The 125,275-nt window shown below is 36.4% G+C and overlaps 9 protein-coding genes across 11 annotated transcripts; 3 read left to right on the forward strand and 6 right to left on the reverse strand.

Annotated features, from left to right (window-relative positions):
- Nucleotides 1–2,168: 2,168 nt before the first annotated feature.
- Nucleotides 2,169–8,897, reverse strand: LOC115982367 (cleavage and polyadenylation specificity factor subunit 6). 2 transcript variants are annotated; one of them, XR_004089605.1, is made up of 2 exons: nt 5,401–7,719; nt 2,169–3,052 (listed from the first exon to the last, which is right to left on the reverse strand). XR_004089605.1 is itself a non-coding variant. In XM_031104943.1 (2 exons), coding segments are annotated over exons 1-2 (1,968 nt in total). In that variant the 5' UTR covers nt 8,685–8,897; the 3' UTR covers nt 2,170–5,742. The 2 variants fall into 2 exon arrangements, 1 of the variants encoding a protein (XP_030960803.1); XM_031104943.1 differs by adding an exon at nt 8,684–8,897 and having other exon boundaries at nt 2,170–7,709.
- Nucleotides 8,898–16,229: 7,332 nt separating this feature from the next.
- LOC115982369 (actin-related protein 3) lies at nt 16,230–23,077 on the reverse strand. Its single transcript, XM_031104946.1, has 9 exons — nt 22,536–23,077; nt 21,787–22,246; nt 20,369–20,515; nt 19,722–19,814; nt 19,404–19,523; nt 18,676–18,786; nt 17,644–17,769; nt 17,413–17,511; nt 16,230–16,773 (listed from the first exon to the last, which is right to left on the reverse strand). The coding sequence occupies exons 1-9, from the start codon at nt 22,583–22,585 to the stop codon at nt 16,693–16,695; spliced, it is 1,287 nt and encodes a 428-aa protein (XP_030960806.1). The 5' UTR covers nt 22,586–23,077; the 3' UTR covers nt 16,230–16,692.
- Nucleotides 23,078–23,892: 815 nt separating this feature from the next.
- LOC115981107 lies at nt 23,893–24,783 on the reverse strand. Its single transcript, XM_031103290.1, has 2 exons — nt 24,189–24,783; nt 23,893–24,125 (listed from the first exon to the last, which is right to left on the reverse strand). The coding sequence occupies exons 1-2, from the start codon at nt 24,781–24,783 to the stop codon at nt 23,893–23,895; spliced, it is 828 nt and encodes a 275-aa protein (XP_030959150.1).
- Nucleotides 24,784–41,217: 16,434 nt separating this feature from the next.
- Nucleotides 41,218–41,943, reverse strand: LOC115981108. Its single transcript, XM_031103292.1, has one exon. The coding sequence runs from the start codon at nt 41,941–41,943 to the stop codon at nt 41,218–41,220; it is 726 nt and encodes a 241-aa protein (XP_030959152.1).
- An 8,227-nt stretch (nt 41,944–50,170) lies between these two features.
- On the forward strand, nt 50,171–60,630 carry LOC115982370 (oxysterol-binding protein-related protein 1D). The gene is made up of 8 exons (XM_031104947.1): nt 50,171–51,099; nt 52,521–52,877; nt 54,964–55,051; nt 56,161–56,627; nt 58,175–58,330; nt 58,547–58,855; nt 59,446–59,790; nt 60,217–60,630. Exons 1-8 carry the CDS (start codon nt 50,545–50,547, stop codon nt 60,388–60,390), a joined length of 2,451 nt encoding a protein of 816 aa, XP_030960807.1. The 5' UTR covers nt 50,171–50,544; the 3' UTR covers nt 60,391–60,630.
- Nucleotides 60,631–79,708: 19,078 nt separating this feature from the next.
- LOC115979687 (eukaryotic peptide chain release factor subunit 1-3-like) lies at nt 79,709–82,739 on the reverse strand. Its single transcript, XM_031101752.1, has 2 exons — nt 82,720–82,739; nt 79,709–81,204 (listed from the first exon to the last, which is right to left on the reverse strand). The coding sequence occupies exon 2, from the start codon at nt 80,456–80,458 to the stop codon at nt 79,739–79,741; it is 720 nt and encodes a 239-aa protein (XP_030957612.1). The 5' UTR covers nt 80,459–81,204; nt 82,720–82,739; the 3' UTR covers nt 79,709–79,738.
- Nucleotides 80,621–81,181, reverse strand: LOC115981109 (eukaryotic peptide chain release factor subunit 1-1-like). Its single transcript, XM_031103293.1, has one exon. It carries the CDS (start codon nt 81,179–81,181, stop codon nt 80,621–80,623), a length of 561 nt encoding a protein of 186 aa, XP_030959153.1.
- Nucleotides 82,740–85,643: 2,904 nt separating the features above from the next.
- LOC115982373 (D-cysteine desulfhydrase 2, mitochondrial) lies at nt 85,644–95,334 on the forward strand. Of its 2 annotated transcripts, XM_031104950.1 has the most exons (7): nt 85,644–85,816; nt 86,719–87,045; nt 87,724–87,766; nt 87,889–88,233; nt 88,755–88,884; nt 93,338–93,514; nt 94,844–95,334. In XM_031104950.1, exons 1-7 carry the CDS (start codon nt 85,769–85,771, stop codon nt 95,085–95,087), a joined length of 1,314 nt encoding a protein of 437 aa, XP_030960810.1. In that variant the 5' UTR covers nt 85,644–85,768; the 3' UTR covers nt 95,088–95,334. The 2 variants fall into 2 exon arrangements, with proteins under 2 accessions (XP_030960810.1, XP_030960811.1); XM_031104951.1 differs by lacking the exon at nt 86,719–87,045 and having other exon boundaries at nt 85,647–85,816.
- Nucleotides 95,335–108,790: 13,456 nt separating this feature from the next.
- Nucleotides 108,791–111,986, forward strand: LOC115982026 (protein terminal ear1-like). The gene is made up of 5 exons (XM_031104496.1): nt 108,791–109,750; nt 109,855–110,587; nt 110,738–110,857; nt 110,988–111,129; nt 111,249–111,986. Exons 1-5 carry the CDS (start codon nt 108,997–108,999, stop codon nt 111,663–111,665), a joined length of 2,166 nt encoding a protein of 721 aa, XP_030960356.1. The 5' UTR covers nt 108,791–108,996; the 3' UTR covers nt 111,666–111,986.
- The last annotated feature ends 13,289 nt before the right edge of the window (nt 111,987–125,275 follow it).

A 125,275-nucleotide genomic window follows, 5' to 3' on the forward strand; every position in this document is an offset into this window, starting at 1 on the left:
GTGGGGTGGGGTTTTTATTGTAAAGTGAGGGCAAAAGTGTAAACAAATTTCCACCTATAGAGAGGTTATTTTACAGTCAGTCTGAAAATATTTTCTGACCAACATTTTTAGCCACATCAAAATCAAACACCCGGAATTGAGAGAAATAATTCCATCAAAACAAACGTAGTATAAGAGATACAATTTCGGAAATAATAGCAAATAAATCATGTAAGATGGTATATTTATTGGTTTCTTTCTTTAATATAATATTTTTATAAAAAAAAAAAAAAAATTAAGACTATTTAGACAAGTATTTTAGAGTACATGAAAAAATTCAAATGATATATCATATATCTAATTATCCACAAAACCCATCCCAATTGAACGTGTGGTAAAGAAAATTCCGAGTTTGATTAGGTTCAACCAATCATCGCTTAATCAGTCTAACTAAGAATCATGCAAATGTAGGCCTAAGTTCATTGGTTTGATCAACTAGGTCGGTCCAAGTTTAATAACAGTGATTCCAATGTTCTCACTTAACGGATGAACATAGGTATACAATTCATCTTCCTTGCATAATCATCATTCCATATGTACTTTAATATAATGCTTCGTTGTCTTTATTGAGACATGGTGTGAGTTTTTCAAATTCATATTTACCCACAAACTCAATTGTCTAATTATATTTAGACAATGTTGTTGCAACGAACCATTTTGAGTAGAAAGAAGCCCCCTGTGGACTCATGAACATACAAGCCTAGGCCACAATCTCCACAAGAAAATTGGCTTAATTTCACAAATATGGAAAGGCTAAGTTTCCATTTCCATAGGCTTAAGATTAGCCTTCACTAATATGGAAAGGCTAAAGTTCCATAGGCTTAAGATTAGCTTTCACAAATATGGAAAGGCTAAGTTTCCATAGGTGATCACTTGGAGAAGGTATCCTTATATGCATACAACATATGCATACTCTATTTCACAATATGTGGATCCCAAAATTTAGCCAAAAAGATATGTGTATCCCACAATTGTGTGAAAAAAAAAACCTCACTTATCATGAGAGCTTCAAAAGCAAAATGCTTACGAGTTTAGTCCTAAATTAAGAACTATTAATATTACCTACTATCAATCTACATTCTACCATTCTATCAAAAAAAAAAATACCTAGTAAACTACTTTCACGTGGAAAATGGACATACCAAGTAAACCAATAATCTTCAACCACAAAGTCACATTTCAAAAACCTTGTGGCCCTAAGACAATGCCCGATCACTTCGGCTAACCAAGGACAATGATTTCACTCCACCAAAGGTGTAAAGCAAGAATATCCTTCCAATTCATTAGACCATGCATCTCATAAAAAATTGCACTTCAAGACCAAAAGATCATCGATTATCTTAATTCTTATCTATGATAGACGTAAAATAGAATATCCTTAAATAGACCAAACTCTTAAATTTTATGGTTGCAAGCACAGACCAAATCAAAATCTACACAAGATAAACTATAGAGGCAGACAACGATGTGAACCAAAACAACTTAGTTAAGGATAATTAGTTATGACAGACGTAAAATAGAACGTAAAATAGAATACCTTAAATAGACCAAACTCTAAAATTTTATGGTTGCAAGCACAGACCAAATCAAAATCTACACAAGATAAACCATAGAGGCAGACAACGATGTGAACCAAAACAACATGGTTAAGGATAATTCGTTCAAGATAGCAAATACAATTTCCCCTTTCCCATAAAAAAATTTTGTTCAACAAAAACTAAATTAAAACAAATGGAAGTAATGATCAAATTCAAATCCCAACACCGACCTCGAAAAACCAAAACAAACTTCTTATCCTTCCTTAGTACACTACCTGTGTACTAAGATGCCTTGCTTCTTGTTCTTAAGTTTTCATCAATAAAGTTTCATTACTTATCAATAAAACATCAACCAAAATTATGACCAACCTCAAAAAACAGCATTACCAAATGGATTAATCCTGTAACAAATTCTGGCAAAAAAACAAATAAATGCAGTAACAAATAAATCACTAAATAACACCACCAAAAAATATGGGGAAAGTGGGATAAGCTATATCAAAGCCTCCAACTAAGGAGTTGTGAACAAATTCCTTGTAAATTTCTTCATTGAGCAAGTAGTACCCATCAGGAAAAACAGTGAGGCAGGTCACTCAACAAATAACTTTTAACACAATCTCATTTACATTGTTGGGAATCTATACATTCCAAATTCCAAAAAACAAACAGGACAATATGATTTACACATTCTAGACCCATTAGTACAAAAGAAACTGCTTCCCAGAAAAATAACATACTAATAAGTTTAAAATAAAAAGTACATAAGGAGTAGATCAGGCTTCCATCAAGAGAGAAACGACCCCAAGTGAGCAAAATTCTTCTGGGTTCCAAGTCTATCATACTGTAGCATCAATACATGACTCCTAAATCCTGAACCTAATTTACATTATGTGCTTAAATAATAATAACTCTGAAATCCTTTCTTCTTTCTGGGAACTTGCTCGAACAGAGAGAGAGTTGTACAATTTTTACAATAACCAATTACAATTGAACAGGGACCCTCTGGTTACAATGTACCAATAGTTGACTTGACTCTCCTAGAACAACATTATGAGTTACAACACATCAATGATGCACAGGTATGGGTCTCATAAAACTTTTACAAGCTCACAGCTAAAACCAATACAGTCAAACAACAAGAGGCCGTTACATGTTGCAGACCTAATACATAAAACAATTTACACATGACAGTGGTGCTTTACATGGAGACTGACAGATACGGCAATCATATTCACAAACTAAACACCAAGATTTATTTATTGAAATATTTGTGATCTTTTGACTCTTTCTAGACATTTTCTTGCAGGAACACAATTTACAGATTTTTAGGTGGTACAAGGTTACTTTTGCATACTTGGCAGACCAAGCCATCACCAAAGGAATCCAATGAAGGCATCCCATCTAACACATCTTCCTCCATGTAACCAACACAGGCTGATTCAATCATGAAAACAAAAAGTTGCCTACTCCACTCCCTGGATATGATGATAAAAAGAAAACCCCCAAGTCAATAGATGATAAATAAAATAATCTGCCAAAGACGCCACCCATAATCTATCTCTACCACTCAATATTAACGGGAAAATATAAGAAACAGAAATACATCAAAACATGAAAGCAAACAAACTCAAGTATCCCCTAGTCCATTCTTTGATTACAAAGCCCTGAGGCCTTTACCTCTATTTGACACAACACAAGAAAAATAACCCTTCACCTCCAGACTTCTGGTTATATTTATAGTTGCAGACCAAATCTATAAGACGTGCATACTAATAAGAACAAGTGATTACCTCTCATTCTACTGGAGATTTGTGACGAAATGGCAATCAATATATCTATCATATAATATGATTTTAACAAATGATTCCATTATATCAACTACCAAAATAACTAAACTTTCTCTAGAGAGAAATTAAGAAACAGTCATCATTGCCACACTTCTCTCTCGTGTCTTATTGCTTTTACTTTAGGTAACACTAACACTAACATCCTAACTTTTAAAGTCAAGGTAACATTATACAACAAAGAGGTAGAAGAGGATTACTGTCAGTCAAGAATCAAGATTCAAATTCATATGATATTTGAGAATGATACTTCGAGGCCTCATCCACCAAAAACAGAAATCAATGTGACAGTGTTATTTGATCAAGAACAATTCCACAACCGTTGTCCTGTGCAGGCATAACTACCAGTACACCATAGGTTGGCAACTACAACTAGAACCATCCTTCACCTGCTAGCCACATGGCCAACATCTTGCCATTACAATTTCCTTTTTTTAAAGGCAGAAACACTGCTGACAATCATGTCTCTAAGAAAGGCAATAGCACAAGATACTGACTATTGAGTAAAAATACTCCATAGGTAATTTGATGGAGGAAAGGGTACTTTATGAACATTACCATTCAAAATCTAATAAGAGGACAACGGTCAACAACACTTAGTTTTTAAGACTATAACATTTAAGTAAACTTGAATCTTTTAACACATATTGTCACTATTAGGGGAAAGGAAGATTTGAATCTTTAAACCCTAACATCAGCCTATGGGATGCAGTGGAAGCTGAGGCTTCAAGCAACACTAACACTATGTTTAGCAAAATGGAGGGGGAGACCGAAAGGGAAGGGAAGATTGTCTTCCCTTTAGGTGGTTGGTTGTCTAGAGGAAATAGGATGGTAAGGAAATTATATTAGAGGGTCCCACGACATTAAAAAATTAAATACTCTTTCTCTCTCCTCATCCCTCCATTTCCCCCAATTAGGAGGAAAAAAATGATGGCCCAAAGGAAAAGGGAATCCCTCCACTCCTTTTCCACCCAACTAAACAAAGGAAAGACACTCTCTCCCTGCCTTTGCCCTCCCCTTTTCCCCATCCAACCATAGTGTAAAGGTTTGATCTAAACCAAAGGAACAATATACTCCATTTTTATTATTCTTGGAATATTAACAACTACATTAACAAGAGTCACTACCATAAACAATTCTGGCAACTTCCTTTTCACCAACCACATCCTAAACCAAAAGGAAACCTGACACTTACTCAAACCAAAAGAATGTTAGCCACATCTTCAATCCTTGAATTGAACAAATTTTTCATACATGTGTCAGAAAAACAACCATTTACATACGAGACGTAGCTATCACACTCGTAATATGAATTTCTAAATGAATGAATTATTTCACACACACAAAACAATTAATTGGAAATCACAGCAAAATAATAAGAGGTAGATTGAGTTGGCATGACAACAAGAACTTAATTGTACCCAAGAGTCTTTTCACTCAATGGCTCTACCCGATCCCCCCAAGGGGAGAACCTGGGTATGAATCCCCCCTTCCCCACTTGTTGTAAGCCAATATATACTAATAACAAAACTTCAGATGCTACAATCAAGCCAGATATCTAGCTAAAACATTTAACCGAAACAATGGACATACAGAGGAAAACTACTCAGCTTCATGAAAACACACAGCATGAACTATAAAGAAATAAGCAAAAACAAAAACTCTCGCCACCAACTGTACATGGAGTAGGACTCAGTGACCAGCAAATAAGATAGATGTTAGACACTTCTAAATTAAAAATACAACCAGCAAAATAAGTTAGAAATGAAAAGATATCATATAAGAGGTATAAAACTCAACTAATACATGCATCTGGAAATGGTTAAAGGCTCCACTTGGGCCACAAAAATATTCTCTGAAAGCATTTGGATAATTAACTCCCACAATCATATAAACAAACAAGAAGGTTCCAATTGTACCAATAGCACAAGTCAGTCTTGAAGATAGATAGCAGTATAAATATGCTACCAATGGGATACCTGGTGAAGGATACCAGGAGTCCAAGCCACAGAAATATCCACATTGGTATGCTACTGAAAGTCATCAATCATTTTTCAGCACACAAATATTAAGCGTTGCAGCTAATGATGTTCAGTATTATGCAGTACGAAAGCAATGGAAATTAGTTCTTCCCCCATACCAACACAAGTGGAACTTACTTACTCCCTCAGATAAGCCACACTTTGAATGTGGGGCCACTGAGAACCAGAGAGAATGATGAAGGTGCACTTTAGATATCCAAAAGAGAAACTCTAAGAGTGAGAACATAGATTGTGAGGTCTCATAAAACCTGCCAAAGAAGGATGAACATCATGCTTGTGTCACTCTGATGGCAAGCGTCTTCTCTTTCCATAATCCACATCCCTGGATCGAGACCTATGATCTTCTTCAGGCATTGCTCGGGACCTGCTCCGAGGTCTTGAAGAAGACTGCCCTCTATCCCAATCATCCTCATAACCCAAGTCACGTTCTCTTGGACGATGGTCTCGGTAACTGTCCTTTTCTTCCCTGTAACGGGGCTCCCTGTGTTCTCTTTCAGACCTGTCCCAGTCTTGTTCCCTCTCATCACGATGCCTCCTCTCAGAGTTTCCTGACCAGTCACGCTCAGATCCCCGCTCTTTTTCCCTAGAGGCAGCACTTGACCTTGCTCCTTTTTCATGATTTCCCTCTCCATACCCATATTCTGAAGCACCATCATCACCGCCATAACTTGACTCCCTCGTCCTTCGACCATGTTCTTCTCCTCCCCATCCACCCATGCTTGTGTCATTCCACATTCCTGCATGATGACCATCCATTCCAGCAGAACCCATCATTCCCATTCCATTAGCTGGCATTCCCCGACCAAAGAAGGCTGGATTGACATGAGGTGCCACCCCAGCAAGTCCCATCGTATTAACAGCTGGAAATGAAGGAAGCATTCCAGGAAAAGCAGGACCTGGAAAACCTCCATAACCACCTCCTCGACCCATATATGTGGGATCAAACCCAGTACCCATCATGCCCTGTGGGTTCATCATACCACCAGCAGGACCCCCAAATGCAGGACCTGCAAGGCCTTGTCCATAACCTCCTCCTCCAGCACCACTTACAACTCCAGCATTGTTCCCAACCATGTTCTTTGCACCCATGGCCCCTCCTCTTCCTCTCATTGGTCCACCCCCAGGACCTCGATTGAGTACACCCTGCCCGCCCCGTCCCCATCCACCCCGTCCGTAATTTCTTCCTCCATCTCCACTTTGATAATTCATATTGTTCCCTCTCCCCCCACCTTCATTCATTGGCCTCCTTCCTTGAGGCTGAGACTGATTCTGAGCTTGGTTCTTGCTCATATAAGAAGCTCCCATCTGCTTCAATGTTTGTGCAGAAGCAAAGGCCACAACACAAGGTCGCCCATTGAAAACATGACCATTCATTCCCTCTTTGCAAGAGGCTGCAGCGACCGAATCATAGAATTCAACTTGACAATAGCCTTTGGATTTACCACTAGCTCTCTCATCAAAAAACTTAATTTCCTTGACCCTCCCATATTGAGATAAAATACCTTCAAGCTCTGCATCAGTTGTCCACCAATGTAGTTCTCCCACAAACAGCATGGTTTGACCATTCTCTACAGGTGGCCGGATCTGACTTTCATTAATTATTGGATGATTGACATTTGTATTCACATTGATTTGATTAGAAGGCATCTGTTGAGCGCCTCGAGGACCACCAGTGGCAGAATTCAGCACAGGCATGGGCTCATTAGGAATTTTTCCAGGCATATCAGAAGGATCAACCCCAGAATTGGGGGGCACAGATGTGGATCCTTGAAATCCCATGTTTCTGAATTGGGGATCATGAGTCATTTCAACAACCCTCCCTCTGTGTGAGACCGAAGACCCGTCTGGGTAACTAGAAGATCCCATTTCTGGTGCCTTTACTGCAGCTGACCCCTCCTTCTGCTCAGGATAATGCACACCAGCATTAGAATACTTTCCTTCAACTGAAACCCCAGGAATGCCCATCTCTTGTGCACCCGCAGCTTCCACTCTTTGTTCAGGAACATCAGTTTTCTGAGTTTGAAGTCCTCCATTGCCAACACCCCCAGGTGGGAGTGGAGCCTCAGACCGGTGCAACTGAAGGAAACCTTCTCCAACATTAACATCATTGTAGAGATCATCGAAGTCATCATCTTCTCCCATCAGTTCATCATCTGCAAGGGCCGGTATGGCTCCACTTCCTTGATATTGCAGCTTCTGAGCCCCTCCATATTCCTCATCTTCATAATCTATTTGCTCTTCAGCCACTGGATCCATAAAGGTTGACCAAGATAAATTAAAAATAAATTACATCTATCTCCACCTAATATTATACATAAGCAGGAAACCACTATTAAACTTATATCTCCTATTGCACATCAATAACAACATTAAGGAGAGAGACAGATCCATCTGGTATTGGATCTGGATACTCTTATACACCCCAGAGAGGATTTCCCAAAGCTTTAAATCATGTAGGGAATTTGAGATTACATATGATTGTACATTCATAACAATAATCATTAACTTGAAAACATCAATACACCGCGAATCTTTTACATCACTTTTCAGCCTCGAAATCTTAGACATCTTGGACAAAAGAACTAGAAACACCTTACACACCTACTGGAAGAGTACATCAATATAAAGTAAACCCTCTGCAACCCATCAAATACAAAATTGAGAAGAACAAAAATTTCCCACACCCAGATCAACAAAACTAAAAAAAACACCCCAAAACAAAAAGGGTCTCAGCTACTGATGATGATAACAGCATTAATCGCCCCTGCCATGATGTCACAACAAACAGAAGAAGATAAATCTTCAAAACCCACTTGTAAAATCATTGGAACCATAACAAATATCATGTATTACAGTTACTAATATACCATAATTAAATTTTTAAAAAAAAAATTAAAGATGAATCATATAAACATAAACAGTAATATCCCTATCATAACTCAACAGAAAAAAAACAACCAAAGATTCCAAATTTCCACCTAGTAAAACCGCAGGATTAATAATCTCAGACACCCATGTAAAAAAATCCCAAAAATCAAAGCCAAACTACAACTTTAAAATTTTGGGTTATTTCACAAAACAAACCCAGAATCAAAAAAACCAAACCCCACCCACCGACCCACCCACCAAAAGATTTGAGATTAGAACATTGCAGAAAAACATCAAATCCTTAAACAAAAGTAAGAATCAAAAACATCAAATACGATAGTTTTTTTCTTACTCTTCTCTTCTTCTTCTTCTTCTTGTTGTGCTTAATTTGTCTTCTGCTCTTTAGGTCAGACAAGCTCGCAGGTTTAGCCTGGCCTTTTTCTCATCTGATCTCCCAAGTGGGTTTATTTTATTTTATTTTATTTTATTTTCACTTTTGAGTTTTGAGTGTTTTTTCCTCTTGTGGTAATTTTCATTTTCTTTTGTTTAGATGTGATGTCCTATACAGTGATGCCCTTTGGCTTTGGGACCTTGTGGATCAAATCTCATCTGGGTCACTGCTTCTTTGGTAGGCCATACACTAGTTACGTATTTTACTCTGCATAAATTTCTTAACATAGGAAAAAAAAAAAAAAACCTCAATTTAATTATTTTTTAATAATTCCCCTAAAAAAAATTGTATTATTGTTAATTTGAGTTTTGAGTTTAGACTGTTGACTGTATCTTTGAATATTCTAATTTGTAAAAAGTGTAACAAAATCATACTTTTTATAGGATAATGTTATCGTTACAAATTATTTTATATATTTTTATAAATTGTTAATGTGTCAAATTTTTATAGATTTTTATTTAGATTTGTCATTAATATCACTCTCTCCTGGTCAATAATCGTTTATCACGTTGACAATTTATAAGAAAATTGGTGAAAAAAATTGTGGTTTTAGTATTTTCTTAATTGATAAGAGGAAAATATATTATGGGTCAGACTCTGATTTTCTCAGCCGCCCCAATAGTGCGCTAGTCACAGTAAATTGTAGCATAGCTGCTTTATAGCAAATGCTAGCTTTTTTATAGGGCGTTGAAAAACTTAAACCTAACACTTGCGCTTGTTTTGGTAAAGACATTATTCTTATTGGTCCGTTGTTATTTGAATTAATGTGCCTTTTTATTAATAACATTATTTTGCAAGATTTGCAAAATCATAGTATTATTTTAATAATAATTATTACTTATCAAAACAATAATTATTATTATTATTATTATTAATTGATATTGTTTTAAAACTATTCAAGAATTTAGTCTTTTTTTTATTTTTTTTTTTGAGAAACAAACACATACACAAGAGAGAGGAAAATAGATTCTAACACAAATTTAAATGTTGAAATTTGGCTCAAATCATGTTTTTTAAAATTCAAAAAAAAAGGACCAAATCCTCATATAATTTCAAAATAATGCCAATTTAAATAATTAATATTAAGATATTATTTTGTAAATTTTATTTACATTTCTTTAACATGACCCATGCTTTCATGCAATGTGCATGTGACATGCTATATTTGTTGCTATGTTGTGTTTATGAAATGAACAAATTGCCGGCCAAAAAAAAAAAAAAAAAAGTTTGATGGAGAAAGTATAATTTTAATTAACTTAAAGTTACCATAATATATATATTAGATGTATGCATGTATGTATGTGTAGTTATTTTTTCAATTTTAGTTGACTTTTTTTTATACAAAATAAAAATTATACTCTAATTTAATTTAATTCAAATGTATATGTGTGTGAAGCTCATTCTTGGAAAATTGAACTCCGACACTTGCCCCCTCCAACCCCATGAGAATTTGTACTTATGCAGTAACCATTATACCAAAGATGTGAATGGTTGGTTAACTCTTTCTTATATTGCCACTGTTGAAGTTTTTCAAACAATGATATGTGTCAAATTATGCTTGGAGCCCAACCCAAAGCTCGATATCAACCTTGGAAAAATTGGTCAGCGACTGCAACGCGTTTTCCTACTTGTTAAAGAAAGAACCAACCCAAAACTCAGATGATAGAGAAATTACACACGACAAGTTCTTTAGAGGTGACTTTTAATATAGGCCAAATAATCACCCTTTGTAAAGAGTAAGTCATCATCTACAAACCCAACAATAAGTTAACACACATGATTTATCCAACTGTTAGTCAATACAAGAGAAATCCAACAATAAACAATTCAAAAATAAAATTCTAAGAGCAAGTGCATTTAATCTTCTAACAAGAAATCAATAAATTAGACAATTTCAATAATAATGAACATGTCATATCAATCAATAGTAAAATTATAGTAGAACTGTAGAAATACAATATGTGTTCTTCCATCATAATTATAAGGCAAAAGAGGGCAAAACTCAATGTAGTTGAAGGGGAGAGAATGAGTCCAACGTGTGTAGCAAAGCTTCAAACAAGCTTCCTTACTCAAAAGCATGACTTGGTGATGATACTAATACTGGAGTTTATCAATGTGTTGTGGTGGGAAGATAGCGAGAAAATTATGTTTACAATGGGGTTTTTAGAGAGAATCGGGTGTGTGAAAACTAAGATTTTAACTAAGGCTCCGTTTGGGAGGAGGGAATGGAATGGAATGGAATGGAATAAAAAGAATATTTTTAGAATATTCTTCCCTCCTCTTGTTTGGGAGTTTTAACGGAGGGAATGGAATGTCCATTCCCTCGTTTGGGAGTTTAAGTAGGAGGGAATGCTCATTCCTCCCTTTTCCCTCAAAACCTCAAATTTTTGTTCCCCTTAAAATTGGGAGGAATGGGAGGGAATGAATTTAGGTTTAATGAAATTTTTGTTAAAATCCCTAAAATACCCCTTTAATATCAACCTTTTTTTTCTCATTCAGCCGTAAGAAAAATAAAGCTATAATTCTTGCACAATATTGTTCGTCCTCTACAAAGTGAAGCTGCTGCCGCTGGTCTTTTTTTTTTTTGTCTGCTGCAATTTTCAGATATTGCTCAAACCAAGTATGTCTATCTTTTTCTTTTTCTTTTCGGTTGTTTGCTAGTCTTTTCTTTTTTATTTTTTTTATTTTATTTTTTATGAACTATTTGCTAGTGATTCATGAGAGTGATATATAGTGTTTTTGTACACCTAAAAACCAAAACAAACTACATTCTGTACAACTAAAAACCTTGAAAGTGAAAAGAAACGAAAACTGCCGTTACCTGTACAGCTAAAAAAAAATTGTATTTAGAAATTTGAAAGTGGGAATTGCTGGAAAACTCAAATTTTCTTTTTACTCTGTTTCCTCTTTGATTCTTCTGTTATTTACAAAGCAAGTGGTGTGTTACGTACGCTTGCAGTTTTAAGTCAACCATCCAATTAGTTAATAGCTCCAAGGCTTCACCACGTGTATGGTTAAGAGGAAATGTCTACAAAAGCTAGTGTAAAAGTTTAGACAAAAGATAGGTGTGTGGTTAAGAAAAAAACCAAGAGTAAAAAAAAATTTAAATGAGAAGAAAATAGAAAGTAATGCACTATTGCAGGAAATCATACACTGAGTTAGCATAGAAATTTATTTTTACCTTAACAAAAAAATATTGTAATTCAATAATCTAACACAGACCTAATTGTGGCTAACTAGTTTCACATCATCCACTAAATACTAAGCATTTCAAAGCAATTATAAGTTCTCATTGATTATTTTTTATGTTCTTTAAAATGAGGGGTATAATAGTAATGTTATTATAAAATGATTCCATTTCATTCCTTCCAATGTCACTCCCAAACGGTATTACTTACTTTCCATTCCATTCCATTCCTTTATTTTATAACATCCAAACAAGATTTTTAAATCACATTCCATTCCATTCCTTTCCCTACTAAATTCATTCCATTCTATTCCATTCCATTCCATTCCTTTAATGATCATTCCATTCTATTCCATTCCATTCCTCTATAAATATTCTTTTATGATTATTGCATTCAACTGATGGTTACAATTTTAAGGGGTGAAAGGATGATAGATAGTAAGAGCATCCACAGCAATAGCTTTTTAGCTCTACTAAAAGTTATTTTATCTATTTTACCTATAGACATGCTACAGTAGTGGATCTATTTTAGCTTTCAACACAATAAAATAATATATCATCTATACTAAAATAATATATCCTCTACAATAAAATAATATATCCTACAACCAAAAAAAATTCACAGCACCATCCACAACCACCTATACCATCAGCCCACCACCATCACCGGCCACAACCACCACGGCAACCACAACACAACATAGAAAAAAAAAAAAAAACAAAACAAAACAAAAGAAAACCACAACCACGGCGGCTGGGACGGCGTGGGGTAGGCGATCGGTGGTTGGGATGGCGTAGGGTGAGGCGATCGACGGCTGGGAAGGCTTCGGGTGAGGCGATCGGCGACTGGGACAGTGTGGGCTAAGGCGATTGGCAGTTGGGACGGTGTGGGCTGAGGCAATCGGCGGCTGGGACAGCGGTAAACTAAGAGATGAGAGATGAGAGCTTGAGATAAACTGAGAGATGAGAGATGAGAGCTTGAAAGCTTTGGGAGCTTGAGAGTGACTGAGACAGAGGACGGTGAGATAAAAGAAAAGAAAAAAATAACCAAAGCAATATTATTTTAATCCAGGGGTGAATAAACAATTTTTTTTTTTTTTAGATTTATACCTATGCCTCCACTACTGCTTGGCCGTTTTTGGTATAATGGTGGAGCTAAAATAGCATTATAGCTATTTAGCTCCACTGCTACACATGCTCTAAAGATAGAAAAAGGAAGATCAAATAGACAAAAAGTTTTGACCATTCTTCTTGGTTCCTAGCCAAGAATGACAAGTTTGCTTTTCTCAAGCCACTTAGTCCTCTCTCTTCCCAATTGGTGTAAGACATTCAAACGATTAGATAATGAAAGTCATGTCATCATTTAGGCATTCAATTATTGGTCAATTGGTAGGTTATGAGTAAGGAAAATCTCATCAACCAAAGCAATTTCAATGGTGAAAAATGTATGCGGATGCTTGCTTAGTTGCACACAAATTCATTAGAGACCTAAGAGTTAAGAGAAAACATGCGCCAAGCTCTATGGTTCCCAGTCAACCAGGAGTTACTTGACCTTTTCTAGACATAGTCTTGTACCCTTTAAACCACAATTTCTTAAGTTCCTTCTATCAAGTAGTGTCTTTTTTCGTGATCAAATTTGGCCTAGGGATGAAGAAGTATAGAAGAGTTTTTTCTCTTAAGGAGGCTTAGTCATAGCTTCTCAAGAAGAGGGAATCTCTCTCTCTCTCTCTCTCTCTCTCTCTCATAATGGATCTTGTCTCCTTTCTAGTGTTAGCAACAACCTATAAATGGGAAATTTTGAATTGTTTACCATGTAAGCTCTTACTTCACCTTGGTGTTTTTGTTTTTTAGTGTAGCTAGTCCAGTTGTTAGCTCTAGTTGAAAATGAGTAACTAACCAAACAATTGTCAATTTCTTTCTTAAGCTTATTTTCCCATTTTCTTATAGGTTGAGCTTCACTGCTTTTGCATTCGATAGCTTTAGAGTGGGTGGAGTCTCTCTAGTGGCATTTTTTTTGTTTGGGCTTCTACTTTTTTGTCTGTGTCTCTGAGCTTGCATGGAGTGTCTTTTTCCGGATTTTATGCCTAGTTGGCAAGGTGAGAAAATTATGGGTTTTTTAATTAACTACGTCATACTACTGCATACCTTTGGTGCGATGGTCACTCCATAAGTATAAGTGCTTGTGGGGTGTGGGGGGGCAAGGACTGGGGTTCAAGTCTTTAGGAGGGAGTTTCACACACATATGCACTTAAATTATGTTAGAGTAGAATTTCTTTCTTGTCTAAAAAAAAAAAAAAAAAGATGAATAAAAATTACCTTTGTCATGTGGTTTAGTGAGGAAAGGAAATAACGGGCTTTTATCCTAATTAACTTTCTGAGAAATTTTGGGCTTTTGGTTTATTGAGCCCATTTCTAATTTTGGTCCTTTTATTGATTGGGCAAATATTACCCACTAAGATTCAACCACATTCCATGTGAAAAAAAAAAATCTCTAAACAAATACAATGTAAGGTTTTGAAATTGGTATTTTTTTTCAAGTAATCATTACAAGATATGTATTTATAATTAACTGGTAACTCTTGTAATGCACACCAAAAAAAAAAAAAAAAAATCAACAAAATATGATCTTCTCTTTGATTTTTTTTTTTTTTTTTTTTTGGTGTCATTAATAAAAAATATGATGTGACAGGTTTTAATGGACAGAGTAAATATATGAATTTTTTTATATGGACTTTATATAAAATTTAAACTCAATTAAAAAATATTTTTCAGAATAATGACCCAGAAAAATATGTCTGATTTTTGTTGTATATTAGTTCATACCAATAATTTTTTTTAGAATTTGAATAAAGCAATCCAATTCTAAACAGAGTCATTAAGTTATCTATGTTCTTTTTTTTCTCAAAAAAAAAAGTTATGTATGTTCTTTTGTCAGAAAATTATATTATTTTAATTACATTGAAAATTTTCTACAAATTTTATAATTTGGCCTTTTATTTCTTATAAATATTAAAATATTTATCATTCCAAAACATTTTTCAATAAAATTTCTCATGCATAATACGAATTAACAATAATTCTTTTAAGGGTTTTTTTAGGAACATTCAATATATTTTGTTATTTAGAAGTTAAGCAGGAACAAGTGGAATAACTATGATAGAATGTTCATTATGTTCGTCCTTCATAAGTATTTCTCTTGAAAGTGGGAGGAACAATTATCACTTTAATAATTACGAATTACTGTTTACTTTTACTTCTTATACATCAATATTAATAGAGTAATACCTATTAATTTGCATCCCAACTGGTCTACTAATTGATTGATTTTATCACCAATTTCAGATTGTAGGGTGGACATTATAATTATTTACGAATTATTGTGTTAATTGTAATGTGAACATCTAGATAATCGTCCGTTAATCCCAAAAAAGAATATAATGCTGGCCACCTAAAAGTCATTTCAATCACCACTAGATTGCGACATAAAAGCAGCCATTTTTTTTCGATAGTGGTATGGAATAGATGAGACTGGAAGAATGAGCAATGGGACATAAGATGAATGAGAGTGATGTACCAATTTTCTCTCTCTTTTAGGATGCTGAAATTGATATGCATATACTCTAAAAAAAAGCTTGTTATTAATTTTATATATATATATATATATATATATAATTTTGGTTTTGTTTTCCCTTTCATCTTATTTGCAAGTCCGAACAAATTCTCGAGGGATGTAATTGTAGGACACTCCACTATTTCCCTACTTTCTACAACAATGTTCACTTTTTTTTCGTTTTCTCATTTTTTCTGACTCATTAATATGCCAGATCCCTATAGAGAATTGTCATATTGAAGCTGCATAAAGCCAATTGAGTCAATTAAATGATTAACAAGTAAGAAGTAGATAGGACAAGGAGAGCTAAAAGCTGGTGACTGCTTGGCAGAACATACAATTGCTTCTTGTAGATAGCAACCTTTTCATGCGTTTTTGGTTGTAATCTGCAAGAGCTCAATTCTCTAGTGAGTTTGTAAATGCAATAATTTTGCCCACACTTTTTACACGCTTGGGACTGTTAAAAGGGTGTCATAATAACTCATTGAATGCCTCTTGCACTCATTGGTATTGCACTACACAAATTTGAAGGTTAAGTGAGGTGTTTCAATTGGGGTCCATGGGATGGCAATACCTGTTTGAGAGCAATTGTATATTGGACGAATTGAAGTGACAAAATTAATTGTACAAATTATCCAAACAGGTAGAGAGAATTCAAGCAAAAACATTTATAACTCAAATTAGTTCTCATATTACAATAACTCAATCGAAATGAATTTTACTTCCTACCTAAGAATGTACTTGGTGGACTACTCGTTCTTAATTTTTTTCTTGTTTGAAAAAAAAAATATTTTACCAACTCTATCTAAGCTGAACATTAGAATTGCATTTCAGCTGGGTTAACGTTTGCCCCAATGACAATGGCCATTCCCTTTTGGCTGCTGAGAGCAGAACTGCTACCCCCTAATGAAAGAATGGATACAGGAAACCCACATATTCTTACAAAAATGAATCTAAACATATTTTACATCCCCTCCCACCAACTCAAGAAAATTAAATGCCGAGGAAGATAGGGTGAAGTGAATTGAGGTGCATAAGGAAGGTGGAAATGGCGAGGCATTCCATTGAGCATCTTAATCACAAAACAATGATCAGCCAAAATGGTTTTTTGCATCAATACATGCCCTTGAAAACAGGATTAGTTCGGCATATGCTCGCACCATACTCCTCATACTCTGCTTTTGTATGGCAAGCCTGCAGGTGGAGTCACAACTTCAAGTTAAAAATCAAAAATTCATTCACTGAAGAATATTTAAACTTGGGTAATGTTAATGATGAGCACAAGAGAAAGCAATGAATCAAGCATCATAAGCATTGATGAGAGGAATTAACTTTTCACTTTTCATTTGGGGGCTGAAAGAGTGAAAGGAGGGGGTGGGGCCTAGAATTGGGCATCATAAATGTGTTACCATTTTTGTCACCAAGCTGAAATGATGGGAATGCAATTTTACAACATTGCATATTGCTAGTGCCACACAATGCAATCAAGAATGCCAAACTCCACCTACTTCCTATACTTACAAGCTTCTACAATTCCCTTTACGGTGGTTAGATTTTTAATTCATATTAGCTGTCCCAGCTATTGTCTTCTCTGGAACCAATGAAGTGGTCCCTTCATTCTTGAGAAGGGACAAGCATGACAATATACTTAATAAATGGGATGAAAAGGCAATAGGCAACTAAAAGGTGACAATCAACTGCAACCACTGAGAAACCACAATGTCTTCCACAGTGAAGCAGAATATGAAATTGAGGATTAATGTGAAAAAAAGTAAACATACACGATAATCATTATAGTTTTGGTCCATTAAGATGAGAGGGCAAAATTCATACCGCAAAAAATTCAGGTGTTGATGCAAGTACAGAGCCTCCAAACCAAACTGCAAATCTCTGGATGGGATGGCTGACTACATTAACTTCTACTGGTTGTGACTGGAGGTCCAGAAGAGAGAGAGAGCACCAAAGAGGGAAAAAATTGCTCAGCCTTTTCATATCATGAATAGCTGCACACATTTTATATATTACAAAAATAGAAGAAATAAAAAATATGTTAAATACACTTACTCTTATTTCCCCACCAAGTCGAGCTTCTGATGCAAGAACCCTGGCATCCACAATCTTCTTTAAGTCTCGTTGCAACCTCCTATGGAAGTCCTTAAACATGGTTGAGCCTCCAGACAGTACTATATTCTGAGATTTACCACACAAAAAAAGGAGACAAAAAAAAGTCAGTGAGTTGTAAAATAAAATATTGTATATAAACCATCATCTCTCCCCACCCCCCAAAAACAGTAACAATAGCCCCTCATTAATGCACAAAAATAAAATTTGGTATAGAACAGTGCTTGAACCTCAGAACTAAAGCAATTCAAATAACCATATGATGGATAAAAAGAGAAAAATCCCATGCTAAAGTTTGGAAGTTGAAACAATCATGTTTTTAAGTTAAAAACTGTCAACCATGGCTAATCCGCAGAATTTTTTTTTTTTTGATAGGTAAGAAAATACTCCATCAGCAGAAAAAGTTCTATGAAACTGATGGATGGAGTTGAAGATCCACCTAAATCTCAAGACCCATTTAACAATTCATGAATACAGGTGCGACTGTACAAGCCCACATCACTACACGTCAGTCCTCCAACATAGTTGCTCTCACTGTGGTGTGGACACCAGGTACTGACACAGGAGGGCATTGACCTTGTGATTGAATGATGGAGGAGTAATTGACACTGATTAAGACAAAATTAAAGTTGATTGATTTTATTTTATTTTGTTGTTATTTTCATATCAATTGATTACAGTCGATTTCCATATCAGTTATGGCTGATTTCATATGTATTTCTTTATTTGTGGTAGCAATGGAAGCTCTACTTAAAGGCTCCAGAGAACATTGCAGGACACAATGACTTAAGTCAAAATTTCTCTAAGCTTGGCGGTTATTCCAAGCAACCCAAGGTGGTGAAGCCTAAGATTTATTTTGTTACCTTTTTTCCTATTTTCGGTACAAACCCTCTATGATGCATTACACTGTTCCATTGGAATATACCACATCTAATAAAAAAGTTTGCATAATTTCCTAGAGCCTATGTACTTCACCTTATACAATGCTCTTCTTGTGTCAATTGGTGCAGACTGAATACACTTGTCGATTACAGCTGGTAGGGGGGTTGAAAACTCGCTGCTATATATTTCAGGATTAAAGAAAACCTATAAACAAGTCAAACAAATCATCAGAACAAACAGCAGTATGCAGTTGGTTAAAAGCTATTCAAAAGCTGCGTATTATTTCCAACCTTTTTCATAAATGCTTTTCAAAGTTTTAAAGCATTATTCTTGAACAATATAATCTTTGCAAACGAGTGACTGAAAATTATAAGTTAAGAGAGTCTCCAAATATAGTTATCAAAGCCAAAACTTGAAATCATGAAGAATTTACATCCAGGGGAAACTTCCTTATTCTTTGGTTCCATAAATAGAGTTCACTTTAATTGTTTGAGAAGAATAAACTAATGTCTGCCACTGACAATAAATAGTCCTTGATCAAAGAGACTATGGTCTGGGTAAATCTTCATATAGAAGTATATAAAATCTTTGTAGAATCAAAAGATTGATAGATACAACACCAATACGGGCCACGTGGAATATCAATTTAATACAAACAAGAATTGACAAAATTAGTAATGGTGAGGCTAAATTTAGGAGTGAACATTTCATTACTGAAAAACGAAATAACAATTCAATGGAACATCTACCAGAAAAAACAGAACAGGGATGAACTAAGGCATTGGGAAGGAGAAGATTGTCAAAGATAAGATAGATCAAACCTCAGGGCCAAGAAAACGTTCATAGCCGATATCACAGGAGTATGGTGCGCCAGTCTTTGGTTTAATACCTCTCCACTGCTTAACATATTTTGCTGGTTCTTTGTCATGCTTATTGAATTCCTGAAATCATTGGGAAATGAAGTTATCATCAAGTAATCTAAAGGTTAAAAATTCAGATCCACACAAATATCCAATGGAGAAAGTAATATGAAGAGCTGATAACTTGCAATATAATGCCCAGGGCAGAGTAATAAAGAAAAATTACATCCATTTGTCCCATTATCTGTTCAATCCAAACTGTAATGAAGGTAAGTTCACCTTGACAATGTCAGAACAAGTGTAGCAATAAGTTTCCTTCACTTTCCGAGCCACTTCAAATGAGTCTTCAGGGGGCACATGCTCTCCTCTTTCCTACATGAAAAAAATGAAAAACGCAAGAATCCGCAAATCAGTCGTTGAAAGAGCTAAATTTAACATATTGATGCAGTTAAAACTGTATGAATACAACAATGAAGTGACTGGGAAATACGGTATAGAATGGACCACATTTTTGTCTTACATATCAGTGCACTGACATGTTAAATTGATGACATTCTAAAAACCAGGCCTCTGTCAGTCTACTATTGAGTGTTTTCTTTAATGAGGTCCTTAAAATTGGGTAGACAAAAATATTCCAGGAAATACAAATAAAGAATGCCCATTTCTGTAGGAGCCACACACCAAACCTTTATGGTTATGTCCATGGCACTATTCATTTGCTTATTGCTAAATAAAATTGTAACTACAAAAGATATTACACCAAAGACATTATTCTTCATTTATAAGTCTAACAGATCTACAAACTAAACAACTAAAATCTACCTCATTATGACTTGGATGCAATAATAGGTATACATTTGAAAACAATGACCTTCCAAACAATCCCAGCACAACCAATTAATTTACAGTTTGTATGATGAACATACCCGCATAAGCTGCTGGACGAAAAGAGTTACATCTTTCCCAGCAATAGGAACTGACTTAATGCTACTCCCAATGACATAACCATCTGCAACAGGTACAACATGAGTAGCCCCATCTCCAACATCCACTACAACCCCTGTCATCTCACACTAAGAAGAACTGTAGGTCAATCTAAATGGAAACTATCAAAAAAATATCAAAGATAACAGTAGAAAAATGTACATAAACGCAGATCTATATATATGTAAAAGTCATAGAATTAAAATTTATTTGACAACAGAAGTACAGAATTTCAACACAACCAATTTACCAGAAATAATGATAAAAATCATTAAACCAGCAACAATAGCAAAACAAAACAAAAACAACCTCTGATGAATTTCCTGAAAACACACCTTCATTCTGGTTTCATATTTGGGTGGAAAAGCAAATAAGAAATAAAAAAGAGTAGCCAAGCTAATGGTTATAATCTTGCATAATTGAGCTCATAAGATTAATCCGCTTATGTTTAAGGAAATCATTAGATAACAGCTTTATCAAGCTGGTACCTGCTGGGGTTTAAGGGATACCCCAATGGTTCCAGCACCTCTTATGGTGCCAGAGGACTGGAGTTTGAACCCCACCAACCCCCTCCCCCTACTTACCTAGCAAAAAAAGAGCTGATACCTGCCAACTTTTTCTTGAAAAGTACTAATCACACTACTCACTAGACACCACTGCCTGCTGCCTTCTCTCTTTCCCCCACTTCTCAGATATTCCGCCATAAAATACTTGCCATGAAGTGACAGAACTAGCTGGACCTTCAAGTTGGTTTAAACCCAAATTCATATTGGAACCTTTATTCCCATCACATGTAATGTGAAGCAAGGTGCTTCAGTGTGAAATATGTAATTAAGCTGGGAAAGCATGCCTTTGAGCAAGCTCAAAGTGTGAGTCTATGAGTAAGTATATAATTTTTGTGTGGTGCACCTGCAGTGCCGTTGTGAGGAAGTGACCTGTACGCATAGCTCTATCATGCAAGTGTATTATTTATTGTGTCACTTACAACTCCTCTTTATTTTTTGGCTCTAAGGATAGTAAAGTTGGTATGTTACTGCCATTTCTCAACACTTCAGTTTTTCTTTACTGCCCTCCACCTTGCTCTTACAAGGGGAGACATGCCATTTGGGCTAGATCATTGGCACAAATTCTCAACACTAGGCCTCTATCGAATACTCAATCAAGTTTAATGAACTTTCTTGTTAGTACTAGTAACCTAAATAAATAAACCAAAATTTCCAGAGTGAATTCAGTAATTCCATTATTCTAACTCAGTTTGAGCTCAATTGAACATTATTCTGAATTTGATAAGAGCTGTAAAATTCATACTCCTAAATCCAAAAGAAAACAACTCCTACAATTGTTGAGCATTGAAACCAACCTTAGATGTAGTATACCCGGCCGCAAGAGCGAGCACGGAATTCACCCCTATATAAAGCCCAGGAACATTGAATGTCTCAAACATAATTTCACCAGTATACTCGCGACTCTCCGGTGCAGTAAGTGGACTCTCGGTCAATAAAAAGTAATGGTCCTCCGGATCACACCGCAAATAGTTGAATATACACTGCTGCCAGAACCGCTCCATTGCGTCCCAATTTTCCACCTGGCCGTGCTGAATTGGGTAGCTGAGATTGTAAGTAGTACTAGATCGAGATCTCGCAACTGCCTCATCACCGATGAAGAAGTCAAGATCGGCCATCACACCAGCACTGTGTTGCGCTAGCCAACTGGCTTTTGAGGAGCTTCGAGATTGGTTCAAAAACGACTCGTTTACTGCAACTACTGTAGGAACAATAAAACATGGTTCAACATTACCGGCGAACCCCATCTTAGTATACCTGCAATAACAAAAGGCAAAACTTAGAGAATACCCAATTGACAGAACATTTCGTCAAACAGTGGGTGTCCCTGTGAGTTTGCATATCAAAATCAAATAAATACGACTGCCCAAATGAATATAGCGAAAAATTAGCAAACCCAATTGGCCCATTCTATTCAAAGACCGGTGTATGATTAAAAAAAAAAAAAAATTTGAAAGGGAAACCCCATTGGGGCATTTCGTGTTTGTGCGCCTATATACACACAAATACGAAGCGTATTTAATCAAATATATCTATAGAGGTGTACCCGGTGCCGTTGTCGATAACTACAGCGGGGCGAGACGTAGCGGGGTCCATGAGAAGGAGAGAAAAGGAAGCGTTGGTGTTGAAAATGGATCTGCGACTGAGATCCAAGAGAGAGTTTAGGGCAGAGGATCATGGTCAAGAAGAGCACTTTGAGGAGGAAGAAGAAGAAGAAGGTGATGGTGATTGAGACTTAGGCTTGGATCGCAAGCGAAAGCAGCGACTCAACACACAAGAGTTGGTGATTGTCGCTCCACCCATTTCATTTCTCAACAATAATAACAACAGCAACAACAACGACGAGCGTGAAAGCTGAATAATATTAGTCGCATAAACTTGCTCATCACTGTTTTTGAGCCCCCTGAATTTTCAAAATATTTTTGTGTGTTTGTGTGTATGCGTGTATTTTTTTGGCGTTTCTTCGATGATGCTTTTCTTCGCAATCAAACAACACACCCACTGACGACTGACATCTTTCTTTCTCTTCTCAAGACTCTTTCTTTCTCTCTCTGTGTCTGTGGGCTTTTTTTTCTTCTTTTTTACACTTTAGCGTGCAATTTGTGATTCGTCGAATTTGGCATTTGGCGTGTTATATATGACGTTGGCTCTGGGCCGTGTGATTTGTGAGGGAAACAAGGCTAATCGACGGTCAGATTTTAGCTTTTGACGGGTCCCACCACAAAATTGTGAATTATGACAGAGACACAACTTTATGCTATGCACGGCGAGTTATGATCGGTAAGAGTATATCAGTGGATCATCCATTACCAGTCACAATTCATTATATGACGAGTTGTGACACAAAATTGTGTTAAAGATGGTGTCCTTAACATAATTCCAAAATTGTCTGAAAATCTAGCATGGGTCCATGGTGGGTTTAATTGCACTGGAACAAATCCCGAATGTCGACCGTGGCCTATGGGTCGGTCAGGTTTTATACTTTTATTATAAAAAAATACATTGCGGAAAATGATGTCTGTCATTTTAAACTTGTGTTTAAAAGTGTGTATATAGCAAATTTTCTTTGTATTGGAAAAATATCCTTGGTAAAGTCAAGTCAAGTTTAGAACTTTAGAGAAGTAGAGTCGTAACCAATTATATGATTTTTTTTTTCTTTTTTTATGTGTGTTTAGTCACTTAACATCAAATTGATATTGGAAGGACTAGAATTGAGATTGATAGCTGAGAAAGTCGGATCGGATTTAGTTCGAGATTATATGTTTGAATGTTTTTATCTCTTTGAAAGGGAAGGTTGCCAAGTTTTTTTTTTTTTTTTTTTAAAGCAAACAACTATAATCTCATTGCCAAATAGAAAAGAGAGTACAACAAAGCCAAAAAGGAAAAGCTCAACACAGTACAAACTAAATACCATCTTCCTGAATAACATGAATCACCATAGGAGGACAAACTCCCTTCCAGACATGAGACTCTTCCTTCTGCCTCGCATACTGTGCAAGCTCATGAGCTGCCCTGTTGTATTCTTTTTTCATATGCTTGATTTTCCAGCTACTAAACGAAGAAAGCAAACTACGAATCCCCTGAAAAACATGGCCAAGACAGCCACTAGTTTCAGCTGCGATGACACTAGTAACAGCTGTTAATGCATCAGATTCCAAGATAATTTGGAATAGTTTTTGCTATTTGGCAAGAAGAAGACCACACTCCATAGCCAGCACTTCAACTTCCTCCACCAAGTATTGACCCTGAAGATATTTACAGCAAGCAGCATGAACATTACCAGCTGCATCCCTTATAACAACTCCCACACTTGAGTTTCTATCATTTTCAAATGCAGCACCATCAACATTGATCTTGAACACACCTGGAAGAGGCACTATCCACTTTCCTTCTGACCGAGACAAGCTTTGAGAGCAAGCTATTGAGGCACTTTTGAACTTAAGAATATATTTTTTAGCAAAACCCCAAATATAATCAGGAACCTGACTTGAGGACTCATACACAATTTTATTTCTATTATACCAGATTGCCCATGCAACCCCAAAGAAAACCTCCAAGTCACTAGATGTACCAGATTCAAAAATTTCCATAGCAATATCTATAATATCCATATTTACATTCAGCAAATCAGCAAGACTATCCACCCAACATCTCCATACTCTCTTAGCCACTTCACACTTAACAAAAACATGGAGATTCGATTCAGGCTCCATTCCACAAGCCGGACAAATATCACAAATATTAACACCTTTTCTTTGCAAATTCACAAAAGTAGGAAGAGCATTCATACACATTTTATAAGCAAAAATACGTACCTTGGGAGGAATGTTTAAGTGCCATAGTTTTCTCCACAGAGGACTCCTAGAATCACCCGAAGAGCTTTCACCTTCCTCCATTGTATCTATCACCCCAACAGCAATATATAAGCACTTTTTACACTGAATTCTCCCTTTCTATTACCCCCCCCCCCCATATAATTTGGTCTTCTGGAAGGCTGTGGCTGAAGGGAATATTCAGAATAGTCCTTGCTTCAAAAGGCAAGAATAAAGATCTCACTACATCACCTTTCCACCTCCTCGTATCTCTATCAATTAGCGCTGAGACCCTAGGATAATCATTAAAAGACTTTGGGGGGGAGAATACTTTGTATGTTGTTGGAGTAGGAAGCCATTTATCCTCCCAAATATGAATCCTCTCACCATTGCCAACTCGCCACCAGGTACCTCTTTTCACAACTTCCAACCCATTGAAGATGCTCCTCCAAGTATAAGAAGGGCTAGATCCAAGTTTTGCTTTAAAAACATCACCATGCGGATAATATCTTGCTTTATAGATTTGCTTTATAAGAAGGTTGCCAAGTTGGCCACATGAAAGAGTATGTGCAAACTCAAGAAGAGCCGGTTGGAGTGTCTAACGTGCCAAAGTTTAATCCTCATTAAATGAGCCCTCAACCATGCATTTGGTTGATTGAGGAGCTCAAGGGAGTTTGACTAGTCAATTGTCAAATCATCGGAATATAAATTCCTGAGGATCTTGGAATAAAAGAACTGGCAGATGATGAAACCTGTGCAAATAGAGACCCAATCGGCCAATACCTTAAGAATGGTATTGCATCGGCCTAAAAACATGAATTTCACACACGCAAAAAACCTTTTAGACTTAACCATTAGAGCCTTCTCTACAATCCCCTAAGGGATCACCTTATGATAACAAGATGATTCATTTGTACTCTTAGTCTAGGGATCGTGGCAGAAGCAATGGAAAAATCCAAAGGCAAAAACCTCCATGGTGTTTAATTGGCAATGGCTTCGTTAAACAATCGAAATACCACCACCCACATATATTTTAATTAGCCTAGGGTTAAGAGTATGGGGTCTCATATCCTAAATCATGCCATAAAGAATCTACAAAACCATTTACATAGATTCAAGGATTCATTTATATATGGGGAAGTTGCTAGACACCCTCACAATATCCATTCAAGTATATTTTAGTTATCTATTGTTTCCAACAATTTATTCGATAATTTATTGATCAAAGAATTATAAATAAACATGCTAAATTATGATATGGTCAATTGCTTAGCAACATCATTCATATTATGGGTCCGTTTGGATAGAACTTATTTTACTGAAACTAAAAACTGAAAACACTGTAGCAAAATAAATTTTAAATGTGTGAATAGTGCCGTGGGACCCATTTTTTTATGAAAAAGTGGCTAAAAAGTGAAGTTTGTAGGTCCGTGAACAGTGCACTGTTCAAGGAAGACTTGGTCAACAACTGCGGCTGGGAAAAAAAAAAAAAAAAAGCTAAAAACTTGCTACAATGCCAAACGTGGACGTGGACTTGTATCCAAACCCACACTATGTTGATGTTTGGACTATATAGGAGCCTAAAAGGAGTGTAAGGTTTCAATGGGCCGAAAGTTCATATTTCAATAAAAGCAAAGTAAGTTCTTCATATGTGAGGTGAATGATCGAGTATTGGGCTTAGTACGTCTTGAGTTAGCCAAAGAACACCTTATAGGCAATTTTGCAAAGGTTACTTTGCCTACTTGTGAACATTGTCTACTAGGAAAGTCAAGGAGAAAAAATGTTTGTTAAGATGAAAAGTGAATCACAAGGCAATTAATGATGTCCAATACACCATAACAAAATAGCATGGTAGAAAAGAAAAACTAAAACTTGCTGGAAATGGTTAGGTCAATGGTGGTGCAAGCAAACCTACCAATTTTGTATTGAGTGGGTGTACTTTTGACTGCAACCTATATGCTTAACCATGTACCCTCTAAATCAGTACATTCCACACCTTATGAACTATGGATTAGCAAGGAACCTAAGTTAAGTAAATTGCGGCCATGGGATTCAACAGATGTCATTCATAATACCTTTTGTAAATATGGAAAGTTAGGCCATAAAGGAAAGAAATACATCATTATGAGATATTATGAGCATTCCAAATGCTATGTATTGATAAATAAACAACATGTTAGAACTGTAACTAAGTTGGAATCATGTAGTGCAAATTTCATTGAAAGCAAATTCCCAAAAAAAGGTGATGTTGATAAAAACTTGACATTTTTTGAGATGGGGTCTCAAGAGGAAGGCATCCTAGGTAGACTAGTATGGAACAAAGAAGAAATTCCTAAAACTCCTAGGGACAGTGGGAGCAATTCACAACCCAATGGGAGCACATTATTAGAGGATGATTCACAACAACCTTGGCCACATAGAAGAGCCATGAAACATTTCTTGTAATTTTTAAGATCTAGGGGGAAACTTCCATAATCGTTTCAAAAGATGATGATGAGCCCAAAATTGCACAATAAGCAAGTTCTTTCATATTCTACTATTAATAAGTGGGCGAAAACAATAGATGATGAAATGAAGTCTACAATAACTAATTAAGTTTAGGATCTAGTAGACCCTCAGCCAGAGCGAAGCAAATCAAAATTTGGAATAAATTGGATCTTAAGAACACAATGAGGATGGTTCAATAGAAAGGAGCAAAACTTGATTAGTGGCTAAAAGATTACACCCAAAAAAATGGTGTAAACTATGAGGAAACTTTCTCACAGTGGTGAGGTTTGCCTCATTTTGGCCATTGTTGCAAACTTGTATTTAGAATTATACCAAATAGACATTAGGAAAACTTTTCTCGATGGAGAACAAGATGAAAAGATCTATATGGATTAGTGTGTTGGCTTTGTGGCAAAGTTTGGATTTTTGGTCTATGTGGAGACATAAAACAACTATGAAACTCCTTGGTCACCATTGATTCAAGCCAAGAAAGGCATGTCAAAAACTAATGTGTGTATGTATATGTAAAATTGACATTACGGAAATTTAGATCCAATTTTTATTACATAATATTCTTTTCCCTTCAATTCTTCTTGTTTTTGAGTATATAAAAAACTGGTTATTGAGGGAAAATTACACACACATATATAGGGTCGGATTTAAATTATGCTTGGTATAACTGTAAACAATGTTACACTACTCAATATTTTTTAACTGAATGTGAATTTCAACAAATCAACCATTGGATTAAATTATATTCGTACATTTTACATGCTTGCAAAATTTGAAGATGATTAAATATCAATAGTCATGTCATCAATCAATTATTTAAATTCAAGTTTTTGTAGTTTAAAATGTCAATTAATTGTTATTTATCATTCAATCCATAAACTCAGGGACAAACCTACACTAGGGTAGAAAGGGGCCATCCCCCCCCCCCAAAAAAAAATTAAAAAAGAAAAAATTGTTATACAAAAAATTAAGATTTGCCCTTATATATATATATATATATATATATATATATATATATATTTGTCTCTTCTCCTCTAAAATATTTAGATATTGACCTACAAGAAAAGAAATAAATAAATAAAATTCATGCCCCTTTAACTACAAAAAAAAAATAATAAAAAAAATATGGACTAAACAAAAATAGTGCACAAAATAAGAAACACTTATTTTGTATGTTATACTTTGTTGATATGTTTTATAATATGAAATGTTTAAGACTTATTTTGTATGTAGTATTTTGTTGAATATGAAATAGATGTTAGTTTTTATTTTCATAATTTTTTTTTTATTTTTTGGTTAAGCTTTGCCACCCCCCCCCCCGGTACAAATCCTAGTTTCGTCCCTGCATAAACTCATCTTTTATGCATTATTGTAAACTACAAAAAACTTGAATTTAAACAATTGATTGATAACATGACTATTGATATTTAATCATCTTGAAATTTTGCAAATATGGAGAATGTACGAAGATAATATAATCCAATGGTTGATTTGTTGAAATTTGCATTCGATTAAAAAATATTGAGTAGTGTAACATCACTTATAGTTATACATTTTTTAAGTTGTAGATTACCAGAAGATCAAACCGTTAAAAAGAAAATATCATTATCTATTACATCATTAAATACTTACTTAATTAATAACATCCTTTTTTCTATGATATTCCTTGTAAGTTTCTACTCTCTCCCTAATTCTACGCTTTCTCTCCCTAAATAAAAACTCTATTACTTTCCTCATCCCTTTTTTTACAAAATGTTCAAGCAAAAATATTCATCAGGACTCAGGAGCTGCAAACAATTAATTCTTTACCCTTGTATATACTGGCCTTTTTCTTTACACTAGATGTAATTTCAACCCAACTCATATATATATAAAGCTAAAACTAAAAGAAAATCCAATTAGATTCTTAGAGTGTGTTTGGAATCAGCTTTTTTTTTTTTTTTTTTTTTTTTTTTTTTTTATGTACAGCTTTTTAAAACATTTTTTTCCCCACTTTTCTCACTTTTTTAAAGTACAGGTATAATTTAGTACACTTTTAGCAAAAAATATAGATAAGTTGTTCCTAAACGGAATTGGATTATCAATTTTGCGCCATGTATCCATCTAAATTTTTTTTGTTAGTCAAGTGAGTTATTGGGTTCAAAATCCGAAAAGTTTATCCATAACTTTACTCTACAATCCCTAATAAAGCTCCAAATTATCTCTCTCTCTCTCTCTCTCTCTCTCATTCCTGTTGATCTCTAAATGGATTTATATATATATATATATATATAATTTTTTTTTTTATCTTCCTCATGCTTATCTACAAAGTTTGTCCATCTTCCCATCAAACACAAACACCTAATATTTCTCCCTCTCTTACCTCTTTCAAGTGCCAAAGGTCTCCAAAACACTAGAATTTCTACTCAATTTTAAATCATAACATGTTATCATTACTAATAGAAATAAAATAGTCATCAAAAGCAAAAAAGCACCACTCAAATCTTTTTATAGAAAAAAAATACGCAAACTAAACTATTTCAATTAGACACACTTCATCTCTTTTTATTTTCTTTGAAAAATAATATTAATAACATTTAACAAATCCCATGCAATGCACAGTTACATATTAGTGTGTGTATATATATTAAAAATTAAAACTCATAGAAAATTCAATTCGATTTCAATTGAATTCTCAATTTTACGCCATATGTCCCAACTATTGTTTTTAAAATTTTTTTTGCCAAGTGAATTATCTATATATATAATTAAAGTCAAAACTTAGAGAAAATTCAATTAGATTCTAAATTAGAATTCAATTGTCGGCTAATTTTGTGCTATGTGTTCACTTAAGTTTTTTAATCTTTGTATCAAGTGAGTTAATAAGTGTAAAATACTGAGAGTCTAATATTAATGAACTATAAAATTAAAAAAAAAAAAAAAAAAAAAAAAAAACCAATCACATATACTCAATAAAAATCACCATACGACAAATATCACCACACGTTCTATCTTATTAAAAATTAGAAAAAAAAATGATCATAAGTAGTATTAGATTTAGGAAAGAATTTTAATATATAACTTGTAAGGACACGGTTTGCAGCCCAAGCCCAAGATGTATGGGATCTTAGCCCAATGAGCCCAGTACAATAAATTTGTAGAAAGTGAGTTAAAGAACTAGGCTTTAATGAGTTGGACAACGGCTAGTACTGAATTAAAAGACAATCAAATACAAATAAGAGATTCTGATGTTAATGGACTTTTAGTCCGAGGAGATCACACTTTTATAAATTGATCACAATTGGGTACAAGGACAATTTAGATTGCTACAGTGTTTTCTCTCTATTTTTTTGATCCTCTTCTCATGGAGGGTCTCTCACATTATATAACTCCCTTTGGACTATCTTGATCCTACACTTGTTGATCATCCGAGCCCTTACTTAAGTACCTGTCACATCAGACACCCTATTTGGCTTTTTGTGAGTTGTGGTAACCAAGACATCACTGTTCAGATGTCTTCTCCACAGAAATGCGGCCAGAAAAGTAGCTGCAGTGCATTTAATGTGATGGTAGCAACTTTCTCTTAGATATTTTTGAGGTTCCTTCCTTCTCGTATGTTCATGTAGCACGTCCCTATCTTTGGAGTTTCTAGGAGGGTCACTCTAATTGATAGAACACATACTTGAACTATATTCATCATATTCGAGGAGGAGTTCCTCCTCGAACCACATTCCATTCGTTCCTTGCCCATGAGATTTTAAATTGGAACTTCTAATAACTATTTGTTCCTCCTCGGACCATTCAACGTCCTCAGATAAAGGCCAAGACCCAATATATGATTTTGGACCCTTATCCCTACATAACTAATTACATTTAATTTTTTTTAATTAATTGACTAATTATTTATATTTTTATGATAAAAATTGTGTTTAATTTTAAATGAATCCATGCATATGCATGTGTTACATGCTATTTTTTTAATAATTAGATTTTAAATTAGAATTCAATTTTGGGCTAATTTTGTGTCATGTGTTTACTTAAATTTTTTAATTTTTGTACCAAGTGTGTTAATGAGTGCAAAATACTAAAAGTCTAATATTAATGAACTATGATTTAAAAAAAAAAAAAAAAAAAAAAAAAAAAAAAAAAAAAAAACCCAATCACATATACTCCATAAAAATCACCACATAACAAAGATCATCACACATTCTATCTTATTAAATTAGAAAAAAATGATCATAAGTAGTATTAGATTTAGGAAAGAACTTTAATATGTGACTAATTACGTTTAACTTTTTTTAATTATTTGACTAATTATTTATATTTGTATGATAAAAATTGTGCTTAATTTTAAATATATCCATGCGTATGCATGTGTTACATGCTATTTTTTTTTTATAATTAGATTTCAAATTAGAATTCAATTTTGGGCTAATTTTGTGTCATGTGTTTACTTAAAATTTTTAATTTTTGTGCCAAGTGAGTCAATGAGTGCAAAATACTAAGAGTCTAATATTAATGAACTATGATTTTTTTAAAATTAAAAAAAAAAAAAAAAAAAAAACCAATCACATATACTCTATAAAAATCACCGCATAACAAAGATCACCATACGTTCTATCTTATTAAAAATTAGAAAAAAAATTATCATAAGTAGTATTAGATTTGGGAAAGAATTTTAATATGTGACTAATTACGTTTAATTTTTTTAATTATTTATATTTTAAGATAAAAATTGTGTTTAATTTTAAATGTATGATTTATCCATACACATGCATGTGTTATGTAGGGACACATTTTGCAGCCCAAACCCAAGATGTATGAGATATTGACCCAGTGAGCCCAGTTAAATAAATTTGCAGAGAGTGGGTCAAAGAATTAGGCTCTAATAAATTTGACAACGGCTAGTATGGGTTTAGAGGATGATCAAGCAAGAACAAGGAACATAAAGTTGAATCAATTCACTGTTTGAGGAGGTAAGTTTTCATATAAATCAATTGCAAGTATAATTTTGATGGCTATAGTGTTCTTTTTCTCTTTTTCTGATCCCCTCCTCATAGAGAGTCTCTTACATTATATATCTCCCTCTGGACCATCTTGATCCTACACTTATTGGTCATTTGAGCCCTTACTTGAGTACATGTCCCATCAAACACCCTTTTTAGCTTTCTGTGAGTTGTGGTAGCCAAGACAGTACTATTCAAAGGTCTTCTCCACATAAATGCGGTCAGAAAAGTAGCTGAAGTGCATTCAATGCGGTGGTAGCAGTTTTCCCTTAAATATTTTTGGGTTCCCCTTCTTCTTGTATGTTCATGATGCACGTCCCTATCACTAGAGCTTCTTGGAGGGTCACCCTGATTGTTGGAATACATATCTGAGCTATATTTGTCATACCCGAGGAGATATTCCTCCTCAGACTACCTTCCCATTTGTATCTTGCTCATTAAGTCTTGAGTCTAAACTATTCATTACCATTCATTCCTCCTCGGATTACTCATGCTCTCGGCCAAGGCCCAAGGCCTAATATATGATTTGGGCCCTTAACCCTACAATAGCTCCTCAAAACTCCGATTTTTTCCTCTCGTTCGAGAAGAAAACTGGGGTTTTGAATTTTTAAGAGTCAGTTCTACTTGATCCTTTGATTTACAAGTGTGAGAGTGTCGTTTTACACGCCCCATAATTGCCACTGACGCTTCGAAGCCTGTAAGGCACTATTAATTGCTCCAAGTGGCACTTTGTTCCCCAGATCTAACGGTAAGGCGTAGATCCAACGGCTGATCTTTCTCTTGAAATTTTGAGCAGGATAACTCCCACTCATTTTCACCCTCTATATAAAGCCTTGAAAGAAATCATTTTCCCTTTACTTTACAAATTTTCAAGTTCTCCAGAGATTTCAAGCACTCCAACTCACTAAACTCTCTACACTCCCAAGTTTCCCTAAATCTTTTCCTTATTAAATTTCCAAAAGATTTTTCTAAAGGTTTAGGATTTAATACACTCATTTTCGTAAGTATCTATCTCTTTAAACTTTCTTTTTCTCCTCAGCCAACCTCCTTGGCCTTCTTTCTTTTTTAGAAAACTTCCTTCACGTCATCTACGTTTGCTTAGATGGGTAGATTCAAGCACTTAGTAGACTCTCTGGCCGGTTTAGAGGGTTTTAGGGCCAAATACCACATCCCACAGGGAATAAGCCTACAATATTGTGCCCTAGACCAAGTACTTACAAATAAAGAGGAGGGTGAAGATGTCATTCTAATGATCGCCTTTATAGAAGGAGGAATGATACTTCCCATGGGTAGGATAACCTAAGATTACCTGCTCAATCACAGATTGTGTCCCTATCAGTGTGCTCCCAACCTGTTTAGAGTTCTAGGGAGCGTAGATGCTTTGAACAATCAGATGAACTTAGGGCTCACATGGCATGACGTCATTCACATGTATGAGTGTCCTTCCTTTGCCAACGTGGGATATTACCTCAAGTCCCGGTTTGATGTTGTTAGATTGATATCCTGCCTTCCTAAGTCCAACAAGGGCTTGAAGGATGACTATCTGGTCGCCTTCAGGGAATGGTACAATAGTCTTTACTGCCCAATTCAGGCAAGAAAACTAGGTGGGGTACCTTAGGATTAGATCCCTTAGCAAGGACTTTAGCCTTCTTAGGTTTTTGTTTTTGTTTTTGTTTTTGTTTTTTGTTTTTTTGTTTTTTTAATTTATTATTATTTTTTATTATTATTAACTCTGCCTTAACATTTCGCCTTCTCGGATAATAGTTTTTATTGATTTAACCACAATTTTCTCCTTGGATATTTTTACAAATAAAAACCACGTCGCTCCAAGACTTAGTTTGGTCAACGTATCGAGTCTTAACAAATTGCTAAGATCTGAGATATTCATAAGAGAAGATGGACAACTACGGGCTGCTCACTTAATTTTAGATTACGAGCCTCTGTCTCGCATATTTCAAGATGTAGGCCAGGCAATAAGGGCTGGTGACCCTAGATTGGCATGCATAAACGTATCTAAGCCGAGGTTTTTGGCTCAGAAAGACCTTCCGCCTGTTGAGCTGCCCATTCAACACGTCCCTCAGGAAGTAACCGCACTGAGAGAGGAGACAACTTCTACACACTTATCCTTCGAGGCCGAGATCGACCAATTCCACCTTGGGGAGGAAGGTGAAGTGCTAGAAAAGCCAGTAGAGCTCTCGAACTCTGAGGCTGATTTTGATAGATTTTTTGCTGCCCATTCTCTAAGGTTAATAATTGCTCGGGTTGACACCAGCTTAGAAGACAAAGAAGAAGGTATAGACTTGAAGCAAAGGACTAGCTTAAAAGGTCTACTAGCCAACAGGAATAAGGGGCCATCCTCAAAAGAAGTCCCCAAAACCCAAGTTCCTCCAAGTCTTTCCCCTCATCCTTTCCCTGTGACCACGATGGGACTGCTCCCCAATCCCAATTTAAAAAGGAAAAGAAAATTACAGGAAGTGGAGGAAAGGGAGGTGATTCCTTTGAAGGGGGTGAAACAGCCCAAAAATGTTAAAGATAAAAGGGCTCCCTCCGTGGAGAGCCGCGAGAAGTTCAGTGGTGCTGAAGTGCGCAATGACTGTGCACTTGGGCCTTTCGGCTAGAGTTGGAGGGTGCTCCCATTCCTTGGAATGCCATAATCTGGGAGTCTTAAAGGACACACGCCATCCACCTCATCAAGGCCTTAGAGCAGCCTCTTCTCCTCCCCCGAGATATGGAGGGTCTCAGGCATACCAGGCAACTGAACCTTTTCATGTCATTGAAATGGTAAGTCAATCAATATCCTTTTTTTTGCTAAATACTAAGATGCACATTTATTCATATATGTACATATTTTTTTATGACCCCTTTGTTACTTTTATGCAGGTTACCCAGCAAATTTATGTAGCTAAGGAATGGGTCAGGAATACCCATGACGAGGTTAAGGCTGAGGCCCACTCCCGTTTTGAGGTTGAGAAGGCTCTTGGAGCCCTAAAAGAAGAGCACAAATAGCTCGACAATAACCTGACCGTTGCCGAAAGGGAATGTTCAAGTGCCCTGGTTGGTCTAAAAAACGCTGAGACTGAAGCCGAGGACTAGCGTAAGATTTTCTACACGACGGAACTTGAGTTGGCCACCCAGAAACAACAAGTTATGGATCTCAAGGCCGAGTTGCAGAAGGTTAAGGATGCAACTAAAGAGGCAACTTGGGTGGCCAAAGAAGCTATTGAAGCTGTGGAGAGAGCATCCTACGAACGTGGGGTGGAGGATACAGAGAACAGATTGGCTGAAGAGGTGGCTAGAGTGTGCAGGGATTGCTGCACTGAGACCTGGATAGAGGCGCTTAACAGTGTAGGGGTCCCTGCTGACTTCGAGCTGAGGAAGGCAAAGAGCGTATTCTTTCCTAAACACATCCGATAAGCTCCAACGGACCTCTCTTACACTGCTCTACCCCTCCCTCCTCCTAAGCAATCTCTAGTATCCAAGATCCTACTTTTGGTGCTAAAGCCTCCACAGGGGCAGGTAAGGGTAAGGAGTCCCTGCCCTCAGCCAAAGATACTCGATCTGAGGATGCCCTTACAATTAAGGATGTAGTCTCCCAGGTTAAAGAAGCTGAGTCTAAGCCCAAGGCTGGGGATGCTAAGCTTAAGGTAACTGATTTCAAAAAGGACCCTCAACCAACAAAGAAATAGTTGTAGGATTTTTCTTTATTATTATTATTAATTTTTTTTTGTCATTTTCTTTTCTTGTGACTTCTGCCACCACTCGTAATGTATCCTCCTTTTTATTAATGAATAGACTTTTCTTTCTACCTCTTGTGTCTTTACTTTATATGCTTTCAAGCTTATTGTTATTGCAAATAAACTTGAACTGTTGCCACTCTAACTTTAATAAAAACTAACAACAATACCCTACTACCAGTGTAAGTACCAACAATATAGAGATTTACCCCATATTTGTACTGTGAATTGCCCCTTCTACAATAAAGGCTGAATCTAATAAAGACAAGTAATAAACATTGTAAAGAATAAAAGGAGGAGATATTCTTCATGCTCAACACTTAGATAAATAATTAAGGACTTTAACTTGTTCAAAGCCAGTTATTTGAGAAGTTACATATAATCTTGAATCTGTTTTAACACTTAGTGAAAAAAAATAGATGTTACAGTGTTAATTTTCCCCAAGTTCAAGATCCAAGGGACCAAGCATGACTCGTGTTCTATTTAAATACTTATAAAGATGTCAAAGAGTGTTAATTTCCCCAAAGCATCTAGTCCGAGGAGCCAGACATGACTAAAGTTCTGTTTAATCACTTATAAAGATGTTAAAGAGTGTTAATTTCCCCAAAGTATTTGGTCCGAGGAGTCAGGCATGACTAAGGTTCTGTTTAATCACTTATAAAATATGCCAAAGAGTGTTAATTTCCCCAAAGTATCTGGTCTAAGGAGTCAGGCAAGACTAAGGTTTTGTTTAATCACTTATAAAAGATGCCAACAAGTATTAATTTGGCCAAAGCATGTGGTCTGAGGAGTCAGGCATGACTAAAGTTCTATTTAATACTTGGAAAGAATGAATAGATGTCATTGAGTATTAATTTTACCAAAGTATGTGGTTCGAGGAGCCTGACATAATTTAGGTTCTGTTTAACACATATAAAGAACAAATAATGGGAAGTACAATGCCTTTATACAACAAATGAACATATTGACAAAGGAAACTTTCATTAATAATAATACATTTTCAAGTTGTTTACATTCTAAGGGTGCGGTATTATCTGCTTATCTAAGTCTTTCAGAAAATATGCTCCTATACCAGCCACCGATGTAATGCAATATGGTCCTTCCCAATTAGACTCTAACTTTCCCCATGCTGGGTTCTTTGTAGTACCTAGAACTTTTCTCAATACCAAGTCAGCAGGCACTAATGGTCTCAGCTTTACATTGACATCATAACCTTGCTTGAGTTTGTGTTGGTAGTATGCCAATTGAACTATTGCACTTTCTCTTCTTTCTTTAATAAAGTCTAAGCTCTTTTCTAGCAACTCATTGTTGCTGCTTGGATTGAATGAGCTGGTCCTTAGCGTTGGGAAGCCAATTTCCAAATGAATAACAACCTCGGCTCCATAAGTCATTGAAAATGAGGTCTCCCCGGTTGACTTACGAGGCATGATTCGATATATCCAAAGGACGTGTGACAGCTCTTCTACCCACTTTTCCTTCGCATCATCCAACCTCTTCTTGAGCCCATTAACTATGACCTAATTTACAGTCTTGGCTTGTCCATTCCCTTGGGGATAAACTGATGTAGAATATCTATTCGTAATTCCCAAATCACAGCAATATCTCCTGAAAGATTTGCTATCAAACTGAAAACCATTGTCTGAGATGAAGGTATAAGGGACCTTGAACCGGGTGACAATATTTTTCCAAACAAACTTCTTGACGTCCATATCTCTGATATTCGCCAAGGGCTCAGCTTCAACCCACTTAATAAAGTAGTCAGTGCCGACCAGCAAATACCTTTTGTTCTCTGCTGCCTTGGGGAAAGGGCCAACGATATCTAAGCCCCATTGAGCAAATAGCCAAGGACTGGATAGGGGGTTAAGGACTCCTTTTGATTGATGTATATTTGTTGCAAATCTTTGGCATTGATCACACTTCTTCACATATTCTTGCGATTCTTTCTACATATTTGGCCACCAATAGCCTTGAGTGATAGTTCTGTGAGACAAAGATTTGCCTCCTGTATGGCTTCCACAAATCCCTTCATGTAACTCCTCAAGGAGTAGCTCTAATGCCTCGGGGTGAATGCAGAGTAGATATGGCCCAGAAAAATAGCGCTTGTACAATTTTTAGTCCTCGGATAGCTAGAAACGAGGCGCCTTTCTCCGTACTTTGTTAGCTTCTGATTTATCCTTCGGCAAAATGTCCTTTCTCAAGAATAGTACTATAGGATCCATCCAGCTAGGCCCTACTCTGACTTGGTGAACATTGAGCACTTTTCCCTTTACCTCCGTGGGTTTGCACAAGTCTTCTATAAGGATAACCCGAGATAAGCTCTGTGCCGAGGAGGTTGCAAGCGTGGCTAGAGAATCAGCATGTGTGTTTCCACTTTTGGGGATGTGCAGTAGACTAAATGATTCAAATCTTGATTGCAAATGCCTAACTTGACTTAAGTACCTTTACATTCTCTTATCTATTGCTTCTAGCTTGCCCTTCACTTGGCCAACAACAAGTCTTGGATCCGATAACATTTTTCTTGCTTTTCCCCCTATTCTTTGAATCATGGACATTCCTTCCAGCAAAACTTCATATTCAGCCTCATTATTTATAGCCAAGAAGCCCAGTCTTAGTGACTTTTCAATGGTGATTTGTTCAGGAGAAACTAGAATTTGCCCCACTCTAGAGCCCTTTTGATTTGCTGCACCATTAACATATACCTTCTAGAATAAAGGGTCTTGTAAGGAGATTATGCCAACTGATTTTCCATCCATGCTCTGTGTCGCTGCCACTTCCTCTAATGGAGATTCAACAAACTCGGCCACTAGATTTGTGAGGACCTGACCCTTGACAGAGGTACGAGGCATGTACTTGATGTCAAAAACCCCTAGAACTGTGCTTCATTTAGCAATCCTCCCCGTGTAATCAGCACTTTGAAGTATAGACCTGAGCGAAAACTGAGTTAAGATAACAACTGTGTATGCTTGGAAATAATGGGGAATCTTTCGTGTAGCATGCACCATTGCTAAGATGGCTTTTTCTAGTGGTAGATAACAAACCTCGGCCTTATGTAGTGACTTGCTTACATAGTAAACTGGCCGTTGTATGCCACTGTCAACTTATGTCAACACCAAACTTACAGCATGAGGAGCCACAGCGATATAAGCAAACAGAACCTCATCTACCTCAGGACTGGACATGATAGGTGGCGGATAGATATTCTTTAAGTTGTTGGAAGGTTGAGGCGCACTTCTCGGTCCACTCAAATCCCTTCCACCTATTCATCAAGAGGAAGAAGGTCTGCACCTATCCGCTGATCGAGAAATAAACAGGTTCAAGGCAACAGTCATTCCGGTAAGCTTCTGGAACTCTTTGGGATTTCGAGATGGATGTAAACTGTTAATGGCTTTGATCTGATCGGGATTGATCCCGATTCCCCTGTGAGTTACCATGTAGCCCAAGAACTTGCATGATCCCACACCAAATGAGCACTTGGAAGTGTTTAGGCGCAACTTATATTTCCTCAAAATTTCAAAGATGTTTCTGAGGTCTCCTACATGCTCAGACACCACCTTACTCTTCACCACCATATCGTCTATGTGGACTTCAATACTCTTGCCCAACTGTGGTTCGAACATTCTTGTCATCATCCTTTGATAGGTAGATCCTACATTTTTCAAACCAAATGGCATCACTTTGTAGTGGTAGTTTCCAATGGGAGTGACAAAAGTTGTCTTTTCCTGATCGTTCAGGGCTAGTGGTATCTGATGGTATCCTTAAAAGGCATCTAAAAAGCTCATCCTATGATGTTCCACCGTTGCATCTACTAACTGGTCTATTTGAGGCATAGGGAAAGGTTCTTTTGGGCAAGCCTTATTTAGATTTGTGAAGTCCACACACACTCGCCACTTCTCGTTCTTCTTTTTCACCACCACAATATTGGCCAGCCATTCAGGGTAGAAAACTTCCTTGATAGCCCCTACTTACTTTAGTTTCATCACCTCATCTTTGACAACATCTGCATGTTCCTTTGATGGGCATCGAGATGATTGTTTTTTGGGAATGATGGATGGGTTAACATTTAAATGATGGCAGATGGCTAGTGGTATCTGATGGTATCCCTGAAAGGCGTCTAAAAAACTCATCCGAGGATGTCCCACCGTTGCATCTACTAACTGGTCTATTTGAGGCATAGGGAAGGGTTCTTTTGGGCAAGCCTTATTCAGATTTGTGAAGTCCACACACACTCGCCACTTCTTGTTCTTCTTTTTCACCACCACAATATTGGCCAGCCATTCAGGGTAGAAAACTTCCTTGATAGCCCCTACTTACTTCAATTTCATCACCTCATCTTTGACAGCATCTGCATGTTCCTTTGATGGGCATCGAGGTGATTGCTTTTTGGGAATGATGGATGGGTTAACATTTAAATGATGGCAGATGAAGCTCAGGTCCACCCCCGGTGCTTCGTAAGCATTCCATGCAAATACGTCAATATTTTTCCTAAGAAATTCTACTAGCTCTTCCTTCTCCTGAGAAGGTAGTTGAGCTCCGATCAGAAAGAACTTCTCCAAGTCATTACCGACTATACCTATCTCTAAATATTCAAATTTTGCCTCTTCAGTTGGTCCATTTATAAGCAATGCCGGAGCCTTTGATTGCTACAAGCCTCTTCTAGCAGAGGCCGAGGTCTCGGCTTCAAGTTGATGTAAAATGGTAGCCATTAGGCATTGCCTAGTTATGGATTGACTCCCCACGATTTCTTCAATGCGACCCCCCAATGGATATTTCACCTTCTGATGCAGAGTGGAAGAGACGGCCTCCAGGGCATGAAGCCAGGGTCTGGCTACAATGGTCGGGTAGGGGGAATAGGCATCTACTACGATGAAGTTTACCTCCACCACTTCTGAACCAGTTTGCACGGGTAGTCTTATCTGACCCCTCGGAATGACTACCTTCCCATCAAAACTCACCAAAGGAGAATTGTAGGCCGTTAAGTCCTCGGGTCTCAAATTCAGCCCCTTGTATAAGTTGGGGTACATAATTTCGGCACCACTGCCTTAGTCCACCATCACCCTCTTCATGTCATACCCACCAATCTTGAGTGTGACCACTAAAGCATCATCATGAGGCTATATGGTTCCAATCTTATCCTCGTTTGAAAAATTTATGCCGGCTGAATATCCATTCAAGTCCTCTTCAGCTCCAAATTATCATTCTCAGCGGACAGCCGAGCCACAAACATCACTCTGGAGGGACAAGAACCACTCCTCCCTAGAGCAGCAAAGATGACATTGATCGTTCCGAGAGGAGTCTTGAAGAAGCATCTCTCTTTGGGGTTCCGAACCTGTCTGACTCCCCTGGCCACTGAAATGATGCAAAAGCTGCTTCAACTTTCCTTTTCGGACCAGCTGGTCCAAATGGTTCCGCAAATTTCTACAATCCTCCGTAGTGTGTCGCTGGTCCTGATGGTATTGGCAATAAAGGCTCTGATTGCGCCTCATAGGGTTTCCAGTCATCTTGTTTGGCCATTTAAAGAACCGCTCATTTTTAATCTTCTCCAAAACCTGATGTACCAGTTCTTGGAACACCGTATTAACCGCCTGAGTATTAGTAAATCTTGACTGCCCAGCAAAGTATCTCCCAGGCCAGTTGTTATTATTATACCGGTCTGACCTGAAACTCCTCATCTCCTGAGGGATAACCTTAGCTTTTCCTTTCCCCAGCTGCTGGTCTTCCTCAACCCTCTTGTACTTATCAATCCAGTCCATGAGTTGGCGCACACTGGTGACAGGTTTGCCAGTTAAAGACTTCCTGAAACCGTGCTCGGTTAAGAGGCCAGCCTTGAAGGTGTTGATGGCCATGTCATCAAAGTTACCAATAATCTCGTTGAACATTTCCCAGTATCTGTCCGAGTACGTCTTCAGAGTCTCCCCTTCTAGCATGGATAATGATAGTAGGAAATTTATGGGCCGAGGGACTGCCCAAGTGAGCTCCTTAAAGGAATATATGGAATCTACCCTTAGGCCATCGAACCATCTCATCGCCACGGGTCCCAGACTAGATGGGAACACTTTGCACATCAAGGCTTCGTCCTTATAATGGACAGTCATTCTCTAACTGAAATGGCTTACATGCTCCACTGGGTCTGTTCTTCCATTATAGATGGTGAACACTGGCTGATGGAAACGCTAAGGAAGAGTTACTCCTTCAATCCTGCGCGTGAAGGGTAACTTGGAAATTTGGTTCAAAGCTTTGCTCATAGCGTCGTTTCCCAGTCCTCTGTGAGTTAGGCTCTTGTATCTGCGTTCACGATTGTGTTCCTCTTCATATGAGAAAGACTCACTAGGAGGAGTCCTTGATCTACGTCGATAATTACCATCCGACTTATCATCAGAAGAGGAGTTAGACCGGGAGGGAGTTTGTCTTCATCGTGCATAGCATAATTCTTTCTTTAGATGGTCAATTTCCCTTTGTATGGGTCTGTTGTTCTACTCCTGAGAGATTTGACTTCCAACTTGAGGGTAACTTTTACTAGTATGTGTGGTGTGTACGCTACCTTCTCGATCCCGCTTGCGTTCAAGTTTAAAGAAATCATCTTGTCGTTGAGAACCCATGGATTCTTGTTGATGGGGATTTGATCTTACCATAGTTAAACGTCGCACTCATTATTACACAAGTTCTTCCCATAAACGGCGACCAATTGTAGGGACATGTTTTGCAGCCCAAGCCCAAGATGTATAGAATATTGGTCCAGTGAGCTCAGTACAATAAATTTGTAGAGAATGGGTAAAAAAACTAGGTTCTAATGAATTTAACAACAGCTAGTATAGGTTAGAGGATAATCAAGAAAGAACAAGGAACATAAAGCCAAATCAATTCACTGTCCAATGAGGTAAGTCTTCATATAAATCAATTGCAAGTATAATTTTGATGGCTACAATGTTCTATTTCTCTTTTTCCAATCCCCTTCTCATGGAGGGTCTCTTACATTATATATCTCCCTCTGAACCATCTCAATCCTACACTTGTTAGTCATTTGAGTCCTTACTTGAGTACATGTCCCATCAGACACCATCTTTGCCTTTTTGTGAGTTGTGGTAGCCAAGACAGCATCGTTTAAGGGTCTTCTTCACATAAATGCAGCCAGAAAAGTAGCTGCAATACATTCAATGCGGTGGTAGCAGCTTTTCCTTAGATATTTTTGGGTTCCCTTCCTTCTCGTATGTTCATGATGCACGTCTCTATCACTAGAGCTTCTTGGAAGGTCACCCTGATTGTTGGAATACATATCTGAGCTGTATTTATCATACTTGAGGAGATATTCCTCCTCGGATTATCTTCCCATTCGTATCTTGCTCATTAAGTCCTAAGTCTGAACCATTCATTACCATTCATTCATTCTCGGACTACTCATGCTCTCGACTAAGGCCCAATATATGATTTGGGCCCTTAACCCTACATGTTACATGCTATTTTTTTTTTAATAATTAGATTTTAAATTAGAATTCAATTTTGGGCTAATTTTGTGTCATATGTTTACTTAAAAATTTTAATTTTTGTGCCAAGTGAGTCAATGAGTGCAAAATACTAAAAGTCTAATATTAATGAACTATCATTTAAAAAAAAAAAAATCACATATACTCCATAAAAATCACCACATAACAAAAATCACCATATGGTCCATCTTATTAAAAATTAGTAAAAAAATTATCATATGTGGTATTAGATTTAGGTAAGAATTTTAATATGTGACTAATTACGTTTACTTAAAAAAATAATTTGACTAATTATTTATATTTTTATGATAAAAATTGTATTTCATTTTAAATGTATCCAAGCGTATATATGTGTTACATGCTATTTTTAAAAAATAATTTGACTAATTATTTTTTATTTTTATGATAAAAATTGTGTTTAATTTTAAATCTATGCGTATGCTTGAGTTTCATGCTAGTTAAGTGTTAAAATCGAAGAGTCCAAATCCAATTAAATTTTAAATTAGATTTCAATTGAAGTCCAATTTTATGCCATGTGTCCATCTAATTTTTTAATTTTTGTGGCAAGTGAATTACTAGTGCAAAAACCGAAGAGTCTAAATCCAATTAAATTATATATATATATATAATGAGAAGCTATTACATATTTTTTAGAAATGTATGGTTTAAAAAATGTGTAAACTAATTCATTGTATAATTTGAATCTATTCTAAAAAAAGATATAATTTGAACCGTGTAATTGTGATTGTTTTTAATTGTATCCATGTATATGTATGGAGTTATACACTGTTGATGGCCAAAATTTCACAAGAAAGTTCATTCCATGAAAAATAAGGAAAGATCATGAGCCTTAACAAAAGAAGACCCAATTCATGAAGTTAAGAAGGACCATGAATCCAAATGCCCCTTTTAAGTTATAATTGCTTGATTAAGCTAAATCTCTGCCCAACGCATCTTTTTAGGTTCCAGAGGACATGGTTTTACCCATCAGATTAGGGACGTCCTCGCCCGGGGTACCAAACCATGTCCACTATAAAAGGAACACTAAGGCAGAGCAGAAAGAGGGGGAAGAAAGGAGATTCAGAGGTTCAAAAGATATATTCTTAGAGCCCAAGAAGGGAGAGAAGAGAGCCAAGGGGGAGGAATTTGTCCCATACCTTTGAGATCATTCAAAATACCACTTAGCCTTCAAAGAAACATATGCCAAAACATGCACACATTAGATATCACTTTCTCCCACAAAAATCCTCCTCACCTAACTATCTTGGAAGAAAATACCTAAGCAAAGCTACTTGGACTTGAGTTCCAAATTCCACAAGTCTTGTACAAAAGCACTAAATCTGTGAGAATTGAGGCCAGGATCCTCGTGGCTGACTTATTCTCATGAAATTCATTTATATATATAAATGTGTATTAAAATGTATATCATAATCTAAGAAACTAACAATTATTTGAAGATATGTGTATTGTATAGTGTGTTCTTATACAAGACCTATAGAGGTAAAGGAAATGACAAAACTCCATTGCATAATAAGCATGAGAAAGATTGTATAGTTTAGAGGATCAGCATTCTGGGATTACAGGCCTAGTACGTTCGGGGTACCACAACAGTACGCTCGGCGTACTAAGTGAAGGGACTCTTTTAAATGTTTACACAATAAAAGATAAACCTTAAATATTATATTTCAATCTTTTTCTCATTGTGAATATTATGAATAATTATTTTACTTGTTTCGTAAGAGTAAATGGTCATTTTATGACATTAAAATACTTATAATGATATTTTATTACTTAAGAGGAATCACATTTTTGCCTAGAGGAGCTTTATGTGACTTGCACACAACTTGATTTGTAATCAACCCCATTTAGTTGCAGTGAACCAAGCCCAATCTACCAAACAACAAGTAAAGGGCTCAAGATCCTTGTTTCTACTTGGGTCTGGGTACTGTCCAAAAAAAGGACCTACACACACACACTAGTATATATAAATATTCAAAATTTAGAGAAAATCAAATTAGATTTCTAAATTGGATTTCAATTGATCTCTAATTTTGTGATATGTTTCAATTCAATTTCTTAATTTTGGCAAAGATATTTACTGCTCATTTAAAAAATTGAGAAGTTTTTTAATTTATGTATTAAAGGTAACTCCACATTTAAGGAGAATTATTATTTTTAAATATAAGAATTTTCTTAATTTTGGTGAAAGTATTTACTGCTCATTACAATAATCGAGGAGTTTGTTAATTGTATCTTAAAAGTTTAAGGACTGAGTTTTAATCTTTGATCCAAAGGATGAACAGGCTTAGGCTCAAAAAGTCCAAAACAATAAATTTGTAGAGAGTGTGTTGGAAAACTGGGCTAGAATGAGTTGGATGGCAAGCAAAGTGGATTCAAGTGACAAGAACAGAAAAATAAATGGATTTCAACTAAAGAAAGTCGTCCTCGGAGAGGTCCGAGGAGATCAGTTCTTGTATCTTTATCTTAAGTATGATTACAAATTTATTTCCTGATTGCTACAATGTTTCTCTTTGGATTTTTTCTCCCCCACTTCCATAGAAGGTCTCTTACATTATATAGTTCCCTTTGAAACAATCTTGGTCCTCCACTTTGTTGATCATTTAAACCACTACTTGAGTGCTTATCTCATCGGACACCCCTTTAGGCCCACTGTGAGTTAGGGTAGTCAAGACAGCAATGATCAGGGGTCTTCTCCATATTAATGCAGCTAGGAAGTTAGCTGCAAAACATTTAATGTTGTGGCAGCAGCCATTCTCTAGACATTTCTAGGCTTCCATCCCTCTTGAATGTTTATAATGCATGTCCCTATTAGTGAAATTTCCTGGAAGGTCACCTTGAACGATAGGATATACATTTGACTTGTGCTTAGCTTATTCGAGGAGACAATCCACCACCTTTCCCAACATTTCTACTTGCACGTTACTTATGGAACTCTGAACTTAACGCTCTCACTACTGCTTATTCGTCCTCGGACCCATCAACGTCCTTGGCCAAAACCCAAGGCCCAATATACAATCCTGGACCCTTACCCTTACAAAAAGTATTCTTACAATTTTTTTTTTTTAGAGTTAATAAAATATAAAAATAACTATTAATATTATTTAACTTATGTAGGAATTAAACTATGATTTTTTTTTTGGAAAAAAAAAAAACTATGTATCTAATTATATATTTTTAAATATAATCATACTTAAGCATGAGATTGCAAGCTAGTTTTAGTTATATATATATATATATATATATATGAATGTGTACTCTTACCTATTCAACTCTATACTATATATACTTCCAAAGAAGGGAGTGAAAAAGTCCATTCCCTTCTATTTAAAATTTTAAATTGCGAATAAAGGGCATGAAAGAAATATTATTTAAAAATTAATTTCATTCTATTAGTTTTGTTGATTTCCTTTCCCCCAAACTAGGCATTGTTGTTAGTGTATTTAATTTTAATTTCAATCTAATTTGGAATAATAAATACCAACAAACCAAATCTCATTAAGTTGATAAAAATCCTAAAGTGTGTGGCTTGGCCTCATCTATGGGGAATACAATTTTTTCTTCTTCTTCTTCATCCTTCGATTATATAAGGGTAATTTTGCTTGCCATATAGTCAAACGATATATATATATATATATATATTTATACTCACTCTCACTAAACCCCTCTTTTTCTACATAGCTTTCTTCTCTTTTTCTCTTTATGTATTTCTGTTTGTTTGAACAAATACAATGTAGACTTGCTTGAAAATTTTTTAACATTAGAGCCTCAAATTTTTCCCCCTTAAGTCATTCATAAGGAGTTTGTTTACTTAAGGTGTTCTTATCCTTGATTTAATAGTATATACTTATGCTTTGCCTTTTGTAGTAGCTACTTTGGTGCTACTGTGTTTCTCTAGATTTTGAGATAGGTGTTGGAAGTTACTAAGTTAAAACTGTTTTCGTTGCTCTCTCTCTCTCTCTCTCTCTCCAGCGTCCACATTGGTGGAGTTAAAAATTTTAACATTTAACATCTCAAAAACATATCTTATCTATTTTAACACACTTTCATAGCACACCTAACATCAACTCTCTTATTTTTTTCCATGAGCCAAACTCTAATACACTATTCATTTAAAAAAAAAAAAAAAAATTCTTTCTCAATTCCTCTCTCTTCTACCTCTTTGCCACAAAACCCAACAAAAGACATAAAATAGTATTTTTATTATCCTTCTTACTATAGTAAATTGCTAATCTTGACAATTTACTATTGCAAGTTGTTTAAACACTAAAACATGTATTTCCACACATTTTTTCATCCACACGTATTTTCACAAAATTTAAACAACATTATTAAAAATCTCTTACCAAACAGGTCCTTAATGTTAAGCTCTTTTTGGTGTTTGAGGTGGTAAAATTACGTATTAGTAATTTTACCACCAATGCTAATGTTGTATATTTTGGATTAAAATATTTGGTGAATTTATATATTTTAATTTCTATCATGGTTTTAAAAATCAGACTGGAGGCAAAATCGAATTTGCCTCTAGAGCTCAGTTTTTACTGGTTTTCATCAATTTTATCCCGATTTTAGGCATTTTTTTGATTGGATTGGCCTCGTTTCTTGGTTTAATTGGTCGAACCGCCTAGTTGGTCGAACCGCCTAGTCCGGTTTGTAAAACCATGATTTCTATGCATAAATAACCTAAATTTAAATGCTTACTTTTTGTACTAAATGCTTCATACTTACTCTCCCCAAACCGAGTTAATTGGATTACACCACAGCAGGGAGGGTGACAGGACAGCAAGCGGAGTCATGAAGTCAACCAATCCAACGGTGAGATGGAACCGATCAATACCAAATCCAATCAATCAGAGTCCCAAATGGCCGAACCTCCAACTGTCAAAGATGACGCTACAGCACACACTAGACATCCCCCCACTACTGGTACCCTTCCAGGACCTTCACCACCAATTGCTCTCCATTTCCCATGTAAAACAAAAATTATCAGGCAAATCTGATTGTTCACTAAAAAATCCAAATCCACTTTCACTTTCAAGTTTCATCACCATCCACGTGCAAATCCCCAAAATACCCCTCAAGTCAAACACCCACAAACAATCATATCAAATTATTAACGTGAAATGGCAAAAGTGTCATTTCAAAATATCCCAAACACTAAACCCCCTGGGAATGGCCCAAATAAAAAGAGATTTCCCCTCACCCAACGGACACATTTGCACCCCCACCCAATCACTCCCCAATTGCCCACGTTAGCTGTCTCCTTCTCTCCCCGCACTAAATATCCTATACCTATCTATTACCTATATTACTAATTTACTATATAGTACTTAATACCTACTTTTTTTTTTTTTTGGTAACAAGTACTTAATACCTTTTTCTATTCCTATTTTCCAATCCATCCCTTCCCAATCCCCAAAAAAAAACACTAATAAACTCTCTAAAAAAAAAAATTACTAACAATATAAATGCTATTTTCCAAACCCCTCCCCCCTTCCCAAACCCCAATATTTTAGTACTAAAAAATCACAAGTAAATTCTCTTTAAAAAATAAAAAAAATAAAAAATGCTAAAGCTAAAAACTATTTTATAATATTTGTTTACAAATAATTGATGTGATTAGTATGTGAAAAAAAAAATGATGTCCGTAGTGAGCTCAGATGAAAATCAATAAAAGTTGTTTATATTTCCTTAATTGGATAATAAAGTTAACTGCTTTAATGATAATTTTGGATAATCTCAACTTGACAGATAAGAGGATGTGAGGTTTGTAAAAATATATACTATTGAAACAAACTTCTTCTCAACAAATTTCTCATTGGTAATTTGGTTGATTGAGAGTAAATGAAGAAAACTACTCACATTCGACCATATTTTTTTTGAGAAAGTTTTTAATTTATGATGTTTGTTTTTGACGATAGCTCTTTATCATCAAATTAAAACACCGATTAGTTTTTGGTGTAGACTAAGATTGAATTTCAAATATCTTATTTAACCATAAATTTTTTTACTAATTTAACTAACAGTAAATCAATAACCCACTAGCTTGACTTAACAAGAGAGCTTCATAACTTAACTCACCAATTTTTCAACTAAAAAAAAAACTAAGCACCAAACCCATGCTTTGTTTTGTTAGAGCATTTTCAGCAGATTAGTCAAATTTTTATGCTATTTGAATAATGAACAGTGATATTTAACTTTTACTTACTTACTTTTTTAAATACATTTTCCAACAGATTTTTTATCATTTTCTCAATCTCATTTAAATATTATTTCTTCATTCATTTTTTTTTTTTAACAACTACATATTTTCTAACCTTTTTTTTTTCTTAATACCTAATTATTATAATAAAAAAACATTTGAAATATAAATAGTAAAAATTACAGTGTTCTCTATATAAATAGTAAAATTATAGTGTTTACTATTGATAGAGAAATCTATGGAAATGAAAAATCGGTCGGAAAGTAAACAGTAATATTCTTGCCCAAAAGGTAGATATAAAGCATCTATTTGAAGATGCTCTTAACATTTAAAACTTGAAACACAACTACTGGTCTCTTTTTTTTTTTTTTTTTAATCTATAAATTAATGCAACAAAATAATTAAATGCACCAAGGCAGTGGCCACGCTACACACTGTGTGCCCAGTACTGAATTTACTGAGCCACTGCCTTAAATGGGATCTATGTGCTGTGCTCACCTCTCTCACTCTCACTTCAAATCTCCTTTATAACTACCCATAATCTCTCTCCCCCACTTTTCCTCTCTCATCTCTCAACTCCCGTTTCGTCCTTTTCACACACACTCTCTCTCTCTCTCTTTATGTCATTTCCAATACGTTTCGTTTTCTCTCTCTTTTTTTTCGTTTCTAGCTCCGATCGGGTCCCACATTACCTGACCCGCCTCAAATCGGAGCGTTCCGTTTCGCTTTGCACTCATCATCACTGTCTATGATCACTGATCGATGATATATATGCAGTGGAATTTTCAGTAGCGTTTTCTTTGTTTCTTTCCAGCGATTGAGTTGAGATGAATCCACTGTGCTGCATTGCTCCGGTTTCGATCGAGAAGGACCGAGCCGCGCCGTTGGCGGCGAAATCGGGCGGTCAGTATCAGTTAGGGCTCGATTCGTCGGCGAAGACCGTGAAACCGTGCCCCTCGGCGCAGGTCTCGTCGGCCGGTACCGAATCGGACAGAGTATCGGCTTCGGCTGCTTCCGCCGCTGCGGCATCGGCGAACCACGACGGCGAAGACGCGATCGCGGATTCGGTGTTGTATAGCGCTGGCGGCAGCAGCAATGGCGGCTGCTGCGGTGGCAGTGTGGCTGGGATTCTGTACAAGTGGGTGAACTACGGGAAAGGATGGAGAGGGAGGTGGTTCGTGCTCGAAGACGGCGTGCTTTCGTACTACAAGATTCACGGTCCGGACAAGATCTTGATGAGTCCGGCGAGAGAGAAAGGAGTCAGAGTGATCGGCGAGGACTCGATCAGGTACATGAGGAAAGCCAATTGGAGTAGCAGTAGCAGCAACCGCTTCGGTAGCTCCGCAAAGGAATGCAAGCCTTTCGGCGTAGTGCATTTGAAGGTTTGCTTTTTTTTTTTTTTTTTTTAATGAAATTATTTAAATATGATGATACGGTTTGTTTTTGATATGTAGTAGTCGTATTAGGATTTTCTATAACTGGTGCTGATGCTTTTTTTTTTTTTTTGGAGTAAACGTAAAGTATGTGTCTAATTTGTTTTGATGGGGATGCTTTATATATTTTAATGGCCAGTACTTTCTTTTTTTTGTTTTTTTGTATTTTTGGTTTTGTGTATATTTGGCCGTTTGTTTTGATGGGTGTGGAGCTTAGTATCTTGTTACTGTTTTAGTTTGACCAGCTTGTTCGTATGCATAATTTAGAGGGTTTGGAAATGAATAAACTTGAAAGTTCGTTCATTTGTTAAACTTAATGCAACTTTATTCAGCATAGGTATGCAGCAGAAGCCCAAAATTTGCAGTGATCAGATTGTTTGTAAAGAAATTGGCAGAGAAAGTTAACCCGCTACATGCACACACAAAGCAGCTTATTTCTAGAAACTGTTAAAGCAAGTGGAAAGCTGGAAAAAAAAAACTAATATAAATTTGGGAAAAACTTTTTGGGAAAAACCCTCTTGTGGAGAAAGAGCATTCTTTTGATTATAATGAAACCTATTAACTGCAGTGAAGATAGCCTACTATAGCGAGTAGTGACTACAATGCATGCACATTGATGCACAAGTGACTAGTTTTCCTTTTTCTGTATTCAAATTTTTACTCTTTAAGGGTGCAGTCTAGTGGTGGGAGACTTCAGACGAGTTATAGACTCAGACATCCTAGGTTCAAATCCTCACTATGAGTTCCTGTGGAGTACGTAATACACGGTTCTGGTGGGTGGGGTCGTGTATCTGTGGTTTACTCCCTAGGATTGGGTACAAAGGGCCCTGCCTTGGTGAGATTCTGTGTCATCCAAAAAAATTGTTTGTTTTTGAAATTGAAATGCATTTCCAAGCATGTGCAATTCTGATTAAGAAACCCTAATTAGGGAAAATGTTTTGGTGGTATATTCAACCCCTTTAAGAGCTTATACATGCATCCTAGCTATTGGAAACACTAAATCTAGTTTATATGGATGTCTGAAATGTGGTATATGGGGAAAGAAGCTATGCCTAAAGAAAAGATATCTCAGTAGTGCACTTTCTACTTCCTTGATCAAATAAATGTGATCTATGAAAGTTTGGTTTGATTATGGTGTCTTGCCTAAGGCCCTCCTATAGACAAACTCTGTGTATTGACCCAATCTGTGTTTCAGAATTAAAGTTGGACGTTTTCACCCATATCCTCATGATACAGATACGTTTTCATACTTCCTCACCTTTTTGTTTTGGGTGTGAATATGTACATTTAAGTGTATGCTTGTGATCTCTATCTCCTGTAGTTTCCTTTGTTTTAGTGGTTGCTGAAATTTCCCGATGTATGCTTTACAGGTTTCTTCGATTCGTGCAAGCAAATCAGACGATAAAAGGCTCTCCATATTTACAGGAACAAAAACTCTCCACTTACGCTGTGTATCTAGGGAGGACAGATCTGCCTGGATTGAGTCACTGCTGGCTGCTAAAGAGCTATTCCCTAGAGTGATGAGTAGCAATGATTTTGCACCTGCTGAAGATGTAGTTGTTTCAACAGAGAAGCTTCGAGTACGGTTATTACAGGAAGGCATTAGTGAGGCAGCCATCAAAGACTGCGAATCAGTCATGCTCTTAGAAGTCTCTGAGTTGCAAAACAAGTTGAAGACTCTTCATTACAAACATGTTATGTTGTTGGAAACATTGAGACGATTGGAGGTATTTGTCTTGCTTCCATTCTCCTTCCTGGTGCATTATACCCTGCTAAAACAATCTTTAAAATCATACTGTGGTTGCTTGAGAATTGAGCTGGGTGGCTCCAGTTTATTTTTTGAACTTTGTCATGGTAATCTATCTTATTTTTGGCTTAAGATGATGTATGTCTTAATTTTTGTTGGTGACTTGTGTGGCAATCACACTAAAGCAGGTTTTGGTGTTTGATGTAAATATAAGGTAATTGATGCAGCAACTTCAAAACCCCAAGAATCTTATCCACAAGCTTTTTAGCTCTCTTTGTTTTTATTCCATTGGGGCTTTTAATGATTTAAAATTCAACTACTAATAATTTAATCACTGCTAGTATCGGCATTTGCAAGTTTCTTATATTGTGACTACCAAATATTTGCGGTTGTCTATGAGTAAATCATGTCACATGGTATATAAGAAAAGTTGTCCTATAGCCGTGTTGCTCCAAGTGGACGGCCTCTCCTTATGCCATGGTGCATAATAAATACATTAAAATTATTAATATTGTTTGCTGTAAGTGAAACTCTAATCCCAAATTTTTGGAAATTTCAAAATAGTACTTTGATTAAAATTATATTACCAAAAGTTTTTAGAAATTTAAAAGGGTATTTATTATTTATTTTGTATCATTTTAATAATCTACCATGATTTTTTGTTTCAATAATAAAAGTCGGGTCTTATGGTTCAATAATATAATGTGCTTTTGCCATTATGAAGTACTCTTAAGTACATAAAAAATTATTAACATAGTTTTCTCTTCACAAAACTCTATCACCAAGGTGTTAAGAAATTTTAAATACTGTTCTGATTAAAACTCAATTACCAAAAGTTTTAAAAAATTTAAAAGGGGTTTCATTATCTATTTAAATTATTTTAATAATCTATTGTAATTTTAACTACAAAATTAGTTGTAGCATAAGGCTACAATTTTTACTCAATAAATAAACATTACTACGTATTTTGAAAATCTAACCGTTGAATTGTATGTTCTTTATACTTTTAATACACATGATAAATTTTGCATCAATTGGATGTTATTTACAATATAATTTATAAGCTTATATTTTATGCATAATTTTAAATTACAAAAACTTGCAATTTAAACAATTTATCGATGGAATAGTTATTGATTTTTAATATTTTAAAAATTTTGCAAGCATGGGGGATATAAGACGATGTAATCTAATAATAGATTTGTCAAAATTCAAATCTAATAAAAAGATAATAAGTAAGGTTGTAACTTAAGGTTACAACCAATTTTGTAGCTAAACTTTGTCCATTTTTATTTTAATAAAAACTTGATCTTGTACTCTGTTTTCCCCACATAAAATAATTTTTTGTTCCTTTATTATTATTATTATTTTTCTTTTATTTTATTGTTTCGATTTAAATTATATCATTGAAATATTTTCTTTGATGTTAATTATGAAAATTTTACAATCTATGCATCCTACATGCATAATTTTAGTATTATATACTTATCCCAAAAAAAAAAAAAAAACCAGTACCATATGATAAAAGTTGTATCCTACACATTGTAGTTGCACCATGTGGCTCAAAGTAAGTCCTGAGTATCATATCATGTGCTTCAGCCAAGTGATTCACCAATTATTAAGATAATTTACTCTATCTGAAATTCTTATCAAAGTTGAAATAAATTTAAAATACTACTCCAATGAAAAATCTATAACTAAAAGTTTCAAGGATTTAAAATTATTTTTTTAAAATAAAAAAAATCATAATTATTATTTATTTTAAATCATTTAAATCATACTATAATGTTTTTGTTCTATAAAATCTTAGTTTGTCACTTGGCTTATAATAGTTTTTATTTTATTTTCATTTTACTATCTGTTTTATTGTCAATTTCAGTGGTCCTAGTAAAATTTTTTCTCTAATCATGAAATCCCTGCTCTGCCCCTGACTGCACAGTTACTTTCCTCAGTGGATATTTTCTGTTTCAACTTTTCTTGTTATGATAATTATACTATTCTGTGAATAGATTCTGACAAAAATTCCTAGTTTGAGGAATAATTTCTCTTCAAAATTTGTTTTGCAGACTGAGAAAATAGAGCTGGAAACCACTGTAGTGGATGAAACAAAAGAACGTGAATCATATTGTGGACAAGGGAACAGAAGATTTAGTGGTTAGTTATGCTATCTATGGTCATAGCATTTTGATAAATTCATATTTCTTAAACCTGGTCTGACCTAATATGAAAAAAAGTTTGTTAAGCAGTCTATCTCATAGAATATGAATGCATTGACATTCCGGGTATTACATGCAGAACAAGTCAAGTTACCGATCATTTGCATTAATCTGCATCTGAAGTGCTTCTAGTAAACTACATGATGCTGTTATTTTTATTATTGCTAACTGGCACATGCATCCACTGGGTCTTGAACCCAAGGCCTTAGCCTCTATTCCATTACTGTGGAAAGAGGAAATGCCATTTGAGATAGAGCTTATTGGTTTATCTACATGATGCTCTTAGATCTTAGAAATCTTTCTTAATAGTCACTTATGGCCTGTTTGGATGGAGGGGGGAAGGAGAGGGAGTGGAGGGAAGTAGAGTAGAATTGACTAAAAATAAGCTAATTTTGTGCTAAATCTACTCTACTCCCCCTCCCTCCCCCTCAACCCAACCGGACCATTAACATAAATCATTGAACTGGAGCACGATATGTTCAAATTGTCCAATGAAACATCAGACAGCTCGGTTGTGGAGGGGAGTAGAGTAGAATTGGCTAAAAATAAGTTAATTTTGTGCTAAATTTACTCTACTCCTCCTCTCTCCCCCTCAACCCAACCAGACCATTAACATAAATCATTGAACTGGAGCACGATATGTTCAAATTGTCCAATGTGACATCTGACAGCTCGGTTTACATAAACTGCTGTTCTAGCTTTTAAACATGCCTGGTACATATTTTCTATACTCTAGGCACTTTTTTCTTTGACAAGTATATACTCTGGCAACCCTTCTCTTCTATACCCCCATATCTCTCCATCCAAATATAGGGTTAAAGTGTTTCATTTTCTTAAGGTTGGGATTCATTGGTATGTTCTTAGGCCATCAAACCAGTCTTTTATGTTTCCATTTCTACAAGAAGGGGACTCAGTGAGATTATTCAAAAAGTTTCATTCCCATAGTTTCACATATGCACATATGTATATACAGTTTTACAATCTACTCCCTCTCTTCTTTTGGCAAGTAATATTCAATCTACTCATTTTCTGATCTTCATGTTACAGATTTCTATTCTGTCATGTCAGAGGGCAGTGCATCAGACTCTTGTGCAGATAATGAGAGTCAAGATGGAGCAGACGTTGAGACAGATGAAGATGATGGAACATATTTTGATACAAATGATTTTTTGTCTTCAGATTTCTTACGAAGTGCTTCGTATCGTAGTAGGGATTCTCTGGGAAATGGAATATATGATAGAGATTCTTTCTTGTCTGATCGTTTGCATGGATTTGAGAAGGAGATAAGGGCTGTTGAATATCCATATGTCAAAAGAAGGGATAATTTGCCAGAACCAAAAGAGAAAGAGAAGCCCGTTGGCTTGTGGTCGATTATCAAGGATAATATTGGAAAGGACCTTTCTGGAGTTTGTCTTCCTGTTTATTTTAATGAACCACTGTCTTCTTTGCAAAAGTGCTTTGAAGATCTGGAGTATTCATACTTGGTTGATCGAGCGCTGGAATGGGGAAAGCAGGTCAGGTCTTCAGCTGTGCTTTCTTTTGTCGCAAATCAGATTTAAAGCATGATGTCCTAGTTACATTTATATTCCAGGTAGTTGAGATGCTGGCCTTAGTTTATTTATTTAATACTTAGGAATCTTGAGTAGAGTTTGCCCACTGTAAAAATTTCCAGATGCACTTTTTTGTTTCGAGGAGGGAGGGGTGGTGTTGGGAAGGTTGAGATTAGTGTTTTAAGCTAAGCCTTGGCTCATAGGTCACAATCTCTTCTTACTGGTAGTTGCTGCTGTGGGGATCCAAGGACTTGAACCCCTTCACTTCCTACTGGGGAGAGGTACAGCCTTTCCTACTAGTCAGAAGGTCTGTTCTCCATGTTTAAATTATTGAAAAGGAAAAGGAATTAATACGAAGTTTTTAATTTAGCCTAAGCTGCACTTCCTGATTGGGCTGATTAGGCTCAAACATTATTTCTATTCTATCTGGGCTTTGGTGCTACTTATGGTTCATCTAGTTGGAGAGTTCTGGTTTGAAATGATATGGTAGGTATAGATGCCTGCATCTTTTGTTGTAAAATTGATGTGACTAGCTTAATGTAATTTATAAGAGATGATATAGACAAACATTACTATAAATTTCAACATTATAAGAGAAGATATAGTAAAGGAGGGCAGCACATAGTGCAAAGGCTGCTGACAGCTCATAGTAAGACACAGCAGAGAGTTTTCTCTGAAGGCAATACATTCTCCCCTCACCAACCTAATGTTTTCCACCTTGGCCCACAACTTCTTACCTGTCTAACATGAAGAGAAAAATAGGAAGGAGAATGGGGTGACAAAAAATTGCTATTTTCCCAAAATTCATGGGTTTACCTTATACCGATTTATCCAGAAGAGTAACCTTACATCGAGCTTATCACATCACATGACAACTTTTTTATATCATGGTTTTATTAAATATGAAAATAAAACCATATTTTAACTCTATTAGTATTATTTATGAATATATCATTGTAGTGCTCTCTATAAGTGAAATTCAAGTGTTAATTTCAAGCAATGGAAAGAACATTACATCTGTTATGATAAGGTCATAACACTACATTGGTACAAATTACAACTTCTTTCCCTTCTTCTCAACCTTATGTTCCATGTTCCAGTTTTTCCACCCCTTCTAGCCAATGAGCTCTAGCTCAACTAGCACTTCCTCCCCTTATAAGTTCTTGGTGGAGGGTAAGGTTATGGGTTCAAGACCCATTAGGCATGCATGTAACTTACCAATAAAAAATAATTCCTTCCCTTCTACCAAACACACATGATGGGAAATTGATATCTTTTCTCATTTTTTATCATTCATACTTTTTAGTCCTTGTAGAGCATTAGTTGCAAGCTGGAGCTGCTGGGAAACTTTCTTTTTCATGTTTCCATTCTTATCGTAAATTGTCTTCTTCTAGATTTGTTCATGAGTGGTTTCTCAATAATTTATAATGGTTCTTGTTTTCGTTATTTCATAACTGGTTTGATATAATTGTGAGACTCATGACTTAAGTCATGAATTTTTTGTGTTGCAGGGAAATGACCTGATGAGAATCTTAAACATCGCAGCTTTTGCTGTATCTGGTTATTCATCTACACAAGGTCGGCAGTGCAAGCCCTTCAATCCTCTCCTAGGGGAGACGTATGAGGCAGATTATCCAGATAAAGGAGTCCGTTTTTTCTCTGAAAAAGTAATGTTTCTCTCTTCTTTCTAACTTGTTTTTCTTTAAAGTTTTTGACCATTAACAGTCTTAATTACCTATGAACCATTGAGAACATTGGAAAGATTAGTTTGAAATCATGTCTGCCTTGCCTCATTGTTCAGAGTAAATGATTTTTCAGTGTTAAAGTGGATGCACATGTTTTGTAAAACACTAATTGTTGTCTAACAAGCAGCTTCCACTCAGGTGAGTCACCACCCAATGATTGTTGCTTGTCACTGTGAAGGAAGGGGCTGGAAATTCTGGGCTGATTCCAATCTTAAAGGGAAGTTTTGGGGACGTTCTATTCAGCTTGATCCTGTAGGTGTCCTTACTCTGCAGTTTGAGGATGGAGAGACATTTCAGTGGAGCAAGGTTACCACTTCTATATACAATATCATCCTAGGTAAAATCTATTGTGACCATTATGGCACCATGCGCATCAAGGGCAGTGGCAATTACTCATGCAAGCTCAAGTTCAAGGAGCAGTCTATCATAGACCGAAATCCACATCAGGTAAAAGACATAATATCAGGCACCCTTTACTCTTTCCATTTTATAGACACGTTATAAGAGATCTGTTTTTCAAGCATGTTGGAACAATTACGCAATTCAAAGCTTAAAACTACCTTACAAGCAGTACTGGTAAACAACATTTGTTCCCATTGTTTCTTCACAGTACTTTGTTTTTGATCCTTTCAGAGTTTTTAGCTTTGTAATGGATGTTCTACTTCTGTGTATCACATAAAAGGGAAATGGAGGAGATTGGTGATTTTACCCTAATTGCTTTTATCCATAAAGTATCATTATAGGCAAGTCATATGAAAACTTTTATATTACTCAAGGCCAAGGGAGAAAAATTGTACATGCTTTCACCTTCATAACATGACAGGAAATTTAGTGCTACCCATCCACACAACACCCCCTGCACTCTTCTTGCTGGAAGGAAAAAGTCTAAGTTGTCATTCAGAAAACTGTCCTGTATGCATGAACTGTGCTTACCAAATTTCATAGTCATAAAAAGGGAAAAGTATAATTGACTTTTCATTTACTTTTCTCTGCTGATTACTGGTGAGCATCAATCAATTTCTTTTATAAAATTTCAGGTCCATGGATTTGTGCAAGACAACAGTACTGGAGAGAAGGTAGCTATGTTGGTCGGGAAGTGGGATGAGGCAATGTACTATGTGCTGGGAGACCCAACTACAAAGCCTAAGGGGTATGATCCAATGACAGAAGCTGTGCTGCTGTGGGAAAGGGATAAATATGTTACCAAGACAAGATACAATCTCTCTCCTTTTGCAATAACCTTAAATGAACTGACACCTGGCTTATCAGAGAAATTGCCTCCAACTGACTCAAGGCTGAGGCCAGATCAAAGACATCTAGAGAATGGAGAATATGAATTGGGAAATGCAGAGAAATTAAGACTCGAGCAGTTGCAGAGACAGGTATTCACCTTTACATCCTCTGCTGTATGTGTCGGGGGGGTATGTGTATTGTGGATTTCTTCTCGTCCCTCAATACTTACAGATATTTTCAAAATTCTTTAGCCAATCATAATTTTTATAATAATTGGCTACTAGAGTGAACTTGTAATATTTTTATTTTCTTTGATCATTAGTTATGATAATGTGTTCTGCAGTAGCCTAAATAACGTAAGAAAAATAAGCATTTGAACCTAAAGTGTGGACTTTGGGTGTCCACTGTTTGACTGCATTTTGGTAGAAAATGACCATATTCTGCAGTTCTAATTATCAGGGAATGAACTTCTGAAGTTCATGCTGATGAGTGGAATTCATTAAACATTAAGTCCTTCCATTTCTTTCATCATGAAACAAGCACCTTGAGCAGGTCCTTTTTATTTTGTGATACAGGCAAGGAAGTTGCAGGAGAGAGGGTGGCAGCCAAGATGGTTTCAGAAGGATGAGGATGGTTGTTATCGGTATATGGGTGGATACTGGGAAGCAAGAGAAAAAAAGAGCTGGAATGGAATTTCTGACATATTTGGCCAAAGTAGTGATTTGCCATCTTGCTCGGCAGAAGCATGAGGTGTCCTGTGGCCCAGGTCGCTCTAAATTATTTTGTTCTCATGATTTCCTTCCATTTCCATAGCTTTCCCCCATTTCCCTGTACTGAACCTGAGTTTAGATTTAGGTCTGTTAAGTTATAAGCTCCTATAAGTTGTTGTCATGTTGATTTCCAAGGTTTTTGTAATCTACTATACTCATCTGGTGCATAGTTTTAACAATTGCGTGCTGGGCAGTATTTATCATGGTGCATTCTTCCCTTGTAGTGACTACCTTTTACATTCTTTCTGCCTGTGTTTGAGACTAATGCGCACACAACCTCGCTTCTAATCCACCCAAAAAGGTGAAAGAGACACCTCTAAGATGCTCTTTAGTCGAGAGATTAACTTACAAAAGCCAATGGAATATTTTAACCTCTATGTTCTTTAGTCGAAAGTTTAACTTCCAAAAGCCAGTGGAGTATTTTTGTGGTTCCTCACAATTTTGATGTACTTGACTGTGAGTGATGGACAAGCTTTAACATGGAACAATCACTTTTCTTCTTATTATTTTTTTCCCCGTCGCTCAGTTGACCACATCTGAGTTGTGACACAAAAGTTGTGGGTATAGACTTGGCATATTTTAATGGTTGTGGCAGTCATTTTGATGTTGAAACCTTCTTTGCTTGCTGCATTGTACAAGGATACTCCTGGATCCATTATATGGCATTAGAACTAGAATATGACTTTTTTTTTTGGTTGTTGTTGCTGTTGTTGTTGAAAATTGCATTAGAATGAGACTTATTTGTAACTTAAAGCAGTCGCATCAATCTCAATATTCTTATTAAATATGCTTATTAGCTTGAATTGATTTAAAAAAAAAAAAAAAAAAAAAAAACTCATCTTCTATTTTGAGCTATTTAGACCTCGTTTGGTAGAGTTATTAAACAACTCATTTTCAATTTTTAAACAACATTATATACTTTTTCTCCCATACGTATTTCAAAAAACTACAAACAACATTACTCTAATTTTTCTACCAAACAGGCCCTTAATATTCGCAAGTACATACGTACATGATACACTAGGCTCTTTAGTCTTTTTCCAATTTATTTAAATACTAGTCGTTGTACAAAAAAACTATTGACTTTGAAAAAAAATGAAGAAATATTTAATTTTTGTACTTATCCATAATTTCTAAGTGTTGCTTATCATTAAACGTTATTGAGTTGCTAGTGAATAGTTACCGAAACTTACAAAATAATTTATAATTCTTAAATTAATAAAGTAAAACTCTCAATAGTTATATATATATAACTAATATAAATTTCACATATAAATTTCAAATATACAAACAAAGACCATAATTTGAGGAAGATGCACCAAGTTTTAAATTTGAGTAGCCATATGATTTTCTCATAGTAATAACAATATGGACAATTCAAAACATGGAATAATATCAAAATTATAATATCTAATTCTATTATCTTTTATGTGGAATCCAAACAAATAATTAATTGAAATTAATCCAAACAAATAATTAATCAACCAAAAATCATAATTTTTAATAAGAAAAGAAAAATCACATGAACCTAAATAAAAAGCATTTAAGGTGAAAAATTAAGATTAATCTACTAAGATGCAAATACCTAAAACTTAAAACTTCAAAATTCATAAAATCCCCAAATTCTAAATCAAAACCAAACCAAATTCAACAAATTTATATATAACACTACTAAATAAAAATTTATCGTTCCCTAGGCTGAAAGACATAGGTTGCAGTTTTGATCTTTCTCCAAAAAAAATAAAGATGCTTTATTTGCCATGTATAATATAAAAAAATAATTAGTAGAAATTTCAACCCAAAAACCAAACCCACAAAAACAATGTCAATATGAATATGGAGATTAACCCAAATATTCAAAAGAAAATCAATTTTAAACATAACAAAAGAATAAGATAGAAAGAAAATTCCAGGCACATATGAAAGCAAATAAAAAATTTGACATAAAAGATAAAATTCATTAATAACTATATAAACAAATATCTAACGTGAGTCTTTTTTTTTTAGTCCTATTAGAATTTTTGTTTTTATATAGATTATCAATGTTTGAGTTTGAGTTTAAGTTGGACTTATTAGAGAGATAAAGTTTTACTCCTTATTAAGTTTCGACTAAGCAAAAATAATTTGATTTAAATATTGTGTTGACATGGGAAATTGTGAGAGTTTAAGAAGTTTCGGTTTTATATAGATATATAGATTATTAAAATTTTTAATTATTTTTTTCCTGGGCATGTTTGGATGGTGAGAGTAAAAGAAAATCATAGAATGCTTTTCTCAACAAGGTCTCAGATCATCAAACAGGGACAAAAATGAGCCAAGCCAACCCAGAGCAGAGAACCAGGACTAAAGCTGGTTAAGAAGATAACCCAATTGAGTCTTCCCTTGAGAAATCCAAACCATGGCTTGAAAGAGAAGATGAGAGGAGAGCACTAACCCTCTTGTATAGAGCAGCAAAAGCGAGCTTCTGTAGCTCTCCTGAACTGGTTTGAGAGCTCTGGTGGAGAGATTGAAAGAGACGTTGGGCACTAGCATCAGCATTAACAAAACCTCATTTTAGCAAAAAAATTGCTAAACTCAACCAAAACCACCCTGTGTTAGCCTCAACAATTTTTCCAGTTTTCTTTTTTAATCCATGAACAACACCTTAATAAATTTATTTACTCTTCATCAACAAAGCTTTTTTTTTGGTAAAATAAAGGAAATATGAGAGTAAGATTATACTTGAATTACTTATTTTCTAGTGATCATCAACTACATCATATTATTTCCAATACTGAATACATATATTTCTCTTTGTTCTCTCTCTCAGTGCTTCTCCATTTCTATCCATCTCTTATAATGGGAATATAGGAACAATGAGAATATGGTGGAAAGGGGAGCAGGAGACAAGGCATTAACTTGGGTGGCTAAATTTATACTCTTAATACTTAGGGTGGATTGCTAACAAGGTGAACAATGAACAAGGGCAAGAGATATTGCCTACCGTAGGGAATTAGGGTGGGAGGCCGACAAGTTGCCCATGTGAAAATAAACAAAGGTAATATGTATTTAACATTATTATTTTTATTTGTTCTTCAAGGCTCTCTTACAAAGTGTGGAATAAGGGGCCGACAATTGATTGACATGATGAACAATATTGGAGATATTAAGTCTCCAATGGCTAGGGTTGAGAGTTTTAAAAAGCAATTTTTAATCTCAACCATTGAATAAAAAAAAATGAGTAAGTAAAAAAGTGAAAGTGGTAAAAAGTTTTTGTGAAGGAATAATTGCACCAGGTGCAATACCACACCCGATTTTGATACCAACTAATAGTAGACATCTAACTACTCTTGAGTCTTGATACAATGTGGCATTATGGAGTAGTTCACTGTCATGGAGGAGTGAGTCGTGCATTAGTCTTAATGGGAGTTTCTACAATCTTACTATGCACGAGAGATTTTCACGAGAAATGAAATTTTTAAAGGCATACTTAACCTATGTTAGAACATCTCTAACAAACTCTCTAAACCCAAAATCCTCTTTAATTTGGAGAGTAAACCCACAAAATGTTGCTCCAATAGACTCTAAGTTACTGTTCATTAGCAAAAAATTGTTTGCTAATGAACAATAACTCTCTTGGTTAGATGACCTATTGTTCGTTACTAAAAGAATTAACTGGAATAAAAAAATTCAACCAACTAATTAAAATATTCAATTTTTACTCAACATTCACAACGGCTAACAACTCAACCAAAATCCTCTCTCTCTCAAATGTCTCTAAACTCAAGATGAGACACAATCTAAACACAAACAAAAGCACAAAACATAAACTTAAAACTAATTTAAAAAAAAAAAAATAAGAAGAAAACAAAAGTTGATCCAACCCATCTAGGCAATAACTATTCAGCTATGGGGATGGAACGAAAGTGGGATGGAGCGAATGACGTGGCTTTGCACGGTGCATGAACCCCGATCTCCATTGGCCTGGGTCCCTGAGCGACTCTTTTTGCAGATTTTGAAACGCCGATCTTTGTCTCTCGGTGATGCTCTTTATGATGCGATAAAAATAAATGTGTGGTCTTTTTTTTTAGTGATCTTTTACTTATTATTTTTTCATTATTTTGTTATTCTTTCTTTCTAAAAAAAAGGGATAGAAAAATGATAGAATCCGTTAGAAAGTGTATTTAAAAAAATAGGTAATTAAAAGGTAAAAACTACTGTTTATTCTCCAAACAGTACAAAAAGATAAAGAGTTTGCTAGAGATGCTCTTAGATAACCATTACTTCCCATAGTGAAATCGAATTTAATATTAAACCCCATCCGAATCTGTGAGACATACCCAAAACAAGTCCGATCCACTGGCAGCTAGGCTCAGCCATGCCCAATGATGATGCCAAAAATCATCAATGAACTGTATAGTCCTTACGTGCTCTAGACAGAACCTGCGAAACAAAGACAAAGAAGACCTTGCAGAGAGTATTGGTGTGGTATCGACCAAATACCCCCTGAAAGTTAAGTTAGAGAGAATTTCTATAACTCTAGAGTGCTAGAGTTAGGAGAATTACGCGTACCATGATTTGTGAAGGCTTTGGGGTTTTTATAGTAGTGTGGAGTTAACATTCGTTTCTTGGCGGAGAAGGTATTTCCTTGTAGAGAAGATTCTCATTAATGATTGTATTTTACAGGATTCTTTTCTTGTAGAGATTCCTCTGATTAGGGTACAAGGCATTTCCATGTATAGGCATTCGTGGAGGACAAGCTAAGCTAGGCTAGACCCGTTGGCTTCTTTGCACCCGTCGGCCTTTTCTCCCTCGCCGGCCATTTGCCTCGTCCGAAAGTTCCCCGTTGGCTTATAGAGGCGCCCATCGGGTATTGGGGTGGGGTCATCGGCTTTACGGTATTGCTTTTTGGTCCTCCTGTTTACTCACAAGAAGTCTGATAGGTACGGAGGAACCGCCAAGTTCCTTATGTCACTTTAAATCTCTTGCAAGAACATCCTTATTAGTTGCCTCCTACTTTGGGGTTCCGTCGGCCTTTGCTGACGGGCCGTGGAGTATATGAGCATTTATGACCATTAATAGATTTTATTGGAGCCCGTGCCATTAAACAGCATAGGTATCTCTTGGTGAACACGCGAGGTGACATGTGATGCTTGCTAGTTGATCTCATTTCCAATCATGAGTGTCGCTTTGTATACCGTGCCTCTTCTCTCTATAAATAGTTCTCCCCCCTTTCACTATTTCTTTTACTTTACTTTATTCTTCATCCTCCGTCAGCTTTGCAGATTTTGTCACCTTTGCAGTGTCGTCTGCTTATCTTGTAAGTCATCTTCATCCTTTTTGTTTTCCTTTTATTTTTTGGCTAGTCATAGCCTCTATAGTCGTCGCCTCTATAGAAACCATCAAATAGGTTCTTAGAATACCTTTGTCGCTTGTAGGTGAATAGATGTCAAGTGGTAGCGAAGCGACGAGTGAACAATCGTCATCAGTTCGTGAGGGTGCGGGCTACGACGAGGTCTACCTATCAGGTCGTGGGCTCGAGGAGGGCTTAACCTGGTCCCCAGAAAGGGAATTGTTTGCTTATTCTCCTGATGAATAAGAGGAGGAAGATTATGAACCAGATGGGGGAGAGGATGGAGAGGAAGTAGAGGAAAGAGAGTGAGGAGAGGAGAGGGAAGATGAGGAGGAAGAGAGTGATGAAAGGGGTCATGAAGAAAGTGATGAGTCAATTGACTAGATGGACGGAATGGGTAGTAGGCCCTTTATTCTTCCAAAAATACGGACGGTGAATGACTTTTATCCAACCATGTCCCAAAGGGTCTTCAACACCCTTTGTGACCGTCATCAAATCCCCGACAACATCCCCATCTGTTTGCTAGGTAAATTTGAGAGATGTTATTCAGGTAAAACGATGGATGTAGGGATGTATGACGCGATGTTTATTGCAAGGTTGAGGTTGCCTTTGACGGAACTACCCCGTCAACTTGCCAACCTAGGTCTATCCGTTAACCAGATTGCCCCAAATGCATGGAGGATTTTTATCAACGCTAAAGTGATATAAGGACAACTGAGTGGAGGGAACCGTCGGCTTACGCTTGACGAGTTCTTTTACTGCTACAAGCCTCAACAAATATCCTCATCAAAGGGTATCTATCACTTTCTGGCTCAGAAATCGTCGCTTAGGCTTGTGTCTGACATGCTAGATTTTAATAGGAACTAAAAAAATAGGTACTTTTTCGTCCAAGGGACAGAGTGGGTATGCAGACCTGACGAATGGGCAAGTATTCTCGACGGGTTTGATAATACTTGGGGAATCATTAAGGAGTCTGGTGAGTTGTCAACTTTTGTACCCTAAATAGCCTTGGCTCCGTGTCTAACACTTGTTTTTCTTGCTTTTTAGCCTTTGTCCTTCCTGATATAATTGACGAGCAAGAAAATTTCCTTAGAAGGGTCTGGGCCATTCCCTTTGAAGAAAGGAAGTGGAAGGACTTGGTGACACTTGACACCTTCTACACCTTCTGTGGTGGTCCGAAGCTAATGCTTGTAGCTCGACGATTGCACAATTCTTCCCATCATCGTAAGTTTCTTAGCCTATCACTTTATTAAATCTCTTTTTACATCTTGCCTGTATATTTTTAATTTGCCTTGTCTTTTTTAGAAATGGAGGCAGGTAAGCAGAGGGCTTTGGTGAGGTAATCAACTACGGCCTGCAAGTAGCAACATGAAAAGGAAGGGTTTTCAGCGTCGGCCTTTGAGGCCGTCGCCAAAGGGACGTTGAAATGTAAGAATGACGGCAAAGAGGACTGTCCTCCGAAGAAAGGGATGGGCACACCCGTAGGTGAGAAGCAACCGAAGCAGCCGTTGTCTCCTAAACCTAGCCATGGGGTTGGCAAAGGGCTGATAACAGGGAAGGGTCTTGTCGCTCAAGAAGTCGTCCATAGTCTACTTATGCACAAGGATCATGCTGTTGAGATGGTTGACTCAATCATCAAGGAGACGGATTTGGACCCTTGTGCTAATCAGACGACTGAGGACTTAAGGGTGTTGGGTCTCTTTGATCTATCTAGGGTATGTTCTTTTTCTTAGAATATCTTACGTTTTATTTGTCCATTCTTTTATTGGCGGTTGTCTTGATCCCAGGCGTTAGTGTGCATGAAGGCCCTTCAGGATAGGTACGTGGCTAGTGAGGGGGTGATCTGACAGTTTCGCAAGCACTAAGAGATTGAAAAAAAGGAGTTAGCTCAATACTCAGAGGCCGTCCACACCCTTAACCAGGAGCTGATGGCTAAGACTAAAGTGCTTGCGGAAGAGACCCGTCGGCTTGAGGAAGCAGAGAAGGCGAAGACCAATTTGGCGACGGAATTGGCCTCTCTCTGTGAACAGATGGAGAAAGCGAAGGCTAACACCATGGCGGAGTTCAAGGATTCCTAACCCTTTTTCGATGCATCCGGCGTCTATTATGGTGTCGGTTTCGAGGACTACTTAAAGTAAGTCAGATCCGTCTACCCAGACCTTGACCTGTCCAAGGTCACTCTTGACGATCCTATGCTAACGACTCCGGAGGGTGGCAACACTATTGACGAAGAGTTTGATGATTCCACTCATATAGAGGAGTGAGATCCAAAAGATAACAGTGTGGTTCTTGCTCAACCCGTTCCTGATGGCCCCATCACTCCTTTGGTCCTGTCTGCTGAAGACCTTTCTACCCAGAACGCTGAGAACCCGTTTGCCTTAGATGCTCCTCCTACTTAGCCTTTTTTTTTTTAATTTTTTTTTAATTTTTTTTTTATTTTTTATGTACCCCGTCTTATTTTTAGACAACATCAAGTGCCCTTTTGTTTTTTTGGGCTTCACTGTAAACACTTTGCCTTTTATGGGTTTTTATTTATTCTCTTTATTGTATTCGTTGCTTTGTGTTTAGTTTCGCTGTTTGAATATACTTTTGTCGTGCGTTGGTTTCTAATTTATCCGTTTTCCCTGGCACCCCTTGGTACATGTGGCTACCCGTCCACTTGGAGGTTGGACCTGGTAGAAATCTTGAGACCAAGCACCTGTCAATGTCCTTGGTCGTCTGCCTTTTAGTTAAGCCAGGACTTGGTGTAGATTTTATAGACTAGGGACCTCATCGGTCTCCACGGTCGTCTGTTTTACCTCATAAGTAATACTTAGGCTATTTCTTAAAACCGGATACCCGTCAATATTTCTAGCTGTCTATCTACCTTGTTGGTAAGGATATTTTGGTGATAGTATGGGCTGTCCTCCTGAGGAATTTTCGCAACCCAATTATATGTAATTCAAGCTATCTCTTGGGGGTTTCTAGCATCCGTCCATTTCAAGGACTCGTGCCCGTCATCCTAGGGACTTGTATACATGTCGAGGTATGCATCCGTCCACTTAGGGTAGTGTGCTTTCACTCTAAGGACTTGTATATTTCTAGGCGTCTCTTGGGATGTGTCCATCCACTTTTTGGACTTAATAAATTTCAAGGCATCCCCTTGGGATGCACCCTTCCTTTTAAGGACATGGCAAATTTCATGGCATCCCTTGGGATGCGTCTGTCCACTTAAGGACTTAGTAATTTGTGAGGCATCCCTTGGATGCTCTCGTCAACTAATGGACTTGTATAAATTTTTAAGCCATCCTTTAGGATGTATCCGTCCACTAATGGACTTTAATAAATGTTAATGCATCTGTCCACCTAAGGAATTTAATAAATTGTAGAGATGTATATATGCGCATAATATATCTCAATAACTACTTTTATTATGATAAATATGTGCATAAGCCAAAAATTGTTTTGAAAAAATAAAAAGCTGCCCCTTGGGCTAAAAAGTACTAACTAGAATGAAATAAACTGGATATGAGGAGTGGTTTGCATGTCGTCGTCTACTGGTAGTATTTCTTTAGGTGCTTGGTGTTCCATGGATGGTGTAACTTTTGACCGTCGAGTGTCTCTAAGTGATAGGTGACTTTCCTCTGCCATGAAGTGATTTTGTAAGGTTCTTACCAATTGGGTCCTAGCTTCCCTTGAGAGGGATCTCTTGTAGCGCCCATCACCTTCCTCAAGATGAGATCTCTAACTTGAAAGTCCCTGTGTCTGACTCTAGAATTGTAGTGCTTGGCTATAAGGTCCTAGTATCGTGCTAACCTTTGTTCGACTGTTTCTCTGGCCTCGTCCACTAGATCCAGCTTTAGGCGCATGGCTTCTTCGTTCCTGTTCTCATCATGGTTCTCCACCCTGTACCTTGTGAGTTCGACCTCAGCGGGGATAACAGCCTCGCTCCCGTATGCTAGTTGAAAGGGTGTTTCTCTTGTAGGTGTTCTGGCCGTCGTCTTGTATGCCCATAGTACACTTGGCAGCTCGTTCGGCCATATTCCCTTTGCCCCCTCGAGCCAAGTCTTGATGATTTTGAGTAAGGATCGATTTGTGACCTCAACTTGTCCGTTGGCTTGAGTGTGGGCGGGTGAGGAGTAGTGATTCTTGATCCCCAATTGTGAGCAAAAATCCCTGAACGACTCGTTGTCGAACTGCTTTCCATTTTTCGAGACCAAGGCTCTAGGGATCCCGTACTTGCAGATGATGTTTCTCCAGACGAAACTTCGTATGTTTTTCTCCATGATGGTGGCCAGGGTTTCAGCTTCCACCGATTTGGTAAAGTAATTTATGCTGACCACTAGGAACTTTAGTTGCTTTATTGCTGTTGGTAATGGGCCCATGATGTCCAACCCCCATTGAGCAAAAGGCCATAGGGCCGTCATCAGAGTGACCTCTTCTGTTGGCAACTGATGATATTGCTGAACCTTTGACACTTGTCGCAAGCTTTGACATAGGCTTGGGCATCCTTCTTCATGGTAGGCTAATAGTATCTTGCCCGAATTAGCTTGTGCACTAGCGATCGTAACCTTGAGTGGTTCTCACAGATTCCTTCATGAACTTCCCTCATGACATAATCTGCTTCCTTGGGGCCTAGGCATTTTAGGTACGGTTGGGAGAAGCCTTTCTTGTACAAGACATCTTTTATTTGGACGAATCGTGTCGCCTAGACTTTCAGTTTTCTTGTGGCCTCCTTACCGTTGGGTAGCATGCCGTCTTGTAGGTACAACACTATCAGTGTAGTCCGATTGCTTTTCGAGCCTATGTCATGCATACCGACGCCATTTATCAAGGGCGAAAGCTAAATAAAAGAAAGTACCTTATTGGAGATTGGCATGTGTCTACTGATTCGGTCTTGGCAAGTCGGTCTGCTTGCTTGTTCTCCTCCCTTGAGGTTTGAACAAACTTGGCCTGAAGGTCGTCGCCTACCCACTTCCTTACTTGCTCCAAGTACTTCTTCATCCTTTCTCCCTTGCATTCATAGTCACCGTTCACCTGACTTGTGACCACTTGAGAGTTGCAATACACAACCATACTTGTGGCCCCTGCTGCTTTGGCAAGATCTAGTCTTGCCACTAAAGTCTCATACTCTGCTTCATTGTTTGTTGTAGGGAAGTTGAGACGAACCATGCACTCGATCTCATCCCCTTCTGGGGAATGGAGTACTATACTTGCTTCGCCAGTTTGCGTGTTGGACGACCCGTCCGTGTGGATACTCCACCAAGGATGCTTTTCTGACCCCTGACCTTCCATATTAGTGAACTCCGCAATGAAGTCAGTGACCATCTGTCCCTTTATGGCATTACGTGGGCAATATTGTACGTCGAATTCACTCAACTCAATTTCCCATAATGCCATTCGTCCAGCGGCTTCAGGATTACTCATTGCTCTTCGTAGAGGTTTGTTTGTCAGAATGACCACAGTGTAGGCCTGGAAATATGGTTTGAGTTTGCGAGCTGCGGTCACTAAGGCAAAGGCTAACTTCTCCATCGGGGGGTACTCCTTTATGCCTTGAAGTGCCCAACTAGTGTAGTACACGGGTTTTTGCACCTTGTCTTCTTCTCTGATTAAGGCTACACTGAAAGCAGCTAGGGAGACGGCTAGGTAGAGAAATAGCTCATCCCCAGGTTTGGAAGGACTTAGCAACGGTGGGGAAGAAAGGTATGCTTTTAGTTCCTCGAATGCTTGTTGACACTCGGCCGTCCACTCGAAGGACTTCTTTAACGTGTGAAAGAAAAGCAGGCATTTATCCGTTGCCCTTGATACCAACCTATTTAGTGCTGCTACCTTATCGTTGAGGCTTTGTACTTCTTTTATGTTCCTAGGTGGTGGCATCTCCATTATGGTCTGGATCTTGTTTGGGTTGACTTCAATGCCTCTCTGAGACACCATGAACCCTAGGAATTTTCCAGCCGTTACCCTAAATGCGAATTTGCTTGGATTGAGTTTCATTTTATAAGAGTGGAAGGTATTAAAGGTCTCCTTGAGGTAGTCCAAATGGTTGTCTTCCCGTTGACTTTTCACTAGCATGTCGTCCACGTAGACTTTGACATTTCTCCCAATCTGATGTGCAAACATTTTGTTCATGAGCCTCTGATACGTTGCATCCGTGTTCTTGAGACCGAAGAACATCACTTTATAACAGAAAAAGCCTTGGTTGGTGACGAATGAAGTTTTCTCATAATCAGCCTCATCCAGCTTGATTTGGTTGTAACCAGAAAAAACATTCATGAAGCTCAACAACTAGTGTCTTGCTGTTGAATCTATCAAGACGTCGATTCGTGGGAGTGGGTAGCTATCTTTGGGGCACGCCTTGTTTAAGTCTGTGAAGTCTACATACATCCTCCACTTTCTGTTGGCTTTCTTGACCATTACTACATTGGCCATCAAGTCGGGATAGTATACCTCCCTGATGAATTCTACATCCTGCAATTTGCGGACTTCTTCCGCTATAGCCCTGTCTCGTTCTTGGGCAAACATTCGCTTCTTCTGATGGATAGGGGGAAAGGGTGATACATTCAACCTGTGAACCATGATTGAAGGGTCGATCCCAGGCATGTCTTCGTGGCTCCAAGCAGAGAGGTCCTAGTTCTCCCTCAGGAATGTTATGAGTGCTTGACGGATTGGCGGACTGGCAAGGGTACTGATCCTAGTCATTTGCTTAGGTCTGGAGTTATTGAGAAGTATCTCCTCCAACCCCTCAATAGGCTCTGCAACCATCCACTGCTCTTCTATGCTCATAGTTTGCAAGTGGTCGTCCATTTCCAACATCGCTATGTAGAACTCGCATGCTGCCACTTGGTCTCCACGTACCTCTCCCACTCTATATTCGGTGCGGAACTTGATCATCAAGTGGTAGGTTGAAGTCACGGCCTTCCACAAATTAAAGGTGGGTGGCCCAATATGGCATTGTAAGCAGACGAACAATCAACGACAAGGAATGTAACATCCTTAGTAATCTGTTGAGGGTAATCATCAACCGTAATGGCAATGTGACCGCACCAAGGGGGTATACTCTTGTTCCCCCGAACCCAACGAGCAGCGCATTGGTCTATATGAGCTGTTCTCTTTCGATTCTTATCTGCTGGAACGACGGGTAATAGAGGATATCAGCAGAGCTTCCATTATCAACTAGAAATTGGTGAGTGTTGTAGTCCCCTACCCATATGCTAACAACGAGTGCATCGTTGTGGGGGTGGTGGAGACATCGAGCATCTTCCTCCTAGAACATAATTATGGGATTGTCGACCCGTGCCATCTTTGGAACGAAACTTGTCCGTTGGACGTTCTGAACCATCCTAAGGTAAGTCTTACGTGCTTTTCTGGACAAACCAGAAGCTGTGGTGCCCCCTATAATCACCCTTATGTCCCCTAAAGGTGGCTTGGGACGCTCGTTATCCCTTCTAGCAGCCTGCTCCTATGGTGGGTCTACCCTTTCTTTACTAATGAATCATTGTAGTTTCCCTTGTTTGATAAGGGCTTCAATATGTTGCTTTAAGTCATAGAATTCAAATGTGTCGTGACCGTGATTCCGATGAAAACGACAATACTTGTCTTTGGACCTCTTGCTAGGATCTCCCTTCAACTTGCCAGGCCACGTCAAGGTCATATCGTCTTTGATCTGCATCAATACCTGATCAATCGAGGCAGTTAACGGGTGAAGTTGGTGAACCTTCCAGTGGGGGTTTGGAGGGCTTACCCTCCCGTCGGTCTCCGGTTTTAGTCATCTTTACTCCCCTATCCTACCGTGCATTTTCTTGCCTTTCCCTCTTCTTGGGTTTCTCCTCTCGGGCTAGCAGCGCGTCTTCTGCATACATGTACTTAGTAGCCCGATAAAGCACATTTGACATAGTCTTTGGATTGTTCTTGTATAAGGAGAACAAAAACTTCCCCTTCCGCAGACCATTAGTGAATGCAACAACAAGTATCTTGTCATTAGCTTCGTTTATCAAAAGAGTTTCTTTGTTGAAATGTGCTATGTAGGACCTTAGTGTCTCGTCTTCTTGTTACTTGATGCTCATCAGGCACGCAGTGGATTTCTTATACCTGTGCCTCTCTTTGAAGTGCAATGTAAACTGCACACTTAACTTTTTGAAGGTACCAATAGAGTTAGGTGTCAATTTACTGAACCATATCCTAGCGGGACCTTTTAATGTGGTTGGGACGGCTTGGCATATAATTTCGTCCGGAACACCTTGTAAGTGCATGAGGGTTTTAAACGACTTTAAGTGGTGCAAGGGATCCATTGACCCGTCATAGGCTTCTATCTGAGGCATACGAAACTTTACAGGAAGGGGGAAGGAAGTGACGGATGCTGTAAATGGTGAGTCCGTTCGGTGGACCAGCTCGTCAAGGTCGTTTGACACCTGCCCCTTTAGGGCGTTCATCATGAAGTCCATCCTCTCCTTCATCATCTACATCTTTGCAACCATATGCGATGGGGCCGTATCTGCGACAGATGGACGGTTGGTACTTGTCGCTCTTGTCTGCTTGGGGCATTGCTGCCTTCTGGTCCTTCTTGGTCCCTCCTTTCGGCGCTAGTGCCCTCTTACTCCTTTCCGTGACTGTTGGGCCCAACATCCCTTTGGTGCAGCTGTTCCTTCAGGTCGTGGTTTTGCTTAGTAAGGCATTCCACAGCCGCGGCTAGGGTCTATACCTGTCTTTCAAGGGTAGTAGTGTGTGGTTCATCTCCGTTATTATTGTTGGTTGCCATCGAGTGAGTGAGTACCATATAATTCTTTGTCTGGGAAGTGGTAATATGGCTGCCATTGTTTCTTCTCCACAGACGGCGCCGACTAATGATGCCAAAAATCGTCAGTGAGTTCCACTGTCCTCACGTGCTCTAGACAGAACCTGCAAAACAAAGACAAAGAAGACCTTGCAGAGAGTACCAGTGTGGTACCGGCCAAATACCCTTCGAAGGTTAAGTTAGAGAGAATTTCTACAACTCTAGAGTGCCAGAGTTAGGAGAATTACGCGTACCTTGATTTGTGAGAGCTTTAGGGTTTTTATAATAGTGTGGAGCTGACATTCGTTTCTTGGCGGAGAAGGTATTTCCTTGTAGAGAAGATTCTCATTAATGATCGTATTTTACGGGATGCTTTTCTTGTAGAGATTCCTCTAATTAGGGTACAAGACATTTCCATGTATAGGCATTCGTGGAGGACAAGCTAAGCCAGGCTGGACCTGTCGACTTCTTTGCACCTGTTGGCCTCTTCTCCCTCGTTAACCACTTGCCTCGTCTGAAAGTTCCCTGTCGGCTTATGGAGGCGCCCATTGGGTACCGGGGTCGGGTCATCGGCTTTATGGTATTGCTTTTTGGTCCTCTCGTCTACTCACAGGAAGTCTGATGGGTACGGAGGAATCGTCGGGTTCCTTGTGTCACTTTAAATCTCTTGCAAGAACATCCTTATCACCCAACTAAGAAAGGAAAAGTGAGATTGGTACAAAAGTGATTCTAACATGATGTTGGGTTGGAATTTTTATTGACATGATAAATTTGGATTAGGCCAATTCCTACACATGGCAGGTATCGTAGGTTGAGGGATTACTAGTAATATTGTCCCGATTGTATTTCTTCAACTCTAGTTTTAAATGCATGTTGTATGATTTGGCAAGTCCAGAAACACCAGCAGCGAGTAATTGGTAATGCTATAGTTCATAAGAGTGTTACTTAAAGTAACTGGTAATAATTATTGCAGCAGTGCAGTTCAAAACTTCAAATCAATTGCTTGGTAATGCGAATGCCTCATTGCAGTTGAAATCAAATACTGGGTTGTGAATGGATATACTGTAGTTGCTAAAATGCTAAATCCAAGCCCTACCCAAAACTCAATTACATTTCGAATTTCAAATATGCTTGAGTAAACAGATAATTTGAGACACAAATGAGAAGCCACCTATTGATCTAAATTAAAAAACTAGGATCATTTTCAATAAATTTCTGACAAAATTGGTTATTTGAGCTGTTGGCTGTCCCAGGAAGATTTTTTAAAGTATTGTACTAAGTTGCCGTAATATTTTCTTTGAAATATAATATAATCGCCATTCAAAAAATATAATGGATAACATTGTAAAGGAAAGCGATAAATGTTTCCAGTCATTTCCATGCTTTCCTCCCACGAAACTGTTTGCCTGCACGCTGTTGTTTTTTCTTCTTCTCTAGTTGAGTCCTTGCTACCTTGGCTTTCTTTGCTGCCATAGGCATATTTTTCTTGTGCTCCTTCTGCCTATTGCTCAGACCAACAGTCTGTCCAATGACAAAATGGTGTAAGCAAAATTCAAATAAGGTAACTATATGATGGCATCATAGCCTAATATAATACTTATCATAGATTGAACACGATAAATCATAAAAAGAAAAAGGACAAGATGTTCAACGCTGTGCTCGATTCTTAATTATCTTGTAGGTTAAAGTTGTAACATTATTGGACAGAAAGAAAGAAACAAAGATAGCATTGGGGAAAAAGAGGGAGAGAGAGAGAGGAGAATCTGAAGCTAAGGCGCTGGTCAAATAACACCTTGAGGAAGAAGAGAGTAAAGCATAGGTTTTCAAGAGATCAAGGAAAGGAAAATTAAACCAAGTATTTTGCCATTATACCCTCCTTTTATGCTATTAGTTTGTGGATAGATTGTAACAAATTAAACTTCAGTACATTTAAGTGAAATGAAGTTGTGTTTGAAGTTTAATTTGATATTTTTGAAACTATAAAATTTACACAGTAGGTTCCAACGCTTATTCGTCTCTATGTGACTCACTGACCCTTGATGTGCGGATTGCAAAGATGGGGGTTTCTTAAAGGATTTGTACTCTTTAAGAAACGACCAACTTTGCAAATCGCATGTCCACACACACATAGGAAATAAAGGAGTTGATAAGAATTCAAGGATTAGTGAGTCAGTTAGCATAAAGGATAGGGCAATGTTCATTTGTAGTTTCTGCCATTAGGATTTTTGTCACAGTCATTGCATTTTCTACCTTTACAGTTATGGTATTTTCTTTCCCCTTATGTTTTTGTTTTCCATAAAAAGGTACAAGTTTATATATTGATTCATATTAGGTCATAGGTTTAAAATTTTGTCAATTAAAGCCACAAATTTATGAAATTATTTCAATTTGAAGCTTTTATCCATCCCCGTTATTTATTTATGTTATTGTGGGCAATGCAGGTATAAAAAAGGGAAACCGTTGATAAAATTTTGTATTTCACCTAAATAACTAACTTTGATTTTTTGGCATAGAAAATTCATTTTCACTTATTCTAAGCAAAACTCCCCTTTCTTTACCATCTATGTTCAATAGCTGCCAACTTGATTTATGATATGTTCCATATGAAATACAAAATTTCATCAATGGTTTCTTGCTTCTTCTTTTTTGCTTTGTTATTGTCAAGAATAACGGAAATAAATAAAATAGATGGATCGAGGCTTCAAATTGAAATGAATTCATAAATTTGAAACGTAATATGAAATGCTGTATAAACTATAGGCCTTTTTATGTAGTCTCTCTCTCTCTTCTTGATATTTGCCGGATGACCAAAAAGTGGTAGCGAATTTCTTTTTCTGTTTTGGGGATGTAAAATTATTTATCATACTCAATTCGTGAAATATCAATATCCATTGATTATTTTAAGTAATAGCATCTAATCTGTTCATTATTTATCATACTCAATGTGTTAGTTGATTTCATACGATGTGTCAAATTAATGTAAATGGTTCCGTTTGGGAAGAAAACATGAATCGGTTGCTTGTGCCCCTATTTTGATAAGAAACCTGATGAATGAAAGAGGATTTCCACAAGTAAATGCAACAATGAAAGAAAAAGAAGCATGGAAGTCTAATAGCTATTTGACCTACTTTGTGGTTACATGGTTAAGGTTCATATGCTGACTGATTTTAGTTGATCTATTAATTTGGTCAGGTACATCTGATGTGGGCAATTGATAAATAGAAGATTATCGATGTTTGACAGCGAATAGGCTATCTGTTATTCCTCAAAGATTTTAGGCAAAACTGTTTGCTACATACAAGAATATACACAAATAACCTGTGGAAGATATGGTATTGGATTATTAATATGTGAAGAGAGTATCTTCATTCCTTACAAGTGTAGCTATTTTCAAATTGTGATGCCATTGGGGGACGCCTAATATTGCATCTACATTTATGGACATTCAACCATATGACATTTCCAATCCCATCAATTGTTGCTTGATAAAACATGTATGTTCTCTAATCTTCCATTATTCTTTCGGCCCTGTGCTTTGAACTTGAATTTTATGCTTTAGTTTCTTCCACTAACCTTGTGTTTATCATACAAACATGGGTGTCGAGAGGAGTATCCATTTGGAAGGCTTGACTGAGGAACAGATCTTGAAGGCACTTGAAGAACTAGTAAAAGTGGTGGGCATCTCTTAAAGCCTGATAGGTCTGCTATTGGATTGTTTGAAATGGAATAAATAAATACAATGGGAAAATCTTCCCACAGACCTTTTTCGTTCAATCAAATAATCAATCCAATGTGTCTTTCCCTAAAGATTTGTATTTGAGTACTATGTGTCTTTGTGTTGTAGCTTGATCAGTTCATGTAATAGCACCTTCCATTTACTCTAACCAATATACCTCTTGGTCAATGTTTGGCTGCAAACAGTGATTTAGTTTCAGAATTTGACCTCTGCTTCGGGTATTGCTTTTACCTTTTTGGTGGTAAAAGGTGGTTAACTAGAAAACTGGTAAATTATAAGTCAATAAATCCTTGATTTAGCTCCACCAATGTGTTTTTTTTTTGGGGGTCTCCTCAAAATGTTGTCTTATATCTATTGTCAATAAAAAACAATGGTTATAAAATTTCCCAGGGAAAAAAAATTGAAGGGTACAATCTAGGGTGTACCTGTTGTTGTATAAATGATATATATATGTGTGTGTGTGTGTGTGTGTGTGTGAGACAACCAGATTAGCACTTAGGAAATCAAATGGTACAAGGGAGCCCAGATCATATTATTTGTAAGACCAAATACTACTTTTGATGTTAAACCCTTTACTTACAGTTGAATACTTGTAGTAATATGATTGGGTAGACTGGTTAGTATTGTTGGAAACTCTACAAACTAATCTAGGAGAGTCTGGGTTTAAACCAATAACAACTGTTGCAGAAACTTCCTGGGAGTGAAAACATAGTGTTAGGGTTGGCTTAAAGGATGTGATGATTAATCAATAAATTTGATCATTTTGTTGGCACAATTACCAGTCTAGAAATCCCATAGTGTTAGGGTTTAAACTAATCTACTCTAGCTGGCACAATTGCCCATTTAAAAATCTCATACATTCCAATTTAATATATCTACTGAATTGGATAGCATTCCCATCTAAAAAAAAAAGTTAGCGTCTTTTGGTATAGCTTATTTTTGTTGATTTATTTTGCTAAACTGTAACTAAAAATAGAGGAAAAAAGGCTAAACCAAACTGACACAAAACTCACTTGAAAAGCAACCTACTTCATTGCACACTTGCAATTAATTTTTTATTAGCATACTGATGCAATTATTTGATAGTGGTTACAAGGATGAAGGAACTGGCTTCAGTCCCTGCTTTTTTTTTTTCCATGACACACATGCTTAGAAGCACCAAAGCAGCAGCAGTCCATCCACAACTCAGAAAGAAACAACACCCAAAACTTAATATCAGTAACATTTTATTATAGTATCGAAACTAGGATGAAACCTCCAAGGATATCCATCAAACATTAACACAAATGACCAGGATTATAATGAATGTATTAAACAGAATTAAAAACATAAACTAAAGTCATAATAATGGAATAAACTTTGCACGTTATCAAATTCCCAAAGCAATGGAAGCACCTGATATAGCACATTATTCTTCATGTGACTCTTACCCAGCTGCTCCAATCCGGGAAACATATCTCCTGTAAATTTTTTTTTTTTTTGGAACAATCTAACATCTAAATGAAATCACTTAATTAATCTCCTTCGGTGTTTCCTCGATCTCCTGCACTGGTGCAGTCCTTTTTGCCCCATTCTCCTGGGTCAGCATTGGGAAACTGTTGATTGATTCCAATTCAGAATCATCACAAAGTTCACCATCATCCTCAGAATCATCATAAACTTCACCATCATCAGAAAACTCATCAAATGATCTTATATCAAGCTGATAGCGGAGTATTCCCCCAATCCCACCAAAACCTCTGCAGAACTGGGATCCTTCTTGAGATTTGTTGGTGACAATTTCAAGTGTGCAACCAAACTTCTTGTATTCAGTAGCAAACCACTCCAGAAGAGGCATATTTTCCTGCACCTCTAATTCAGCAGAGCCAACAGGAGCACGGAAATTACTTTGATCAGCCTCTTGCTCCTTATTCAAGTGCTTTATGATAATCTCACTAGTAGTGCTATTCTTCAACACATACCTATTAATATCCAGATTTTCCCATACAATAAGTATCTTAACAGCACCCATCTCTAAAGCTTTCAGTGTATCATCTACACCAACAACATATTTCCCAGTGTCCAGGCTAATCTCCTCGAAGTATTTGCCTATCAAGCGCTTCTCTTGAATAAATTTCACATTGGACAGGATATCCGAGGACAGCTCGATGGCCTGATTGAAACCAGTCTCCCCTCCATAAGAGACATCTACCACTTTTAATATTTTGGCTTGAAGACGGGGATCAAACATGGCTGACTGACTGAGCTCAGTTTTTAAGTCAGCCGACCCAGCTAGTATTAATCCTGAAACATTGGGCTGGCTGGTGGAAGCATTGATGAAAAATTGAGTGGCAAGCTCTGCTGCCTTCCTCACATAGTTGTGGCGTTTCTCCGTCCGAAGACGGGCAAACCTTCAGGCTGATTGCCCTCCTCTTCCATGTTTCTTCGGAAGGTCAACACTAACTTTATGAAGAATCTCTCTGGTATTACCACTCAAAGTCCCAATAAGGGTCCCTTTACCTTCCATGACAATAAAACCAAACTTTTCATCAGATTCTAAAAGCTCATTCAGCACTTCAGTATGAAACTTGTTGTCACAAAGGTAAAGAGATGTATTGATTGGCCTGAACGGCTCAAAATCGATTGTGACCTTCTTTTCCTTCCCATCCTCAGTTACAATTGTACCCGTGTAGAGCACAAGCCCATTGGGAGGAACTTTGTTGTAAAGTTTAAGCCTTTGCTGTGCAGATTTAATTGCCCCAAGCACAGATTGTTTATTTACCCTACTTTTAATGTTTGAGGCAGTACTAAACTCATCCCCCAACAACTTGGTAACCCGGGATATTTGATCACGCGGAGGCATGATTAGAGAAATCATACTTGTACCATTGCCTCTAGCAGCTTCGAGATCGTTGATCAATTTCTTGAACTTCCACATCTCAATGTTCTTATCAGCTTCTTGTCCATCTGCCATTATGATAGTAGACATAGAAAAAGCTGCAAAAACAGGACCAAAAAAATCAATTCACATTTCTGAACAAAAAGACAGGAGCATATAGGCTAAGATTCCAAACTCGATGATGAACAAGAAAAGTAAAAGATAAATAACAAAATAAAGGTCAAATATGCATGGACAGAAGATATTGTAACTCATGGCAGCAGTGTATTAATTGGAGAATCAAAAAAGCATCATCAGAACGAATGATAAGTTATGTCTGGAAACTCCAAAACACTAGTTCAACATGAACCAACTATCAACGAGGAAACACTATCCAGAATTCCTATTCCAAGTGAAGCTCAAATCTTCCCAACAAGAACCAGTCAACATGCACTAAAAGAACCATGTCTATCTTCACTCTTCAGCCATGTTACAGGCCAAAATGAGACCATATCACCTAATACGTATTATTATGATACATGGAGAGTCAACAATATAGCAGTAGCACTCTTATCATGAGACTAATACAACAGGTATTACTAAATACTAGAACTACTTCAAGCTTCGCAAAAAATTCTAGTGAAATTGATACTGTGTCTACTTGACAATACTATATATGCTTACATATAAACAAATTACCACCACATGAATTCTGAAACAAATCTTGCTAAACTGCACTTGAGAATGAAAACATTCCTTCAATGCCAAACTAGTATAAATTAAACTAATTTGTCAATTATCCTTTAGAAACACTAAAATATCATCTCAAAAATTCGTACTGGCCAAAATGCTTTAATAAAATACTTGGGCATTTCCTAAATATAATTTAGATATGTTATTGCTCCAATAGATTACACAAATTGAGAATATGGAGTAACCTTAAAACTTAAAACAATGACTTGTGTCTATTATACATCTATGGCAAAGTGACAAAGCAATTAAAACATGTTGCTAGCCCGCCCAAACCCAATTGCTAAATAAATAAAGGTAACCAGTTTAGTAAAAGTCCACAGTAGCCACAGAACAATAAAAGCAAATTCTTTAAGTAAATTAAAAAAAAGAAGCACCAAAAAACTAATTAGAACAAATTAAAGCAGAACAAACAATCTTAAAAACTGATGTTCAAAATCCCAATGTATGTATTTCTTTAAGTATAACACGCTCAAGAATATAACAACAATTTTAAATTAACAATTTTGCAAACCATAATAATAATAATAATATTATAAAAAAACGACTAATTTGTCCCCTAAAGCTAATTTGGTCCTAAACACTAGGGAAATAAAATCAACAATAATATAAAACCCTAAGAGAAAAATCAGCAACTTAGTCTTACACAATTTATAATCAGAAATATCCAACAAAAAATCAGCGAAGAATATTCAAATCATTAGAAATCAGGAAAAATCAAAGAGAAAAACAATCAATTCTACAAAGTAGAAAACATAAAAAAACAAACGCAGAAAAACCAAAGACAATAATATAAAACCCTAATCAAAGCCTAATATTAATATCATCAACCATAGATTGAAAGAAAGATAGAAAGAGAGAGATTGAAAAAGAGCTGAACTGACCTGAAGGAGGTTTTGCTTAGATGAGCAGTAAATAAATTTTGTTGTATGACAAACTGAATTTATAGTGCCAAACTAACCTAGTAACTTGTGTTTCACGTCTGTTGTATTCTTGTGTCTCACGTATATTATAACTAGGTTTCCTCTTACGGCCCGTGTGTCCCCATCGAGCTTTGTGGACTTTGCTTTTCGGTGGGCTCAAAGTTACACAATTTGCATAGATAAAAGTAGAGTTGGGCTTTGTGGAAAGAGGGCCTCAAGGCCATCGAAATTTGTGGGTCCACAGTTATACTATAGAGTTTAGAGCATCTCTAGCAGCTTCTCCAAATTTTTGTATTGTTTGGAGAATGAACAGTGACATTTAACTTTTACCTACCCACTTTTTCAAATACACTTTCCAATAGATTCTCTATTCCATTCTCTATTTCATTTAAATATTATTTCTTCATTCTTTCTTTATTTTTTTTTTATCATCATTTATTCTTTCTATATTTATTCCCAACAATTATATTTTTCAGTAGAAAGTGTTATATTCACAACATTTTTCGCAATACTTTCATAAGAATCACATCAAAATCTTATGTGAAAAATTGTTACTAGTTCTAATTTAAACCCACTGTTGAAATTATATTTTTACTTACCAATATTAACTAATAACAATATATTATTTAAAATTTATTGTGAAATTATTATGAAAATATTGTGGTAGAATTTCTAAATTATTATTTCTTTTTTTTATATTATTTTTCATTTCTTTCTTTCTATTCTATCATCCATACGTTTCTCTTTTCTTTTCTTTTTTCTCTTTTTTTTTCTCCACCACACATGTGTACCCATATATCCCATCCCCTCCCTTTTTGTTTTCTCTACTTTCCACTTTCCAGAACCTCCCTCTGGCTTTCTTTCTTTCTCTAGTTCTCTTTCTCAACTTTTTTTTTTTTTTTTTTTTTCATCTTCTTTCTCCAGTTCTCTTTCTCAACTTTTTTTTTTTCATTGTAATAAGAATCAGAGAAATAGGTAAAGAGAGAAAGAACAGATGGGTTAGATGGCTCCGCTCTGCCGCCGCCGCTCGTCGTCCTCTGCCGCTGCCGCTCGTCTTCCTCCCAACGCAGCCCAGATGGTAGATAGCTTGTGTCTTTTTTTTCTTTTTTTTTTTCTTTTTTTAGCTTTTATTGTTATGGTTTGATTAATTTTAAGATTATGTTTTTGAGTTGTATTTTGATTATGCTTGAGTTTTTAGAGATGTTTGAGAGGAAGAATTGTTATGAATTTTTTTTTTTTCCATATTTGCTTGTTCTGATTCAATTTTATTTTAAGAATTGGATTTTGTTTTGTGTTTTGTGTTTGGATTCTGTGAGAAACAGAGAGAATGAGAGAAAAAAAAAAAAAAGAAATCCGGAGGAGAGAGAAAGAATTGATATAATAGTAATTGAGATAATATTTTAAGCAGCAAAATAGGTTTGGAGTTGCTACAGTGTTCTCTAAATTAGAGCATCTCCAACAGCTAATGTAAAGCCAAATTTGGACCACCAAATAGCACTGTTCATGCTCCAGCAGATTCTCCAAACATCCAAATTCTCCAAATTTATTTTTGAAATTGCTACAGTGATTCTCTTAATTTAGAGAACACTGTAGCAACTCCAAACCTATTTTGCTGCTTAAAATATTATCTCAATTACTATCATATCAATTCTTTCTCTCTCCTCCGGATTTTTTTTTTTATTTTTTATTTCTCTCATTCTCTCTGTTTCTCACAGAATCCAAACACAAAACAAAATCCAATTCTTAAAATAAAATTGAATCAGAACATGCAAATATGGAAAAAAAAAAAAAATTCATAACAATTCTTCCTCTCAAACATCTCTAAAAACTCAAGCATAATCAAAATACAACTCAAAAACATAATCTTAAAATTAATCAAACCATAACAATAAAAGCTAAAAAAAAAAAAAAAAAAAAAAAAAAAGAAGACACAAGCTATCTACCATCTGGGCTGCGTTGGGAGGAAGACGAGCGGCAGCGGCAGAGGACGACGAGCGGCGGCGACAGAGCGGAGCCATCTAACCCATCTGTTCTTTCTCTCTTTACCTATTTCTCTGATTCTTATTACAATGAAAAAAAAAAGTTGAGAAAGAGAACTGGAGAAAGAAGATGAAAAAAAAAAAAGTTGAGAAAGAGAACTAGAGAAAGAAAGAAAGCCAGAGGGAGGTTCTGGAAAGTGGAAAGTAGAGAAAACAAAAAGGGAGGGGATGGGATATATGGGTACACATGTGTGGGGGAGAAAAAAAAAGAGAAAAAAGAAAAGAAAAGAGAAACGTATGGATGATAGAATAGAAAGAAAGAAATGAAAAATAATATAAAAAAAAGAAATAATAATTTAGAAATTCTACCATAATATTTTCATAATAATTTAACAATAAATTTTAAATAATATATTGTTATTAGTTAATATTGGTAAGTAAAAATATAATTTCAGCAGTGGGTTTAAATTAGAACTAGTAACAATTTTTCACATAAGATTTTGATGTGATTCTTATGAAAGTATTGCGAAAAATGTTGTGAATATAACACTTTCCATTGAAAAATATAATTGTTGGGAATGAATATAGAAAGAATAAATGATGATAAAAAAAAATAAAGAAAGAATGAAGAAATAATATTTAAATGAAATAGAGAATGGAATAGAGAATCTGTTGGAAAGTGTATTTGAAAAAGTGGGTAGGTAAAAGTTAAATGTCACTGTTCATTCTCCAAACAGTACAAAAATTTGGAGAAGCTGCTGAAGATGCTCTTAAGAGAATCACTGTAGCAACTTCAAAAATAAATTTGGAGAATTTGGATGTTTGGAGAATCTGCTGGAGCATAAACAGTGCTATTTGGTGGTCCAAATTTGGCTTTACATGAGCTGTTGGAGATGCTCTTATAGACTGACTAACTAGAGTTGTGAGTTAAACCCATTTATATATCTACTAGAACTAGACCACTATAACCCCTGTTCCCTGACAAGATACGAAGCTCCAGGGTTTTATCTAGCAGAGACGCCATTACGGCCATGAAAAATGGGTTTCACTCAGCCCAGTTTTTAAAAACAACTCCTCAGGTTCTCTCTCTCTCTCTCTCTCTCTCTCTGTGCTTTTATAAATGTCTTTCTTCAAATAATATTTCTTATATTGCAAGTCCAAGTCCATGCTCTGCTTGACTGCTAGGATGATTACGATAAAAAATATTTTTTAAAATTACGAATTCATGAGCATTTCGAGGTTTATTATACATCAGATACTGCAAAATTTTGCTGAAAATATCTGTATGTATATGTTGTGGAATATGTTGAGGTTGACCGTTGATGGCCAGACTAAAATTTAGTCACTATATGATTAATGTATCCACTACAAATACTTGTTGGGGTGTATTTAATATATGTGGCGACCTGACTAATTTTTTTTTTTTTTTTTTTTTTACAAGATAAAAACTTTAGCCTAATCTAAATGTATATACATGTGAGTCTCCCTCCTAGATATTTGAACTTCGCCTTTGCCTCTCACACCCCCACATAGTTGTGGATATAGTTGTGGACTGAACACCGCACCAAGGGTGCACTGTGGTAACTTGACTAATTTGTTGAAGATTCATAGCTGAAGCCAAAAAAATTTGAGACTAAGGCTTTGTTGTTGGAATATGTTCTAAACTGGCTGATTGCAAAATTGGAAAATTATGAAATCAATAAAGGATGCTTTGGTCCGGAGTCCAGACACCATTGACCATGGTTCAGAGCAAGAGCCCTTTAAGTTTGCTTAGCTTTCTTTTGTTTTGTTTTTGGTACTAGTAGTTCTTACATTTCTGGTCTGACATTGTTTTTTTTTTTTTTTTGGCTCACAATGTTTTCTTAGAGGCATTGCTTTAGTCAAGCTGTAAATACTGCAATTTTTTATAATTGATTCAGATGTATGTGGGTTTCACAGAATTTATTCTTTTCGTTGATCAATTTTGTCCCCTTATTGCTAGGGTGTTCCCAAAGTGAAACTAAGCAGTGAAGAATTTGCGTCTAAATTACTTGATAGAAGATGGGCATTGCCCAGCCCTGATACAAAAATTCACCAAATAATGCTTTCTCAAGCACGAGTAAGAGATAGAGGTGGACCATTTGGTAATAGATCCATGTTAAACAATACTCAACCGTCCTTTGTTGATGACATGGTCTCAAAGAATGATCAAAACCCATCCTTCTATATTGTGAGGGATGATTTGTTGCATCCATTTGTAAATGGAAATAAAGCTAGAAAATTGGATGGACTGCTTCCTATAATTGAAGATCATTCAGTGACTGATGTGGTATGATCATATACTTTATATTCTTTTGAATATAAGATTGCAATTGTGTGTCAAAAATATCTTTTAAAAAAAAAACCTGGAATACAGGCCCTTCCTTGGTTTCCATATTTTAGTGATTTTCCTTTTTGGCTTCTAAAAGTGTAATACTCTTTTATTGATTATTATTTTTTGATAAGTAAATACTCTTTTATTGATACCTAAACATAATGAGAAAACTTAACTTGTGGAGTTATGATATGACCCATTGTTATTTCTTGGACTTACACGCATAGTTAGGATAACCAGATGATAATCTGTTGGATATTAGCATCTGTGCTCTATGCTGATAGAGAGCCAGCCAGAAAAATGTGTGATATGTTTCAGTAAGTTATGTGGAGCAGATGGTTTTAGGCATTTGATCATTTTGAGCTTTTGCAATTCCTTCTTGAGAAGTAAACTTTTGCATTTCCTTGGATGGATATGCCATTGCATCTAGAGCAAATAATTGTCTGAGTCTATTGGTTCTTGCCACAGAAATCTTCCTGAGTGGTGAACCATAGGAGGAACCTTTCCCTTTTTCTTTTTTTTCTTGCCATAAATATGAACAATGTCATATTTAATACCAAATAATATCCTCCTTACCTCTAGGAACTGTCAACTCTCTAGACCAAATAACATTTGAAATGGGACATTTTCTAGGTTACTTGTGGAGGTTGTCAAAGTGCACATGCAGCAGCTGTTGGTAGGAAATTTCTTGCTGCAGTTACATTTGTGTATACACACACACACAAAGTTTTTCACTTCAGTTGGTAGAACAAGCTATAAAAGGGGTTGTTTCTCATGAGCAATTTGCATATCTTGCAGCTGTCTCGTGTGCAGAGAGAGGACTTAAGTCACATTTGCTTCTACGAGGGGAGCAGCCTGAAATTCTGACAGGCTATAACCTGATTTCAACAATGTATGGGAATGTCACATATGTTCCTAGATCTCTATATGCCAATAGGGAAAAAATGCTGCAAACCCATGCTAATCATTTGGTGTCAAGCAATAGTGGTCATGTTGCATGGTTCAATGATATTTTTGAATCTTCCTTTACAACTCAGACTTCTAGTTCTTTTGTGCAAATGGATGCTAATAGAAGTGCTGAAAACTCTCCAAGAAAGGTTGCAATTCTCAATGAAGGTGCAGGGGATGCTGCAGCATTATTAGGTAAATGTTGTGGATTTTCATGTAAAGGAAGCATTGTATTTGTGTTTGCATGTGTGCATATTTCCATGTCCTTTTGAGGATAACTTTTTCTTTCTCATTGTCTTGGCAGTGTAATGGCTTGATGTGGTGGGTTTAGTAAGAGCACTATTGTGCAGGCCCCTATGATTACACTAATGATTTATTTATTTATTTTTATATGCCACATTGCATATTCATATATGCATTTTCTTCTTACTGCGTTCCTTTTTGAAGATTTGGTATTACTTTCAGTTTATTATTTGCCTTTACACCTTTTGCTCAATATTATTGTACTTGATGGTATTGACTTTGATTGAAGGCCAAGGCTGTCAGTTGATGATTTAATGGATGAATATCCTTTTTAAAAAGCTAACTTGGATTACATTAAACTATGCTTTTATGTATCCCTAACTTTTTTGTTTATATGAATTGGCTCTTGTATTACTCATTTGGTGCTGATTGATTGCTACAATTGCTTTACTAAAAATGATTTCTTCTGATAGGTGTCATTCGCCTTGTGTGGTACTTATCCCAAAATCATCTACTTGGAAAAGAGAGGGCCATGAGATTTGTTGTAGATGCTGGTACTGGGACAACTGCTGTTGGTTTAGGACTTGGAGCCCTATGTTTCGGGTGTGTTCCATATGTATTTTATTTTCTTTTGGTTTAAATTACTAAATATTTGAATGATTGCTTTACTTTCTGATGTGGAACACAATATGAAATAGGAAAAAAAGAAAAAGAAAAAAAAACAATAGAAGAAATCCTAGGCTTCACCACCTAGAATCTGCCTGCAAACCCTAGGCATCACCACCAAACAGAGAGAACAAGGAAGGAGACATATTCTCTGCTCATCATAATTATTTTTATTCAAATTCAACTATCCCTTCACGATTACAAGAGCACTATTTTAATAGGGTTTAGGGAGTACACCGATATGGAAATGCCTAATCAAATCCCTTGAAACCCTAAACATTAAAAACTAAATTCAAAATTCAAATTAAAAAATAATTTCAAATTTAGAAACAAAATCTTAAAGGGATTTGATTTAATGCTCCCTGCATCATACTCCTCTGGTTGGAGAAAACTTGACCTCGAGTTTTAAAGTGGAGAATGATCAAAACTCTAGCACGTAGTTTTTGCGTCAATATAGGAACCACTGTCGGGAGCACGGAGGATAGTGAAATTTTACATTCCATTGCACCATTAAATTCTTCTAGGATGACAAAATGAATGTGTGGAATCACCGCAATCTTGTCTTGAACCATAGGAAGCACCATGGTATCCACTTTCTCTACTTTGTCAAGTTTTTTGTCATCATGCACCATTGAAGGCTAATCAAAAGCAGATTCATCAACTTCCACTATCAAATCATGTGCACCCTCTAATGTTCCACTTCCTTGTGGAACCTTCTCTTCATCAAGGATATCCTTTTCAACAATGGGCAATAAATCTGACACTTCAATGTTTGATGAGCCTCCTCGAATAGCCTCCCAAAATTCAAGCCTCATAAATGCATAATAGAGTCTACTAATACCAAAAGGAAATAATACAAATGCAAATTCGAAATAATGGCTAACACAAAATGAAGGAAATAGAATCAGAAATAACTAAAAATCCATGCTCTAGTGTCTACATGTAAATATTGTCACGCCCCAAACCCAACCAAGAGGGCTAAGCACAATGGCTGCACACTTACAAGGTTTTTCACCTTACAAGCATGCAAAGGCCTTCAAAGAGCAATGATAAACCTTGACAATTGTCATATTAGATCAAATCCAATTAAGTACAAAAGTCCAAAATAATAATAATTTCCCAACATCTTTAAAAATAGACTAAATCTCATAAGACTATGAGTCTAAACAAAAGATAATTTTAAACATAAAAGTCCAAATCTTATTCCTACAATTCCTAAACTTCACTCATGCACACATCCCAACAAAAGCCCATAAACATGCTACTCTTCAGGATCATAATCTAAAAGGGAAAGAGAGGGGAGGGGGGGGGGGTGAGTTGACAACTCAATAAATAACCAAATCCTAACGGGCTAAAACAAGGATATAGATAAACAAATTAATACATTGTAGATAAGATCAAATCTTTCATATATATATCAAAAGTTATAATATACTTTAGGTTCCAAAAACATTAAAAGTTTCATGCACTCAAATAGTTCAAATTCTCAAACCGATTCATATTCTAACAATCTTTAATGACTATGGTCACTCTCTATTCCCATGACTAGGTATCAAATTTAGATGAAACTAGTTTCATACCAATATATATCTCCCATTAGCTGGGTCCAAAAACACAATAGGCTCGTGATGCTTAGATGAAACTAGTATTATTGCCAATGAATAACTCCCATTAATTGGGTATCAAAGATTCAGAGCATAGTTAGATTGTCCAAATCATATATATTAAATCATAATTCAAACAAATTATCAAATGCATATAAAAGTCATATATAGTAAATCAAATACATTATGATGTTTCTTTATTCTGTACTTTAAATATTGTAACAATTGTAAATACAATAGTATAAACAAATATATAACCAATTTGGATAAAGGTTACTTACCTTAACCAGCACCAAGGATGCACGGACGCGGCTCCCAGGCCGGCACACCCGCGTCCGACGCGGCGGGACGCGGCGACGCGGGAGGGACGCCGCAGACCGCGCGTCCGTCCCGCGTCGTGCCGTGTCGCGCCACGTGGCAGATCCCGACTCGGGCCGACGCGGCCAAAATCGGCCCCGACGCGGCCGAAATCGGGCCGACTCGGTCCGTATCGGCCGTATCGGCCATATCGGCCGGCGACCGATACAGCCGAAACAGACCGAAATCGGCCGTGAAAATCGCCGGAGAGGCCGAAATTCTGGCCTTAGATGCGTTTCTTGCCTTATTCTTTCTTTGTTTTGTGAATCAAGTATATTAATGTGTTTTTTAAGAATATTTTAATAGTAAAAATATATAGAAAATATAAATAAAAATATTTTTAATAATTTTTTAATCGCCGAGTCTCGCCGCACCCGCACCCTACTTTTTCAAAAATTGCCGAGTCCCGCACCCGCACCCGCACCCGCACCCGAGTCCCGAAACGCACTCGTGCTTCATAGACCAGCACACCACAATATGCACTTCTCCCTATCATTTCCTCTAAAATCCTTAGAATCTTAGATACCACCTAAAACAATTCACATGTACTATTTACTTAACAATTGGGTAATTAAAGAAAATCTTGCAATGGTACCTAGCCAAAAGAGAAGCTTCTAAATATCCAATGATTTTTCCACTATCATCTCTACTACGGTTTATTGTAAGGCTATATTCCACTTTCTACAAAACATAAAATTTGTCAAGTCCTATGTAATAACTCTGCTTATATTTATTTCATGCCTCCTTAATTGTATTGTAAAAATCACCACTATCAATTCAAACACCCAAATATCCATATATTTATAAATACATTTTCTTTACTTTTCTGTTACAGTTAGTTCCTAGATTTAAAGCCTATGGAAGAAAAAGGTCAAAGCCAAAATCCTTGGCACTATATGATATAGGACCCACGCTAGAAAAGACAAAGTAGCATCACTTGTATAGGGCCAAGGATTTCTAGCATGAGTCCTATATTGTATAGTACAAAGGATTTTGGCTTTGACCTTTTTCTTCTATAGGCTTTAAATCTAGGAACTAATTGTGTCAGAAAAGTAAAGAAAAGGTATTTATAAAAATATGGATATTTGGGTGTGTAAATTGATGGAGGTGATTTTTACAGTACAATTGAGGAGGCATGAAATAAATATAAGCAGGGTTGTTACATAGTATAATGTGAAATATAGCCTTACAATAAACCATAGTAGAGATGATGTGGAAAAATCATTGTATATTTAGAAGCTTTACTTTTGGCCGGTTATCGTTGCAAGATTTAGATAATTTGTAATTACCCGATTGTTGAGTAAATAGTACATGTGAATTGTTCTAGGTGGTATTTTAGAGGAAATAATAGGGAGAGTGTGATGTGCTAGTTGAAGTAAGTAACCTTTATCATAATTGATTATATATTTTCTTATTCAACTGTATTTGCAATTGTTACAATTTTATACTACTATAAAGAAACATCATAAATGTATTTGAATTTTACTATATATGACTTTAATATGTATTTGAATAAGATATATATTTGTTTGAATTATGATTTGGACATAATACTATGCTTTGAATCTCTAATACCCAACCAATGGGGGTTTATTCATTGGTACTAATATTGGTTTCATCTGGGGCATCACGAGCCTATTGTGTTTTTGGACCCAGCTAATGGGGGATATACATTGGCATGAAACTAGTTTCATTTGAACTTGATGGCTAGTTACAGGGATATAGCATGACCATAGTCATAAAAGATTGTTAAGATTATGAATTTGTTTGAGTATTTGAACTATTTTATGTCCATGAAACTTCTTATGTTTTTTTTTTGAAACCCATAGTTTATAATATAACTTTTGATATATGTGAAATATTTGATCTTATGTACAATGTATTATTTTGTCGATCTATATACTTGTTTCAGCTAGTTAGGATTTGGTTACTTAATCAATTGTCAACTCACCCCCTCTTTCCTCCTCGACGATGATGGATCATTCTCCTTTGACTTACACCTTCGGGCACCACCTAGGATTTTTTAACTCAACAGGTTCGAGTCCTTCTCACCCAGAAGAGTTGATGCAGAACCAGAGCATGGACTTTTTAGCTTTAATTTCCCTTTGTTAGCCTGTATTTCGGATTTGCATTTTTATTATTTCCTTTTGGTATTAGTTGACTCCATTATGCATTTATGAGTTTATTTTGGGAGCCTATTTTAGGAGGCTCATCAGACATTTTTTTAGTTGTGCATTTTGAATTATGAAAATATTTTAGAGATTTTGTCCAATCGTGTAGTGTTTGGTGGTGAAAACTAAGGTTTTGTACTTCTTTCTCTTAAATTTAGTGTTCCATATACTTGTTCTACACCACTTTCTCATGGGAATAAGTTTTTATTGAAGTACAATATGGCTGGCATTGTAAATGCTTTTATTGCTTCCTGTCAGGCTCCCTTGGGAGGTAACTGCTATAATGCTGGCTGATACCGTTGATGGGTACAAACAACAGGAGAGACGCTTGGTTTCTGATTTCAAGAGGTGTTTTGGTTTTCATCTTATTGACCACGGCTTAAATGAAGTAGATCATGGAATAGTGAAGTGGGTAGAACGTTGCCATCCAAGAAAGTAATCTGTTATTTCCTTCTCTGGTTTTATTGTTAACATCATTTTCAATTGAACATTCGTATATTCTTCATACTCTCTGTTTTTTATATGAACTAGTCCTTGTGCAAAGGAGGCCAGCAACTAAACTTAATTTAAATGGGAATTTTTTTTCTTAAGAATTTTGATTTTATATTGTCAAAAAATAATTAAGACATGGCAGGATGAAATTTGTTCCTTTTCCATGTGTCTCCACTGAAACTTAATACCGGTCATAACAAAAGGTTTTTTCTTTCTTCCTTTTTTTTTTTTCTTTTCCAAATCAAAAAATAGGAAGAGCCTTACAATCCAAGAGTAAGGAGTATGTTTCCACTTTTTTGAAAAGAGAGAAGACTAATGTGACATGCTGAAGTCAGTTTTTTAGATTTCAGTCATATTTGTAAGGGTGAGTCATAGCTATTGATGGCTGTATCAGGAATAGGTGTTGCCATTGACTAGTACCTACCTTCCAATACGCCATACCTCTTATTTAATTTTGCTATATGCTTCTCTTATTGGTAGTCTGAAGCAGAACTAAGACTGAATGTAACTGGAAGGGGATATAGGTTTGCTAAGAAAAGCAGTTAGATGTATGAGGAATCTACAAATCAAAGTATAAATTCATAACAAATAAGAGAGAAATTTGGTATCTGAAGAAAATAATAGTGAATATGTAGCCATTACAAATACTTTTTTCAATGAGGGTTGATCATTCAACAATGCACGGGATGGGATCTTGCAATGATTTTGTTTTTGGCATGCCATTTAATGTAATACTATTCTCTAGTATACTGTTGCAATATTTATTCCAAATTGCAAATACTTACCCATTAACTGTAACCCACTTTTGAACTATCGATATGTCTTTATTTGGGTAGTGTTCTAGAGAATTGTAGCGTTAGTTTCAGCAGAAATGGAAACAACAAAATATGAGCTTGTTGAAATAGGGGGGATGAGGAAGTTCAAGGAACTAAGGGCCCGTTTGGGTTGAGGGGGAAAGGAGGGAGAGTGGAGGGGAGTAGAGTAGAGTTGGTTGAAAATAGGCTAATTTTGAGCCAAATCTACTCTACTTCACTCTACTCCTCCTCTTCCCCCTCAATCCAAACAGACCAAAGACTGAAAAAATTTGAGCTTGAGGAATTTGTCTTTTTTATCTAATGATGGAAACATTTTCAATTAGGAACATCTGACATCTATATCAATAAGTTGCATTAAATTATCTCCAATCTTTTCTTCTGTTTTTCCCTGCATTTGTTTGGCTTACTAAACTCAACTCAACTCTCTCTCTCTCTCTCTCTCTCTCTCTCTCTCTAGGTTTGGCAATGTGTTGGACGGGGAAGTAGAAGCATGCCAACAAATTGCACAGCAAACTGGTATTCTGGTGGATCCCATATATACTTTAGCTGCATGGGAAATGGCAGCACTTCTTAGTGAAAAGGAGGCAAAAGAGGCTGTAAAAGTGGTTATGCTCCATACTGGGGGCACGCTGGGCATTTTTGGATTAGCACAGAGGTACAGACCTTACTTCCATACACTCAAGGATGGATTGTGGGTTTAAAAGAAGATAGCAAACAATTAATTTTATACACTACAACCCTAGGCATTATTTTCTACATTTAAACTTTCCATTGCTCTCTGATAAGTGTGATAAAAAAAAATGTTATTATTATGTAGTGTACTTCCACTGTTGTTTGACTGAGTGTGTGTGTGTCAGTGTATCACATTAGTTTGCTGCCCATTCTTGACATTTCTGTTTATTTGCTTTGTTTAATGTAATATCAGTGCATTCCTTTAGACTTTTGCCATGAACGTGGTTTGCAAGTAATTACCTTCATCTGTAAAGATTAGTCTTGACTCAAATGGTTAATGGCCATCTTGGAGGAAAAGAAAAATGTACAGTTTCCTTGACAGTCCCAAAATGTAACCTGGGCAAGAATAATTATGGGACTCGTAACAAAGAGATTAATAAACAAAAAAATAGTATTGATGACAGCCAAGATTGATGCTGGAATTTTCATGAGTGTGAGCCAACTGAACTTGATGGTGCCTGTAATTGTACGAGTCATCGAATAATAGATTAGATTCGACCTAAAAAATAAAATCAATTGATATTTTGGCATTATGGTAAAGAGTGTATCATGAAGTGGTTGTTACAAGTTCAAATCTAGACCTAAAAAATAAAATCAATTGATATTTTGGTGTTATGATAAAGTGTGTATCATGAAGTGGTAGTTACAAGTTCAAATTCAGATTAAAAAATAAAAAATCAATTGGTATTTTGGTGTTATGATAAAGAGTGTATCACAGCAGTCGCTACAAGTTCAAATCCTATTAAGCCCACCGATTCATCTGTGGATTGACATGTGCATTGTGTAAGGTAACTATTGGTGGTGTTCAAATTGTACGTACGAACACTGATTTTTGAGAATAAACTAATTGCTGGCTAGGATGTGATTGTTGCTCAGTTTTGGGCTGTGCATCTTCTAAAATCAACCCAGACCTGAACATATAACCTGGCCCACAATCAGACTACGGCTAAAATGCATAAATACTTTTAATTTAAAACTATGTAATTCTGCTTTGAAACTCAATTTTAATAAAATTGAATTTCATGTAAAATTCAATATTCTCATAATCGAGTTTTAATGTGTATTTTTAAGTAAAGTTTGACATTAATAATATCGAGTTTCACTTAAATTTTTAAAAAATTTTAATGACAAAATATACATAGAACTTGATATTGTTAATGTTGAGTTCCACTTATAACTTGATTTTAACAAAATCGAATTCAAAAAATAAAGATATTTTATTAAATACTTTGAAAAGAGTGATATTTTACTGCATATTTTTAAAATTTAGTGTATTTACCCATTTTAGCCCGGAACTCTCTGCACAAAAGTATCCCTATGCATCTATGTCACATCGCATGGCAGAAACTGAGAAAAATCATGGTTGCAATAGCCATCTCCAATGATCAATTTTTGGTCTAGGTGTGACTGCTATAGTAATGCTTCAGCCTTCAAGCACAACTATTTTTGTGTTAATCAATTGTATATATATATAATCTCTCTCTCTCTCTCTCTCTCTCTCTCTGTGTAATCAGGAAGGTTAAGAAATAAGAAGTAATATAATATTCACATGGGGTTGCTTCTAAGCATAGTTAATATATATTTAACATTCTTGATGACAGTGTTAAGTTTGATTAAAAAAAAGGGTGGGGTTAGCACAAGATATAATTGAAGGTACCTAGAATCTCATTCCCACCCAGATACGAAAATGCCCATTGTCTAGGAAATCTCTGCTTTTCTCAACACATGTTGCAATTGTGAAACGATTCGCCACGGTGACAAGACACGACGACATGGGTCCGCATTGCGCTCACGCTTTTCGAGAGAAGATTAGTTCCTTGTTAAGCCAAAATACATATTGGGGTCACACCCTTACCTGTATCTTGGTTTTGGTTTGGTTATTGGCTAAGGGAAAAGGCACTCCGGGTAACAAGGGAAAAAAGCATTGAGAATGGATGGTCCACTTGTTTCGACCGAACTAGCAAGCTAACCAAATGTTTTTCTTACTAGATAAGTACGAATTATGACATCATAATTTGAAAAATAAAAGGATTTTGCTAATATGTGTCTTGAGGGAATACAATAATTTTTATTTTTTGAAAAAATTTTCTCAAAAATTGAAAAAACATTGACAGTTTTTTCAATTTCCGACAAAACATTTCTAAAAATGGATAATCTAAGGACACACATTAACCGGATCCAAAATAAAATATAAGAAAAGGCAACCCACAACACCATTTACCTGGTCTACCTTATCTCATAAAAATAGTGCAGGCACGTTTTGGCCGACAAGGGCCAAAATGTTAGAATAAGGGCTAATTTTGTTAAATAATATAATTTGAAGAAAAATTTAGGAGAATAACTTATTTAATTATTGTGGGTTCTAGTTAGCTTAACTGGTAAAATCTCTTATGGATGTATAAGAGATCTGAGGTTCAATCCCGGCCTATACCAAAAATTGATTGGTGTTTTGGTCTGATGATAAGATGATAAAGAGCTATCATTAGGAGTGGACGCCATAAGTTGAAACTCTCTTAAAAAAAAAAAAAAAAACTTATTTAATTATGTAGCATTTTTTTGGAATTTGAATTTGTCAAACTCGAGTTCCAAGTGAAACTTGAGTTTCGCTTGGAACTTGAGTTTACCAAACTTGAGTTCTAAGCAATATGACAATTTGATCAAATATAATACTTGGAACTTAAACTTGAGTTTAAAAAGTGTTAAAGAACTAAATAAGTTTGGTTGGATGCCTTTCTCCTAAATTTTTCCTAAAATTATTCTCTTTGGCAAAAAAGGCCGTTAGAATAAGCTCAAAATTCTATTTGGGTTCTTTAATGTGAGATTAAATAGAGAAATTCAAGCCCAAAATTCCAGTATTCCATAAATAGAGACTAGTGATGTATCGCAAGAACAAAATTAAAGTGCAAACCAACTAAGAGATGGAAAATATGCATAACATACTAAGTCTAAAACTGTTTACACATATAGCATGGGGAGGAATTTGGGAGAGGTGGTGAGGGAGAGAGAGAAGACTCATTGGTACTACTATTTTCACCTTTAAACTTCAAAATGTTGTAAATCTTAAGTGACTGAGATGGTTTTTGCCCTGAAGTTGTGGTTTTAGAGGCAAACCGTTAATTGGTTGTGTTTGATCTGATTGAAAGTTTTAAATCAAGCTTGGGACATCCTTAGAGAGTGGTTTTTAGCTAATGGCTGAAGCTTTTGACTACCAACATGCTAAAATTATGTTTTGGTTGAGCTTGCTTTTGTCTGGATAAGATTGGCTTACTTTTAGCATCAATTAGGGAAAGCTTCGACCAAAGCTCATTGATTGCTCTTCCCTAGCTAATTCAAAACATTAGGAAGTTGCTTTTAGTGGCAGCTGGCCAAGGAGGCTAGCAAGGCTTTAGAGGCTAAAATGGGCTAGTTAGTAAACTTCAACCACATATAACAAGAGCGGTATATTTTCGGTTGGGTGAAAATTTTGGGTACCAAAACCCTTTTCATGAGCTCTAGATGTTGCAAGTGTCCCCAACCCACTTTGCAAAATGCATGGCATGGGCTCATGCAAAAGGCCTTAAAAAATATACTCGTACCTTCCAAACCACACTCCGTTAAATTCTCCTTATGTTACAGGGGCTTGGGCCATGCTTTAAAAAAAAAAAAAAAAAATTACAATACATGAATTGGGCTTGTAGAAAATGTGTCTTGAAAATAGGTATCAATAAATAGTGATACAATTAGGGTTGTGAATGAATCATGTTGTTCATAAATAGTTGGGTTTGGCTTGATAAATAATTTGTTCATGTTTGTTTATTTATAAACAAGCCAAGTTCAAGTCTTAATTTTAGGCTTGTTTAATCAATGAGTGAAACCTAAACAAAAATTTTCATGAATAGGCTCGTGAACAATAGAGCTTAATGAAAGACAAGTTGAGTCTAGGCTCGTTTTTGGACTTGGTAAGAAGCTAGAAATGGGCTTCACAAATAAACTCATTTCTTACTAAAACTTTAATTGATTAGGAGTTGGAACTACTCGTCCAAACCAAATGGGCTCAATAATAAGCTTGATATGGGCTTAATAATGTACTTTTATTGGATTTCGAGTTCAAGAACTTGATATAGAGCTTGACCTTGACTTGGCTAATGAATCAACTTGAACCAAGTTGAGCTTAAGCTTTTGGACCTTTTTGAAGAGTTCACGCTTGAACATTGTTTATAGGCTTCGTTTGAACATTGTTTATAAAACGTAAAAGTTAATAAGGTCTAAATTTTAAAAGTGGTAACTATAAGGTGCAATAATCCTAACTATTATTGCACTGGATCAAAATAGTCCTAACATTTCCTTTGTTTAAATGTTTGTTGATTATTTAAAAAAAAAAAAAAAAAAAAAAAGAGTAGTGTCTTGATGAACCTTGAAATTCAACCCATGTGGCAAAGAAAATATGTGATAATCGTCCAATGTGACCCAAAAACGTAATAGCTAATGAAGAAAAATAAATGGGTTAGTGCTTGTTTGAGCCCAATATTCCATACCCAATAATTGCTTATTATTTTATTGTCCAATATAGAATTTCTGCTTGACGAAAGACCCAAAAAAGAGTCCTCAGCACTTGGTTTACTTAAGATTTTGGGTAAAAAAAAAAATCCAATTCTCTTGGCTGATAAGCCTGATATGATTAAGAATGCTAGAATACTCGTAACATTTTGAAGTTGAACTGCTTGCATTTCATTTTCCTGATGAGTTAATAGGGGAATATATATATTTTTGATTTGATTTGAATAGGGGAATATATGATTGCTCAATGCCGCACTATTACGAATTTACAAAAAGGCTAGTCTGGAATTAAGTAGTCACCAACATATACCATATGGAATGTCTCCGTGTGCTTGGAACCCAATATAGTAACCTCCTTAATATAGGGTTGGTGGACAGCAGGGAAACCATCCCTTTCACTCACTTTTTGAGGTCACAAAACAAAAGCGAATCCATTTACATACACAAAGAGAGAGAGAGAGCGAGAGAGAGAGAGAGAGAGAGGTGGCCCATGAATCATGTGAAGAAAATGGGGAACACAACAGCAGAACCTATGGTGCATTTATGCTACTAGGTATAAAATATAAAGTTTGTGATATGTGACAACTATAAAATTATCAAATTGATTTTGATAGTAGTGGAATATGATGTTTTACCCATCAATCAAGCCCACATTACAGTAATAATATTGGCTTTATGTCTAACTCGCTCAAGTGCAAAGAATTTCAATTCATGGGCATTCACATGTTTTAGGCTTTTAGCAGGCAAAACAGAACCGGTTTATTCAACAAATATATAAACTACAGGATTTCCTATCCTACTTAAACCAATTTAAAGTTTACTTTTTTATATTCTAGTACATTTTTTTTTTTTTTTTTTTTGAGAAAGAAATTGAAGACTTAAACCTCTCTATACCAATTAAGACATAATTTCTACAATATGGTCAAGGGTATTATTTCAAGAAAATTGTATTTAATAGGATGTAGAGATTGAAAATAATAATAAAAAATTGCAAGAAACATTAATTTGGATTAGATGAAGTTTACTAGGTCATTGCTAAGTCTTTTTCTTTTTAAGTAAATGGCAATGCTAAAACGTAGAGGAGGAGTTAATGGAAAGTAGAGAGACCAAAATCAAAAAGTGCATACTCAATTGTCAATAAGGAAGTATCAAAAGGTTTGAATGTGGTACCCAAGGAAAACACTTTGATAAAAATATAGACAATGGAAGACGTGGAAGGGGAGACAATAGCATGCAAAGTATCGAAGACATAAACTAAATATATACTTTGATTAAGGTGGTTCAGTCATTGGAAGTCTCGTGTTGGACCTTAGACTGGAAACTCCGGCGCACGTGTGTTGGTCTTGACTCATAACCCTTTCTACAGTTTTTTTTTTTTTTTTTGACGGGTGATCAACTAATTATATGTGTTATTATTTAGATAGCTTTATTGCTAATCATGACATTCACTTTTATTTTTCTCCCTTCATAAGCCTAAACTCACTCCTTAATTCAACAAAAAGAAAAAGAAAAAATCATTTTGATTCTTACCTTTTAAGTTCAATGTTTATTTAATCTCTGCATATAACACTCCGTTTGTTTTGAAGAAAAATATTTTATATGTAAAACATTTTACATTATTGGTGTTAGAGGTTTGATGATTGTATTGTTGGAATTGACAGTCAAAAAGGTGGCTTTGGCGACCACTATTAGACCGGTGTCTTTAGTGACTGAATTGCTAAAATTGATTGTTGGAATGACATCTTTAGTTATTAGACCTCTAGCACTAGTTGTTAGAACTGTGTCTGAATGTCTCCGACGATTTGATTGTCGACACCAGTCAGTAGAATGACAACTCTAGTGATCAAACCCCTGATACCCAGGGGTGGAGCCATGCATGTACTTGGATGGGGGGCCATGGCCCTCCCAAAATTATGAAAAATTTCTTAATATATATATAAATATATATTTATTTATTTTAATATTTTCAAAATTTAGCTTACAAAAATAAGAGTTGGACTCTTCAAATATTTGAATTAGTCCAATGATGCTCTTAAAAAAAATAAAAATTGGTCCAATAGTTTTAGAGACAACTTTATTTTTCACAATTTTATTTTTTATTATAAAATGTACTCTTATATCTATTAAATATTTGATAAAGTTTGGTATTAAACATGTTTGGATATATCTTTTTTAACCCGTCATGTGGCGATTAACAAGTCATTGACTCATTAAAAAAAATCTTGTCACGAAAACTATACATGAAATGTCTCTCTTTTGTTACCACGTAATGGGTTAGAGTAAGATAATTTCAAATATGTTTGGAGCATAACTTATTCCTCCATGTTTTGGATCATTCATGATTTTGAAAATTTTATTAGTTCAATTGAAATATTTTTTACTTTGGTATAAAATTTGATGATTTTTATTGAAAGCGCAACTTTTTAAGAATTTCACTATGAAAATAGTAAAAATGAATTTTATTTTATGAAAGTTCACATCAAACATAATTTTGATTGAAAATATTAAACTCTTCTTTTTGTTGGGTGTGTATATATATAACTTATCAAATAAAAAAGCGTGTGTATATAATAAAAAAAGTGTGTGTGTGTATGTGTGTGTGTGTGTGTGTGTGTGTGTGTGTGTGTAAGGGGGGGGGGGAGGGAGTTGTATTGATAAATATATTAATGACGTAACTTGACCCTCCAAATAAAAATTCTTGGCTCCTCCCCTGCCAGTACCAGTTGTTGGAGTAACAGTTCAGGCCATCTAACTAGTGACCTAGCAACCAAATGGGGTGAGGGGAGGCCACTATGTGTTTTTGTACAATTTTTACCAAAATTTTAAAGGTAAAAAGTTTTACAATTTTTTGTAAAATATTTCACGGTCAACAAAAAATATTTTATAAGTTTGACTTAGTTTTACATGCAAACAAACATCTGAAAATGAGAAAAGATTTCCCAAAAAATATTTTATTTCAAAACAAATGAAAGGGTTAGTTCATGTTATTTTAAACTTGATTGTTGGAATGACATCTTTAGTTATTAGACCTCTAGCACTGGTTGTTAGAACTGTGTCTCCGATGATTTGATTGTCGACACCAGTCAGTAGAATGACAACTCTAGTGATCAAACCCCTGATACCCAGGGGTGGAGCCATGCATGTACTTGGATGGGGGGGCCATGGCCCTCCCAAAATTTTGAAAAATTTCTTAATATATATAAATATATATATTTATTTATTTTAATATTTTCAAAATTTAGCTTACAAAAATAAGAGTTGGACTCTTCAAATATTTGAATTAGTCCAATGATGCTCTTAAAAAAAAAAAAAATTGGTCTAATAGTTTTAGAGACAACTTTATTTTTCACAATTTTATTTTTTATTATAAAATGTACTCTTATATCTATTAAATATTTGATAAAGTTTGGTATTAAACATGTTTGGATTTATCTTTTTTAACCCGTCATGTGGCGATTAACAAGTCATTGACTCATTAAAAAAAATATTGTCACGAAAACTATACATGAAATGTCTCTTTTGTTACCACATAATGGGTTAGAGTAAGATAACTTCAAATATGTTTGGAACATAACTTATTCCTCCATGTTTTGGATCATTCATGATTTTGAAAATTTTATTAGTTCAATTGAAATATTTTTTACTTTGGTATAAAATTTGATGATTTTTATTGAAAATGCAACTTTTTAAGAATTTCACCATGAAAATAGTAAAAATGAATTTTATTTTATGAAAGTTAACATCAAACATAATTTTGATTGAAAATATTAAACTCTTCTTTTTGTTGGGTGTGTATATAAATAACTTATCAAATAAAAAAACGTGTGTATATAATAAAAAAAGTGTGTGTGTGTGTGTGAGGGGGGGGGGGGAGGGAGTTGTATTGATAAATATATTAATGACGTAACTTGGCCCTCCAAATAAAAATTCTTGGCTCCTTCCCTGCCAGTACCAGTTGTTGGCGTAACTGTTCAGGCCACCTAACTAGTGACCTAGCAACCAAATGGGGTGAGGGGAGGCCACTATGTGTTTTTGTAAAATTTTTACCAAAATTTTAAAGGTAAAAAGTTTTACAATTTTTTGTAAAATATTTCACGGTCAACAAAAAATATTTTATAAATTTGACTTATTTTTACATGCAAACAAACATTCGAAAATGAGAAAAGATTTCCCAAAAAATATTTTATTTCAAAACAAATGAAAGGGTTAGTTCATGTTATTTTAAACTTGATTTTCGCTAGTAAGTTAACAGAAAAATTAACATGAATTAAATTGACTATTTCCAAAATGTAAATATTAAATTGTCAATAACCCAAAATGTAGAGAATAAAATAATCTTCTCACATAAAAAAAGGAAAAAAAAAAAAAATCCTAAACTCACTCCAAAACTTCCAATAGGACATTCACTAAGTACAATTTGTTGCCCCCTCTATCTAAGACTATATTTCCTACTCGGTATATTTGTCAATTTTCATCTTTTTAGAGTTCTTAGAGCATTCACATTAATCTCACCTATTTAATATTTCAGCAAAAATTTATCTAAACTCAATTAAAACAAACGTGTATCAGCCTCACTAAATTAACTAAAGTTTTTAAAGAGGATAGTCTCATCTCTACATGTAGTGACTAGTGCGCCTCTATCCTCGCTACATTAAATTCAATGTTGATAAAGTATTGAGGTTAATGTATGTGTATGAAAATAACATATAACTAAACTAGCAAAAGTAGAGTTTTTTAGATTAGTTTAGCTAAATATTTGAGGAGACTAATGTGAATTCTCTTATACACAATTCTAGTGAAGTTTTTCAAAATTGTATTTATTTATTATGAAATGAATAAATTGAATAATGTTAGGTCATTAATAATTTAATAATAGATATCAAAGGGAAAAGAAAATTTATGAACTTGATAAATTAGCTAAAAATGGAGAAGAAAAAAAAGGGGAAATCTTTCATCTCAAGGAAAAGATCTCCAAATACCCCCTCCCCTTTTTCCCTAGCATAATTAGTGTTGCTATGAATGTCAAGAGAAGTGTTTGAATAGGAAATATCCATGTGGAGCATAGGAAATTTCTCCGAACACTTCCATTTTCTCTTCCACAAACTGTGACTGACCATAAAGTATAAACAGATGATAAAGACTGTTGATTGTAGTTGACTGCAAACTTTACGAAGACTGGTGGGGGCATTAACGCAAAATCATCTAATTAAGCACCATATGAGTTTAAAAATCATGCCAGTTTTTCCTTTACTTAACAAAAAAATAATCATAAATACTCCTTTTTTTTTTTTTTTTGCTTGGATAAATCAGCTCGTCGGTTTTTGCTTTTTCGTAATTTTACCCACTGCTTCCAATAAAGGTTTTGTTAATTGTTTTTTTGAGGAGATGTTTGTTGAAATTAACTACAGGAGTACATAAAACCCCACTACTGTTGTTTTCCGGTAAAACATGGAAATCTATTAAATTTGAGTAAAACACTTAATTCAAAGTAGTATTATTTTATGTATAAATCATTAAAACTTCCAAGATAACAAACAACAGGGGGTGTTTGGTAGTGGTATTTAAACAATAGTTTTCGTTGTTTAAACAATACAACACGTATTTCTACAACATTTTTTCACTTACATATATTTTCACAATACTTAAATAACGTTACTAGAATAACATTATTAAATAGGCCCTAAATTGCTTATAGGATAACTTTCATCCATATTATATTCACATAAAACATTACTGAGGTTAATTTGGGAGTTAAGTGTTATATAATTAATATAATTTACACATAAAATAATACAATATAACATGGGATTAAGTGTTATAGACTTAAAACTTCAAGAATTTTTTGTTTTATAGGAACATTGCATAAAGATTTTATTTATTTTTCTCATTTAACAAAAATGGTTGAATAGGAAGAAAGAGAGAATAGACGATTTAACCTTTAAAAATTTATTTTGAATCTTGTAGTTTAGGTAGGTTTCAAATTAAACCATATAGATTAATAAGTTACAAACTAAATATTTAACTTTTTAAGTCATTTTCAATTCAAACACGGTCTTCTTTTTCTCTATGTAAGTAATAGCAAGGGTGGATATTTGAATTAAAATGGATTCAAAGAGTCCATTTATAGACATAACAAAAATTTCAAAATTTTTTTTTTTTAGAGTTTCAACCTATGGTGCCCGTTCTTGATAATGCTTTTTATCATTAGACCAAGACACCAATTGATTTTTGATATAAACGGGGATTAAACCCCAGATCTCTTATTCAACCTTAAAAAATTTTATTAGTTGAAATATTTGGAACTCACAAATTTAAGAAAATTTCACAATACTTGCCAAAATCCAAATTGCTAGCCACCTAACACATGACCTATTGAAAAAAAAATTAATTTGCAGATTGTGGAAAATTCATGTGTTAGGTGGTAAAAAGAAAAATTAATTCCCTCCCCCCTCCCAAAAAAAAAAAAAAATTATCTTACGTAAACAAAGGAATTATACATACGCGCAATCAAAGGGAATAAAAATTAACCAAAAAAAGAACTCTAAAAAATTTTTCAATTCACAAAACTCAGACTTTACGTTATTTATATTGTCGCTTTGCTAAACTTGATAGCTGATAAACGACTTTCACAAATTAGTATGAGCAAGAAAAATCCATATCTGCCAAACAAAACAAGAAGATTTACAACGTTTAAAAATTTTGGGGTCCAGTTGAGAAGTCGAGAATGGAGAGGAAGAGAAGAGGAAGAGTCGGACAAAAAAACTAATTAATGAGGTGAGGAGTGCACACATAGAGGCCATTGTGAGTAGTCAAAATACCAACACCAAAAAAAGGTACATCATGCACCAGCCACTCAGGGCAATTATTGCCATCCGGTTATAGCAAAAACCCTGCGTGCAACTGTACGTTCTCTTCTACAATTTGACTCATTTTAGGACCTTATATGCACCTGATACCTTGGTTATATGTTGTGCCATAACTTGTATTAGTGTCCAATTGCGATTAAATTTCATCATTTAGTAATCATCACCACCGGTATTTAGTAAAAAGTAAATTTAAAAAAAATATAAAATTCAAAAAAGTAATTCAATCACGATTTGTCATATATTTAAGTTGTGGTAAAATGTGTGAGTATCTGTTTGGGATGCATTTATAAGCCATTTTTTGTTTTAGAATAAAGTCTAAACATGTTATTAAGGGAGGTTGTTGGTACATCTAGTGATATATCTTCTATCCAGATTAATAAATGAGGGAAAAGTTGCTTGCCTAGTAAGTAAGGGTGACAAAATTTGACGTGACTTGTGGACTTGATACGACTAATTCGTTTATAAATAGATCATGGGTTGAGGTTAAATAAGTTCGGGTTATATTTGGGTCGACATAATTGACCTGTTTAATAAACAGGTTGTGTTCGTATTCAACATGTGAATCCGTCTAACCCATTTGACTTGTATAGATTATAAAGGTATTAAAATTTTTTTATTATTGCTTAATTTGTTGTTGTAATTATATATTTTTTACTATATATGGTTGTAATTATATTTTAATTTTAGATATATAAAAATTGATAATAAGTTATTCAGGTCAGGAATGACCTATTAGTTAGACAGGTTATTAAACGAGTTATTTGTATAAACTTTTACATGACTTGTTAATTAAACGAGTTAAACGTGTTATGTTAGGTCGACCTGATTAATAATTAGGTTAGGTTAGGATTATGTTTACTAAACAAGTCGGATTTGAATCAATCCATATAGCAGAATACTCATAACTCGACACAACACAAATCCAACCCGTGAACACGAACTGTCACCCCCTTCTAATAAGTGAGTGAACAACCTTTTTACAGTACCTACGTACATGAAAATACTTTATAGCTGTGAAATGTGAGGCAAGGTACAAAATATCATTTGTGAGATGACCAATTTGAGAGAGAGGTCTGACACCAATCTTCAAGGTCTGAACAAGGACTTCTCAATTTCCCTCCAAAATATTTCTACCAATCCCAATCTACAAAACAAGTTCAAGTGCTTTCCTTGCTGCCAAGGCTTCGACCTCAATGACGAGAAATGTAAAGGTATCAGTACGTTGTGCAGTGAAGCCATTACCAAACCCACTAAATTTCTTATAATAACCTCGAGTTCTGCACAATTATCCTTTTCAAAAATAGCTCCGTCAACATTTATTTTGTACCATGAGATATCAGGAGTAGACCAAGATCCTGCTTGTTGAGCTGTTGATGAGGATCATGCCGTATGGGGTGCTGTACATTCAAGTTGTCTTTCCCTTACTTTTTCCAGTATTTGGCTGTGTATAAGTTTTTTTTACCTTAACTTATATTACTCCAATTATAAGAGCATCTTTAGTCAAAATAGGCAAATTTTTATATTGTTTGAAAAATAAACTATAACTTTTACTTTTTAACTATTAACTTTTTCAAATACATATTTTAACAGATTTTTTATTTTATTTAAATATTATTTTTTTATTAATTATTTATTCTTTTTTTAATAACTACACATCTTTTAACATTTTTTTTATTCAATACTTTATTATTATAAAAGAAAAAAATATTTGAAGAATGAACAGTAACCCATCAGACTTGATAAGTTACTGTTTATGAGCCAAAAAAAATTTAGGATATAGAGAGTCCATTGAAAAATGAACAATAACCTATTTTCTGGGTTTAATCTCTAAAGTAGAGAGTATTTTGTATTTAGCTCTCCGATCGAAGATTCTCAAATCCGGCTTATTATTTATTTTTTCTTTATTTGTGAGTCTCACATAAATCACATATTTATTTTTTAAATTTTTATTTATCATTTTAAATTTTTGGTAAAAATTTAAATAAGCTATTGGAGATAAATCTTATTCTAGACTTTTTTTAATAGTTTTATTACTACGATTCACTCTTATCGCCACGTGTACGGCCCACATCGCTAACCACTAAACCCATCTAACTTGGACGAACCCCACACCCCTTCCTCTCCCCAATCAAACCGTACCAAAAAGATAATAACAAGTTTCAAGGACAACAGGGGGCATTCCTGTCATTTTACCCAAACATTAATAATAAGAAGGCAAATGACATTTTTAGCAACCTGGGCTTGAAAAGAAAGTAGGGGAAAAAAAGGAAAGAGCCAAACCATTTGCGCCTTTCCACTGGACTTTGATAGAGATAGAAACAGAGAGAGAGAGAGAGAGAGAAAAAAAAAGAGTACTACTAGGACTAGACTTGGGAAGTGAAAAATAGCTGGGAATTTAACCACCAATCACTACCTGACCGGAAAAACCCAGTTATTATATTTTAGTTTCTCATAATTTTTTTGTGGTTTTCCGACCATGGGAGAAACCGGTATTGGCCGGTTTCCGGGAAACCTAGACCCTAGGGCTCAAGAGTTTAGACCCGGAAACCCAAATCAATACCAGCACCTGCACCACCAAGCCCAACTCTGCCTCTTTCCACAACCACCACAACCACTGTACTACCCTTACACGACGCCGTTTTCAGCGACTGAACTACAAGTGGTGCCGTTTTGCGAAGCGGGTGTAGGATACGTCCATGCGCCGCAGCAGCAGCACCACCACCCCGCGTACGTTAGCAGCCACGTGGTACAGGTGGCGCCAGTTCTGCCACCGTCGGCGGCGGCGACGCGGACGCTGGTCCTGAGCTCGGTCCCGAGTGACGTGAGCGAGGGGTTGGTGAGGCGGGAACTGGAATCGTTTGGAGAAGTGAGAGCGATAGAGATGGAGCGAATCCAAGAGGGAATCGTGACCGTTCATTTCTACGATCTGAGACATGCAGACAAGGCCTTGAGAGAGATTCGGGACCAGCACATGCAACACCAAGCCAGGCTCAGAAACCACTACTGTCCTAGTACTACTACTACCGGTTCGTTTTTGGGCACCAATTCTGGGACCCACATGGACAATTTCGGTGCCCGTGGACTCATCGCGGGTCGACCCGTCTGGGCCCACTTCGTCATTCCGTTCGCTCACGCCGTCCCCGACGGTCACAACCAGGGCACGATTGTCATTTTCAATTTGGACTCTCAAGTCTCCAAAACAAGTCTTAAAGAAATTTTCGACGCTTTTGGTATGATAAATATTTTGCTCTGTTGTTTGTTTCTTTGTCTTGAGATCTAAAAGTTGTTACAATTTTTGTCGCTTGCATTTTCTTATAATTTATTTGATTTATAGGTCCGGTGAAGGAATTGAGAGAAACGCCATCGAAGAAACATCAAAGGTTCGTGGAGTTCTATGATGTTAGAGATGCGGCCAAGGCGCTTAAAGAGATGAATGGAAAAGAAATAAGCGGAAAAGCTGTTGTTATAGAATTTAGTCGCCCCGGTGGTCATAGTAGGAAGTTTTTCAATACGTTCACTTCGGCTAACCCAGCAGCAATCTCAGCCAACGTTCCAGTGATTAACTCCACCAGCATTAATTACCACATAAAATCTCCAAAATACCCTTCACTGCCACCACCTCCGCCTCCGCCTCCGCCTCCTCCACCGCCTCTTCCTCGTAAATTCTCGGGGCGGTTCAGTCCCAATGTGCGCCCTCGTCCACAGCTCTCTCAAACGCCTTTTTCTTCCAAGAAATCGAATTTCAGCAAGGGAAGCCCTAAAGGTAGTGCAAATTCTGAAGGTTCACTTGAGGCTAAAATAATGACAAGTTTGAATCTTGGGAATGGAATTGAAGAGAAGGAAATGAATGGGCCCACGAAGAGGAACGTTGCAAAGAAGAGCCAAAGCAGCAATACGGCTATAATAGTCACTACGGCAAAGCTGGGAAGGAGTAGTAGTAGTAATAGGCCATGGAAAGGTAGACAAGCAAAGAAGTTTGATACCCGTTTTCTAATAAACGAAGATTCCAGTAATGGCAGAGATTCCAGGACCACTGTCATGATAAAAAACATACCCAATAAGTACAGGTTCGCCTTCTGCTTTTTTCTCTCTAAATTCTTCTTCCCCACCTTTTAACACACCAAAAATACTCGCTTTCTGTATTCTTTGATCAAATTTTTGGAGTAATTATTTTCGGGAATATGTATATAAATTCTATATTTTTTAACTTCTTGTAGTCAGAAGCTGCTATTGAATATGTTGGACAACCACTGTATTCACTGCAACGAGCAGATTGGCGACGGCGATGACCAGCCTTTGTCCTCCTATGATTTCGTATATCTTCCCATTGATTTCAAGTGATTTTCTGACTATTATGCCTTTAATGCGTATATTTGACCCTTTGATTTCCATATTAGTTTAATTTTTAATGAAGATTTTGTTTCTATAGTAGTATAATTTGTTTGAAATTTTTTTTATGAAAAATAGCAACAAGTGCAATGTGGGATATGGGTTCGTGAACATGACATCTCCAGAAGCAACATGGAGGCTCTACAAGGCATTTCATCTTCAACATTGGGAAGTCTTCAACTCAAGGAAAATTTGTGAAGTAACTTATGCTAGAGTTCAGGTATTTTTTTTTTTTTTCTTTTCTTGAACTTTGGTCTTATTTTATATCTAAAAAAAATTGTAGTACTTTGTCCTAATTAAACTATATAATTGTACGCATGTGGAAAAAACAAACAAAAGGGGTTGGAAGCATTGAAAGAGCACTTCAAGAACTCGAAGTTCCCGTGCGAAATGGACCACTATTTGCCAGTGGTGTTTTCGCCACCTCGAGAGGGTAAGCAACTGACGGAGCCTTTCCCCATCGTTGGCCACAATAAGCATCCCATCTCCACTGGTCTCCATAGCTCAAAAGCTTCTGTTGACGACGATGATGATGATGAGATGGACGGTCAAGATAGGCTAGAAGACGAAGAAGAAGAAGAAGAAGAAGATGGTGGTGGTGGTAGTGATGACTTTGACGTTGACCAACACGATGTACTCTTGGATTACAGTAACAGCTGCAGCAGCAGTAACAGCTACCCAAATGGCGGCGTTAATGGTGATGAAGATGATGATATTGATGTTGACGAGGATCGAGGTAGAGAAGAAAGAAAATAAAATTTCATAGAAATCAAGATCATATCTCTCTCATAATATTAGCTGCAGAAAAAACTGGCTGCACCGAACCAATAGGTAATCGTTGAGCACCGAGCTCTCCTCTCCCCTATAATATATAGGCCACACCCATCTCTTTTGCCTAAGCCTGTGTGTCATTCCCAGCTAATCAGGTTCGCTGACATAACCAGACCTGACCACCATCACTTCCATTTACTCTCTCTCTTTCTTGATGGTGTTTGGTGTTCTATTAATGTTTCTCTTGGTACTTTTTGCAAAATAGGCATGTTTTAGTGTACATTTTCTTCTCTTTTTTTGGTACCAAAGTTGTAGTGTTTGTAATTCGTTATAAAAAAAAAAAAAAAGAAAAAAAAAATTCGTAGCAAGTGTAAGATTATATATTTTTCCAAGATTGTTTATCATGATCTTGTTTTAAGTTTTCTTCAATGTTTTTTTCTCAAAAAAAAAAAGGTTTTCTTCAATGTTTTGATTAAAAAATGCACATACGTTGAAAACGTTGAAGATTATTTAATTTAGGTTAAAATGCAAAATAAGTTTTTTCAAAATTCATTTCAAGTTTTTCGTTTTCTTCATTTTAATTATTTAAGTTTCAGATTTATTATCTTTCTATCAATTTTTTGTTGAAAAAAAAAAAATTATAAAATATTTTTTAATCATTAATTGAATTTTTTTAATATTAAATTTTTTTTAAAATTTTAAAAATTAATAAAGTTGATGGAAGATCCTTAAATATATACTTAAAAGTGAGAAAATGCGGATCAATTTTTTTTAAGCTGCGTTTGGTTCGATGTAAATCGAATTTTGAGTGTAAAATAAATGTAAGGGAAAATATTTTCAAGTATTTGGTTATATTTCAAAAAATACTTTGAAAAATATTTTTTAGTGTCTGGTTGGTTTCTGAAAATGCTTTAGAAAATCTATTTTTATCATGTTTATAACATTTTCTTAAGATCCAAACAAATATTATTACAAAGAATAAAAATATATAAACAATTAAAGAAACAAAAATCAAAACAAAAAAAATCAAAATCCCAAGATCGATCGTGAGAGAGGGACTTAAGAGAGAGAGAGAGAGAGAGAGAGAGAGAGAGTTCGTGGGTGACTTGGTGGTGGTGACGGTAGTGGCGACTTGGACATGGTGGGTCGATCTAAAGGTTGCGGCTCGATCTAGGAGTGGGTCCCTCACTGGGTGGTTCAATCTAGGAGTGGGTTGTTCACATGGTGGACAAATCGACTTAGGGGTGGGTTGTTCACTAGGTCGATGACGATGAGGAATGGGTCGACGGAGTACCCTCTCCTTGCTCGGCTTGAGGGATGGGTCTTCTTTCTCTGGATGTAAGTCTGGCGAGGATGAGTCTTCTTGCTCGGTGGGATCCATGTCTTCTTTCTCTGTACTCTCTCTTCTTGCTCTTTCTCTCTCTCTCTCTTCAAGTGTCTGTGAGTCCGGAAATCATTTGAAGGTAAAATATAACTGTAATTGGTTTTCATGCGTGAGGCTCTCTATTTTACGGTCAACTGAAATTCATTTTTAGTTTGACCAAATTTTCATGTGCACCCAAACACCCTCAAAGGTGTAAAACATTTTCCTAAATTCCTTTATCATCGAAACAAACGCAGCACTAGTGAAATTAGAGAAAGAGTTTTGCATTTTAGTCTTTTTATTTTTATTTTTTATTTTAAACTTTTTATACACGTTGGACGAGTTTGAATTTGATGTTTGTTGGTGAGTTAGACGTTGATGTATAGTCTATTTTTTGTGTATGAGGGAGATGGAGAGTCCAATGGGTAAAGAGAAGCCACCCTCTACGGCCGATACATGATTGGGCAGGTGGCTGTCAAAGCCGTATTTGTACGTCACTATTTTCTACTTCTATCAAAAGTGTCAGTAACACCTTGCCAGTCATGTTTTAGCTCTCGAGGCTCGCCCTTTTTTACTTCCCTAGTGCACATTGCCACTTTCTTTTGCCTTTTGGTCTAGTTAACTCGCACTATCTTTGCAAATATGACCTTTATACATTTTATATTAACCATATATGCATTACCATTTTCTTTATTTTCCAGGTTTCTCGAAAATTCTGTACTTCAGTTCTGCGTGATTAATTATTAGTATGTAGCAGAATCTGTGTAGGATTGTACGCCATTAATTACATAAAGAATTCATCATCCTAGCAAACAATTGAAACAATCAACAAAACATACATATTGGTACTTGCAGATATATGCATATCTAATGTATTTTGTGGAAGGCCGTAGGCCCTGTTTTATGATGATAAAAAAAATGTACGCATGGTGTACGGGTAGGTTGACATCTTTTGGTTCAACTAGTGATTATTTTTAAAATATTACTTTATTTTATCTGGTATTTTATTTTATCTGGTAATCTAAGTTCAACTAGTGAACATGGTTTTAAAAATAAAACAGCCAAATAATCAGAAAAGGGTCCAGTTCCCAATTTTATTGAACTGAATTATGGTTTGGTTTTCGATTGAATATGTCAGTTTAGTCTAGTTTTTAAAACCATGGTGGGGATGGTTGATTGAACATAAAATAATTAAGTGCTATCAAAATACAATGATATGTTCATTCTTCTTATATTCATAGTGAATTTAATCATGAATTTGATTAATAAGATTCACCATAAATATAAAAAGATGAGCTATTATATTATTTTCTTCTAGAAATACTTAATAATTACTTTGATTAAACATATATGTAGCATGTTAAAGGTTGAAAGGTTGATTACGAAAATCATGAAAATTAATTTCTTTAAAAAAAAAATTTAAATCTAGTTTTAATTAATCTGATCTTGTGTATCATTTTGATAGTTAGGCCTTTAAGAGTTTAATTGGCATTGATTTTAGGTTAGTAAGTTAACTACGTTTGGTGTCACTGAAATGAATCAACGGTGAATTACACTATTGCTACTGGTGTGCTTAAGGCGTTAATAAATAGAACACAAGGAACACATTGATTTGATGTGGAAATTAAAAACTCCTTTGCCTTGACAGGAGAGGTGAACAAACCAAAGTTCAAAGTAGAGGGAGACCTTCTTCTAGTTATTGTATTCTTTGGAGAATAATGAACCGTAATGAAGTGAGTGGATTGCCCTCTGGCTCTCGATTGTGTTGTGCATGGAGGTTAATCTTTCTCCTTTTATAGGCAAAGTAGAATGGCTTATTTATCGCTACACCATTCTCTTCATGGTCGACACTTCGGTGGCTGAGTTGGGCATCATGTAATGCCAAAGCCTCATAACTTTCTTTTGAGGGGGGCCTCTTAACTTTCTTGGTTGCTTTAATGGTGTATTTTTAACAACATGGCCAAGGGTGCACTCTGTGATAACATGCTCTTCTTTGCATTTTTGTTTGTATTCTGTTGCTTATTCTGCTACCAACTATGACATTATTGGGTCCTTGTAGTTAGGCATGCCCTTGTTGTTATCACAGCTAAACAACAAGCCTTTAATCCCTTTGTCTTAATCTTCACACAACTTCATGTTGTATATATAGGTATATACATGGATAGGCTGTAATAATGATATTTGAGTTTGGAGAATATTGTTTCATAAAGTTCATAAAGTGAAAATTCGAAATTTAGTATTTTTAATCAGTCAAAACTTTTGCTCGATCGATCGAAATGATAAGGAAATCTATCTTGAAGTCTCTGTCTATTTCGATCGATGCTCGATTCTTGTTCGATCGATCGAAAAGAACATTCGATCGATTGAAAGGAACTCTCGATCGATAGAGACTCGTAAAATTGAATTTTCTACAGAATTTTCGGTCACTGTTTTGAACGTTTGAAAATGTTTCAAGCATCGAGAATGGTTTTATGAAACATTTTAACTCTATATACGTGTCTTTTGGTGAAATATAACCCTATGGGTATAAATAGTGGCTTATGTTCACTTGAAAAATATCTATCTTCCCAAAACAGTAAGTTACAAAGAAATACAAAAAATCTTGTGGTCATTCTCCAAAATTGCTATTTGTAGAACTCAACAATTTGGTTATATCCTAGGGACAAATTTATGATAAGCCTTCAACAACAATAGTCTAGGTTGCCCTAATTAAGTAAAATAATCAATATGAACAAACTCATCTGCAACTACTAGAACTCCTATAGTCCATAGAACTCTATGGAGTGATACACCAATGATGTCTTAAGTAAGGGTAAAAACCTTTTTGGTTTGAATGCGAAACTTTGAGAAGAATTCACAAGGAGAATGCTGAAGGGTGAGAATTTGCTCTTGTAAGGTTGAATTTTATCAACCATCTTGTTGGCTTAATTCCATGCCAAATTTGCATATATTTTAGCAATTAGTAATCCTGTATTTAGGTGGGAATCATGTAAGGGTAGTGTGTGAGAATGTGAAGAAATGCTCAAGATTGTGCAAAGAAGTAGGGACTTGCGATTAGATCTCGCGGGTAGCTCGCGGCTCACAAGCCGCCAGAAGTTGCACACGTGCCAAGCATGCAGAAAAGCTGAACCGTCATGCCAGCTATAGCACTACAGGACAAAAAATCCATTCTTGCCATTCAGTTACCTCGCGACTGGTACTCGTAGCTCGGTCAAGTCGCGAGGCCAAGCCGCCAGCTAGCTTTGTTTTGAAAAATTGACTCTTCGCATTCCATTCTCACCCTAGTATATATACCCCTTATACCCACGAAATGTAGAGAGCTTCCAGAGATAATTTTGAGAGAAAAACCCTAGAGAAAAACAAGATTGACTCATTCCGAATCTTCACATGCTGACTCTTCAAATTCCTCTACTCTCACACTCTCCATTGTTACATCCTTGAGAGGTACATTACTAAAACCTTTTCTTACCATACTCACATTTGTGAGAAGACCATTTGATGCTTGGGAAGCAGTTAGGAAGGGACCAATTTCATATTGGTTGATGCTATGGGCTATAACGGAATCCGGTAAGCTAAAGAAGAAATAGGTTCGGCGTAACCTTGTTGGAGTAGGAGTTTGGAGGGTTTAGGTACACTGGGTAGATTAGACTTGGAGGGTCTTTTACTGTTCATGTATCCTAACTACATTCTTTAGTGGATTATTTACCGCTTGGAGGGCGGCAGAGAGGTTTTACGTTGAGGGCTTCGGTTTCCTCTTCGATAACACATCGTTGTATTGTCCTTGTGTTTGCATCTCTCTTCCCTTAATCTTTTCCATTTAATTTATGTTGTGGATGTGATTTTATTTGGTTGAGATTGTTTATCAATTCTGTTATATGCTTATGTTCATATTCCGCACATTAATTGTTTGATAATAAGCTTGAATTGATAATTTGGAAATTGAGGGTCTAAACGTTCATAGTGTTTTATATACTTATTGAACATTCAGCTCTCAAAGTAATCTTGATCATGGTTTTAAAAACAAGGTTGGACTGTTTGGTCTAACCGAGTTAATCATGAATTGGTTAGCAACCTAAGGAACCCTAAACCAACAGATGAACAATCTATCGATTTTTTTTTTGAGAAATAATTACAATATGCTGCTAACCTGACAGCTTGAACCCTTTCCCCCCTAGACTCTCATGCACTTTGTACATGGGGACGTGCCAATTCAGTTACAAGGCCTTTGACAACAATCTGTCGATTTAATTAGTTTAAGATGGTGAAAAGGGAGGACTTGGGGTATTGAACCAAAGACCTCGCCTTCAATATAATGTCTTGCATTAAAACTAAATATATTTATTGGCATCGGCAGGATATATTTTAAACTACTATTATATTTCTTTTAATTTTAAATTATCAATATTTTTTTATTTGATTATATTACCTCTCTCTCTCTCTCTCTCTCTATTAAATATTACTAATTTTTTTTCTTTAAGAATTTAAGAATTATACTTTTACATGTGAATGTGCTATTTACTAAATTATTTTAAAAATGGTTATTTATTTTAAATTATAATGCTTTCTATTTTGAAGGATTATTAAACAAAATTTTTATGCCTTTTCATTTTCTGTTAACCTTATACAAATCATGAAATCTATTTTAAAAGTTGTTTAAATTTATTTAGATTTTTTAATTCAACAAATTAAATACATTCATTTGTATTTTAATAAATTAATTATTTTTATTTATTAATTGTGTTACTTTTTAATTGGTTCCACACATCTAACCCTGTTTAATATTTCACATTATCATCCGAAAACCTTGGTGCTTAGTATAGTTGAGCTTAAATACTACTCCACATGTACATAAATATTAGATAAATGGCTTCATGACAAAAAAAGCCCAAATCGAAATTGATGTGAATCAATAACATGTGGAACTTTCATCCTAACTTTCTTTGTGATATCACAAGATGTACGGGTTTGTATTGCATTCTTTCTAAAGTTTCTCTTGTCAACTTAAGAATTGGATCTTGTGGCACTCCTTCGGCATGATACTCTTCGAGTTAGACCCTTGATGAGTGTTAACAACGTGATTTGTTGATTGTTCCTCTTCATTCTTATCATTCTCACCATCATTGGCTTCAGATGTTTCCCCTTTTGACTGACCATTAGATTTAGCAATTAAACTCACTCTATATCATTCAATTGAGGGTTTAATCCATTAAGTTGTCCCAAGATTTGAAAAAGAACATCACCAAGATCACCATCATTCAATTTCCCCCTAAATGTCTCCTCACTCTTGTAGACTTAATGCAACACCTCACTATGATACCAAAATTGACATAAGACAAGGGGGAAAAAATTGGATTTATAATTCCTTGCTAGATCTAGTAGCACTTAGGCAGCTTGAATTTTTAGGAATTAGGATAAGGGTTTGGTGGGGAAAAGGTTGGAAAATAATAATGGTTATAAGCATTCACATCCGAGTTTGTAAAAAAAAATCTATTTTACTACAAAAAAGAAGAAGCTATTTTATCAATTTTATCAACCCATTTTACAACTTACACAACATCCTAATATTTATTTTTACATACAATTCATCAAAATAATATAAACTAATATATCAACTCACTCTCACTCTTCTCTCCCATCTCTCTCTTCAATCTTTTATGTGCTTTTATATACTTTTATGTTTACGTTTATGTTTAACAAACATGAACAATAGTTTGTATATATACAAACTTATTGTTCATGGTTGCAATACACACTCGGGTATCAATTTGAGCATGTGTGTTGCTAAAATAGCAATTTAGGGAGTTTTACACACTAATTGCTATTGCTCAAGGCTTCTAATGGAGGGAAGGAATAATAGGATTTGAGGGTGAAATAAAGGAGAAAAGCCAAAAATTTAAGTTGTCATTCCTATGTTGTGAACGATGATAGGGTTGTTGTGGGATGTTTGAGGGTTATTTGATTGATGGGTTCTTTAGGGTTTTGTAGTTTTGGATTTTAGAGTTTTAAAAAGTGACAAATCAAGTGTATTTTCAATGGTGTAAGTTGTTGGGAATTTAGAATGGAAAAGAAAACAAAAACTTCAAGGACTTTTTTTTGAGAATTAGTCTATGGCATAAAATCATGAAGAAAGTAGCATCATACAAATGTCAAACAAGCTTCGTAGCTTTTCTAAGAATCATTGTTGAGGTCTAAAAAGGATCATAGTGAAGGAAGCCCAAAAAGAATGAGTCAAGCCCAAAAGGAAAAATCAAGCTAAGCCCAAAGTAGCAGATACATGAGACCCATGAGGGAATAAAAGAAAGGCCCAGAGGATCCTGAAGCCCAGACAAAGAAGCATCCAAAAAAAAGAGAACCACGACAAGGGATAAGAAGCAAGGATCCTCAAGAACCATCAAGAAGCGCGGATCCCTTCAGGCACAAAGACAGAGGAAGATTAGGACAGCTCGAAAAAAAAAAAAGACAGAAGAAGAAAACAAGAAACAAAAGCAAAAAGAATGCGAACCCAGCGACCTCTCATGGCACAGACAGAAAAGCCTCGGGGAACCAGAACAGGGAAGCACAAAAAAAAGAATGATAACAAGCGGCTTTCAAGTTGGCAGAACAGGATTCCGCCCAAATGGGAAAGAAAAGGGAAAAGTAGAAAACGCCAGAAACAGGGATGCTGAGAAGGGCATACCTTAGCACATCCCAAAGAAGATGGCCAACCAGGAACTTTCAAAAGAATCAGAGCTGAAAGAAGGAAAGAATGAGAAAAAAAGGGAAATGGGACTTACCAAGATGATGGGAACATGACGTGCTCTGTTTGCAAAAGGGTAAAACAGGGGAACCAACGGTTCCCCGGGAAGACCAAAAAACTCCATTATAAAAGGAAGGGATGGGTTGTGAAGAAAAGGCAGCGAAAAAAAGAGAGGAACACAAGAAAGAAGAGATTTTCTAAAAAACTATCAGAAAAATCTGTGGCGAAGAAAAAAATACTAAGGGAAAAACAAACATTGCTTCCCGGTATCCTGTAAAAGCCACTATTGCACATACTCGGATTCAACGAGAATCAAACTTTGCAAGTTTTGAAGGCTGAAATAGCCATTCAAGACTGTAATTTTTGAGCTTGATTGAACCTTGTATCACGTCCTAGTGAGCTTTCTGTAATCAAACAGACAATGTATTAATGAAACATTGCTTCATATTTCCCAGGATCCCCTCAGCATTAATTTTTTATCGCTTTGCTAATCCTGTTTCTTTCCTTCTGAATTTACCTTGTTAATTTTTGGCACTCTTCGATATCCTTGCTTGTCATTTTTTATATTGTCAGGAGCATCCTCTGTATACCACTTGATTCTTAAACAGCTCGTTAGCTGCGGTGAGTCAAGGCCCGGTTCACCAAACTTTTTTATTTAGGCCTGGGATCCTTGGGCTTGAGTGTCACAAAAAAGGCACTCTCACATTTTGGCGACTCCACTGGGGACTGGGCAAAGAAGAAGGAAGAAGCAATCCCTTCACAGAGTATGCCTCCAAGACAGAGAAACAGCAAAGGAACTAATGTGCCACCTACGGCCTTTGAGCCCAAAGGAGAAAACGAGGTAGCTTCCAGGCAAGGAGGCGGGATACCCCTGGTAGAACAGGAGGTTGTGTCAGAACAAAGACATGCAAGGCAGGAACCAGACCTCATGGCCAGGATGACAGCAATGTTGAAGGATCTGGAGCAAGAAGTTCGTCTTCTCAAAGAGGGCAGGACACAGGAAATCAGAGACAATGTTCCCCCTACTGGCCACCAAGATGGGACGCAGCCAGAAGGAGGGTCAGCAGTGGGAGGAAGAGCCAACCCTCAGTACTTAATACTGGCAGATGTCAATGTCCTCTTGGAGCAAGAAAGGGAAAAACTCTGAGGGATCCCCAAGCAATTCTCTCGGGATCCCCCGTTCCCTCCAGAACTTCTTGGCAAACCATACCCTAAGGGGTACGAACCCCCAAAGTTCCATCATTTCGATGGAAGAAATGGAAGTGCCGTGGAACATGTGAGTAGGTTTGTCCACACTATGGGCCCCTATGCAGGAGACAGAGAATTATGTTTAAGGGAGTTCGCTAAGTCCTTAGTGGATAGGGCATACACTTGGCACACCACGCTGAGACCCGGGTCCATCAAAACCTGGGATGAGATGATGGAAAAATTCTGCGCCAATATTACCTTGGTGAAGACAAGATCACCTAGAATTTGCAAATGGTGAGGCAGAGACCTGGAGAGGATCCCGTCCAATTCATTAAAAGATTTGAAGATGTGTCCCTAGATTGCTATGGGGACCATGAAGAAAAGGAACTCGTGGAAACCTGTGTAGCCAACATGCTTTTTGATTACAGGCTCAACCTTGAAAATCTATGTATTACGCAGTTTGCTGACCTGCTACAGAGAACCAGAAGGACGGCGCAAACCATGAGGACAAAAAGGCTGCTCGCGTCCCAAGCTATGACAGCATCAGTAGGAGAGAAAAGGAAGAGACCAGATGGGAAGGTGTTCGAGGAACCACCGGTGATCCCATGTACAGCTGAGGAGTTAAGCCATGTCTTAGACAAATGGATCAGAAATGGGGTTGTTAGGCCATTCACTGTGTCCAGGCCACCAACTGAAGAAGAAAGGAAGAACCCTTTATTTTACAGAATCCATAATTATGTCAAGCACTCCACCAAGGATTGCTGGACCCTTCTCAGACTCTTCCATAAAAAGTTGAGGGAAGGAACCCTGGAACTCACTCAGAAGGAGCCAGAAGTACAGAGGAACCCCTTGCCTAACCACAAAGGAAAAGGGGTGGTAGCAGTAGTAATACATGGGAACCCGGCAGAAACAGGAGAATCTGAAGGATCCTTCCACCCGAGCACAGTCAGGACCCTCCAGAAGAATCCTAAGTTCAGGTCACTATTCAATCAATTAGGATTCGGACCAGAAGCAAGAAGAGTGGCCACAAAGTCTCTCATGAGCATAGCAGCAGATTCAGGGATGGAATGTTTTACAGCAGAGTCACATGTAGTCGAGCTTTCCTGGAGACGACCAATGCAATAACCTTCACTGATGAAGACATGGAGATTGAGCACCCAGACTACCGTAGACCCCTTTATCTAATGGCCACCATAAACAATGTTCAAGTCAGAAGAGCACTGGTGGACACGGGGGCATCACTCAATCTCATAACCTTGAGTACCCTGGAAGCTGTGGGTTTAGTTGACAGAAGGATCCTGGGGGCTCCCATGGAAATAACAGGATTTGGAGGATCGGTGGAATCAACAGAAGGATATGTGCAGCTAGCCTTAAGGGTAGGGCCAATAGTAGCCCTAACAAGGTTTCATGTGATTAATGCAGAAGTTTCTTATCATGTGTTGCTGGGACGCCCATGGCTTCATAAACATCGCCTTATTCCATCCACGTTCCATCAATGCATTAAAGGGAGACTGAATGAGAGGCCCATAAGGATCCCTGCCAACCATAATCCTTTCAGTCAGGGAGAAGTGAACTTTGCAGAAACGATGTTTTATGATGAGTTGGAGCCAGATGATGAGAACCCTGCCCCGGGGACCCCAGGGGCATCTATCCTAGAAGAAGAAGAAAGAAGGAGGGGCACCCGTGACCTGAGGAACCTTCTAGAAAGAAAAAGACAAAAAAGGGAGCCCAGCTCTTTAGGATCCCGAGAATGTGTGGTGGTGCGGGAACCCGGGGGAAGGCTAATCTATCGTTTGTGAAGGTGTGCGGGACCCGAATGCATTATGCAGGAAGGTCCCGGACCACCAAGCTGCATGATGGCCCAAGAAGAAATTCCAGAAGAACCAGTTAAGGAGGCTCAGATTCAGCCTGAGGAAGAATTAAAGGAAATAGATTTGGGAACAGAACCGGGATCCCAAAAGCCTGTCTTCATTAGTAGTCAATTGGTGGCGCAAGAAAGGGAACAACTGGTAACCTTACTTCAAAAATACAGAGATGTGTTCGCATGGACCTATGATGAGATGTCTGGTTTAGACCCAGGGTTGGTAGTCCATTCTCTTAATGTGGACCCAGGGATGAGGCCAGTAGTTCAACCGGCTAGGGTCTTCCACATTGAGGTAGAAGCTCAAATAGTTCAAGAAGTCAAAAAATTGCTAGCAGCTGGTTTTATTAAACCTATCCAACACCCAAAATGACTTTCCAACATTGTACCTGTGAAGAAGAAAAATGGTCAGATCCGTTGCTGTGTAGACTTTCGCAACTTGAATAAGGCATGTCCTAAAGATGAATTCCCCTTGCCCAATATCGACCTTCTTGTAGATTCAGTTGCAGGAAGCTCAATGTTCTCATTTATGGACGGGTATAGTGGGTACAACCAAATCCGCAAGGCTGCCAAAAATGCAGAGAAGACGGCATTCAGAACTCCAATTGGGAACTTTTACTACACTGTAATGCCCTTTGGCCTAAAAAATGCAGGGGCTACGTATCAGTGGACCATGACAGCCATTTTCCATGACATGATGCATGAGGAGATAGAAGATTATGTAGATGACATTGTGGTCAAGTCAAAGACCAGAACAGGACATTTCCAAGTACTTGAGCAAGTCTTTGAAAGATGCAGGAAGTACAAGTTACGTATGAACCCCATGAAGTGCGCCTTTGGAGTGTCTGCTGGAAAGTTCCTTGGGTTTCTGGTACATCACAAAGGCATAAGTGTGGATCCAGCCAAGGCCACAGCTATCGCCATAATGAGAAGACCAACTACTGTTAGGGAACTCAAAAGCTTCCTGGGAAGGGTCTCCTATATTAGGAGATTTGTGCCTGGTTTGGCCTCAGCTACAGCAGGTCTATCTAAGCTGTTGAAAAAGGGGAATGAATTTACCTGGGGGACGGAGCAGCAGGAAGCTTTTCAAAGAATTCAGGGCATCATGAATCATTTGCCCACCCTCCAGGCACCAGTACGTGGGCGACCTCTGCTGCTATACTTAGCATCAAACTCCCAAGCAATAGGAGCTTTGTTGGCACAAGAAGACGACCAAGGAAATGAGCAGCTTGTATATTATGTAAGTAGAACACTCAAGGATACCGAGATCAGGTACCCCAGAATAGAGAAAGCCTGCCTAGTGATCATTTATGCGTTCCAAAGGCTAAAGAGGTACTTCTTAGCTCACCAAATTCTTTTGGTAATCAAGTCCCACCCCATAAAAGCACTCCTGCACCAGCCCCTTCTTCCGGGAAGGATAGCACAATGGCTAGTGTTGCTCTCTCAATATGATATAGGCATAAGAACTCTCAAGGTTGTCAAGAGCCAGGCCATAGCAGATTTGCTAGCTCAATTCCCAGGAAAGGAGGAAAGCCCGCTGAGCGAAGAAATCCCTGGGAGGTAGCAGTAATGGAGATCCCAGGGAAGAAATGGACCATGAGGTTTGATGGGTCGGCTACAGCAACTTCAAATGGGGTAGGAATTGTACTAAGTTGTGAAAACGGGGATATCATGCCCTTGTCTTTCAAGCTTGGTTTCTCGTGCTCTAATAATGCAGCTGAATATGAGGCATACTTAACCGGGTTGACTGTTGCACTCAGCATAGGAGTGAAACATATGAGAGTGTTGGAAAATTTCAATTTTGTAGTCTCCCAAGTGAAAGGTGACTTCGCATTACGGGAACAAAGCTTAGCAGCCTATAGGACTTGGGCACAAAGGCTGGAGATGGAATTTCAGACCTTTAGCATAGAGTACACTCAAAGAAGTGAAAACAGGTTTGCTGATGCGCTCGCCACCCTGGGATCCCAAATACCATTTAATGGGAGAGATACGCTGATAAAAATAGGAAGGCAGGATCATTCTATTGTAAGGATCCTCCAAGGAATGTGCCCCGAAGAGTCCAAACAGTGGGACTGAAGGGACGAAGTCAAAGAAAAGATGAAAGAGGCAGGGCTTAGAGGGAACATCAAAGAACTAATGGATTACACTCAGATAGAAGGAGAATTGTATAGAAGGCTGCCAGGAGGAATATTGTCCAGATATATCGCCGAAAAGGAAGGGAAGTCGAAACTAGAAGAATTACACGCCCAAGCATGTGGAGTTACAGAAAAGGTCAGCCTATATAGAAGGATGCAACGCATGGGGTACTACTGGCCAGATATGGACAAGGAAGCAGCAATTATATAGGAGAAATGCCAGGAGTGTCGTTTGGCAATTGATAAAGAAGAAAGCTACGCGGTGTTTATTGCAGAAGATTGGCGGGTTCCTTTCATAGGATACCTGGCTCA

This window comes from Quercus lobata, chromosome 3 (assembly GCF_001633185.2).
Source record: "Quercus lobata isolate SW786 chromosome 3, ValleyOak3.0 Primary Assembly, whole genome shotgun sequence".
In the NCBI taxonomy this organism is placed as follows: domain Eukaryota; kingdom Viridiplantae; phylum Streptophyta; class Magnoliopsida; order Fagales; family Fagaceae; genus Quercus; species Quercus lobata.

Coding starts and splice junctions, on each gene's coding strand:
- LOC115982373 (XM_031104950.1), top strand. CDS start 85,769: ATGAAAAATGGGTTTCACTCAGCCCAGTTTTTAAAAACAACTCCTCAG. Junction 88,234..88,754: donor GGATGCTGCAGCATTATTAG/GTAAATGTTGTG, acceptor TTCTTCTGATAG/GTGTCATTCGCCTTGTGTGG. Junction 93,515..94,843: donor GAACGTTGCCATCCAAGAAA/GTAATCTGTTAT, acceptor CTCTCTCTCTAG/GTTTGGCAATGTGTTGGACG.
- LOC115981107 (XM_031103290.1), bottom strand. CDS start 24,783: ATGTGTATGAATGCTCTTCCTACTTTTGTGAATTTGCAAAGAAAAGGT. Junction 24,126..24,188: donor AGTGCTGGCTATGGAGTGTG/GTCTTCTTCTTG, acceptor ATGCATTAACAG/CTGTTACTAGTGTCATCGCA.
- LOC115982370 (XM_031104947.1), top strand. CDS start 50,545: ATGAATCCACTGTGCTGCATTGCTCCGGTTTCGATCGAGAAGGACCGA. Junction 56,628..58,174: donor CGCTGGAATGGGGAAAGCAG/GTCAGGTCTTCA, acceptor TTTGTGTTGCAG/GGAAATGACCTGATGAGAAT. Junction 58,331..58,546: donor TCCGTTTTTTCTCTGAAAAA/GTAATGTTTCTC, acceptor GCTTCCACTCAG/GTGAGTCACCACCCAATGAT.
- LOC115982026 (XM_031104496.1), top strand. CDS start 108,997: ATGGGAGAAACCGGTATTGGCCGGTTTCCGGGAAACCTAGACCCTAGG. Junction 110,588..110,737: donor AACATACCCAATAAGTACAG/GTTCGCCTTCTG, acceptor AACTTCTTGTAG/TCAGAAGCTGCTATTGAATA. Junction 111,130..111,248: donor TAACTTATGCTAGAGTTCAG/GTATTTTTTTTT, acceptor AACAAACAAAAG/GGGTTGGAAGCATTGAAAGA.
- LOC115981108 (XM_031103292.1), bottom strand. CDS start 41,943: ATGCTAGAAGGGGAGACTCTGAAGACGTACTCGGACAGATACTGGGAA.
- LOC115982369 (XM_031104946.1), bottom strand. CDS start 22,585: ATGGACCCCGCTACGTCTCGCCCCGCTGTAGTTATCGACAACGGCACC. Junction 19,524..19,721: donor CTTGTTCTGACATTGTCAAG/GTGAACTTACCT, acceptor CAATGATTTCAG/GAATTCAATAAGCATGACAA. Junction 16,774..17,412: donor CAACACCTGAATTTTTTGCG/GTATGAATTTTG, acceptor CTCCACCTGCAG/GCTTGCCATACAAAAGCAGA.
- LOC115981109 (XM_031103293.1), bottom strand. CDS start 81,181: ATGGCAGATGGACAAGAAGCTGATAAGAACATTGAGATGTGGAAGTTC.
- LOC115979687 (XM_031101752.1), bottom strand. CDS start 80,458: ATGTTTGATCCCCGTCTTCAAGCCAAAATATTAAAAGTGGTAGATGTC.